General features: G+C 47.7%; 5 protein-coding genes and 3 long non-coding RNA genes across 9 annotated transcripts; 3 read left to right on the top strand and 5 right to left on the bottom strand.

Annotated features, from left to right (window-relative positions):
• Positions 1–22,648: 22,648 nt before the first annotated feature.
• LOC135824683 (uncharacterized) lies at positions 22,649–29,814 on the top strand. Of its 2 annotated transcripts, none has more exons than XR_010554918.1 (6): positions 22,649–22,925; positions 24,758–24,915; positions 25,868–25,943; positions 26,403–26,566; positions 26,907–26,960; positions 29,034–29,814. It is a non-coding gene; the product is annotated as an uncharacterized LOC135824683 (long non-coding RNA). The 2 variants fall into 2 exon arrangements; XR_010554917.1 differs by having other exon boundaries at positions 28,510–29,073.
• Positions 29,815–30,476: 662 nt separating this feature from the next.
• On the top strand, positions 30,477–36,674 carry LOC135825334 (E3 ubiquitin-protein ligase RNF34-like). Its single transcript, XM_065338069.1, has 4 exons — positions 30,477–31,996; positions 33,409–33,542; positions 35,174–35,251; positions 35,788–36,674. Exons 1-4 carry the CDS (start codon positions 30,985–30,987, stop codon positions 35,998–36,000), a joined length of 1,437 nt encoding a protein of 478 aa, XP_065194141.1. The 5' UTR covers positions 30,477–30,984; the 3' UTR covers positions 36,001–36,674.
• A 3,534-nt stretch (positions 36,675–40,208) lies between these two features.
• On the bottom strand, positions 40,209–49,388 carry LOC135824939 (cytochrome b-245 light chain-like). The gene is made up of 6 exons (XM_065337679.1): positions 49,023–49,388; positions 44,719–44,788; positions 44,123–44,197; positions 42,694–42,777; positions 42,150–42,231; positions 40,209–41,132 (listed from the first exon to the last, which is right to left on the bottom strand). The coding sequence occupies exons 1-6, from the start codon at positions 49,072–49,074 to the stop codon at positions 40,998–41,000; spliced, it is 498 nt and encodes a 165-aa protein (XP_065193751.1). The 5' UTR covers positions 49,075–49,388; the 3' UTR covers positions 40,209–40,997.
• Positions 49,389–49,810: 422 nt separating this feature from the next.
• Positions 49,811–58,115, top strand: LOC135824937 (serine/arginine-rich splicing factor 2-like). The gene is made up of 4 exons (XM_065337678.1): positions 49,811–50,089; positions 51,576–51,702; positions 55,965–56,080; positions 56,733–58,115. Exons 1-4 carry the CDS (start codon positions 49,971–49,973, stop codon positions 57,223–57,225), a joined length of 855 nt encoding a protein of 284 aa, XP_065193750.1. The 5' UTR covers positions 49,811–49,970; the 3' UTR covers positions 57,226–58,115.
• LOC135824936 (uncharacterized) lies at positions 57,229–82,237 on the bottom strand. The gene is made up of 12 exons (XM_065337677.1): positions 81,548–82,237; positions 79,129–79,612; positions 77,828–77,957; positions 76,555–76,676; positions 75,968–76,079; positions 74,985–75,053; positions 74,374–74,434; positions 68,077–68,259; positions 67,324–67,475; positions 64,408–66,294; positions 60,282–60,965; positions 57,229–59,319 (listed from the first exon to the last, which is right to left on the bottom strand). Exons 2-12 carry the CDS (start codon positions 79,542–79,544, stop codon positions 59,209–59,211), a joined length of 3,927 nt encoding a protein of 1,308 aa, XP_065193749.1. The 5' UTR covers positions 79,545–79,612; positions 81,548–82,237; the 3' UTR covers positions 57,229–59,208.
• Positions 82,238–83,493: 1,256 nt separating this feature from the next.
• Positions 83,494–84,305, bottom strand: LOC135824935 (uncharacterized). The gene is made up of 2 exons (XR_010554979.1): positions 84,247–84,305; positions 83,494–83,853 (listed from the first exon to the last, which is right to left on the bottom strand). It is a non-coding gene; the product is annotated as an uncharacterized LOC135824935 (long non-coding RNA).
• An 8-nt stretch (positions 84,306–84,313) lies between these two features.
• On the bottom strand, positions 84,314–86,757 carry LOC135824934 (uncharacterized). The gene is made up of 5 exons (XR_010554978.1): positions 86,592–86,757; positions 86,472–86,496; positions 86,152–86,205; positions 85,116–85,190; positions 84,314–84,368 (listed from the first exon to the last, which is right to left on the bottom strand). It is a non-coding gene; the product is annotated as an uncharacterized LOC135824934 (long non-coding RNA).
• Positions 86,758–94,810: 8,053 nt separating this feature from the next.
• On the bottom strand, positions 94,811–119,691 carry LOC135824933 (uncharacterized). The gene is made up of 7 exons (XM_065337676.1): positions 119,168–119,691; positions 113,962–114,069; positions 110,550–111,616; positions 101,397–101,673; positions 99,419–99,703; positions 97,443–98,623; positions 94,811–96,512 (listed from the first exon to the last, which is right to left on the bottom strand). The coding sequence occupies exons 3-7, from the start codon at positions 111,533–111,535 to the stop codon at positions 96,401–96,403; spliced, it is 2,841 nt and encodes a 946-aa protein (XP_065193748.1). The 5' UTR covers positions 111,536–111,616; positions 113,962–114,069; positions 119,168–119,691; the 3' UTR covers positions 94,811–96,400.
• Positions 119,692–124,944: the final 5,253 nt, after the last annotated feature.

Here is a 124,944-nt window from a genome sequence, read left to right as displayed (position 1 = left end):
AAGCTTACTATTCGAGTACTGTTTTTGGAAAGCGGTTCTTCTTCGATGAGTCCCGATTCTTTCCTGCCATTTTTCCTCCAACGAGCCACTACACGTTTGTGGAATACGGTAGCCGAGTGAGAGACACGTGCAGCCAGAATACTTGTTTCGCAGACTGGGAACAACCTTTTTCCTACGAGTACCAATGATTATCAGCTCCAATCTGGTTAGAATTGAGGGGCAAAAAAGGGTGATGATACCTAGAGCACTTTACGAGATGAGGTCTCAGGCTCGTAATGAACTAGATCGGTACTACTAGATCGATGCACCAATGTCATGAAAGAAGTAAGAGGAAAGGGGGAGGGGGTGGGAGGAGGAATGCTGGATGGGCAAGAAGACACTGGCAAAATACTGGAAGATACTCCAACTGGAGAAGATATACTGGGAAGATACTGGGCAGTTATTGGGAAGATATTGGGAAGATATTGGGAAGATATTGGGAAGATATTGGGAAGATGGAAGTTACTGGCACGCTAAGCACAAGAAGAATTATACGCAAAGAGTGGGTCTCTTCACCCCTATATGGGTGGTACAGACCCACTCCTTGCGTCGAGGACGCTGATGGGCACGCTCCGTGAAGCTGTGGAGACCTTTACATTTAGCATGGGAAGGCACAATTATAGGAGGCCGCCTGGCGGCAGAGAATTTCATGCTTCAGTGATGCCATACGGAAATGGTCTGCGAATTGTGTTGCAGGAGTGGACAGATAGGATGTTTTTTTTTGTTTTTTTTTGTTTTTGTTTCAAAGCACTTGATCCTACAGATGATGTGGGGTAACACCGTAACAGTAAAGTGGGACAGAAGACTACAATGTAGGACAAACAGACAAAAGGGGTAGGACATGCAAAAGCAATTGGATAGCTGGTGGGCCGTGGTGGGCCGCGGTGGGCCGCAGTGTGCCGTGGTGGGCCGCGGTGGGCCGTGGTGGGCCGCGGTGGGCCGTGGTGGGCCGTGGTGGCTTTGCGCTGCTGCTGCGGCACTGACCAGACCGTTGCCGTCTTGTTTGTTTGTTCTGTTTGTTTTCATGTTTTCGATTTGAATTCGCAGAACTAAATGAGCAGAACGAAATAGTGGTTGCGACTTCGGCGATGATTTGTAAGAAAGGGTTCGCTCCCCACAGAGGAGCTCGCGCTATTCCGCCGACTTGACTTGACACTTGACTGACTCATGACTGCCATCCAAAGAACACGAGAACAGCGAGAACAGTGCGAGCTCCTGTGTGGGGAGCGAACCCTTTCTTATAAATGAGCAGAGTTGCTCAATAACACAAGGTACCGAATTATGTAGCGGAAGGAAAACGAATGGGTCTTGTTCGGGGGTTGGCTGTTAGTTCCATGAGCGATGGGAGCAAGGCCAAGGGTCGTAGAGATAGCACCTCATTGATAATGGAAACTGTGCTGCATGGTTGAATCGAGGGTAGGTTAAAAAATGTAGGATTGTCTCACCCCCAACTGTTTTTATGACGTCGTCCTACGACTCACCTGCTTCTCATACCTTTGGCTGAGTCGCCGACTCTACAGCATCCAAACCGACATGAATAACAGTTGCTACTGTCTAAGTACAAATTTTCGTTTGGAATTAACTTTCGTTATTCGTTAGGGCACGAAATAACTAAAGTTTGTACCGAACTAAATTTATTTTCTGAACATTTGGGGTGACAGGCCTCGACCAAAAACGAAATTTAGTACGTATTAAAGAAGCCTATCGGTTGAGGGAATAACGAAAGATTTCGTGAACGAAAATCTGTACTTATACAGTAGCGAGGAGGGAACGTAGCAAATAATTATGCGCTCTGCATGCTCGGCACTGGCGAGCCTCTCCGGTGGAATGTTCTCGGTTCGAGTGAAATGATATAGAAGCAATGGCCCTTTGCCATTGCTAGGTGATTCGTCAAGAACCAGTGAGTCTGCAGAGAGACTACTTTGAAGGTGGGTTTACCTTTTGCTTAACCGCACACAACCCCTTTCCACAGAATATCCGGATAAGCGAGGGAACCGGATAATCGAACACACATACTGTATGAATGCATGAAAGATATAGAAGCAATGGCCCTTTGCCATTGCTAGGTGATTCGTCAAGAACCAGTGAGTCTGCAGAGAGACTACTTTGAAGGTGGGTTTACCTTTTGCTTAACCGCACACAACCCCTTTCCACAGAATATCCGGATAAGCGAGGGAACCGGATAATCGAACACACATACTGTATGAATGCATGAAATATGCTGTAAATCGGTAACCAACGATTTCCTTCCGGATGGCGAGGGATCCGCATAAAAGAGGACTGGATAAGCAGCTAGGTGTCACTGTAACATGTGACAGGCTGCACATACACACAAGAACACACTGACCTTCAGCTTCACCAGAAACGTGTGTGGCATGTGGTCCTACTGCAGCAGGTAGTCACCCTGACGTTTTACCAATCGCATCTAAACAGAATAGTGCACACTGTCACCAGAAATCACACAATCATTAACGAAGGAGACAGCCATACAGACACCCCGATACACACTGAGAAATAGGGAAGCGTACATGACAGACCGAGAGTTTGCGACAGATGGGGACAGTTTATGAGTTTGATGAGATAAATGGAGAAAGGTTACCAGACAGGGAGATGGACAGAGTCTATGAGAAAGAGAGAGGGGGGGGGGTTGTATAAAGGGGAGCATAGGAGAGCGAGAGAGTTCCAGTGGATACTAGAGAGGTTAAGTATCGTGCTATTTTAGACACGACGCAAAATTTCACGTCAAGTGGGCCATCGATTGGCATAAAGCGCCAAATGTTGACGCCAGATTAGTTTTTGAAAATTGGGCCCGTGTTTCCGCTTGTATTTTGTTAAAATCGTATGTGGACAGGATTCATCATTCAGATTTAGGAGTCTCGTGTCGAGCTCGAAAAATGGCGACTTTCTGCTCTCATCGGGCCAGGAGTCTTCGATGTTCATACCTTTCTGTGCTGGTTGCATGGGGAATCTGCCGGTGAACGCTCAGCCACTGCAGTCTTCTAGATTGGATGCGGACATCACGGTGGTCGACAACCATTTCAAAGTAATACACAAACTTGGACTGATGGATATTTAGAAATCTTCTACTGCAGCAAGATGTGCCTTTGAAGTTTGTATACCTCATAAAGTAGCTGCATATGATCTGAGGAAAGCTTCCCGGCTGGAGATGATAGTTGTGCAACTCCGTATGTGGCAAAATGCAAAGACAGCGGTGGTAGAGCGGACGTGAATGGCATGTGGAGAAACTTATGCCCTCACAAAGTGCGGGCCAAATAACGCAAGCGGAAATTTTGAATCACGCCAAAAACAACATGCAACTTAGCCTCTCTTTTATCCAAGTTTCAGTCCAAATTTTTTCATTATTTATAATTCCGGGAGACGAACACACATATGGACATACACCCCTTCATAAGTGTGTGCGGGCACACATACACGCACGCACACATGCATGCATGCACACACACACACACACACACACACACACACACACACACACACACACACACACACACACACACACACACACACACACACACACACACACACACACACACACACACACACACACACACACACACACACACACACACACACACACACACACACACACACACACACACACACACACACACACACACACACACACACACACCTAAAATACAGATCAAAAACCAAAATGCTACATACAATTGGGCTTCACATTTACCTGTAAATGTCCTTGGAGTGAACCTCCTGTAGTAGCCGCTGCCTGCCAAGTGAGTACAAGAAATCTAGTTTCCTTTGGCCATGGCACTGGTATGATATTCTTTCCCCTCAATAGCCAAGGGTATTGAAATGATCATGTCTGGGGGACTAGTGTACAGGGCACCGTGTTGTTTTGTGCATTGTACACCAGACCCCCTCCTGCCTTTACTGCTTGCATCAATCTGATTAACAATAATGGCTGCTCTGGTACTGCTGAGCCTAAGCAACATGGGCCTTAGCAACTGATGGACTGTTGGAACTTCACACTAAAATATTGAAACTACTGCATGCCACCAATGACTGCATACAAGAACCGGATACCGGTTTGATCTGATGCACATGTCCTACTGGGTCATGGTTGGCAGGAAGGGGGAGCCATGCAGGAAGGCACAAAGCTCATGAAATACAGTGCACCATCACAGCTGTTGATCGATAGAAGTGATCACCAAATCTAGATAAGCAAAGAACACGCAAAGAGCAGAAGAGAGCAAGGACTGTTGGTTACAGTCACATATTGTGACTCCTCTACAGTCTGTTTGTTAATGGTATTTTACACCAAAACCAACTACTCCCTGGTCTAAAACAGGGATGGTTACAGTGTGCGATGTGCAGAGTTGCGCATGTGATCAGCGGGTCTGCTATAGTCTCTCTCGAACCAGCTGTGAACCAAGATCGAAATTTTTGAGGGGGTGCCTTGGCACCCAAAGCACCCCCCCCCCCTGCCTACGCCCCTGTGAATGGGTGGAGGAGGTTTGTTCCCTTAAAATTATCGATGCACCATTCTACAAGAATCAGATCAAGTTCATTATGTGCATAAATGTTATGCACATAATTTTAATTTGTTTACTTACCATAAGATTTGAGGATAAGCAGGTATGGCAGTGTATCCCCATCCTATGGCTGGCTACTCTTTGGGTAGTAGCTTGGTAGAGCTCAGAGCATCATGTTCAGCAGCACGGATGAGGACAATTGTAAGCAGGCTTTCAGGATGGCGATGGCTTGTGATAGGAGCGACCGCATATGTTGATGTTGGTCATGATTATATCTATAGATCACGCGGCAGGTATGTATTTGTTGTTGCTCTCGACACTCGCATCTGCATGGTTCATCTGACGGACATGGAAGATGCTGATGTTGGATGTTGCTGGAGAGTTCTGAAGCTGCCGTGCAGCTCCAACGCTTGGCTACACAATCATGACTGCACCACCTGTGCAGGGAAGATGCAGAAGGAATGTAGCAGAGTTACATCAGTTAGAATGGTACACACGGAAATCCGGTGGAACGAAAAAGTGATCAAATGTCTCTACTCACGAGTTTTATGCTGAAAAGCAATCATCAGTTAGAATGGTATTCAGTGAAGAGACCGTTTTGGAATTTGGGGGGGAGTGAAGTTTCATAAAAATCGTAATGTAGAACATTGTTGCGCAATCTACATCCAGTACTCAGAGCTATGTACTGGCTGCGGAAAATGCCCGAGTTGTTGCTGAAAAATCAATAATATTATTATTGTATTGTCCAGAGAGCCTGAATGCATTAACAGAAGGATTGCAAATGAAAGTACCGAGGGACTTTCGGGACTTTCCCAAGTACAACTTTCCCTGGAAATAACTGCTAATTACCCGTGTTTCGTAAGTTAATGACTCGCATTGTTATCTAACACAAGTTATGTGTATATAGAGCAGCAAAATCCATCTACTCTGAAAGTACTTACTGTTGAGGAATGTCTGGTAAGATCAGCGGTGGAACAATTGACGTCTGTATCGTGTTCATGGTGGTGGTGGCGGCGGTGGTGGTGGTGAAAGCGGGCGTGCTCCAGCACACTCGTGTGGAACAAGACGGAAGTGCAGGACGTGCCATCCACTGGCGGAATGATGGGTGATGACAGAGGTGTGGTTGGGTAAGCGCCGCGTCCAGCAGTGCAGTTGGTGGACGACTGACAGTTGCTCTGATGCATGCAACACTCAAATGGAAGTGAAACACAGCACACAGCAGGATTGGCAAATATCCCGGAACATGTCTTACCTGTGTACTTAACGTTGTTTAAACCTGAAAAGGAAAGTACATATGTTAGTCATTGCACATTCAACCCTACCCCAACCCACCCCGCCCCACCTGTGGAGAGAAAGAACAGGATTAGTGTTATACCTGTAAGGAGAGAAAGAACAAGATTATTCAGGAGAGAAAAGAGAGACATGTGGAAATGATATTTTAAAAGTTGCATTAAGCGAATGAATGAAATGTGAAAGGAGCTGGCAGCAGTCAATGTTGATGCATAACATGGGGGTGGATCCCAACACAAAAATAATACTATCCCAGACAGAGCACAAAACAGAACGAGAGGCATGTAGACAGCTGGCCCCGAGCAAGAAGCTGCCTAGTGCAACCTGGCTACTTTTTAGCGGAGACGATGGCGGACGGTCTGAGAGGGGACTTTCCCTAGCATGCACTACAGATCGCAGCCTCCACCCCAAAACTTCAAGCCGGAACACAGCTGTCCACAATGCGACATAGTACAGTACAAGGGTCTAAAGAACTAAAAACTACACATGGCATAATGCCAAGGAACAAGACGAAATAGTCTGATAAAGTGATTTGATGATAGGCCAAATCTGGAGCAATGTGCTCTCCAAAGGGAAATAACTGATTTTAAAAGTGAACAGCACGACTAATAGAATATGAAGTAGAACACGAGCACGAACAATCATTACACAGTGTGCTTATGGCACTGGATTTCTTTTTTTTTCTTTTCTTTTTAGTTTGTGTATCCCAGAGTGTGTGAGCACCGACTCTGAGTGCTCATGACAATAATAACTTGCATTTTGTTTGTGGTCCTAGACTAGTACTCTGAGCCTATGTGAACACCAGTTTGGGTTCACAGCACCTTACCAGGGTCCATGGTCACGCGTTGACCAGACTATAACAGACTACGAGATCTCCAACACACGGCCACCACGTCTTGAGGTCCAGCGACGATCGCACTTAGTAAAGCAAAACGCAGTGGGGAATGGGGGCGAACGTAGATTGTGATAACGCGCCCGTCTTGATGACCGCATTTGCAGGGTTTGGGGGGAGGGTCGAGGTGGTCGCTAGCGGCACAGCCTAGTCCCATGTCCTACCATAGTAATGATATGACAGACACCGAGGACTCAGACAACACACTGCATCATACACATACACACAGCAATAATACACATACACACATACCTAATAGTAATGCCTATACTAAATATGTCAAATCCTAAAGCTAGAATAAAGCCATGGGTGCTTACCATGGTACCAGGAACACACAGTCAGCTTTAGCGATATTTCAACACCACCAAAGTAAGTATAGCGGGGAAACACCACCTTGCCTCAAGGAACTATCATCAACACTGAAAAGCATCCACACATACGCACGCACAACCACAATGGACGGACAAGAATGACCAGCTCCCTCCATGCAGAGAGGGCAGCTGGCTGGTGCGATCACTGATATTACTACTGGGTTGACTCTTCTCGGCATATCGACGACTGGACGCTTGCTGGCTTGCTTCTTGCCACATTATCTCTTCACGTTGCTAGCTGCAATCCAAATCATCTTTCCGTGCTTGGCATCATTTTATCGTGTAGTAGTGCATTGGCACCACCAGACACATCGGCTTCGCTGACGAATTTTCTTCTTGGAAGGCGGGTTTGCGCTGAACTTTTGCACTTAACCAGCACTCTTCTTCCTGCAAGACTGACATTGCAAGACGTGTACTTGATAGCCCGGCATGTTGTGCAGTAAGTTCCACACTTTGGGGGGTTGATCTTTACGTTAGATAGCCAATGGAGTGATAATATTGGCTTCGGAAGGTTTTCACCGGAGTTACAAAGCACAGTCCACCACAACTGCATGTTCCACACCTCCAGCCCTCCCCAGCTCTTCACTTCCAACGTCTACTAACCCTCCTGCCATCGCCAACGGCACTAGACTATCGCTGGGTTTTCAAACGGTTGGAAAGATCAGAGCCAGGTCAGACCGTCAGAGCTTCACACACAAATGCAGTGTCCAGTACCTTGCTAGGCCAATGAAAACATGTACATTGGGCAGGACATGGTTGAGAAGATTGTGCGCTGGAAGAAGCTTGTGCCGCAGACGATTGTTCCGTCTGAAAGATCCTATAAGGCGGATCTATCCACATCACGCTGGATGCTTCAAATCCGTTGATGTGATGGCTGCCAACAAGGTAGCTTGAAGTAGCAGTGAAGTAGTATATATGGCATACCCAACTCGGTAATACCAATGCAGTAGCGCTTGACCAGACTGGATCTATTGGCCAGGATTTGGTAGAAGATGAGCTGGTAAGAGTTGATAGAAGATGAGCTGGTAAGAGTTGATAGAAGATGAGCTGGTAAGAGTTGATAGAAGATGAGCTGGTAAGAGTTGATAGAAGATGAGCTGGTAAGAGTTGATAGAAGATGAGCTGGTAAGAGTTGATAGAAGATGAGCTGGTAAGAGTTGATAGAAGATGAGCTGGTAAGAGTTGATAGAAGATGAGCTGGTAAGAGTTGATAGAAGAGTTGATAGAAGATGAGATGGTATGAGTTGATAGAAGATGAGATCGTTTAGCCTTCCTTGTTGCCGTCACCTGGGCGCTCTGGGCAGACGTTGCGTTGAAGCTGGATGGCTGCATGCTTTGCTAGCCATTGTTGATACATCTTGGGATCGCACCAGCAACACTAATAACAACCAAAGCTACAACACCACCCGTGGCTTATCATCAACCAGACCAGAAATATAAATTAAGTGGATGGCAGGAAACATGTGACATCAGCTGTGCATAGCGAGGAAACAGGCGACCCCGGCGCACACAGAAAATATTTTGTCGGACAAGCAGCACAGGCGCTCAATAGTGCGAAGAAAAAACAGGCATGACCTGGCATCCCTTGTATGGGGCCTAGGTGTAGGGTATTCCCCTCCCGGGTTTTAGAACTCCCTTTTTGGGGGATTAGCATGCAAGGTGACTACGACTACTGAGCTACTTGGTGTACCAACATTTTCAAACCAAAAGAGCCACACAGACAACCTCAATACACGCATGCACGCACACGCACGCACACACATGCACATGCACACACATGCACACACACACACACACACACACACACACACACACACACACACACCATGACTATGGACAATAAGCATTGTCGCTTTATGTAGAGATTTCCTGAAACTGAACTTAACACCGCCGCTTCCTGATCCTGTTCTACAGTCATGACGATGAAATGTTTCAAGCTTTTTTCAGAGTACAGAACTCCCAAAAATTTGCAGCTCCACATAAACTTCCGCCATGACTCATTTCCAGAATTGCGTCACTTTTCATGATGCTCCTATGTGTGCCTATGCGATTTGAGATCGACGGCGCGCAACGCAGTTTTGTGTACAGTGAAGTACATATTTTTTTGTCATGGAAAATCACGCAATTCTGAAAACAAGACATGGAACAAAAGTTTATGTGGAGTTGCACACTCTTGCAAGCTGTGTACTCTAGTTGTTATGTGGCCATGCACGAGCTGGACTGACGGCTGTTTTTGTACTTCAGAAGTAGTCATGACTCTGGTGTGTGGGCTCACCATTTTGTTTTTGTTTGAAACGTGAAGGACCTAGTCACGACTAAGATACGAGTATGCCCACAAACATTAGAGATCATCACGAGTGTTACAGTCAAGTAGAGTACTTCATTTACTTTGGGTCAAGTCCAGCTCTGCGTGTGTGTATGTTTTGGTTGGGCTTTGTGAGATGGAAGTCGCCACGTGTAATGTTGAAGTTTGTGAAGTAACCATTACCTGAAGGGAGCTACAGATATTATGTGTTTGTGCATTGAACGAGTGTTTTATGAATCACGCTGTGGACCATACACGCACGGACAAACGAGTGCGAGCATAATCCACATGTATTGTGTTATTGGAATGAGATGATGTGGTGTGGTGTATTGTACTGAGTGAGACTCAGTAGAGTGTGCCCACGTGATGTCCTGCTAAAAAAATACCAAGGTCATGCCTGCCGCCTCTTTTGGGAAATGTGCATGTGTGGAATGGAAGTACGAATAATGAATTATGAATGAATGTCAATGTTGAATGTCAATAGTGAATGTTATTGCCTATCTAACAATAATGCAAGAATCAAACACACAATGGTCACCGAACCGGTGGTCTTACGCGTTATACCAATTGGTGAACCTCTGCGGGTATGGCTCTGCTAGCGAGTACCAGTGCCGGTCGAGGGCGTTAGAAGTTGGGTGTCATCATCGTCACCATCTGATGATATCATCTGATATCAGCTGCGTAGCGGTGTCACTGCTCCTCAGCTAGATAGGACATCTTTTTACCCGGGGCATGCAAGGTGACGACACAGCAGGCCAGCGTGTGTGTGTGTGTGCGGTGTCCATGCATGTGCGTGTGTGTGTGTGTGTGTTTGTTTGCATTTGTAGGTAGCTGAATTTATGTGAATGTTGACTGCAAGTTATGATGAAGGGGAGCATAATTATATCTTAAATGCTTGCAAATTGTCAATGTATTTTGTGTCAACTTTGAAGAAAAAGTCTCATTATGTATGTGTACGTGTTTTGAAAGCATTTTGCAGCCAGCCAGCCAGCCAGCGAGCAGAATTTCCAAGTCAGGTCCAGCTGATTTAGCAGTGAATTTGAGAAATAGCTTCTGGGTTAGGCTGGAGTATCTGCTGTATAACCCAGCCAAGCCAATTTTGAAAAACATTTCAATGAAAGGTTTGCAAGTATCCTGTGCCCATTTAACAGTGCTTTCCTCCTCGCGTGAAGGTTACCATTCTAAGATGTCACCTGCTATGCTATGTTAGATATTCACAATGTGGCTACCTCCACTATTGATCAGCATACCACCACACCATCCCTTGTCTATTTTCTCAAACATAAGGTCTCCACCCGTCCCCTCTCCAGAAACATCCCTCTTCCCTCCCCGGACACATCCCCTCTTCCCTCCCAAGACACATCCCCTCTTCAGACACATCCCCTCTTCAGACACATCCCCTCTTCAGACACATCCCTCCCCTCCCCAGACACATCTTCTCTTCCCCTACCCTCCAAAGATAATTATATACCTTCACCTCCCCTCCCCTCCCCTGACACATAACCCCCCCCCCCCCCCTACACACATACCCATATACAGCTAGTCCCTGAGCAGAAGTACTCAGTACTTCAGTAACCATAGCCATTCCAGCAACCCAGGGAGACACTCCCCATTGCCTAATTCCAGTCACCACTGCCCAAATATGTAGTTACCACTGCCCAATTCCAATTACCACTGCCCAAGTCCTCACATGCAATCACCATTGCCTGACTCCCCCTGACCCACTCCTCACCCCAAGGGCAGTCACCACTAACCCAGTCCTCCTCTTCCACAGCTAACTTCCCAGCCAACCAACGACCACACTGACCCAGCTACTACACTCACTGTCCGTATGAGACTACTAACCCCAGAAGCCACCTGCGTGGATACCATTGTCACCGGCTTCACCTTCCCACTTGTTAACAGGCCCTCGAGTTCAAAAACCCACATTGCAGAAATCCGACAAATCCTGATTCTAGCTACAGTCGAGTCCTGCAACAGACGTATCACTCCTACCCTCTATCACTCCTACTCTCTCTCTCTCTCTACGAAGCACAGTAGTACACCACCCACCCGTGGCGTGGCGGAAAGCAATGCATTATGGGCACAGGTTGGGAGTTCTGGGGGTTTGATGTGCACAGCTGATAGGACAGTAGCCGCACCTGGGTAAAGTGAAGGTGGACTAGCTTCAAATTCATTCACACTCAAACGCAGGTAACAAACGTTTTGGCGGAGGAAAACTGGACCCGACTTGTAAACGGGAGAGTAAAGAGGGAAAAGTAAGTTTACCAAGAAAAGCAGCTTACTTGTACAAGTACTTTCACCAGCAAGAGAACAGAAACTATCCCGGTACAGTACTTTGCAAGCAGAGCGGCAAGCAAACATGAGTGCAGCGAACAAGAACAGCTTGTGCATGCCCGGTGAGCGGCTGCGGAGACGACCCCATGACGACTCGCATGGAAACACACACACCGAGCATACACTCGTGGTGAATTACAATAATTAGTACCTAGCTATGCCTGCCTACTCATTGCACATTACTCACGAAAACAAACCAATTCCTAAGCCTAAGGAGGAGGAAGACGCTTCGGCACACGACGTGCAGCATGAAAGATTTGTAGTGAGCGTTCCTCCACAAAAGCAACACCTGAGCTAAATGAGAATTCTAGACCATGTAGATTATACTCTCTACTTTTGTTCAGCTTTCCGGGTTTAGGTGTGATAGTGCGCCCAATCCGTACATACAGCGTGATGCCCTGGGGGCTCAGGCTTGGCCTTGTCCTGAAAGGTGTGAATTGCGCCCAATAGTCTGTTCCTAGCCGCCAAGCGCGGTGCTCGTGTGTAGACTACCTGGTACATGAGATCTACCATGGTGTAGATTCTACTGTGGATTCAGTGCAGACTGCTGTCCTACTACTGGCGTGGACATGGAAATCCGGTCGCACGTCTAGTGGCCCCAGGGCGCTGGCCATGCAGCCGTGGCAAAGCGGTACATACATGCATTTATGTGCGCTGCAGCGCGCTGGTCGTATCGGATCAACAAGTGCATTGCACGCAGCGTTCTGAACGCGCTGAGGGCGCCGGTCCCGGTCAATAGACTGGATTTCCATGTCCGCTACAGTACTACTAGTACTGGTCGTTTCGTACAACGGGCAAGGCGACAAGTCGATGCCACTAGTGCACTGCAGCATTGTAATTGTATTCCGCTCGAAACTACAAAGCGCCGACTCGTGCAGTAAGTAGTTCTCGCAAATACAAGTGTGAGTCAAGTTTGCGCCTTGAACCGTTTCACGGCCCAGTGTTCGCAGGTCTAGGGCTGCGCAGCGCCCGGTGCGTACCTGAGTGACTCATCGGACGTCATTGAGCAGTACTGCATTTGTAGATGAACGTACAATCATGTATCTATCGCACATATGGAATGGTGTTCTTGGCACGTGGCAGGACGAGGTCTTTGCGGTGGACGGTTTCCGAGAAAGATAGCTTCCGTGCTGGTGTGACTTTGCGGCGACCTGTGCTCTTGCCGTCTTGGCCTGACCGACTATCTACCGTCCTACACAGTCTGTCCTTGAATGCAAAAGGTACTTGGGCAATCTCAACCGACCGGTCCAAAGTCGTAAAGACAAAGAGTCTTCTTATCCTTACAGGGTCAGGGTGCCCAAAGTGTGCAAAGAGTTCATGTCGAAATGCCTCCCATATCGAGCGCCCCATGGTTGCTGGGCAGAGATAAGGACAGCATTCCCTAATTATTCCCGTAGCTATGCAGAAGACGTTACTTCAGTAACGTCTGGCGCTAGCCAGGGTCCACACAGTTTTAATTATAGCAATAAAAACTGCTTTATGGCAGTTTTCTAAAAAAAGTTATTGTGTTCTAGTCCATGGACCCCGTCTAAAAAGTAAGAAATTAACAAAATGTGATAGCCGAAAATTAAAATTTCACACAAAACCTCACAATAATCACACACACTGACATAGGATGAAAAGCGAGAAGACCTTTCCCCCTCGTGGTCCTCTTTCCTATTCTTGATGTTGGCGCAGTACTCGTACAAGTCACCCGTGAAGTGTCAGACCAAGATGGACTCTTGGTCGGACTAAACAAGTGTTGCAAGCAGTATCTTTTTTAAACTAAGATCCTCAAGTATTGTGATTATTGTGAGGTTTTGTGTGAAATTTTAATTTTCGGCTATCGCATTTTGTTAATTTCTTACTTTTTAGACGGGGTCCATGGACTAGAACACAATAACTTTTTTTAGAAAACTGCCATAAAGCAGTTTTTATTGCTATAATTTCTTTTGTTTTTTTGGCTAAGGATATTATCAAGAGCCTCTTCATATTAAATGGAATGCCCGAATGATGGCCTACATGTAGCGCCTCTACATGTGCATCATATCAAAATATTATTATTATTTTATTTATTTTACTAGAGTGTTTCCCACAGACCTATGGTCTTCTTACGGGAGCCCCTAGAAAGGTTAAGCATGAACGAACAAATGGGCGATAATCTGTACAAGAGCGAACAGAAATTCAATACCATATTATACGCATTGATGTTGAAGCCTTTTCTTGCAGAAAATGGCACTTGTCTTGCATATTCATGTTCTTCTGCAGGGGAATCATATGGGTAGTGGCAGTGATACTTTTTTTATACCCAGGTCATTCTGTGGATGTTGCTGTTGCAGAATTTCATGACTGTCATAAAATTTTAATTGTCTTGTCTTTCAGAAAATTCAGATGTCCACGCCCTAAATCACATTTACTTGAGAATTGTAGCCAGGTGCTTGCCGCAGATGTTTTTGTTGATTCTGTGTTTATAATTGCAGTCATGGGTTGTCGTGATAAGGTCATCCGGCATCATATTGTACTGAGATCGTAATCCTGTTGATGTCGATACAACCTTTGGAAGTAGTTCAATGACTACAAAGTGTTACAAGTCCACGATTGTCTAAAACAACACAGGAAAGTAGGAACAATAGACATGTATTAAAATGTAAACAAATACATTGTTGCGTCCGACACCTCATTCCAACAACTACACTGATCCTGAGGATATAAGGGGAAAGGATATATGGTTGGAGGTACTGAGAGATAAAGAAGGCACTCCATAATAATAAAATGTTACACAACTTTGGGGGAGTAAGAATGATATCCAGTCAAACCTCTTTAGGACGAACATCAAGGACCGATGGTATTTGTTCTGTGAGTTTGTCTTAACCCTATTTTATAACGAGTGAATACAATTATTTCTCCAATAGAGACACGAATAGACTTCTCCTACAGCGAAAGATTCTAAGCCAGCCCAAACCATTGACTCGTCTTGTATGAAACAAATGAGTCACTGAACCGTCCTTTAGCAACATGACGGCAACTGAAACAACAACAGAGAAAATACGATACGTGTACAGCACATTCTTGCCGGTACTACAAACAGGTTGCAGATCGTAATTCTTGCTTTGCCGGCACGCAACTTTATTTGGGGCAGTGCAATCTCGGCGCTACTCACACATCAAACAGCCCAGACTCGAGTAAACAAATCCAATCGTACGAGATTTTCACGAGACTGCACCCATTTGCTTGTTTCGTATGAAGCAAACAAGTCACTGAATGCATTAACCTCTCCATAATGGAGATTTTCCCTGATATGCGAATTTATTTTGCATACTCGGCCAATGCGTCCTTGAACCTTTCCTATCAGATTGGGAACTACCAACGATGCTATGCCACTGCAAATTCTACCCTATGATCGGAGCACGGAATGCCGGAAGCAATCTTGACCAGTGCCTTACCTGTAGCGTACCAATGTACAATGAACATGAGTATTTCGACAACACATCTAAGCCTCAGCAGCAACATAAGCCTTACCGTCAAGAAGGTGAACTCGTGTTCTTCGCACACTGTTGGCAAGGGCAAAGAGATACGAATGACGGAATGGATCTAATCCGAATAAAATCAGCACACGTTTCCGTAAATGAAAGGGTGAGCATAAGCAAATGAATCGAAGGAAACTGGTCAACTCAGAGATCATCTGTCATTGAGTATTCCGTAAAAGGAGGCCTCGACAGCAGAAAAGATAAATTTAGAAAAGAGATCCTGTCAGCTTTTTCATTATTGTATTCCACCTAAAATCAGCACACTTTTCGTAAATGAAAGAGTCAACACAAGCAAATGAATCAAAGGGTCTGGTCAACTGGTCAACTCACCTGTCATTGAGTAATACTCCGTGAGAGGAGGTCTCAGCAGAGCCGAAGAGAAATAAGCCAGGACACGAAATATCCGAAACAGCTCATGCAAGAAACAGTTCCAAAGAAGGAATTAGTAGACACCCTTAGCAAACAACGGTAACGCTATTTTTTACGGTACTCGTACCTTGATCACCCAAATAGCGTTGAAGCTGCAGCGTATAAACGTTATGGGGGCTGATTTATCGTTGTGACCAACGGTACATGTTTTGGCCAAATATTGCATAGTCCGTACGCATTTCACCTTGTATAGCGTATATGGTGACAAAAATGGTTGTACCGAGCGAAATCAAAGCTATTCTCGTGGCAACAGCGTACTAAAAATAGCGTGCATCTTGCTAATGGTCGAACCGAATCACGGTATTTTCCCCCTTACGATAATACCGTTACAACATAACGTTTTTTGCTAAGGGTGTCTAGTTCCTCGCGCATGCACATCCGAAAACGGACTGCACTGCGTACTGCATGCATGCAACACAATGTCTGCCGTGCACGTGCACAGCACGCGGCTACCACGCGTTGGTAGATCTAATACCGAGCACCTTACGTAGAAGCTTACGTAGCCTAAGTGAAATACCGAGCACCTTACGTAGAAACTTACGTAGCATAGCGGTGTCGTTTTTTCTGCCATGTGAACACAATAATAGAAAAGCTGACAGGATCGCTTTTCTAAATTCCCGTAGCTATGCAGAAGACGTTACTTCAGTAACGTCTGGCGCTAGCCAGGGTCCACACAGCTTTAATTTGGTGTTTGTTTGTTTGTTTGTGTCACGCCTGGCGCTATCCCGTATCTGTCCCGTACCGTATCGCACAGCTGGCCATTTGCTGGCTCCCGTATCTGTCCCGTACCGTACCGTACCATCAAACACAGCTGGCTACAAACAGCTGGCCACAATATTATGTACATGTATACGACTCCCTGTGTGTTGCAACTGTGCTTGAAGGGGACGGTTGCACTTTTTGTAGCTCCGTTTTATCTGAGTTTTCAGTCGTTCCTCTTACTAGTCTTGCCAAGGGGGTGGCTCTGGGTCCACCAGAGTTGCCCCTGGCGTATTTCTGAATTTGCTGGGGCGAGGGTTCCGCGACGCGGTCGCCAAGGCAGTGTCTTTTCAGTCACGACCGTTGTCGTCCTCGTCTCTCCATTCGCGGTGGTGTAGCTGACCCCCGAATGGTTTCAAACTGCGAAGCTCGGAGGAGTACAGTGGTGGCAGAGGCATGAGCTGTGAGTGGAGACGGTTGCTGGAGATGGATGGTGATGCAGGGAGAAGAGTTACGCTGCCTGACGCCGCGTGGGAAATTGTTTGAACCTGTAATTTCAGTTCGAGCGCGGTGGACTTCTAGACGACGTGTCCTCATGGCTGTTTTTCAACGCTTGGCCTATCGCTGATATCCCTGCGTGGGATGTTCTTCCAGTGGAGTCCAGGTGGGACTTCGGGTGCCCACACTCCATCACCTGGTTGATTGTTTCGGAACTGCAAAAATAATTATTGTTTCCTATTTTTGTGTGCATCTCTTGTCATCTCTCTTTTCTATACGTCGCACACCAGATGTACTACTATCGCCGTCTTTCTCTTGCTTTCTCTCCCTGCTTGCTGTTTTTTGTTTCTGTTGCCACTGTCCCTCATCATACCCATGCTTGGGTGGTGGGCGGCGTGACCCATTAGGGTAGCTGCCAATACAGTACGACTCCCTGATGTATAGAGAGACTTTCTGGAAAGAAATAGGGACACGAGGAGGAAATGAAATTAGAATGGATGTTAGTTGCCGAATAGGTGATAGGATGCGTCAGCAAAAACATACTTTGGAAGAGAGATCCCGTCGTCTCCAAAATAGGCGTGAATGGGCGAGTCAGCGCCGGTCACAGGAAACGTCGGCAGAGAGATCCCGTCGACTCCAGAACGCGCGTGCTCGGCAGAGTCAGCGCCGTCCCAGGAAACATTTCCATCAGTTCCCACAACATGCACGATGAGCTAAGTAACAAAGCATAGCGTTGGGCCCTGAGCTTCCAAGCTCTCTCGTTTGGTGTTTGTGTGTTTGTGTGTTTGCGTCACGCCTGGAGCTACCGTATCTGTCCCGTATCTGTGATTTGGTGTTTGTTTGTTTGTGTGTTTGTGTCACGCCTCGAGCTACCGCCTCGAGCTACCGTATCTGTCCCGTATCTGTGACTACAAAGGTTCTACAGGATTGTACATAACAGCTGGCCACAAACAGCTGGCCACAATATTCGTCGTATTATGTATACGACTCCCTGATGTAGAGGGAGATTTGGAAAGAAAATTAATAGGGAGACGAGGAGGAAATAAAATTAGAATGGACGCTAGTTGCGGAATAGGTGATAGGATGCGTCAGCAAAAACATACTTTGGAAGAGAGATCCCGTCGTCTCCAAAATAAGCGTGAACGGGCGATTCAGCGCCGGTCACAAGAAACGTCGGAAGAGAGATCCTGTCCACTGCAGAACGCCCGTGATCGGCAGAGTCAGCGCCGGTCCCAGGAAACGCCAGGACAGACGCAGGATCGACTCCAAAATAAGCGTGAACGAGCGATTCAGCGCCGGTCACAGGAAACGTCAGAAGAGAGATCCCGTCGAGTCCAGAACGCCTGTGATCGGCAGAGTCAGCGCCGGTCACAAGAAACGTCAGGACAGACATCTCGTCGACTCCAAAATAAGCGGGCGATTCGGCGCCGGTCACAGGAAACGTCGGAAGAGAGATCCCGTCGAGGCCAGAACGCCCGTGATCGACAGAGTCAGCGCCGGTCACAGGAAACGTCAGGACAGACATCAGGACATTTTTTGCCTAGCTCATCGTACATGTTACTAGAACTGATGGAAATGTTTTTTTCCGTTGATTGGCCACATCATTGTATTGCAAAAACGTTTCCATCAGTTTGAATATGAGTTAGGCAAAAGTATTTGCAGAATTTATTGCGGATTGTTATTTTTCTCTCACTTCATCCGCTTTTGGTTTGCTCCTTCTTTTCCTTTTTATCTCCTTATAATAGGATTTTCTGGCCTTGTTACATTAAAAGCATAGCGTAGGGCCCTGAGCTTCCAAGCTCTCTCGTTTGGTGTTTGTTTGTTTGTGTGTTTGTGTCACGCCTGGCGCTATCCCGTTTCTGTCCCGTACCGTACCATCAAACACAGCTGGCCACAAACATGATTATAGCAATAAAAACTGCTTTATGGCAGTTTTCTAAAAAAAGTTATTGTGTTCTAGTCCATGGACCCCGTCTAAAAAAGTAAGAAATTAACGAAATGTGATAGCTGAAAATTAAAATTTCACACAAAACCTCACAATAATCACAACACTTGAAATGCTGCTTTCAACACTAAACTTGTACTGCACCAACAATCGGCAACATGCATGCATAGGAAAGAGGATCACGAGGGGAAAAGGTCTTCTGCATGTAGCTTTTCATTCTGTGTGTGATTATTGTGAGGTTTTGTGTGAAATTTTAATTTTCAGCTATCACATTTCGTTAATTTCTTACTTTTTTAGACGGGGTCCATGGACTAGAACACAATAACTTTTTTTAGAAAACTGCCATAAAGCAGTTTTTATTGCTATAATTTCTTTTGTTTTTTCTGTCACCATGTACCAATCAATGGAATGCCCTACAGTAGAGTCGCGCGCTGAAGAACGTAGAGCCCAAGAACGTCCAGCCTGAAATTCTAAGAACGCCACAGCCTAAAGCTAAGAACGGCGGTGTTGGTTTTCTGGCAGCTTATGGGATACATATGATCCAGTACGGATTGTTTCTAAGATCGTGCTATAAGAACGCAGCCAGCTTGCTGAGAAATAAGAACGTCCCAGGCTAACCTCTTGGAAACAACGTTCTTGGGCGCGCGACTCTACTGTATATCAATATGTAAATGATGGCCTTCACATCATATCAATACCATATTATACGCATTGATGTGCAAGCCTTTTCTTGCAGAAAATGGCACTAGCATAATGCATGTTCTTCTGCGGGGAAACATGTGAGCAGTGGCGGTGATACTTTTTTTATACGGATTCTGTGCTTATAATTGTTTATAATCATGGGTTATCGTGATAAGGTCATCCAGCATCATATTGCAACTGAAATCGTAATCCTGTTGATGTCGATACAACTTTTGGAAGTGGTTCAATGACTTCAAACTGTTAGTCCACGATTGTCTAAAACAACACAGCAAAGGAGGAACAATAAACATGTATTGAAATGTAAACGAATACATTGCTGAGTCCAAAACCTCGTTCCAACAACTACACTGATCCTGAGGAGAAAAGGGGCAAGGCTATAGTTGGAGGTACTGAGAGATAAACAAGGCACTCCACAAAAATAAAATCTTACACATCTTTTGGTGAATATGAATGATATCCAGTCGAACCTCTTTAGGACGAACACCAAGGGAACGATGGTATTTATTCTGTGAGCTTAACCTATTTTATAACCAGAGAATACAATTATATCTCCAATAGACATACGAGTAGATTTCTTCTACAGCGAAAGATTCTAAGCCACACCGACTCATTGACTCGTCTCGTATGAAACAATTGAGTCACTAGAGAGATTCTGCAAAACGAAAATGTGTACAAACTTTCGCTCTACATCATGAAGTGCGAAACTTGCAGGGAACGCGAAATTATTATTATTATTAAATTTTGAATAGGGCAGTCCCACAGGCCTAGGGCCTTTTTACAGGCGAAATGAACTGTCGTAGGAAATTTCGTGAGATCGGGTCATGGCGTACGTGCACTTGGCCCGCGCAAACTACGAAAATGTGCAGAACGCAAAGTTCGTGCAAAAATTCGCACACACTTTCGCAAGGACTGTCGCGAAACTTCGTTCGAATTTTCGTTTTGCAGAACCTCTCTACTGAACCTTTCTTTAGCAACATGACGGCAACTGAAACAGCAACAGAGAAAGTACGATACATGTACTCCACATTCTTACAGGTACTACAAACAGATTGCAGATCGTAATTCTTGCTTTGGCGGCACGAAACTTTATTTGGGGCAGTGCAATCTCGGCGGTACTCACAAATCAAACAGCCCAGACTTGAGTAAACAAATCCAATCATACAAGTACGAGATTTTCACGAGATGAGACTGCACCCATTGGCTTGTTTCGTATGAAACAAACAAGTAAGTTACTGAACCTCTCCACAATAGAGATTTCCCCTGATATGCGAATTTATTTTGCAAACTCGGTCAATTGGTACTTGAACCTTTCCCTCCAGATTGGGAACTGCCAACGATAGTATGCCACTGACCAGTGCCTTACTTGTAACGAACCAATGTACAATGAATATGAGTATTTCGACAACACATCTAACATAAGCCTTACCGTCAAGAAGTTGAACTCGCGTTCTTCGCACACTGTAGACAAGGGCAAAGAGATAAAAATGGATCTAAATCCGAATAAAATCAGCACACGTTTCCGTAAATGAAAGGTGAACATAAGCAAATGAATCCAAGGAAACCGGTCAACTTAGAGATCACTTGTCATCGAGTATTCCGTAAAAGGAAGCCTCGCAGCTCGGCAGCAGAAAAGCAAAATTTAGAAAAGAGATCCTGTCAACTTTTCCATTATTTGTTGCATTCCGCCCCAAAATCAGCACACTTTTCCTGAATGAAAGAGTCAACACAAGCAAATGAATCAAAGGCAACTGGTCAACTCACCTGTCATTGAGTAATATTCCGCGAAAGGAGGTGTCAGCAGCGCCGAAACGAAATAAGCCAGGCCAGGAGACGAAATAACCGAAACAGCTCACGCAAGAAGCAGTTCCAAAGAAGGAAGTTCTTCGCGCATGCACATCCGAACACGGATCCGCGGACTAGACTGCATGCACTGAACACAATGTCTGCCGTGCACGTGCACAGCACACGGCTACCACGCGTACGCGCGTTGGTAGATCTAATAATACCGAGCACCTTACGTAGAGACTTACGTAGCCTAAGTGAAATACCGAGCACCTTACGTAGAAACGTACGTAGCATGGCGATGTCGTTTTTTCTGCCATGTGAACACAATAATAGAAAAGCTGACAGGATCGCTTTTCTAAATACAGCTGGCCGCAATATTCAAATAGGGCTTTCAAACGAAAGATCATAACGTGAAGCAACTTGGAAGAATGAGTATGAATGCGAAGGGTATGGGGGAATGCATGTAGGGCGATAGTGCGGGTTCGAATCCCAGGTTATGCCTAAAAAAATAGGAGAATTGAAATATTTATAGCATCCCTATACTGTTATACAACTGCGAAACCTGGGGACTGACAGAGGCTGCACTCGAGAAGCTGAACGCCTTCCATAGACGTCAACTACGGAACTTGTTCGGAATTAGGTATCCCGCCATCATCTCCAACAAAGACCTATATTCCAGAGCACACACACAGCCACTTTCGCACACCGTTGCTGTCCGCCGTTTCCGGATGTTGGGTCATGTTCTGAGGATGCCCTCAGATGCCCCGCCACAGCAGGCAATGGACAACTACTTCCGTCGAGATGTCACCGGTGTGCGTGGACGCCCGAAATCGAACCTGGCCACGGCAGTCAAGGCAAGCACAGCTGCCAGAGACATGCCACTGAAGACCATGACTGATCTGAGTGGGCTCAGAATGCGCGCTTTGGACAAGCAATCATGGAGGGAACTCGCGCAAGGTTGACGGGCCCGTCTTCCCCCCAGATGAAACACATGAAACAAGATGAAACGAGATGAAACGAGATGAAACAAGATGAAACAAGATGAAACGCCAATGTACGGGCGCAGATGGGGCCGAGATGAAACGAAATGAAACAAAATGAAACAAGATGAAACAAGATGAAACAAGATGAAACCAAATGAAACTCGAAGTACGGGCGTAGATGGGCCGCGAATGAAACAAGATGAAACAAGATGAAACAAGATGAAACAATGTACGGGCGGAGATGGGCCGCGCGCAGTGCACCCGGCGTGACGTGCACGAGCGAAAAGAACTGAATTAATCCAATCATTGAAAATAATTTTGTTTGCAGAGGCAATTCGCGCAAGGGAGGTATAGGAATTATTATTTGATGGCTTGCGAGTGACAGCACGAGCCGAATTTATTGCCCGTGGAAGTACCCACGATAGGAATACACTGTTGGGAACATGGTGGCGGCGCTGACGGTACCTATGTAAGTGGAATTACTTTATTGGAAGTACCCACGACGGGGAAAATAGTCTCTCTAGTATTGTCGGTGAATGGTGATGGTGGTGGTGGCGATGGCTACTTTCCTCTGCTCAGAGAGAACCCCTGCATGTCCTTCGTCGTGATGCAAAAGAGCAGTGGATGCAGGTAAAGGCCGTGTCAGAGAATTTCGCCTAGTGCTGTGGCCAGGGTGAAAATAAATTAGGGCTGAAACGATCATTCAATAACTCCAAGCGCGCGATCAACCAATCTCTTTAGTGATGAATATAATTGTGACATAGAAAAATGTGGGCACAAGCTATGCAATCGAGTCCACCAACTAAACCAGATTTCGAATAGTCAGACGTGCACAATCTAGCACAAAACTGACAAGGAGTATGAGTACTGAGACATTGAGATCAATTATAATTGTTGGTTCATAATTATAGATTCTTTCCGGCTGTAGTCGTGCACCTCGAGTACAAGACTATGAAGAAATTCCATGATGCCTTTGCTACATTAGCTGTGGCCACCAGTCAAACACTCTATACCCAGGCTACCGCTCAGTGTTTGGTATTCTGTAAACATTTCAGGCAATTGTGTCGACACCTGTAGACATCTGACTGGTCTAAAGCCTAGTTCACATTCGACGTAACACTGACGGTACAGGACGTAAGGGCCTGTCGGGACGGTTGGGGTGAGCTGTAAAATCTTTTACGATTCGTACGACACGACATGTTGCAGTCGTTGCGATGTTCTCCAGCGAACGGCGCGAGTCATAAGGTACAGTCCGTGACGGGGTGACTTTCGGACCTAATTTCTTGTTTTTCGGGACTTCTTTTCAATTATTTCTTTTTGAATGAAGCGAAATCAAGTTCACAATACCAGTTTTTCATGGAGACAAAAAAGTAGCCCTGAAAGTTGTGCCATTCGAATAGTAGCCCTAGGAAATGATAAAACAGTTCATCTGTCATTCTCCTAAACTATCCCTAAATACCATAAGTGACATGAGATCTTATCTTGCTAAAATTCAACTCAAGTCGTGTTAGCCATTCTGCGATTTATCATGGGAAGCGCAGTGTTCGAAATCCTAAAAATTTCCTAGTACGAATCAGGAGTGGACGGCGCACGACGCCGCCTCCTGTTCACACTCAAAATGCAGCCGTTTTGTACGCTTGCGTCTCCGTCTATGCCCGTCTACGGTATGGAAAGTTGAACTGATCCAACACTTCCCGTCGCTTCCCGATCCGTACGGTAGTATGGTTGCGTTCCCGTTCCTGGTGTTCACATTGGACGCCGTCAGACCGTCCTGTCGCTTTCCATCGATCCTTACGCCGCGTCCCGTCGAATGTGAACTAGGCTTTATCAATATGAACTAGAGGAGTTCATGTTGTTTCTAGAACGAAGAATCAGGCTTGTCGTCACCCTTTGGCTTGAAGCTCTTATCACCAACTTCCGCAACGAATCAATCGAAAAGATACAGTCTTGACTCCCGATCTCTTTCATAGCCACGCATCAATATTATTGCACTTGAAAGTACACGATTGCACTCGTATCCACAATTGGATGGAGTGCCAGGGCTAGAATACTGCCACTGGTATGCATGCATAAGAAATCGTTTGCATTCGCTTTGAACACTAACGATTATCGATTGCGCTCTTAAAACGATCGGTTTGCGAGTTATCTGCCCTAAATGCATTGCCCTCGTAGAGGACATGGATGAGCAGTGATATGAGCAGGGATGTGAGTACTGATGTGCCTTTCGTCCTCATATTTTACAGAGAAGACGTCTGCCCCCAATAATAAAATTAATGTAGTAATGATAATGTGTTGCCCTTTCATCTTCTCAGGAGCCCTATGCCTTTGCCTCTTCTCCCCTGGACTGAATGGACTGGACGCTCTGTCCAGTAGTGTCCAGTAAATGATTTGTAGTGTAAGTTAGGGTGCACTCTCTCTTGAGGATTTGCCCACCTTGATGATTGTGCTCTCCGTGTTATTAGAAAATGTCTCTACCTGCCAGGATGGTATAAGAGCACGAACTGAATCACCTGTTGGTGCAGAAGGCTTGGAGGACTGCTTTTGAAACAGTTGTTCAAATTTCCTGCACCTCTTCGTAGCCGTTGTCTGATTGCTGCATTCTGGGGAGACTGAAGTTAAGGTTAGTGAAGCTGCACAGTCCCCGTGGAAATGTTTATGCTGCAACTATTTACTGCTGACATGTATTTATGTATTTCAGGAATCTCCAGAGCGTGAAGGCTTGCTGCAAGCTCCGTCCCTTCAATGTCGTGATACATCCGTAGATCAGTCGTGTGCCTGTCCTGTGCTTTTGTGAGCATGCTCCTTTGCACATGCCTTTGTCCTGTGCATGCGCGGGCATGGGCGCGCGCGTGTGTGTGTGTGTGTGTGTGTGTGTGTGTGTGTGTGTGTGTGTGTGTGTGTGTGTGTACGCCAACGACACCGTCCGTGCACATGTGCATGGACGTGAGTTTGTGCGTATGTGCGTTTGCCTTTGTTATATGCATACAGTATTATCAATTTATCATGCCTATACAAGCCTTGCCAGTGTCTCGATAGGAGAAGCAGATACATGATTACACCACTTGGGTTTTGACCTTCTTTGGCCGGGGCGAACGTCCAAGGAAAGACTCCCTCTGGGCCAAGGTGTTGGCGACAGTTGAGAGTTGTCCTCTATTTTGCAGCGGGGGACAGCATGGCATATTTGGTGCCGTAAAAAGTGCAGTTGCACCTTTCACGTTACTGTAAAATTTGCTAGGTCACTCCCTTGAAGCTGGAGACTGCTGATACTGCTGCTCAAACGGCTGCTGCTGTTACTCTCTGCTGCTACCATGGTCGTTGCTTTGTATCAATGGTGAAAATTCTCAGATGAGCTTTGGGTCCGGGCACTAGAACCCTGCTGCTGCCTCTGCAGCAGTTGTAGAAAGTTTTATAATACCAGTGTCGATGGTGAACTTCTGCTCTTTTTTTATCCCAGACACTTTGTGCTCAAGAGACTGTTAGGTCTTTGTGGTGTTGTCGTTGCTGTTTGGTTATACTAGTTGGCGTCTGTTTGGAAATATATTGTGCTTTTCTGTATGTTCATGTGAACGTAGAAGCCCTCACCGAAACCAACACTACGTCGCTGTGTTGTTTTCTTCCAAGGTCGGGCACAGTAAAGGAGAGGACTCTGTGAGTATATTTGCAGATGAACTTTGGGTTAATAGAATGCAGGTGCTGCTGCTCTTGTGCCGGGCTGTTAGTGTCAATGATGGGGTGGATCATGCTTTCTCTTTATATACCTTTTGTATATTTGTGTGTAAGTAGGAGCACATACCAACACGTAATCTTTCTAAAGCCTAGTTCTCTTTCGACGCAACGCTGACGGTACGGGACGTAAGGGCCTGTGACGGCTGGGGTGAGCTGTAAAATCTTGTACAATTCGTACGACACGACATGCTCCAGTCTTTGCGATGTTCAACAGCGAATGGTGCGAGTCATAAGGCACAGTCCGTGACGGGGTGACCGTCCCGGCGTTTCCCGTCGATCCTTGTGTCGCGTCCCGTTGCGCCCCGTCGAATGTGAACTGGGCTTAACAATGGCATGGAGACAGTTTCAATTGCAGTTTAATGTTACTACACTGCACTGCAGGTATCAAGGCACTACCCAGAGGGAGGATGTTGGCCTTCTCCTGATGGGAAAATGTCTTCTTTCTCATGGCGTGGCCAGGACTGCACTGACCCTACCATCCACTCTACCTCTCCGGAAAGGGACTTGACAACCAGTCAAGATGGATGTGCAGAGATATGCCAGCGGTAAGTCACATGCTTAGGATACTTGATGAAGGAAGGACAGGTGCTCAACTACTACACCAAAATGTGAGCATAAGGAGATGGGCTGATGGGTCATGGGTGGGTGACAGGTCTTTGCCCGGTTGCTGGAGTATAACAACCTGGGTCTTTGATTGGTTTAGAAGCGGTCCGCTCTATTCGGGGTGCCATCCTCAATTAGACGGGCAGTGAAGATCTTGCAGGATCAATCGCACATGTAGAATATGGACATGTGGATGCGGGCAGCAGATCTGTAATTTCCAGTATCAAAGTTCAGTTGTATTTGCTTTTCTTTATTTTCTATTTGTGATGTTGTTCACTGCAGCTTCTAGCATTAACTGCCAATTTGCACTGACGCAGCAAGACTCCCACCAGTCAAGTATGTTTCATTGCATGCACTAGGATTACAGTAGAATGCCGATTATCCGAATGTCAACTGTCCAAACGGTCAATTATCCGAAATTCCTGTTTGCACTGAATTCAATTCAATAAGTCGACTTATACCGGTAAAATATGGTAACAGCGGGACTGTAGGGTGTGGCATTTCCATGATACAGTGGAAAATTTCACGATTTTTGGTGCAAACATAGCTCGGACGCTGCTCGATTGGATATACAATGCAGGTTCTTGGAACCACGGACACGACTCTTCGATTCAAGGATCACAACACTTCGGGATCTGAACGTTTTAGGTCCGGGAGCTGTTCGCGGTTTTGTCGCTTGTCACGGTTGTGGACTCATCGTTGTAGCATAAATGAGGCTGGACTATTCCAAGCGGAAAACTAAAATATTTCTTTCTCAAAGCACAATCACCGGCCCGGAGGAGTATACCTTCTCTAACTGCATACCGGGTGCAGTACATGACACGTCCGTGTATTGACTAGTCTCTTGTACATTTAGATCTACCACACGACTCGCGTAGCGCTAGCACAGCAGTGCGGGTGTAGTCATGTACTACTACTACTACAGTACTGCCGGGCGCCGAAGAACGGACCGCCGATGAACGACCAGGCTATGATTTCGCCATTTTTTAAGAACGGTCTAGGTAGAAACGTAATGTACAATATGAATCTGATGTACACTCAGACGTATAACTCTGCATAAATGTGCATGTAAGACTGTACCATCGAATAGGAACGAAACTGCTGTGTTCGCCAAAATAAGAACGGGCTAGGCTAGAACCCTGACCCCGTTCTTCGGTGCCCGGCAGTACTGTAGTGTAGTGTTCCGTATGTTTGTTGACTATGGCATGCACGCAGAAGCCAGCGGATGTAAAAAGTCCAACTCGGAAACGGCTAAAAACGGGGTATCCTCAAATTTTGCCGAGCTGAAAATCACAGGGTACGTAGGGCTTGTAACAGTGAGTCGAATGCTCTTGGTCCGAAGAAGCTGCGACAGATGGTTCTCAAATCGAACGCGTTTCGAATATTGGCCATTTTGCACACAAATAGATGGTGTGGCTACCTGGCTGCACACTGTGACCTTATCACCTGGATCAGGTAGACTGCGTGCTCGCTTTCGCTCATTTTCGATTGGGCGTATCTGACGAACCATGGACCGCAGCCTCCTCGGAAAAGAACATTCGACTCAGCGCCCCAAACTCTACGGGTCCTGAAATTAAAAAAATTCAGCAGACTTCCCCTCTAATACGTAAGGCAGAACTTAATACAGTCCTTGATTAGAAGTTGACATATTCTTGTACGAATCCGGTGGCAGCCACAACAATGTCTTTTTGTGAAAAATGTATGCAAGCCTTTTAAAAAGCATCTCCCACCAGGCATTCGATCGAATTTTTCATGGCGTGGAGATTTGTTACGGCGTGAACCGATGCTTGGCGTGTAGAATTTGCTTTTTGATGTGTTCTTTGGAAGATGCAGTCTTAAAAATGGTGTGGATGTCTTTGTTTCTGTCCTTCTGCTGTCCTCGTAGAAAGAATAATATAGACGTGCAGAAAATGTAGGAGAGCGATGACATCAGAAGGACACTCTCAGGTTCAGGGTACCTGTACTGCCCGAATATAGTGGGTCAGATCCCAAAACGAGGTTGGCCGAAGCAAAAAAAATAGAAGAGCCTGCCTTGAATTGAATATGAGGAAGAAGAAGAAGAAGACAAAGAAAGAAAAAGAGTAGGAATTTGTTTGTGTAAACTTTGTTTCCTCTGTCTAGGCTGCCATCGCATTATAGCAGCCAACAGTGTGTGTGTGTGTGTGTGTGTGTGTGTGTGTGTGTGTGTGTGTGTGTGTGTGTGTGTGTGTGTGTGTGTGTGTGTGTGCATATGTGTGTGTGTTTGCGTTTGTGTGCACACGCTTGTGTGTGTGTGTGTGTGTTTGCATGTGTGTATATTCTGCTAATCTTGACTTAAATTTCCACATCTGGGCATATTGTGTTCTGTTTGTGAATTTATCTTCATTAACTTGTGCGCTACGTTCCTTTCTTCACGTTACGGCACTTTAGTATTGTTTTACTTGAACATCATACTGTCGCCCAACTTTGTTTCACCAACAAAGGTTTATTCTCCAAAGTATTTCTAATTGATTGTGTATGAGTTTCATACTACTGTCAGGGGCGTCGGAAGGTATTTTAGTGTAGTACGGTCAGCCATCTGAAGTACAATTGACTCGTGGGGGAGTGGTGGCTGAGCCGAAAATTTTGGAATTTTAGATCCCAGATCAGTGTATTTTGTTGACTCACGGGTATCTGGGGCAAAAAGTGGTACGGTCAATACCGTAGTGACCGTACCGTGTGCGACGCCCCTGACTGTTGGAATCCACCAGCTGTGTTTCCTTGAGGGGCGTATCCTTACCTGGGATGTGTTTTCTCATTCCCGGCAGCAGAAAGAGCTCTACAATATGTATATAATTTAAGAATAGAATTTGATGTACAGGAGAGTGCCAATTATCCCCACCCCTCGGGACGCGGGCTGTCTCCAGAGGGTTCAGATGAGAAGAATGTTCGGATAAGAGAGCAGTCACACATCTATCTAAATCATGCATATTCCAGCATGTTTTCATCATTTTCGTTCTCTTCAGCAGTGAAACAGGAACTAGGTGCACTCATGCTCCTCTAAATTAATGACACTATTATTACACATTTTGACTCAAACCTGTTTTAATACATCTTGTGAATCGCTTCAATGGTGCCCCGAGCGACGAAAATCAACAACTTGAAACTCATCTTCTACCCCTCAATTAAATGCAAGCAATTATTTTGGATAATTAATCATTTGGATATTTGACATTAGGATAATCGGCACATTGTGTGTGATGGGGGGGGGGGGGGAGGAAGAGGAGGAGGCTGCGAGAGGCCGTGGTGGACCGTGTACTTGTGCACAGCCTGGAAATAGCCTCACTTTAGATGTATGCACATTCAAACGGTGGATGCTTCCCGCCATCCTTTTCCCCCTCTTTTTCCTTTTCCCGCCATTCTTTACCCCCTCTTTTTCAATTTCCCGCTCTTCTTTTCCCCCTCTTTTTCCCCCTTTTTCTTCCCTTTTCCCCCTTTTCTGCGAGAAGATTAGCCCCCTCCTTGGACCTGGTCTACTACCGGCTCTACTCTCGACAGTAAAACCTGTCAATGCGACCACTCGGATAAGGCGACCACCTGTCCTAGAAGACCACTGCAGCCAGGACCAAGGGATGCTATTTTCAGTCAAATGACCCTGGATAAGGAGACCACCTGGTAACAGAGACCACGTTTTGAAGGTCGTCTTCGACAGGTACATAATTATTTATAGCGCACGGCGCATTGATTGAGCTGTCAAGTGATTAGTGTCACTTGGTCACCATGGTCACAGTCAGTCAGTCCGAATCGGTTTGTCTGTGCTGCATGTGTCATTGTGTGTAAAACGCATAGCCTGCACATGGCGACAAAATGAGATTGTTGAGGAGATAGCGGACGACGCGCGGTCGACGGCAGTCGGTAGATGCTGTGTTTCAGATCCCTTGTCTTTTTGAGATCTTGTTCTGAAATTCCAGCAGCGCTGTACTCCTCGAGACGATAGCCGATTCTGGCCGGCGCTGTCGCTTCCCCGTGTTGACCCGACGGCGGTCTCCTTGAATCCCCCTGCAACAAAGAGTCAAAGTGCGCCAGTGTCACGGGAAATTTACCATAAGTATTATTCATGTAAGCCGACGGTGGACGACTGTGCAGGTTACTAAGGAATGTCACCTGCTTGTTGGGCGCTGTTCATCGTGCCTGCATATCTGACAGGACGAGCGACGTAGCCGCGGAGAATCATCAGCGTATTACGGAGGAGCACGGCATCATTTCCATTTACGTCTGGAGAATCCGTAAAGAAACACTACAATACAATACAATCGTTGCGGAGGAACGCTAGCATAGGTTTGAGGGTGCATCACTTGTGTTGAAAGCTGCTGTAGTGCAGTGGAGTGGACGGGTGCTGGATATGGCCTCTCTGGACGACATACACTGCGAAGGTCAGAGAATGGCCAGAAGCCGTGCCGACAGTCAGCAAACGCTGGTGGCTGCGCGGCCGGTGGACGAGGAGTTCAGCACGGCGCGCGCTCACCCCTGCCACGCGCACACGCTAGTCCGGGTCGACGCGCTCCAGTTCTACTCGCACATCGAGCCACCCGGCGCCTGGTTCTGCAACCAGTGCCGGCGGCGCAGCTCGGACCTGAAGGAGCGCTACCCGTGGCACTGCGCCGCGGAGAAAACCTCACCGCCCACAATGCTGCCCCCGTGTCAGTATGATCTGTGTAACGAGTGCATGCACGGGTCCGTTCATCCGCTGCACGAGCACCCGCTGCGTCTGACCGACGCCAACGTGACCTACGTGAACGAGAACGGGATCTGGTCGTGTGAGTACTGCAACCTGGATCGCATGTCCACCAAGGAGCGCTACCCGTACCACTGCGTCGAGTGCCGCTTCGATCTGTGCGTTCGCTGCTACGAGGGCATACGCCACCCGCTGCACCCGCACCGCCTGCTGCCGGCAAAGGCCGACCTGGTGTACGCCGAGCACGGCGGCATGTGGTTCTGCGACATGTGCCACGCCAGCCGCAAGCAGCTGCGCGAGAGTCACATGTGGCACTGCCTGCAGTGCAGCTTCGACCTGTGCGCCAGCTGCGCCAACGGCCTCCGGCACAAACAACACGGCCACAAGCTGTACCTGGCCGATGCCAACGTCGCGTACGCCAACTTCTCCGGTCTGTGGTCATGTGACCATTGTGGCACGAGTCGCAAGGCTTGTGGGCAGCGGTTCATGCGTCACTGTGCCGAGTGCAGCTTTGACCTGTGCAATACGTGTTTCACGTCGGATCTGGCCGTCGCGACGTCGGCTGCCACCTCTGCTATAGGGTATGCGCTGGGTGGACCCGGTACGGTGGCTGCGGGTGATGGCGGCGGCGGTGTAGGGGGAATATCGCTGGCAGAGAGGAAGCAGACGCTGCTGCAGGGTGAGTGAGTGCTGTGTGTGTGTGTGTGTGTGTGTGTGTGTATGTGTGTGTGGGGGTAGGTGTGTGTGTGTGTGTGTGTGTGTGTGTATGTGTGCGTGCGTGCGTGTGTGCGCGTTCGTACGTTTGGTGTGTGTGTGGGGGGGGGGGGGGTGCTCTGCCGATTAGGCTACCGGGGATCACGCACACACGCACACACACACAAACACACACACACAAGCAGAAGAACACAAGCACTGCGTGCAAAGTGTACTGGAACGGGGTCATCGGCATGAGGTCTGTAGCGGTCAGCCAGTGCGGAGGAACACGGCTGTCAGCCAGTGCGGAGGAACACTGCCGGTCAGCCAGTGCGGAGGAACACTGCCGTTCAGCCAGTGCGGAGGAACACTGCCGGTGAGCCAGTGCGGAGGAACACTGCCGGTCAGCCAGTGCGGAGGAACACTGCCGGTCAGCCAGTGCGGAGGAACACTGCCGGTCAGCCAGTGCGGAGGAACACTGCTAAAGATGACTGCAATGGCTACCGTACATGATAACACTTTTTTACCCAGCGACAGCACAGCAAAACTCACTTAATACATACTCTCTAGTGCAGTGAATGTATCTAGCGTTCTTTTGTGTTTGCCTACTGTAAAAGCAGAAATTGGTGTTTTATTTTCGGTAACTTCGGTGCCGACAATTTTTGCCGAAAATGAAACGCACCGAAAATCTTGGTACTACCGGTACTGTATACATTTAGTCTACAGCCAGACCTCGCTTATCCGGTCCTCGTTTATCCGGATCCCTCGCCATCCGGAAGAAAATCGCTGGTTACCAATGTGCAGCATATGTTATGCATACAACATAACCGGACCTCGCGATCCGCAAACCGGTGCATGATTTTGTGTACAAACTGGTTAAAATGTGTACAAAAAGCTTCGTCGTATCCGGTTGCATGTGGCTGGCAGAAGCTAGAATCAGGGAGTTGTACAAGCAAATGAGGTCCCTGACCTGCTGGGTGCATGCGGACAGCACTCAGTTGGCGTGAGTTGCATGCGCTTGTCATTTCTCTCGCTTGTTTTACATACTGTGCAGGCTAGTTGTACTGCATAGGACCCGTCTAGTCCACATGTACATGTATGTACGATGTCACTGCTTTTGACATGCCACATGCATATACAGTATGTATGTTCAGTTATCCGGTTCCCTCGCCAATCCGGATATAGTTGTGGAAAACGGATGTGTGCGGTTAAGCGAGGTCTGACTGTACTACACTCACCTGGAAAACGGGTTTTACCGAAAATTTCCCTCCACCGAACCGTCGATTTTGGAGAATACCGAAAATATTGCACCACCGAAAATTTCTGCTTTTACAGTATTCGATTATTTCTTCCGGCTGTGTCCTTCTTGCGTGGTTGCTATAACTACCGTGTGTGTAGATGATCATCGCCGTGACAACCAGCCAGAGAGCACAGTGATTCCTCGGAGCAAGTCTGGTACGTTGCGTGTTGGGTCGATTGGTGAGCAGTTTGAAGAGATTGACTTCGAGTCGGATCCGAAGAAGGAGGCACAGGTAATAACTAATAAGACGGTTTGAATATGCCCATGCATGTGCATGTGCATGTGCATTGGTTAAGGCAAATGTGCACTATAACGGGATGTGTTTGATTGTGAAAGGGACCGCTAGAAATTGAAGAAAGATGGAGGGGGGGGGGGGGGCATCTACAACCCTGAATAGAATGTACATTGCATTTACCAGACCATGAAGTTGGTAGGCAGACTACAGGCGCAAAGCACCGCCATTGGCGGTGGTCCGGCCAGGGGGGGGGGGGGGGGGTCCGGGGGGATTTTTTTTGGAAATTAGGGTGCAAAATCCTGCATTCTGGGCACTTTTGGCATTGTTTTACTATGGTGGTCGTGATCGGGCGAAAAAGTGGTCCGGAGCGGCTGCTACGCCCCTGGACTATTGAAAGGCATTTGCACCATTCTGATGTGGGCCTGCACCACAGTCGAGGATGGTGGCTTCCCTTCTTGTGGAGCATCAAGTAGAATTCCATGCCATTTTGCATACATGTCTGCAGGCTTTTGGGGAGAGGGGGGGGGGGGGGGCAGTTTAGCAAGAAGGAGCTACGCGTGTGTGTGTGATCCCCGGTAGCCTAATCGATCCGGCACTGTGCCGGAACGACAGCTAGGGGTGCTGGGTTCGAATCCCGCTCGTTGATCCTTCTTTTGCAACACCCTGTCCACGCCACGTTCCCACCACTGGGGCAATCTCGAATTTCCCGGAAATAGGCACAGTGTTTTCCGGAGTATAAACCGCACTTTGAACACTCAAAATCCACCCAAAAGAATGGGGTGCAGCTTATACTCCGATGATCAAATTAACCATGATAAATAGGGTAGATGTCTGTATTTCATGGCAAAAAAGCGGGGGGGGGGGGGGGAGGGGTGCGGCGTATACTCCAGTGCGGCGTATACTCCAGTGCGGCTTATACTCCAGTGCAGCTTATACTCCAGTGCAGCTTATACTCCCGAAACACGCTAGCAAAAGGCTAACTTTGCAGGTGAAATAGCAGTCTCTTCTCTTGTGACCTCGTAGCCTTTCAATAGTCCTTATGCACATTGTACAGATGTACGAAGTTCTGTACTAGGGCCGTAGGTGTGTACATACCCGGTTGGGTGTTCATTGTGTGCTATACATGCGTGTTTGACCCATTTAGCCTCATAATTCACGGCGAACAATCACTTTTCCAGCTTCTTCACTTTGGGATTGAACTAACGACTCGCTAGATCACTGTCGAAAAAGTGTTCGTATGAAATGCCTTCAGGGCCCATTTCGTTGTGGAAATAGCAATAAATACAATAGGGTCCTGCACATTCAACACCCAACCGGGTCTACGGGATTCTACGGGATTTCGTGCATCTGTACAACGTGCATAAGGCCTATTGTATTTGTCGGGTGTGACACTGACAAACGAGAGCTTATCACACGGCATTAATCCACCTAGTACTGCAAGCGACGGCTTGTAACTAGCAGTCGCTGTGCCCCACCCTCCTTCAGCTAGAGCCCTGTATATACTTCAAAGTATAGGTAAACACTAGGTGGCTCTTGTATACACATGTGCATCGTTTACTGCATGCTCTCGCACCAATGTGCCGGTGCATGTCTGTGTTCCTCTCGTCTGTTGTGTGTGCCGCTGACAGCTGGAGTATGTTGATCTGTCGTCGGCGTGCGAGAACAAAATGAGACGTCAGGAGAAGGAAACCGAGCCAGCAGAACCGGTGAGCTGCTTGTCACAAGAGTGCAGTGAAACTTCGCTGTAATCACCCTGGATATTGGTTACACACGGAAATAATGTGTTTGAGCCTAAATTCGGTCTAAAGCAGATTTTGAAAAAGTCCAGAGATTCATTACCATATTTTCCGGTGTGCGTGCGTGTGTGTGTGTGTGTGTGTGTGTGTGTGCATATGTGTGTGTGTGTGTGTGTGTGTGTGTGTATGTGTGTGTGTATGTGTGTGTGTGTGTGTGTGTGTGTGTGTGTGTGTATGTGTGTGTGTGTGTGTGTGTGTGTGTGTGTATGTGTGTGTGTGTGTGTGTGTGTGTGTGTGTGTGTGTATGTGTGTGTGTGTGTGTGTGTGTGTATGTGTGTGTGTGTGTGTGTGTGTGTATGTGTGTATGTGTGTGTGTGTGTGTATATGTGTGTGTGTGTGTGTGTGTGTGTGTGTGTGTGTGTGTATGTGTGTGTGTGTGTGTGTGTGTGTGTGTGTGCGTGCGTGCGTGCGTGCGTGCGTGCGTGCGTGTGTGTGTATGTATACAGACCACGCCAGTGCCAGCCGCCGGTCGAAGCTGCGGCGACGGTCAGCTGTGTCTGCTGTGCATGGAGCTGCCTCGCAACGCAACGTTCGTTCACGGTGAGACGGGACACCTGGCATGCTGTATGCGATGTGCTAAGCGTCTCCAGTCCGATGGCTTGGCCTGTCCCGTATGCAGACAGCCCATCAGCGCCGTCATCGAGCAGTTTATTGCATAGGTACCTGCTTGATGCGACTGCGAGACGGAGGGTACTGCTACGTAGCAGTGTCCATACAGTAAAGACGGAGGGTACTGCTACGTAGCAGTGTCCGTACAGTAAAGACTGTCCTATTTTAAACATTGGATGCCCTTGGTGCAGCGGAAACCATCCCGATATGAGAGGATTCCGCTTGTACAGGGTCCGGTACACACAGCCTCCACTGTACATGGGTGCATGGGCACGTGTGTAGGTCCATCGTGCTTGGTTACAAGCCTACAATAGAGATTGGGTGCATTTTCTTTTTGCATCATGACGTTGCAAGTTCGTTTCGGAATTTACTGCACACCCGAATGCACTGCAGGCATTTCAACCCAGGCGAAACGTCTGTGCTTTGTCACAACTACTTCCATAGTTGACCGAACATGCTGACCCAGTAGCATTGTGTTAACTTAATTTACTGTCCCATTGGCAACATGTCCTGTAGGGCCGGGTCTGAAGCCTGATCTTGATTGATAGCGGTACGCATTCAACCGTACGGCAGTAGCCATTGACACTGCTCTAATGTGTAACTTTTAGATTGATAAGCAATTGAGCGATTTTGAATCTATTTCCGAAAAAACGTGTGCGTAACACTATCTTACGACATTGTATTTTAGCACACTGGTTACCATGGTTACCTGGTTGCCAGTGTTATATGTGTGAGCGGACAAGGTAGAAATGGAACGTTAGCTGCATGACATCATTTTGAGATACAGGCGTTTGAAGTTTGGCAAACTGTGGCATATTTTTTACCTGGGTTAGAGGGCTCTATTTGCATCAAGCGCTTGTGCCTCGCTCAGCACAGGGCTTCAAGGTCCAGCACTGAAAATTTGAAGTGAATCCGTTATGGCTGAAGGAAGATATGGCAGCTAGTTGTGCGATGGGTGGCGTATTCACGGGCGAATTTGGAGGTGACGGCGATCAGCTGATAGCCTGCTGCCAGGTGCTGAGAGCTTCTCTGATTCTGAGAGCGTTTCTGAGTCAGGTAGTAGTCGAGAGCGTCTTCCACTACGCCGAAAACCGTGACGACGTGCCGATCAGCGTTTTGTTTGCTGCTGGCTTCAGCGCGGTACAAAAAGACATAGGGAACAAATGAGATGGATCTTTCGGATGCAGGCGAACGTGGTGACAGCAGTGATGATGATAACACCAATGAAGGGGAACGTTCCTGTGGATGCTGAGTTGTACTGAATGTATACGCCGAACCGACTTCAGAGCTCTGAAGCACACAGCGCAGGAGCTGAAGAAACAATAGCGTCGTGCACCACAGGGGAACGTATGCAGGGACTTAATAGCCCAGAACAACTAGCTAGCTGTTGCCCAATGCATTGGATGCAAGTGGCAGACCTGCATCGTGCATTGTCTGGAAATGAGTGTTTTAAGAATTGAGATACACAGAATGGTCAAGGCTGGTGAACATGAGCTGAGTGGAAAGAAGTCAAATCGGGCCTCGGATTGCGGACTGATGTGTAACGTTACGTTAAGTACAGTTTCTCAAGTCTGTGGACTCGTCCTGCTTCGCCAATGGGCACCGTATTGGTGGTGCGTCTCCGGAATATTATTTCGATGCTGTGTGTTCAAGAGCTGTCTGTCTCCTGCCAAAATGTTACAAACTATATTACAAGGTGCGCCGCTCAGTCGTCGGGAGCCTCAATGCATCAGAGCAGAGTCCGAGGTCGCCAACAGTATACGATGAGAGCGTGCACACATGGCTGAAGCAAGAACGCACTGGAATTACCATTTGTCCGCCAAATTCTTCTATTTTTGACATGTGTGTAGTGGTATTTGATGTGTGGATTGAGTACCAGCTTCAACAGTCCTATTATTTTGCCTTGCATCACGAGTTACTCTGGAGCTGATTTTTCGGCTCCGGCTGTTTCTAGTTATGTGGTTTTGTTGCTTGGTTCCACCTCAAACGAGTCCATGTGTGTGATCAGCTCATCTTTCACACTGATATACACTTGTGGAGAAATACAGGCCAAGATAATGGTTTTTTTTCAGTGTTTTGGTTGTACTGAAGGGTGGACTGTTTAAATCATCCCGAAACAGACGTTAAAATACTGACCGGCATCTAGAAAATGGTGAATGTAAGGCACTTCCCACCATAGTAGCAGCCTGAAACTTTGGGATCTGAAAAACAGATAGTTGTAGGTGACCTTCATGCAAAAAAACAGTTTTTGCCAGACTGCAGTTAACGTTCCATTTCTACCTTGTCCGCTCACATGTTTAGAAAGGCAGGAGAACATTATTCAGGAAGTTAGTACCACCGATAGTAACATAATATCTACAGTACTTTATGTCGCAGATTTGAAATCTCTCTCGGTGCAGAAGCTTAGGCGAGACCAAAATAAAATCGAGATTCCCGGGCAGGACCCATGTGAAATTGGTGCGGGCGGGCGAATTTTATTTTTTATTTTTTTCCCATGAATGTACATGACTATAATGTGCATGCCATGTTGAACTTTTTTTTACAGCATTTTCCGGTAATTTTTATTCAATTTTTTTACAGACAACAGGTGCGCGCAAGAGTACATAACCCCCGGGGTTATGTACTCTTGGTACGCGGTTTACCCGTTCAACTTTTCTATATTTCGGCCAACGATGGCCCTGATCTGTACATCAGGGAGCCGTACAAGCTCGGGTTTTTGTGACTCCACTTCACAGATCTACTCACACGATCAGTACTGTACATGTATGAACTGTTCAAAAAAAAAAAAAATTGGCTTCGGCTCGATTTTGGTGCGGGAGGGCCTGGGAATCTCTATTTTTTTGGTCTCGCCTTATGAAACACTTACCGGTACGTATTACGTTATGTCTTTGCTCAATCCTTGATGAAGCTTTTTAAAACAGCAGAAACCTGGTCAGGTAAAAAAAGGATGGATTTATCAAGATGAACTCAACCTGTGGAAGTGTGTCTGTGAACGCTAGCCTAGTACATGTCTGTATCTGTGTCAGGGATGCCGCAGTTTCCTCAAACAAACACACAGGGTATACACCGTGTCACATGACACAACAGTAGATAAATTATTGTTTAATGTTTCCGTCCCAAAATGGTGAGCTTGAGAAACACACGTATACCCAACATAGGACATTCATGCAGTCATGTACTGGCCCGAGGACTCGTGCGTTGAGCTGAGGACACTAGATACACTACCGTACCAAACGTCACATTATTGCTGGGATTCCATGCCATTTCAGCGCCCTCGAGTTCAGTGCTAACCAGGTGAGAGCGCGACCGTTTCGACGCCGCGAAGCAATTAAAGCGCCGAATTTCACAGCGAAGTATACTTCAGCGCCAGTAGATGTAAGTGCCGAATATCTCAGCGCCAAATACGTCAGCACGACCCTTCTCAGCATGACAGATAAGCGTCATTTTTCTCAGCGGCATTGTACTACAACGTATATATATGAATGTAGCCTAAGCCCTTTGCTGTTTGCATTACGCAGAGCTCACTGACTTGTCAGTTCGAGCACTCTGGCAAGGTACGTTCGGGCCTGATCGGAAATTTTTATTTTCATTGCTATCAGGTTCGGCCTCATTTCCTCTGTGCTGCGCTGATGAGTTCACAAAGAACGAAACAGCATGCTGTCCGCAGATTGAGTATGAATGTAGCCTGTAATGACTATGACTGTACAAGTATTGACTTCGCGCTCTACTGTGTCGCGCTCTACTGTATCGCGCTCTACTATGTCGCGCTCTACTGTGTCGCGCTCTACTGTATCGCGCTCTACTGTATCGCGCTCTACTGTGTCGCGCTCTACTGTATCGCGCTCTACTGTGTCGCGCTCTACTGTATCGCGCTCTACTGTATCGCGCTGTACTGTGTCGCGCTGTACTTTATCACGTTGAACTGTACCGCGCTGAACTTCTTGGCGCTGTCAATTACCGCGCCTTACTTTTTCGCGCTGAGTTCCTGACACTGTACTTTACCGAGCTGATAGTCATAGTGCTGAAGAAGCCTGCGCTGTGAAATCATGCTGATAGTCATAGTGCTGAAGAAGCCTGCGCTGTGAAATCATGCGCTGAAACGGTGGCGCTGAAGTGGCAAGTCGCCAGTTCTGGAACCACGCCAGCACAGTGTCAACACTCTCACGCCAAAAAATGATGTCAGCCTTGGACAGCACGCCGTTCCCATTGACTGGCATCACATGTGCTTAGGGAAACACACAGACAGTTCCATACCTCCTTGAGATTCGAACAAGTCAACGGCAAGAGTACGGCAAGCCACATCGAATGAAGAAGTGAATAATGTCGCAAGTCACGAAAAAGTCATGTGTTCGCTACAAGTCTAAAAAAAAGAACAATAAAAAAAGCTATAAACTAATCTCCGTGAAATCCAAATCTGAAAGCTAAAAACCATCTAAAACAAAAAAAGAGCACTACGCTAAATACTTATAAACATGATCATAAAAGATAAACTACAGGGTTCAAAGGAGAGGTACGAAAATTAATAGAACTACCAGTGCAATGCTATCTGGTTGAGTAGAAAGATTTCTGAATATGAAGATTTGTACAGTTCTAAAAGCTGCCAGCAACTTTACTTACCACAATACTAGGGAAATGAACTAAATATGTGAGGGGCTATACAGTCTGACATAGATGGGCATGAGTCTTGGGTGTGAGTACGGCGGCGTATCAACGAAGGATAAACTTGCAATGCATACTAGAGAAGACGTGACGGAGAAGCACCATGGCACCATGGTGCTTTGAGGCACGTGGAGAAAGCAGATTGCATACTAGCACTAGTAGCTGGTCTTTATGTGAGTGTCTCCACATGCCAACAGCTGCAGTATTAGACCATCCAATGATCCATGTGGTGCAATGGGAAAAAAGAGTAATGCTTCTGATATACGGGGGAAGAGTCAACATGCTGGCTCAAGATACAAGATGGGACCTTCACTAGCACACTTGCGGTGCAGAGAGCAGATCCAAGACGAGAGAGAGAGAGAGAGAGAGAGAGAGAGAGGCTTGCTGTTTACTGCGGAGGACGTCGAGGCGGTGCACCAGCCGGTGGTTGGATGACGCGACCCCGCTGATTGGCCTCCTGGCGCGACTTGCCTTTGCCCCATGCCAGCTTGACGGGTGACCACTGCTCACCACGCAACGCAGCCTGTACACAACCACAACAGCAGAGACGACATGAAGACAAACACGAGCAGAGATTAGTGCTGAAGGGGAAAAAAGGGTAACAGGTTTCTCCATTGAAGACCGAACGCGAAATTGCAATTTCGGAATCCATCAATTATCGTGTTCATGCCGATTTTGAACTCAGACGGCGAGTCAACGCAATCATGAACAAGAGCACGGACACCATGGTACGAGTTAGGACAAACTGTCCACCAAAGCAGCCAGATCATATACTGTAAAGGCCACATATAATATAACGAAGTGCTAACTCTAACGAGTTAACGAGGAGAAATCTGTCGTTCAAATAGAAATCGTTACACAGAAATCGATACATATACTGTCCCATTGAGCGTTGAGAAGGAGTGAAAATCGTTACCTTTGGTACACGTAAACTAGTCAATTTTGGGAAATCGTTATATATGTGCCTCGTTAGAATAATGGCTTTTACAGTACAGTCAGAGAGTGTCAGGTCGCTGAACGTCCGAAGTTTCACCGAGGATCTGGTCTGAGAAATCTGATCTCACCAATATAGTATCGCCATGTTCGCGTGCACAGAACAGTGTGTGTAGAGTGCTAGGGCTGTGTAGCGCCCGGCGCTAGCTCATTCAGGAGGTTGGATTTCTCAGGCCAATACCGTACGTCCGCACGATTTCCAGAGCTGATTGCAATCCTACCAACACTGTCCCTTGTGTGATTCACGCAAGCGCCCACCGACTCGGCTTGATTACTGTAATTTCACAAAATTTCGGTGTACTTTTATTTTCGGTACTCTCAGTGCATCTGTTTCATGCCTAAAATTTCAATACACCGAGCAAACCCTAACACACATAATCCAATAGGGAACTGCTTCTCTGTACCTAGATTTTCTGTTCACCTAACCTGGCCTTTTGCCCTCACATCGAAAATATTGGGCACCGGAAATTTCCGAAAATAGAATAACCGCTCACTGTAACATTGAACAAATTTGAATCGACAAGTGAAAAGTCCGGCAGTCACTCACAGCAAAGTACGTGACGCTGGCACAGAAGAGGAAGATGCCGGCCAGCATAGTGGGCAAGAAGAAGAACAGTGGTATGGCCATCCTGCACAGAACAGACACACACAAGCACAAACAACAACAATCAATCAACTTGGGATTTATATAGATAGATTGAGTAAGTAAGTAAATTATCGTGTCCGTTCCCGAAGGGAACTCACGACGGCCGCTAACACCCGGTAAATCCTAGCGGCAGATGCAGATTGATAGATTGAGTACATTAGCGATAACAAAATTTGTTTTAATCTTGATTTTTCTTATTTATTTCACACCGCAACTTTGCCATTTATACTTGCGGGCTAAAAGAACGCTAACCATGCTCACTCGCCAATCTTGCAGGCGCCCCTCAGAAGGCTATCCCCTTCACTTCAGAGGGACTATAGACTGGGGCTACAAAATCCCTTTCAAGATCGGCCTATTCCTGAACACATGCACACGTGTGTGTGTGTGTGTGTGTGTGTGTGTGTGTGTGTGCACGCTCGTCAGATTACAGCCGGCTATCACTTACAACAGGTATAGGACGAAGCGGACAAAGTAGTTTCGGCCAAGAAACCCCAACCCATATACAATGGGCGCAAGGTACTCTTGATGCCTAGAAAACAACACAAACACACAGACACAGAGAACACAACGTGTTAGGTCAGGTCGTTGGCACCAGGTCCATGGAGTAGGGGATCGTCGCAAAAGGTATTCGCCAGCCCTGAAACGAATATCGTTCATTTCGTACTCTGCCCCCCCCCCCCCCCCCCCCATCTGAAATCTACACAGTTTGCTATGGTGGACAACGGAAATTGATTTTTTTGCATGCAAGCACCTGCACAGTGTTAAGTTAGGTGACATGCGATTTCGACTCTCCCCCCCCCCACCCGCCCAGATGTTCGTTTCAGGAACGACAAAAAAGCGTTTTGCTACAACCCGGACGCTGATGATGGGGGCAGTAGGCAGAAATTTCGCGGCTGTGAAAGTTCAAGAATTGTCAAGACGGACTAAATAATGAAAGAGCAAACATATTTTGGATGCATCCGGGTGCACACCCCAAAAAAAAACAGCTGCCCTTTTATTTGGGCTTTTCCCCCAAATCACGATTTTCACAATCCAGATATTAAGGACGTTTAGCAATGCGAAAATTCGAACTTTTTGTGGTGGTGATATTTCGCGAAAATCTGTTTCGAAAAAGAAAACTTGTGAGGTTTAGCAATGCGAAATGACTTTTTCTCGAAGTTATTTGAATCTTGTAGTACCGTACCGTATATCATGGTATATGCAGCTCAGTCTCAAGCAGGGGCTGTAAAATTACTACTCTCTGTAGTCAAATGCGTACCGAGAAAAGAGAAAGTTACTTTCGCAAATCACTGCAACTTCGCGTCCAAGTTGTCGAAGTTTCGAGCTTTTTTTCTGTACTCATTCCCAGACTCGAATTTTCTTTCGAACTTTCGCATTGCTAAACGTCCTTATTGCTGCCTACGGCCCCCAATATCGATGCAGATAGCGCTGCGGATGCATGCATGTTTACATTACATGCACAGCAATACATGCCGCTGCACAACGGATTCTTGTTCGCTGGTTTCCATGGGAGAGTGAACTGAAACCGGTAACCGTTGGAAAACAGCCCCACTGGCTTATGAAGTGCCCAACTGACAAGATCGCAACCCGAAACCGATTGCTTCCACGCTCGTTCCCCACCCCCACCCAAACAAACACCGGCGGAGATATGTGAATGTGACCGCAATGCACACTTGGTTTACACCATGCAGAATACAATGAGTACAGCGGCCAGGATACCCTACATTTGTCGGGGCAACCAGCAGAGACAGCATGTTGCTGCAATGGAAGCATGCAAGCACGTACACCCACACAGACACCCCCGCACGCACGCCCCCCCCCCCCCCCCACGCACCCACACACACAACACTGACATGCTGGGTGTTCAAACTTACGGTCGTGGCACATTACTGCCCTTGGAACGCTTGCTGCGTGGATACTCAAACAGTACTATGAACACTGATGCCGCACTAGATACAATGAACGGCAGTCAAGGACTATACACAACTCGGGTTGTTCAGTGACAAGCAAGAAAGTGATCCTTGCACAAAGCTTTCGTACATCTGAAGCAGACTAATTCAGAAACAAGTAATATGGATATACAGTCAACTTCGCTTATAACGACACTCGGCGGGGCATCAGAAAAGTGTCCTTATTCGCGAAGTGTCGTTATACCCGAAGTCTCATTATGTGTCACAGTTGGATGGGACTTTGCTCTGGGCATGAAAATTATGTCGTTATTCGCGAATTGTCGTTATATCTGCAGTCGTTATTAGCGAAGTTGACTGTAGTACATTGCCTTTGCGAAGACAAGCAGAGTTCATGCAATCCGAAGTCCATCTGCTCTCTCTCTCTCTCTCTCTCTCTCTCGCTCTCTTTCTCTCTCTCTCTCTCTCTCTCTCTCTCTCTCTCTCTCTCTCTCTCTCTCTCTCTCTCTCCCACACACACACGCACACACACACACACAGCACTGAACAGTCTGAAAGGATACATGGCGTAGATTGCGAACTCATTATCACGGAAGGGAATAGAGATGCCGAGAATACCCGATACTAGAATGGCTGCAAGGGAAAGAGAGATGAGCACAAAGAACAAGAACATAACTCATGAGGGCATAAGCATAATTATAATTATATGTTACACCCGTTCATCTGGAAGAATACAGATGGGTGACTTACATTTTACACCCCAGTACAGACAGACAGACACACTCTCTCTTTCTCTCTCTCTTTCTGTCTCTGTCTGTCTGTTTCTCTCTCTCACACACACCACACACACACACACACACATGCACGCGCGCGCGCACACACAGACACACACACAGCCAAACAAATCCTCTGGGACATGTGCAGAAAACTACTCCAGACCTGACGGCACAGCCCTAGCACATGGGCCATTCAAACTTTCAGAGCACCCATGTTACACAAGTGATAAGAATAATCTGTAGGTAAGAAATTCATTCTGCTCAGCCCACGAACAGCATGCCGATACTAAGGTGTTCATATCATTGATAACAAGCAGACATGCATACCAGAATGATCCCCATGACATATGGATGATCCATGCGTAAGCAAGATTCCCAAACAGTCATCTTTGTCTTTGGAGCAACAACCCCCATGTGTTATTATTATTATTATTATTATTATTGTTGTTATTTATCCATATTTTAATAGGGCAATCCCCACAGACTCAAGGTCTTCTTACGGGGTACCCTAAGAATGAAAGTAATGCATGGCGAAATAGGGATGGCGATGCAGCAGTGCGGATAATGTGTGCGCACGGAACCCCCCCCCCCCCCATGTCACACAGAGAGTTGCCCGTATGATACAGTTGACTCGGAGACAAGAGTACAGATCACTTCACAGTACAATACATTTTCGGCCGCATCAAATTTCGGCCTCCCAGGGCTAAAACCCATCTCGGCCGCATCAAATTTCGGCCAAACATGACCAGGCCGAAAACAGCCGAAAATAATATGCGCCGAATGTTTGTTGACTTTACGGTATACAGCAAGTAGAGAATGGCGCACTGGTTTCATTTCATCATGCAGCTTCACCCGGCCTGGCAGTGTGCAAGGTCAAAACACCACCTTTATTCGCCTGTGCTGTGGTGTGACATTAATCTTCTGACGGAACCGGACGTCCAAGCATCTACAGTCTTAGGATTGCATCCAGGGGCGTTGGAAGGTGTAAGAGTGTGGCACGGTCAGCCATCTGCAGTACAATCTACTCGCGGGGGAGGGTCCTGAGGCGAAAGTTTTGAAAATTTAGAGTCCGGATTAGTGTATTACAGTGATCCATGGCATAATAGACCCTTTGCACAATAAGCGAGAGGGGTCGAGACGGGGCATGCTGTGCACGCGCTGCACACTTGGCATGCAACCAGCATGCATGGTTTGCTGCAGGACGTGATCAAGTTTCCTGTGACAGGCTGTGTTTTCACGGTCCCGACGTGATGTTCATGTATGTAGATCTACTCCCCAGCCTTTTTACATTTGAAGTTTTTTTAGTTTTTGAAGGAAGAAGTTTCGAAATGCTTTCCAAGGACCACTTCTGGGTTCTTGTTTGCACCAACCGTCATCCCTAACGTTAGTCTAAGGAACCCACTTGTCTTTCCATGCGTTCCCTGGTGATGCTGGCATTCCGCACTCTGGAATCCTGGCTATCTGGCGAGAAGAGGGCCGCAGTGCTGCGATATCGTTCACAGTGTTGTGCTCGGAACACTTTGTCCATGACGACTTTCATCCTTGCTTTTGCTAAGATAATGAACGCCCTGCCAAGAGACTCTGGAGCTTGAGAAAAAGGCATGACCCATCCCTGTCTTCGCTATTGGAAGATCGACTGCTTGCTGGCGCTGCTCGAGCTGCTGATGTTCAAGTGGAGAGAGACGCAGCCTCATCGCTCAGGTGTGCGGAGAAAGTCATCTGAGTTCGAGCTGTGGCTGCGTGCACGATGTGACCGACTTTCACATTATGCACATAGCCACCAAAGTAAAACTCATGGACACTATCCACGGGCTTGTTCACTAGTACTACTCCACCAGCTCCCTCTTCACTGTCGTCGGCGACTTGCCCCTGCGTTGGAGACGAGCAAGCATGGTGTGGCACTCACTCTGGGAAACAGAGGTTCATCACTCATCCACTGGGAGTCGGACGCATGAAATGTTGGGCATGATGAAGGTACACTTGAGGAAGTGGTGCCCTTCTTAGTTCTAGGAGCATCAGGGTTCTGCATAGAGAAGTGTGTGTGTGTGTTCTCTACATCGACAGAGGAGAGAAGGTAGAGAAGCGAAAAATATTTCAATCTGCAGTACAGTAATCCGAAATATCCACTGAATGCGGAAGACTTACCGCTCCAACGACTCCTTCTTTTTCCAGACAGATACGCACCCTCATTCAGCAGAAAACTGTTCAGTTCCTTCACAGACCATTCTTCATTAGACAGTTCGTCCACGGGTTCCACAGCCATCGATGGCAAACCACTCGACACTCTCCCCTCCATCTCCAAAATGGAAAAATACAGTGTTCCACCATGCTCAACAACTGATACTCTGCACAAAAATCGAAGAGGATGCCCCGTCTCGGATCACGTGACCGTTATTGTGCAAAGGGTCTATCGGGCCAACAAGTGGTGTAGTCAATACTGGAGTGATCGTACCGTGTCCGACGCCTGTGGCATCGCAATCCGAACAAACTGATTGCAACGGGAATGCTTGCGCTAGTCATTGCGGACGTAGCGTGCATGAGCGCCAGCAGTGTGTCAGGTCACCGTGGTTACGTGATGACGGCAAAGTGCATAGCAAACTGACCCACACTCACAGTTACACATTCTCGACTACGCGCGTATACGGCCTCCTGACGGGTACATCGTACAGTGGGTGTTACTGGGTGCGTTCGATTGCGCACTTGAATCGATTCATGAACGGATTCTCGCCGTTCCGATTTCATGTCATGAGCCCTGGAATCGATTCCGAATCCATTCACCCTATTCACATGGGGCAATATGAATAGCCAGGGGGGGGGGGGGGGGATTCATGAATGGATTCATGAACCAATTTGCGGGCCTAATCGAACGCACTCACTAAGAAACGAACTACCCGTACATCAGATACTACAGTGTCGGCCAAAGAAATCCAACCTCATGAATAAAATAGCGCCGGGCACTACGCAGCCCTAGAACTACACACACTGGCCTGTGCACTCGAACGCGGCGCTACTTTATTCATGAGGTTGGATTTCTCTGGTCGGCACTGTGGTAGCACACGCATGCATTCGATGATCTACAGAACGGACTGCATCGGATAACATACGCATGCATCGATGACCTATGCAACGCCCTGCATGCGTCGGATAACATACGCATGCATCGATGACCTATGGAACGCCCTGCATCGGATAACATACGCATGCATCGATGATCTACTTCGCCTTTGCTCTACCTAGTAGACAAAGACCAACGCAGCCCAACAATCTGATTTTCGCCATTATCCCTGGAGGAACGGTGAACAGCTTCACAGCACATCATGATCTCTGTGGAACATTATCAATAAAATGACAGTGTGGGATCGATTGTATTGTTCTGGTATCGTTCCGGTGCAAAGCCATGTTTCATGTGCCAACCTCGTGGTGCTTTCAATCTGTAATTATTGGTCAGGCCACAGGGGAGAGAAAACTCAAACAAGACCTAGAGCAGAGGGTGGTCCGCGAGCAGTTTTGATAAAGATTTCTACAGCCTCCACAAACGTTGCTTGCTGTCTGGACAAAACCTAGCCTGCCCAGTCAAAGCTAAAGCCTCGTAGCTTGAGCTTCGCAACGGGATTTACTTCGCGAAATTTGACACAACCGGCATTTAAAATGCACTCCACCCTAGAAATGATAACAAAGAATGGTCAGCCTGATGCCGAAAAACCAAAAAAAAGCCACGTTCTCAGCCCGAAATGCGCCCAAAAAGCGCACGAAAAGGGAGCAAGCACAAGACTCGATTCGTTGACATGTGGTTTGCACGCCAGAACACAAGCGTCAAGCGTCAAGGACAGTAACACCACTTCGAACCACGCACAGATAGAGTACCAGGTTCAAAAAAATGCACACACAGCATGAGCGCAGTGGAAAACACGCAAAGATACAAAACGCATGTCCGTGATCGTAAGAGGCACAGCCACCAGAGGCTGGGGGAACTTCACGTGGGATTGTCCAGTTTTGTGTCAACCAAATACACACAGTGCGTCTTGCTGGCAAAACGATCCCCATCAGCTGCCCAGAAACAGCAGCAAAGCAGCATAGGAATTAGTTCTTACCGTAACCAGCATACTCCGCCTGGATGTTGGCCCACATCGCTAGCTCGATCATCTTGCCGGCCAAGAGAAACGAAGATTGACAAAGAGAGGCGCACAACTAGTCCAGACAAGAAGCACTGCTCACCTAGTAGAGGATGACACACTACAACACTCAAGGAAATGTGCCAGAGAAATATCCTCCCTGTGCTTCTATGCACACACAGACTTCAGCGATGAGTCTGTACTACTGTAGTGTAGATCTACAAAGGACAGAACTTGACGGAGGGGGGACACACGCCACTCGCCAACCCAACATGAAATGATGTCTTCATCGGGTGCCTGTAACGAGGTCTGAAAGTGGTCAGTGACAGTAGCCCGCCTGGCCCATACACAGCGACATGCCAAACAAATCACCCGGAACAACCACTTTCACCCTCTTTTGCCTTTTCTGCCTGTCTCAAGCAGAACTCAAAAAGCGCATTGAATGATTGATGCTGGTACCACGCCGCCTTGGCGTCGGCAGCGCTTCCGCTTTGTTCATTTTTGGCTGATTTAAAAAAAATCGGTCGCGCGTCGGACGCGCGAGCGCGGCGGCTTCACGATCACGCCGGTTTTGGCAGGGCCTCACCGGCGCGGCGCGGTGCACCGGTGGCAAAGGCAAATTTTGATGTCAGATTTTGATGTCAGATGATGATGTCATTACCATCATCATTTTCAAGATGGCCGCTGCCTGCACTGCAGCAGCCCGCTGCCGCTGGTCGTCGACCGGTCGGTCTGTGAACATGGTGAAACACAGCTCGACACAATGCACGTCGTCTTTCTTTGTCGCTTGGGGAGAAAATTGTTTTCAGCGAATAATTCAAACTCTTCCTCTATTGTAGTCCACCTCTGAAGGAAAGTAGTTCTGCCTGTATTCAGGTATAGACCGGTTGGAAAGTTTTCTTTTTGTCTGAAGTTTGAGTACTGAAAATGGGGGAGTCCTTCCGAAGCAACAGTGGCCCTCCTGATATTCAGGGAATGTACAGCCTCAAAGTAGACAATATCACTTATCGCACCACTGTGGACGACCTCCTGGCTGTTTTTGACAGGTATGGCCGAGCGAGATCACGTTGCGTGTGCGTATGTTTTTAGTTTCGTTCCTTCTCAGGGATGCCATGCTTTCTTGCAGCATGGCGTGGATGTTTGTTTTCGCTTGATATTAATTTTTCCTGTAAGAAATGATGCACGAAAAATGCAGTAAAACAGTGCCGTCGGTAGGCAATTCACTCCATCGTAGTGAGAGTGTGTTCCCAATGAAACATAATTATGTGGTGTTTCGAGTCTTATGCCTTGTCGATAAGGGAAGTCTCAGTATTGGTACATGTGCTTGTCTTCGTAGTGCGTGTCACATGTAGAATGTTAGAGTAGGCATCTGCACTTTCATAAAAAGAAGAAAAAACCCTCAAGTCAACTCAAACAGAATGCGGTCTATTTGCTGCATACGTCATCAACTGTTCACAAGGGACCGTATTGTGTTCGACTCGAGGTACTCTTATGATCTAACGTGTAAATGGCTGCAATGGGGTCTGCGAGCGCGAAGTATTTTCTGAGACTTTCTTTTCGAGCATCGTAATCAAGAAGTACAGTGTGGGAGCAATTCACTGGAACGCTTCCGACTTCCATAGTTGCATTTTTGCACTGGCTGTGGATGGTGGGGAAATCCTGTAGCTTTAGTCAATACTTGACTTGCATTGGTTGCATCAAACGTCCATAACCGAGACTACGAGTACCAGTATGGCAGTATGCCACTGTGTTCCCCTTCTATGGGCCAGCTGCACTGTTCACTGTGTTTAGTACATAGCACTGATTCACCCACTACCGGCCATTCAACCAAAACCGGACTTTTTGGTGTCGCGCGATATCGTGAAAAGAACAGTTCGTCCTGCATTGTGTGACCAGTGCTATTTTCTTGCCACAGTTGAGGCTGGGAAAGTCCAAGGATAGGGAATTAAGAATTCAGCCAGGTTTTACCAATTTTGAGGTATGCGACGGCAACATGTATGGAGACGCAGATCCCTAATGCAGCTTTTTTCGAATTTGAAGTGGGTTTTTGAGCCTCAGGTCGGCCGAAATCTGGCTTTCCAAAGCCAGTGCAGGCAGGTTACATCAGATATGCTATGTATATGGAGTGTTGCCTGATGAGAGCGAGAGCATGAAACTTCAAGTCGCAGCAAACAAGCCTTGATTGTCCTTGTTGTTCTGTTCTGTATATGGAGTGAGGTATAACTGATTATACACGTATGATTGTAGATTGACCGATGTGCGAGAAAAAAAATCTATTCTCCACAGGATCAAATTTAAAAAAATTAACTTAATTTTCGCATTTTTCAGCTTCTAATACGGCTGTTATCTGTGAAAGAAATAATTGAAAAATAACCGATAAGTGACCGATCGATAAAGATTTCGGTTATTCGATACTGTAGTCAGAAAGTGTAACCGTTTCCATCCTACATGTTACAGTGCATGCTCTGATTGCCTCAGTTATTCTCGTACACTAACAGTGTCACTCATTTTTGGATGTGGCCTGTGTTGTAGATATGGCAAGGTCGGGGATATCTACGTGCCGCGAGACAGACGGTCCGGCGAGTCGCGTGGCTTTGCGTTTGTGAGGTACCAGTCCCGTCGCTCCGCAGACGAAGCCATGTCCCGCGCCGATGGAAAGGTACGAGCTGATTCTTCCTAGCCCCTCTTGTCAAACTCTGTTGCACAGTAAAACCTGTCAAGGCGACCACTCGGATAAGGTGACCACCTGTCCTTGAAGACCACTGAAACCACGACCAAGGGATGCTATTTCCAGTCGATTGACCCTGGATAAAGAGACCACCTGGTAACAGAGACCACATTTTGAAGGTCCCTTGAGCGGTCGTCTTAGACAGGCTTCACTGTAGTTTCTTGTCTTTGCCTAGGTGTGTGGGTGTGGGAGAAATGAAACACTCTCGCTATGCAGAGTCTTCATGCTAACAATTGAATGCACGGGGCTATTAGTTGCATCTAAGTCGAGTGTCTTTAGTTTTGCAATGCATCGTGGAATGAGCCGATTGCTGTACATTCACGCCAGGGTCTGAAAAATGAATTATAATGGTCGCGAAGAACTCAATCTGAATTTCGTTCCCTGCTGTTTCATTGGCTCCAAGTGTTATCACTACAGAATTCCCTCCCCCTCCGGGTTCTTCGGTGCATCTGTGAGTTTCTATCGTGGAGGGCAGACATGGCAATCACTGCATTATTGAGCAAGCTGAAAAAACCCATTGTTGGCCCTGAACATGCATCCTGACGTGTTGATGACAAAATTGAGCAGGATTGTGACCACTTTCAACGATATTTGGGAAGCCTAAATACTAAAATAGCATTATGAACTCGGCTGTGTCGGGGAATGGGCTCTGGGTGGCGCTTTTCCAGCGATAAGAAATTATATTCAGGCTACACAAGGCCCCCTTTTTGTGTGGCGGGCGATGTGTAGGCAAACACTTGACGTTCTTTTCCTTTGCAGTGTTTTATCCCTTTCCTGTGCATGTGGGGGTTGGCGGCGTAGAGCTATGCAGTTTATGCATAGAGCTGTGGATTTCTGGAGCTTTGCTCCAAGGTACATGTGGTAAAAAAAAACAAGCCCCAGCATGTTTCAATTTGCACAGTTTGAAGGAAGTTTGAGATAACCCCTATTTTACGGGAAATTGGCAAATTTTCGTAAGCACCAACAGCGTTTGTAAAAATGCCGTAAGGGTGCTACTTGTTTTTTGTTCGCCCGTAAAAGAGGCTTTTACTACTAAAAAAAAACTTTAAAAAACTTGTTGTCAAGCAGTACATCATATGATCAAGAGTGTGCAACTCCTATCTCGAGCTGCGATGGGTTCACCCACGGCGGAATTTTTTTTATTGCGTCATTCTTTGGGTGAAGTATGATCAAGTGCGTATGCTTTCCCGCGCATGTTTTGTAGATACGGTGAGAGTTCATCAGGTTCAGGACACATTGATGTATCATCCGTTGTTCTGCTCCGACTACCGTAGCTGTGATGTACAAATTCTTTGTACTTTGATCTCTGGCTACGCATGATGGCATCAGCTAGCCAAACAGCCGCCAAAGACTGATGTCATAGAAAGAATCCGCCATGGGCTGGGGGATCGTCGGGTTGCACACTCTTCGTTATGTACTCTTGATATTATGTACTGCATGACAACATCCATAGTGGCACTGGCAATGTAACATTGCCAGTACCACTATGGATTTGGTAGTCGTACTTCCAGGAGCTGCCCCAAAAAAATGTTTTGGAACTGGGTGGCTGTGTTGGAGGTTTTCAAGATTTGCAAAAGCTGTGTGCTTACGGAAATTTGTTGATTTATGGTACTCTCCATAGTTCAATGACCCCCCTTAGAAAACCTATTCATTCACTCAATGATAGTGTTGTCTATTATGGTACGCTACTTGTTGTACAGAGGTATATTGCTGGTGCTGTTGCTGCTGCTGCTGGCGCCGAATGGGCTGGTGGCTGTGCTGGTGTTGATGGCGGCGGCGGCCGTGGTGTTCTCACTGGTAGCCGTGGTGGGTCCCACTCCCCGCTGTACTGGTGTTACTAGCTGTCTACGACACCACCACTGCCGTCGGCGTGTATGCTGTTGGCGCCGGTGGTTTCGTAAATGTGCACGCTGCCGCGGTGGTCGTGCAGCAGAAATATACGGGCAGGTGATTCACTCCGCGTTGCCGGTGCTTTTCAAAGCGGCGTTATCTGGCCTGCATGGCGGAGAGCTGGCCTTTGCAGGCGGGCGGGCAGGCGCGAAAACAACTTTGCAGCAGCATTCCCGGCGTGCTGACTGGTGGCGTGAGCAGCAGGTAGCGGAAAGGCGGGCGGCTCTGTTTTCTGGGCAGCTCCTGGCTGTTGCTGCTGCTGGTGGTGGTGCCGATGTCCGCGATACCAGCGGCTATGCTGGCGGTTAAATTGTAGCTGATAATACTGGGAGTTCTGAGAAGGTGGTGGTGTTGGTGGTGGTGGTGTTAGTGTTGGCGCTGTTGCTGATGGCGGTGGCGGCCCCCGGTCTACTTCCAAGAGTAAGCAAAACCTAGATATGCATTTCCTGTACATGTACTATCTCTATGTGTGTGTGTGCGCGTGTGTATATGTGTGTGCTTACTAGAAACGGAGGGGTTTTCTCCACGGGAACCTCATCAGTAACTGCAGTTTCCACCTAGCTGCTTGCATCGTGCTTAGTAGGGGGTTAAATCTCCCCGTCTCCCTCGACTGTATGCATATCAGATCTCCCCGATTGCCTTTGCTCTGCCCGGCTGATTCATGGGGACGTGTCCCCTTCTGCTTGTCAGAACCTGCCACAAAGTGCCAATGAAATGTTTGCAAGGTATTTTTTGCATCATTCCGTCCTCGGTGTGGTTCGTTGCAACAACAGGGAAGCCCTCAGGGAAGAGGTGGGCCTGCTTGTTCCCGTGGAGTGAAACCTCTTGGTTTTATTGCTGTGTGCACGTATTTCCTTTGCTGCCGTGTGTGTGTGTGTTTGTTTGTTTGGGTGGGAACTTGCTGGTGAGCTTACCTGGTCACATAGGTTCATGCCCCGTGGCGCTATCACACAGTCATATTGAAGACATCTAGGTGCAGGGCAGGGCTGCCAACCTTCCGTATTTTTCCATGTTTGTACACAAAACAACTAGTTGCTACAGGTATGTATGTACTTGTAGAACCATGGCAATCGCAAGCCGAGCGATGAATATCCCTGTGGCAAAGCGAGTGCACGCCGTGCTCCGACTTCATGTAGCACAAAAATAATAATGCCGTGGTCCAAGTCACACATGCAGCTGCTGGCAAATCATGTGTTGGTGAACCTGTGCATGACTCTCTCACTTGTGTAACGTTAGTCTGAGTTAGTATGAGGAGTTCACACGGGGGTTGGTGTGATTTGGCATGGGTGCTTGCACTCTCTAACTCTCTGTTCCTGTCTAGAGTCTCGCATGCATGCATGCCACCTGTATGTAGACCTTATGTTTGGTATTGCGCTATATGTACACGACGATTAGTCTAGCGCCTCGTGTTGCTTCCGCGCCGCAGCGCGCGTTCCGTATGCTGATGCACTGCTTGAGAGCATGCAGTCTAGTACCTTGCCGTGAGGCTGTTGTCACACGGCTATTGTTTTCATTGCATGTTCACGCTCTGTGCAAGAATCTGTCGCTTAGCCATATACTGTTACTCTATCACTTGTTTCTAAACTGGTGTCCACAGGTCATTCTCTATATTCTGTTGCACTGGCTCACTGCTTTCCATAAGGTTCTCTACACTGACTACAGCAGTGTCGGTCGCCAAAGGACTGGGGGGTCAGCCTCCTAGCCTAGACTGTTCTTATTTTCATGTAGTACAGTCTATGCACAGCTGAGTCACCGTGTATACATTGGTATGCTGTGCTTGGTGTAATTCTAACCTGGTCGTTCTCCCGAGCTACGCCTGTCTAAGCATGCCCTGTGTTCAGAGCACACTCATTGGACTGTGTGTGTGTGTGTGTGTGTGTGTGTGTGTAGAGCTGTTCTGCGTGCCTGGGTAGTGGCTATCGGGTGTGTGTACCGTAGTGTGAGCTCGTGATGTGCAGCAGCTATGCACGTACTGATTCTACATGACAACAGCAGCGGGACTTTGCCAGCTTAACTTTCTGCGGAGCTCTGCCGGTTTGCTTGCCTGCTGTTATATCTCTCCGGCTGCTAGAAATTGGGTCATGGAATCGTTCAACTTTTTTCCCAGTTCTGATATACACAGCCTCTGGAGATGTTTCCATTCTATCTCTCTATCTATCTCTCTCTCTCTCTCTCTCTCTCTCTCTCTCTCTCTCTCTCTCTCTCTCTCTCTCTCTCTCCCTCTCTCTCTCTCCCTCTCTCTCTCTCTCTCTGTGTGTGTGTGTGTGTGTGTGTGTGTGTGTGTGTGTGTGTGTGTGTTGTAGATGCTTGATGGGCGCCCTCTGAGAGTGCACATGGCCCGGTATGGACGACCCGAGGAGGCACAGCGACGCCGGAGTTACGATTATGGCCGTCATCGTGGCGGTGGTGGCTCCAGGAGGTAAGTGATGACTCTTCTCTGTCTGTGTGTGAGTGTCTTGTGTATGTGTGCATGTGTGTGTGTGTGTGTGTGTCTCTCTCTCTTTCTCTCTCTCTCTCTCTCTCTCTCTCTCTCTCTCTCTCTCTCTCTCTCTCTCTCTCTCTCACACACACACACACACACAAACACAAGCCCTGTCTATATGTGTGTGCTGTGTTTCCGGATTCATCATGAACACGGTTCCAAACCCTGCCATGATGTGGATTATGCCGGCCGGGCTTCCAATTGCCCCAATAAGGCCCAGTCGGTATCCTGTTCTGTTGCTTGATTCACTTGCTTGTGTTGGTCGACTTGAGATTTTGGCTCATTCCCCCCCCCCCCCCCCCCATGAATGATGTTCCTTTCATTGACGACAACCCCCCCCCCCCCCCAAAAAAAAAGTTTGCAACAAAATGTTCTACACAACTCTGTGAAGGCAGGTAATGATCCCACGTGTATGTAAAAAAGATGTGTACGAATGTCCATACATAACTGTTACGTGTGTTAGCCAAGCACTTTGTGCTGTTTTGTGTTGTCCATTCTCTCTATTGTCTTCTTGTTGGTGTGGTCATTGTTATCGTGTTCACCGTGTGTCGTCGTTGGCGTGTAACGTAACCGGTGTGTGTGTGCACAGGTCTCCGTCTCCACGCCGATCGCGCCACCGCAGCCGTAGTCGTAGTTACGACCGTGAGGAGCCCCGTCGGCGTCGCGACAGAACCGGCTCTCGCTCACCCAGCCCACGCGGTGGCGGACGCGGTGGCAGTGGCCAGGGCGGTGTGTCGAGGTCGCGATCACGCTCCCCGTACGGCTCACCGCACGCCGCACGTCACGTGGACTCCCGCTCGCGTTCGCGCTCGCCACCGAGGTCTCCCGGCGGTCCTACCCAGTACTCGCGGTCGCACTCACGATCACCTTCCCCTCGCGGTGGTGGCAGTGGTGGCCGTCAGTACTCTCGCAGTCGCAGTCACAGTGCATCGCGTTCGCCACCACCACACCGTGAGCATTACAGCTCTCCGCAGAGATCACCCGCCGGCAATGGTGGTGGCGCCAGGCAGCAGCGTAGCTACTCACGCTCGCCATCGCGCTCTCGTTCACCGTCTCGTTCGCCATCGCGCTCGCCTCGCTGATCACCCCGGGGCGTTTTACCCTGACTCGCCACGCCCAGCCGGCTGCAGTATCTGCACTACTACTACTATTGGCTGGAGCAGCAGCAGCAGCAGCAGGGTGGTCATGCCGGTACTGTGGACCGATCCTCTCCCGGTCGCGTCAGTCCTCTCTGCCTTCTTGCGGCCGGTGTGCGTGAGCGCGCCTGAGCGTGTGTCAAGGATGTGAGAAACGCACTGCACTGTTTCAACAGCTCAAACGACAATCTGGTCATCGCTAGCTATCTTGTTACTACTGTGCACGCTCAATCGTTTTGAGCGTCTTTTCATTTTCTCTAGATCACTGTGCTTTTGTTGACTAGGCCAGCCATCCAGCCCGCTTTGCTGCTTCGTCTTTCAGGTTTTCGTAACGCTTACAATGTTGTTCACGCTGCTCTGCCACTAGGATAGCCTCTCTGCATTCTCTATATGTGTGTGTGTGTGTGTGTGTGTGTGTGTGTGTGTGTGTGTGTGTGTGTGTGTTTGTACGTGTGTACGTGTGTGTGTTTGTACGTGTGTACGTGTGTGTGTGTTTGTACGTGTGTACGTGTTTGCATGGGGTACGCCTGCTGTAGTATGCTAGGTGTGGTGGTCATGATAGTAGTGGTGGTGGCTGCTTTGTTGTTGCTGCTGCCGCTATTATGGCCTCTCCTTTCTCAAAATCAATCTCTGCCTGTTCTATGCGAGCACACATTCTGCTTGGAACATTTCTTTCTTTCAAGGCTCCCTACTTGGCAGTAGTAGTAACCACACATACCGTTATCACCGAGAGGCACCGCTAACAGACCGGCTCAATATCACCACGGCGGCCTATTCCCCTAGGCTGTGGCTTTTTATCATCTAAAAAAAAACTGTATTCTGTGTGTGACAGCTGATTTTCTGATGTGGCAGCAAATTTCCGGTCCCTGTTAGCTGGTGGAGTGTGAACAGAAAGGGCCCCGGGGTCCCTTGGCTACCTGGTAGCAGTAACAACACATAGAGTTATCACCAAGAGGCACCGCTAACAGACCGGCTCAATATCGGTTGAAGTTAATTCGTTTCTGAAGTGTAGGCACGCATGCATCTATGACAACAAGGCCAGGTGAAGAAGGAATGCTGACAAGTGATTACAAGAAAAATGGATGTTCCAAGACAAAAGATCTTTTTGCTGAAAACCAACAGTGAAAAAGAAATACCAGAACGCTCAAATTCTGGCTGTACTATTCTACGCTTATGAAATCTGCAATGTAATTCATAATCAACTTGACCGTACATGGTGCGAAGAAATGAAAATCAAACGGTGCTAGCTTGTAGCCTACTACTACTCGGACAAATCAACACTACGGCTGAAAACCTGATAGGGGTGCTCTGATAGGCTGGTATTCAGGCAAGGGCAATAGCCTAGGAAACATTACTCTATGTGTATGGCCCGCTCAGCCTTGGAAGCGTAACAGAACTGCACAAACTCCTTTTTTTAGCGTCAGTACAGCTCTCAAGCCCGCTTGCACCGTTGTACAGAACGGGTTTTCCCCAGCATGCAGTAGAGCCTGCACATGTGATTCATGCTGCAGACTGTTCTAAGCTCTTCTGCGTACACGGCATTCGGAGCACGCCTTGTACACCACCACGCGCATCCCTCGGTATAATTATACAATGTAGATAACCTGCAACTGTTTTATTAGATCAAGTGGTGATGTTGCCCTCACACGACGTCGTTCTCAAGTCTGCATGGTGAATCAAAAATCAGCCGCCTAGCGGAGTACAAATCTAGCTGTAACTTTTGCACATACCTTGCCCTCTGCGGAGTACAAATTTAGCTGTAACTTTTGCACATACCTTGGCCCTCTACAGTACTAGTGCATTGAGAGTCATACACGTCTTCAGCAGTATGTGATCTATCAACAGCTGTGAAGGCAGCTACTAGTACTCCCCAGGAACCGAGGTATCATTATACTCTTATCTGCATGTTCACCTCGTGGTGCATGCTCTCTAGAATGCTGATTGCGATTGCCTGGCTCTGCGCTGCTCCTCATGACGATACCCGGCTGCAAAATAGCCGTCCGGTGGGAAGTCAGGCCGCGGACGACTTATTTGGTCGGTCTGCGAGCAAGCAGGCCGTGCATTTATGCAAACACACAGACAAGCACACATGGAAACACACGCGCACACACACACACACACACACACACTCATCCACAAATGCCCACACACGAGCAAAACACACAAACACACCTACAAGTGAGTATTCTTCCACTTGCCAAAAAACTGACTTTGCAGAACAAATAAAATGAAAAGTAGGGACATACTTGAAGTAATTCAATGCACGTATCCAAGTAACACACAAACACACATGCACATACACACACACACACACACACACCACACACATACACACACACACAAAACACGCACGCACACGTGCACAAACACACACTTGTACTTGCTCACTGCCAAAACAGGTCATGTATTAAGCTGTGTTCACAACTGGCGCGTGAAACCACGCGTTTGTGCGTATTTTTGCTGGCTTTTGGGGCGCCATGCGTACGGAAACGCGCCGAAATGGAAATTCCAACATGTTCAAATTTTCAGCGCGTATCAGGTGCGTACCACCGTACGTGCCAGTGACTTTGACTGGCGGGGTCAAACAATTAGTACTCGAAGGTGTCCCACGCGCTAAATACGACTCAGATTGCTGTTTTTTGTGAAAGCCTGAGCGCGCGTTTGGGCACGCATGAACCGCAAGCGAACTGCGTCCATGCGCCAGTTGTGAACACAGCTTTATGTCTCCCGGAAGAGGGCAGAGAGGTTCAAAAGAAACACACACGCGCAGGCACGCTCGGACACACACACACACACACACACACACACACACACAACCGCACGCCAACACCCACATGCACATGTACTTGCTGCCTGCCATAACTGGTCACGTGGGTCTCCCCGGGATAGGGGGAGGGGTTCAAAAGGAACAAACACACATACACCACACACACTCGCGCGTGCACACGCACACACACGCGTGCACACAAAGGCATTGAAACATCACTTCTCCTAACACGTACCATGTGCTCCACTTGCTCCAGAAAGTCAAGTACTTGCTCTAAGTAGGCATCTTCATCCACGGAATCACTGCTCTCTGGCCAGGCTGGGTGACGGCCTTGTGAATACGAATCATCACTAGTCTCGGCACTTTTTTGATTACGGTCCACGGCGGGGGGTGGCGCTGTTTTGATCGCGACCACGTCACCAGTGATACTGCCAATGTCGGCTGCCTTGCTCATGTCAGCCGGCAAGAAGGTGTCCTGGACTAGAGTGCTGCCGTCCTTTTGAAGCAGCGCCATGTAGATACGCTCGTGTTCGTTCAGCGTTCGCCGGGCATGCTGCACGTTGGCCGCGTCGCCAACACCCGGATACGAGTATATGATATCGGTGCGGTGGTCATCATCATCTTCACTGCTGCTGAGGTAAGATAGCTCGTCGGGAAGACCCGCCATCGGAGTGGAAGTGTACATTGGACTTTCAATATATGTATCAGGTGTCCACGTGTCCTCATCGGGTATCTCGATATCAGTGCGCTTTGAGTTTTTCTTCATGTGCTCCGCTCGTTCTAAGTCCTCCAGTGTTGCCAGCAGACGGTCTCTGTTCAGCTTGATCTCGTCGGCGCTGAACTGGGAGAGGTCTCCGATGGCGTGTGCGTGAGTGGCGTTCAGGCGACCACTCTGCGCTTCGTACACACGTAGATAGTGCTGCACGGGATTACATGGAGAGAGGGGGAGGGAGACACACACATACACGGACACACAGGCACACAGGCACACACACACGCACGCGCACACACACACATGCCCACACACGTAGTTTCCAATTGGTCTGGCAATGCCGTAGTCTTTCACACTCTGTGTAGGATATGGTGGGTACATGTACACATAATCTCCTCAGCATTAGTTAAGCATCAGCAGGGTTGTCCGGCACTGGCCTCATCTACCGGACCGGTTCAGTCGGGTCTGTAAAATGAGCATGTGCAGTGGCTTCAGTCAATCTCTGTGTGGTACATGCATGAACATAAACCAGGTTTGTGGGTTCGAACCCCACTTTTGGCGACCTTTTTTCTATAAATTGCTTAGGACACACAAAGAGAGGACTATCTGGGTTGTTTTTACCTCTTGCCACCAATCAAATTGAGCCACTTTGCAGGCCTGAACACGCAGTATCAAAATATGGCATTTTTCCTACGTTAGTGGTGTTTATTGTCTCAACGAATATGGAGAACCCCTGTTTTGATTTGGCAAACCTGTTCCTTTCCATGAAAGAATTCCATAAACCCACGTTCATAAAATATTACTGTGACGTTGGAAATCATGTGAGAAACCACTTTTTTCTCCTTTTTTCGAGGAAAACCCAGCTTTGCATTTTGCAATTTTCGGTGGAGTGCTTAGTCCCAGTGACATTTTCCTACTTTCTTTTCAATCCAAACCGAGACGGTTTTTGTTCCCGAAAGTTTCAATACAATGCTGCAAGAGATTATAAAGATAATAATATCTCAATCTCTTGCAGCATTGCATTATAGTAGAAAAATGTGCAACCACCCAGCAATGTCCGTAAAAACTAGGGGTGGAAAAGTGGCTGAAGTTGACAGAACGGGTATGGGAACCACCCTTTTTTATTTCAGAATTAGAAACCTAATGTACCTAAGACTCTGAAAAATCTGTTCACATCAAAATTACGACTATGACATTTGGCCTAAGCTGTCCCCTTACCTCCTTAAAATCTCTATTGAGCTAGCTGTTGCACATCTATCAAACAACCATACGGAACAGCCAAACGAGAGAGCTTGGAAGCTCAGGGCCCTACGCTATGCTTTTTTTGCCTTGATGACCTCGACAAAAAAGCATAGGGATGTTATAAATTCTTATAAATTTCTACTTTTTGTTTTTAGACATAACCTGGGATTCGAACCCGCACTATCGCCCTGCATGCATCCCCCGATACACTTCGCATACATACTAATTCTTCCAAGTTGCTTCACGTTACGATCTTGTATTTGAAAGCCCTATTTGAATATGCATTGTGGCCAGCCGTCTTTGATTGTATGGTACGGTACGGGACAGGTACGGGACAGGTACGGGGCATGTACGGGACATGTACGGGACAGGTACGGTCGAGGGTAATACGACACCATCAACCGCCTTGATGACGGCAAAAAGAATAGAGATGTTATAAATTTTTCAATTTTCCTATTTTTTCAGGCATTACCTGGGATTCGAACCCGCACTATCGCCCTACATGCATTCCCCCATACACTTCACATTCATACCCATTCTTCCAAGTTGCTTCACGTTATGATTTTGCGTTTGAAAGCCCTATTTGAATAGTGCGGCCAGCTGTATGTGGCCAGCTGTGTTTGATGGTACGGTACGGTACGGGACAGATACGGGATAGCGCCAGGCGTGACACAAACAAACAAACACACAAACAAACACCAAACGAGAGAGCTTGGAAGCTCAGGGCCCTACGCTATGCTTTTATGCTTTTTTGCCAAGCTCATCGTACATGTTATAAGAACTGATGGAATTGTCTTTTTCCGTTCATTGGCCACATCACTGTATTGCAAAAACGTTTCAATCGGTTTGAATATTATGAGTTAGGCAAAAGTATTTGCAGAATTTATTGCGGATTGTTGTTTCTCTAATAATCATCTACTTTTGTTTTGCTCCTTCTTTAATTTTTATCTCCTTATATTGTAAATCAACAAATTTTGGCCGATGAGAAATAGAAACCTCTCGATTAGAGAGGTTAAGATGCACGTTACTTCCGACGTGACGCGCAGTTTCACGTCAAATTTGAAATCGATCGGTATTTTTGCTCTCACATGCATCCATTGCTCAATCATGCATCATTTGCCTATAATATGACAAACGTTGGCCTGCGATTTACTTTGTCCGGTTGGTACCAAGCGGCGAAATCAGCGAAATTAAATCGCCAGCGAACATTAGTTGATTTTAATACAGGAATCGGATTTTCTGGCCTTTTTATAGTAATACATCTACATTGACCTGTTGAGCCAATGACGACGCCGAATGCATGGTTGCCTGTGGAGCACATTACATAACTTTACAGTCTCCTAAAATACGTATCCTGTCCGACGGCAAAAGAGGCTGCAGATTTAGTTTTTCTGCGCGTCGACGGGATGTCTGCGACGCGAAAGTTCAGCTCGCGTTATTTGGCTCGCACGTCGAAAAAATCAACGCGAGTGACCTGCTGCTCACGTCGAAATTTGGACATTACATAACTTTACAGTCTCCTATATAAATACGTATCCTGTTCGACGGCAAAAGAGGCTGCAGATTTAGTTTTTCTGCGCGTCGACGGGATGTCTGTCCTGACGTTTACTGGGACCGGCGCTGACTCTGCCGATCACGGGCGTTCTGGACTCGACGGGATGTCTGTCTTGACGTTTCCTGGGACCGGCTTAGACTCTGCCGATCACGGGCGTTCTGGACTCAACGGGATGTCTGTCCTGACGTTGCCTGGTACCGCCGGACTCTACCGATCACGGGCGTTCTGGAGTCGACGGGATCTCTCTTCCGACGTTTCCTGTGACCGGCGCTGAATCGCTCGTTCACGCTTTGTTTGGAGACGACGGGATCTCTCTTCCAAAGTATGTTTATGCAGACGCATCCTATCACCTAATCGGCGTCTATTCTAATTTAATTTCCTCCTCGTCTCCCTATTTCTTTCCAAATCCCACTCTACATCAGGGAGTCGTATGCATAATACAACGAATATTGGTACGGTACGGGACAGATACAGGAGCCCGCAAATATTGTGGACAGCTGTTATGTACAATCCTGTAGAGCCTTTGTAGTCACAGATACGGGACAGATACGGGACAGATACGTGATAGCGCCAGGCGTGACACAAACAAACAAACAAACAAACACACAAACAAACAAATACCAAATTAAAGCTGTGTGGACCCTGGCTAGCGCCAGACGTTACTGAAGTAACGTCTTCTGCATAGCTACGGGAATTAAAGCTGTGTGGACCCTGGCTAGCGCCAGACGTTACTGAAGTAACGTCTTCTGCATAGCTACGGGAATAAATATTATAGGTGATCATCGACGGACATCCACTATTAATTTTACCATACTCAACACCCCTCAATGCATGCTACCACACCAAACTCACCTCGTGCACACGTAGCAGCGTCTCCAGCCTGCTTCGACGCGTCGCGACACCAATCTCGGACTTCAATTCCGCCTTCTGCTCAGCATCATTGGGCTGGGCCACCGCTGGCTTCTCAACTCCTAGCGCTGCGATCAAATCCTCCGGAACGCCAGCAGGGGAGCATGGCTCCATGTCCGGCAGTTTACATCCCGCGGGCAACTTTCCGAGGCGCCACTGGGGAAACTGCCGGTTGTGCGTGTGGAAGCGAAAACGCAACACCTCCTCCAGGCTCAGCCGGGCCGGGTCTGCATGTAGCGTCGACTTGGGCTGCACCACGTAAAATCCGTCGCCCGGCATGCTGGCCACATCGGTGCCGTCATTGAGGTCAGCGGATGATGTCGTGTCGGCAGATTGCGCCTGTTGTGACGTCATCGTCGCTGACATACTGGACTCATCGTCGTCGTCGGAATCATCGGACCACTGACGGCGTAAGAGCAGCGCTGCGCCTGGTCCCGGTGTTCTACCAGCATACTGAGCGACGGGGGCAGCGGCCATGGTGATTGACGGTCGTCTTGGCGCCGCGGCGGCTCGTTCTGTCGACGTCGTTACCTCCTCGGACACGGAGACTATCGGCACGGTGCTGCGCTTGGCCTCGGCCTGCCCCGCCAAGAGTCGACCTCCTGCGTCTGGCTGCTGGCTAGCGCCCACGCCTGTTGCACGCGGTACCGGTACGGGTGAAAGTTGCCTCTGCCCCGCCGTTTCCGCTTGCGGCTGCTGCTGGTCTTGTCCGAAAATCTGGCTAGCCTCGCGCTTAATGCCCGGTACTGGGCTGGCAACGGACTGCTGACTGGTACGATGGGCGTCACTCGGCTTGCGCTTGCCACCGATGGAGTGGTGACTGACCTTGGCGTCACCGCCGGCGTGTGCTTTGTCGCTCGTCTTCCGCTTCTTGCCGACTGCCATGCCGTCGTCGTTGCCGCCGCCGCCGACAACGAAGCTTTTAGTCAGCGCCCCGGTTGCGAGTTGCGGCTGTTGTTTCTTGTCCTTGACGTAGAGAGTCTGTTTGCCAAAGCTCTGATAGTGTAAGTAGTCCTCCTCGCTCAGCAGGACGTCCTTGTCCCCGGCCCGGGTCAGAATGTCCAGCAGGTCGGGGTCGTTTGCCTCCCCGGACGCTGCCCGTGCACATGCCCGGACATGCAGTAGGGATGCCAGTGAGCGGACGTCAGCGTCGTCTTCTTCCTCGTCACTATCGTCGTCGCCACCGGATGCATCGTCTTCCGAGCACGACTCGAATGCATTGAGCTGCTCCAGCGTGGCGTCGTCCATTTCGGCCAGGATTCGCACGATATTGTCTGCTGGAGATAGCGGTGCAGATCTCGCGTCGGCACTGGGATCAGATTGCGTGCGGTCAGCGTGTTTGTTGTCAGCAGCTGCAGCTGGCTTGGGGATATCGCGATCGGTTGGCACAGAACAGGTCGGTTTGAACAGCGGGAAGTGGTGCATCGTCGGACGGAAGCCTCGGTATTCGTCACCTCGCCGCACGTTCTCGCTGTGGCCGATAATTCGGCTGCAGTCTGGGTGCAAGGTGTCAAGGACATGCTGCGGAGGATCGTCGCGGTCATACCGATGCAGACGCACCGGGACTGGTTGCGAAGAGCCCGACTCCAAGCCCTGCCTCCCAGCAGCCTCCACGAGCAATGCGTACGAGTAGTCGGTGTCGTGCAGCGTGGCAATCTTGTCCGTTACCCGGTGCACGGGTAGGTGCGGTGGTGAGCTAGGACGGTGGACATCAGCTGTGTCGTTGCCAGGAGGCTGGGTGGTTGTGGTGCGATGAGGATCGATGCACAGCTGCTCTGCTCCTGGACGCGCGCCTGCCGGTGACAGTGTAGGTACATCCTGGTCTATAGCCTGGAAAGGGCAGAGCGAGATAGAGAGACAGCTGAGATAGAGAGACAGCTGAGATAGAGAGACAGCTGAGATAGAGAGACAGCTGAGATAGAGAGACAGCTGAGATAGAGAGACAGCTGAGATAGAGAGACAGCTGAGATAGAGAGACAGCTGAGATAGAGAGACAGCTGAGATAGGGAGGCACAGATACTGTAATTTCACAAATTTTCGGTGTACTTTTATTTTCGGTACTTCCGGTGTGTCTGCTTCATACCTAAGTTTTTTTTGATACACTGAACAAACACTAACACACATAATCCAATAGGGAACTGCTTCTCTGTACCGAAAATTTCTGTTCACTTAACCTGGCCTTTTGCCCTCATACCGACAATATTGAGCACCTAAAATTTCTGAAGTTAGAGTAATTGGACAGAAAAGGAAAGGATACAGCAAGATAGAGAGACAGAGATGGAGAGACAACAGGTAGGGAGGCAAGGACAGAGAGACAGAAGCAGGGAAGCACAGATAAAAAGGTGGAAATAGAGAGGTAGAGATAGGAAGGCAGAGAAGGTGAGGCAGAGAAGGAGAGGCAGAGAAGGAGAGGCAGAGAAGGAGAGAGAGAGAGAGGAAGAGAGGCAGATATACAGAGACAGAGGTTTTGGCCAAAGAAGTGGTACACACACACAGTGGTACACTATCATCTTGTTTTCTGTTCGGTGTCCCTCTTTCCACACGTGCACCCAAAAATTTAAAAAAAGAAGAAGAAACAAGTGGTAGGCTCATGTTGTTGTTGTTGTTGTTGTTTCTTTATTTTACTTCACCATATGAACAGGCAAGACTGCCTTCTCACCGGGGCTATTGGCCCACGGCTCTCCATGTGTGTTCATGAGGTCCATGATACGTGTATGTTCTGTTCATGTGGTTAGAGTGCAGAGTGCAGGGGCGTAGCTGCCGGTTCGGCTTCAGCCAGACCTCTGTTTTTAACACAATGCCTAAAGTGTCCAGAACGCAGGTTTTTGCACCCTAATTTCAAAAATTCACCATGTTCACCTTGGTAACCAAAACCTGAGCATGCGCATCCCTTCCCGTTTCCGTGGTACCGTTGCCAAGGCGACCAGCAGGATGGTAGTAACCGCGTTCTGGGTAGCGATCTGTCAGCTTGAACACCACAGTGGGTGGCTTGTAGCCTTTCGTCATCGAGCCTGGTTGTTTAAAGATATGTACACATAGTGCACACACACACACACGAGCGCGCGCGCGCACGCACGCACACACACACACACACACACACACACACGCACGCGCGCGCGCACGCACGCACGCCCGCACGCACACACACACACACACACTCTCTCTCACACACACACACACACACACACTCACGCACACACTCACACACACACACACGCGCGCGCACACACGCGCGCGCACACACACACACACACACACACACACACACACACACACACACACACACACACTACTGTTACGCAGCACATTGGGACACTTAGGTGAACTCGCGTTTCGGTGTCCGGGGCTCCGTGATTCCTTACCGCACCATATCAAAGGACATGCCCCAGGAATGCTTGTTTTCTCAGCTTCCCGACGAGCCTTCATGTATTAAGATCGGAGAAAGACTAACATGAACAACGATGTGTATGCACTCTACAAAATTTAAAAATTTAAACAACATTTAATGTTGTACATGCATGGCAAGTTTACTCGTCATCGGAACACAGTATACTTTTTCATGACTACTAGTAGTTATCTCACGATCGGTCCTGAAGGGGAGGTGTAATTTACCTGCTTGACTTCGTGATCCTGGCTGGCTTGTTGGCAGGGACATCTCTCCAAATTTCACATCAATATCGTCCGTCTCTTGCGTGTTACCCAGCTGTTTGCGGTCGTGTATTCTGGGCTTGGGAGGTGTCATGCCCCTCTTCGCCGGTGGGTACTTGTCAATCTTGGGCTTGGTGGTGAAGCGACCTGGCTCAGGGTCACAAAACATGCACGTGCATGCACACACAAACACACACACAAATGCAGACGAACACACACATACATAAACAAACACACACACACACACACACACACACACACACACACATATAAGCACACACACACACACACACACACACACACACACACACACACACACACACACACACACACGCACGCATACAAGCACACACACGCGCACACGCGCACCTATGCACCAGGGGACGTGCCATTGTCCACTGCAAACTACACACATTCACAGCTGACAGGGCCCCGGATTTACATTTATCACCGCCCAGTACTAAACTTCATGATAAGAAGGGAACGAAAACGTTCCGTTACCAAATTGGCTTAGTTGACTGTGGGTTGCGTCTGCGCTGACAACTTTTCTTTCGAAATTGGACACGCCTCCAATTTTTTCCCTTTCACTACTATCATCTTTAAAATAAATTTAAAAAAAAGTGTACAATGTTGTTCAGAACAACGAAACGTCTGGAAAAGTATCCTAAATATTTCTATCTTTATGAGTACAATAAAGAGTATAATAGATGCAGACATGGCCAGACAACAACGAGTTAATGGAATTTTAAAGGATTTTTATTATTCACAATCGATTTTCGTGTTCCGCTCTTCAGTGAATATTATCGGAACTGAGGGTAATGTATACAAAAAGAACATTGAATAACTGCATAATTAAAAGTGTGAAAAAAGGAAGTGCTACAGCATTACATAGTAGGTGTCAAACATAGTGCTAAAATATATTTAAAAAATACTGGGTGCAAACCCAAACCATGAGGTGATACCGTGCAACATAACACGAAGTTTACATCTGATAACCAGCTACGAGAACAACTTTAAAGCGACTACATGCTTCTTTTGTTTACAAAGAACAGGATTATGTACACGAATACATACAGCTTCCAGAACCTTCAACGGCTTAACAAAACCTTTCTTATCTCCTTATCTCGTGAACATCTTAAAGCTCGCCGGGAACTCGTAAAAAACAATGCGGTCATCATAACCCGACCTGACAAAGGACGGGCCACAGTCATCCTCACTAGAGAGAAATACCTTTTCAAAATGGCAGTCATCCTTGATGATACCTCGAAGTTCTCAAAATTGAGCCCAGTCGCGACACATGACAACACCGTCAAAGTAGAGAAGAACCTAGTTACGTATCTCAAGCTACTAAAAGCCGAAAAGGAAATTATCAATGGCGAGTTTCTTAAAATCAAGCCAATGGGTTCCATCCGTCCACGACTTTCTGGCTTGCCAAAAATACATAACAATTGTCCTTTGCGGCCGATACTTTCAATGGTTTCATCTCCACAGTACAGCATCTCTAAGTGGCTTCGTGTTATTCTCGGAATCGTACAAAGTTATTACTGTACGCACACAGTGAAAGACAGTTGCCAGTTTGTAGATATCTTGCGCTCCCATCAGGTTCCTGCTAGTGCTCATATGTGTTCATTTGACGTAGTATCACTGTTCACGAACGTACCGTTGGATGAGACAATCGATATTTGTACTGATGTACTGTATCGAAATGATTCGGTAGATACTCCTTGGTTGTCGGAGACAGCCTTCCGTAAGTTAATGTCCTTGGTCACTACTGGCATGGAGTTCTCGTTCAACGACATAATGTATCGGCAGGTGGACGGTGTGGCCATGGGGTCTCCCCTTGGACCCGTTTTGGCAAATATATTCGTTGGATACAGTGAATCATTGATCAATGAGTCGATGTGGCCTCAGGTATACGTTCGTTTCGTTGATGATTCTTTTACATATTTTGATTCTGTTGAGCAATGTGACACATTCTTTCATCATCTAAACAACCTACACCCAGTGCCTAAATACACATGTGAGCATGAGCATGACAACAAACTCTCCTTTCTGGATGTGCAGGTAGAAAAATCTAATAACAGCGTCGTAACATCAGTTTGCCGAAAGCCCACTTTCACTGGGCAGTGCATCGTCTATAATTCATATTGCTCACATCAATACAAGGTGAACCTGGTACGTAACCTGGTGGGTAGAGCAAAGCGACTCTGCTCCGAAACGAAGCTCAACGATGAGCTGGAATTTCTCAGATCAATATTCCTCAAGAATGGATACCCACATGACTTATTGAACAAAATACTGAAGCAAGAATCTAATAACAAAGATATATTCACAGGTCCTCGGAAGTGTCCTATCTACTTATGCCTGCCTTGGAAAGGCAACGCGTCTGTCAGCATGTCCAGAGCTATCAAGACCCTAGTTAATAAAACATACTTTGCTGCCCACTTTATCACCACGGTACGTGCGTTCATGGTGAGGAAGGATGTCCAACCTCCCCAGCTTTCAAGCCATTTGGTGTATCTCTTTGAGTGCCGGAATTGTGCTGCCCGGTACGTTGGTAGGACTCTTCAACGCCTGAACGCACGTATCAGACAACATGTACCGTTGCACTTATTATCACCAGCAGCCAGAGCAAAGCGGCCAAAGCGTGGTAGGCCGTGCAAGAACCCAGTTAGCTCAGTAGACAAACACGCTGTGCCGACAGTGCCGCCTGTTCCCGTGCCACCACCGGCCCCACCACCTGCGATGCCATGGGTGGCTGGAGCTGGGGTGGGTTTGCCATCAGTGACCTGGTCACCACTTCTCGACCCACGGCGAACGGCAGCGGAGCCTACTCTAGCACAACATCATCGTCCTGGAATGGAGGAGAGGCCACCGAGAGACACTGAACCCTCACCTCGGCAGTTGCCCTTGCCTCCGCCTGAGCCACCCCTTTACCATGTTTACCTTTGGTGACTACCGAGACGGTGGTCCACCCGGTGCTGGGATCCACGGTGCCGACTGTATCTGGACAGAGAGGGAGCTCATCGACAAACCAAAAGGAAACCAATATCCTTACCCATAGACCCAGAAGAAGCACAGCTAACTATTCCGACTTGAAATTTATGCACGGAATGGACTTGGCCCACGCTAAATGGACAGTGGAAATGGGTGTGTAGTAGCAGAGAACCCAGCAATGGTGACGCGGAGCAGTGGTGAAATGACGTGTGATGCTGGTGGAGATGATGGAGCCATGTTGGAGGGTGATGAGGAGTGCAGTGAGACTGAGCATCAGACGGATGATTAGGAAGTGACTGATGATGATGGTGATGATGATGATGAAGATGAGACGGAGGACGAGGATGAGGCGGAGATGGAAGGAAAGGAGCAGGATGAGACGGAAGAGAGTGACGTGAGCAAAAAGTCAGCTGTATTTTGTCACTTGTTATCACGTCCAGATTGTCTTAGTGTGTGCAATGATTCTCACTTTTCTGTTTTGTGCCGTGCAAGTTATGTTAAGCAGTTGAAGGTTCTGGAAGCTGTATGTATTCGTGTACATAATCCTGTTCTTTGTAAACAAAAGAAGCATGTAGTCGCTTTAAAGTTGTTCTCGTAGCTGGTTATCAGATGTAAACTTCGTGTTATGTTGCACGGTATCACCTCATGGTTTGGGTTTGCACTCAGTATTTTTTAAATATATTTTAGCACTATGTGTGATACCTATTATGTAATGCTGTAGCACTTCCTTTTTTCACACTTTTAATTATGCAGTTATTTAATGTTCTTTTTTGTATACATTAGGCCACACGTTTTTATTTCTATGTTTCTCATACGATTCAGGAGTCTGGAAGAAAAAAAGAAAAAAACTGTGCTGCACTGACTGTGCATGTGGGGACCAGCACACTCATGCACATGTACATAATGTGGCCTGGCCTGCACGACACATGCTGCAAGGATGGCATTTTTTTGTGCGCAATCTAGCTGCACATGCTCAGATTGTGACAGAAGCTCCTACCACATACTATTTGCTAACTATGGATGCTATTTTGAATGGTGTATTGGTGGATTTTAGTGTGAACACAGGTCTAATAAACTTTTTATATTTTTCGGTCATTTTTTATTTTTTCCACCTCTCGTATACGTTTTTAGATTTTCAGGTGACGAGAAACATAGAAATAAAAACTTGTGGCCTTACCCTCAGTTCCGATAATATTCACTGAAGAGCGGAACACGAAAATCGATTTTGAATAATAAAAATCCTTTAAAATTCCATTAACTCGTTGTTGTCTGGTCATGTCTGCATCTATTATTAGGGTGTTCGGTGCCTCGAACCCAGGCGCATTTTGAGTGGAAACAGTTTTGTACGGGGTCCGTGGCACAATCGTACATCACTGTGCTTCTTGCCTTGGCAAGGTAAAATTTTAGCAGCTCAGGACGAGTTTGTTTCTTTGTTGGAAAGAGGAGATGTCTCTGCTGTTGAGACCGTAAGTCTCGTTTCCACACGACGAATTTTAGCAATGTTACGCCCTGCGCAACTTCAGGGTATCGATTTCGGCCTGTTCTGGGCCGGTCGCAACGCCGACGACCATTCCATCGTCTTCAGCGTCGAAAAACTACGCAGTGTGTGAAATTTGGAGGCTGTACGATGCTGTCTTCTTGTTCTATGAGCGATTGATTTGCGCCAGGATACCAAATGTATGGAGTACATGTACATGTACATGTACATCATTGGAGTTGATGGACTTGGCTGTAGTGCTGTTTATTTGTAAATTGTAGTTTCGCTGAGCTACCACATCAGATAAACCTCTGGTCGCTGTATCTGGAGATTGGAGAAAGCCATTGTGCAGACAAATTGGTCAAGAACAGATTTCCTGCCAATACTGCGTTCAATCATGATGCAGCTGAAACTCTGCACAGAATTGACACTCTTAGGATTTGCAAAATTGCAGCGCGCTAACACAGTGCAGCTACGCAATGCCGTATGCACCGTGTCTGGAGTACATTGTCATCCACATACTGCATGGGCAATGTAGGGCAGTGTATTTGTCGACTTTATAATTTACATCCAAATTACGCTTGCACAATCATCCGATAAATGAACTGTCTGTTGATTGTGCAAATCGTATGAATGAATTACATGTAACGTGCGACACCAATTGCCCCGAAGTGCCGCACGCGCCGTATATGACTGGGATCAAGTTGTCCTTCTAAAGCTGATGATTAGCAGGACTGCTGCCTTGGCCTGGCTGAAGCTTACATCGTGTTGCAATGGTGCAGCATACCTGTTAATTGGTTGCATCCATCCCGGCATCCGGTCCCGCGGCGCAACATGCCCGGGTGCGGGTGCCGTCTCGGCTGAGTGCGTATGTAATTTTCTTGGATGCTTCATCTACATTGGGTAGATAACTGTAATCTCCTCCTGGTGATGCGTCTTTGTAGTACCCGTATTCCAATTAGCTTCAGCCTGTGAAGGGTTACATCTTTCGCATATATTTCGACTAATTTGTATGCGTTGCTATGGTGGTTGCTATGGGCTTAATTTGAATTTGGCTAGATGGAATACCAAAAAAATTGGTCAAGTGATGGAAGCTTTCTATTGGCTATCATCTGTGAAAATTTGAAAGACCCTGAACGAAATTGATTTTCACCTTGTTCTTGTTGGTTTTGAATTTCCCGGTTTTGTGCCACTGGCCTGCATCAAAACTGTTCCAGTAAAAGTGCCAACCAGCGCACTTCAAACGATCATAACTCTTGAACGTCTGGTCGGATTTAGACAAACCTTATATATTTCCCGGCTAGTTTATCCTACTCTTTCCAATGAGACTAAAATCGAGGAGATCGGAGCAACTTTCAAAATCGTCCGAACACCCTACTATTATACTCTTTATTGCACTCATAAAATTGCTTTCTCCACGCCGACTCTTTATTTCTATCTTTATTTTAATCATATATACCACTCTTTGGTCTAGAAAGAATACTTTTTTTGATATTACAATGAGAATGGCTAACCAATGGCTTGTCGACCAACTCACTGAACTCTTTATTGTCAAGGTTCCGGTTTTCCGCAGAACCCCCTAAATTTCGCAAATGTACTCCTGGAAAGTTGGAACCATAAATGTACATGCATATGTACCAGCTATTCAGTTTCGGCTAAACTGGATCCCGCCTTTAGAGATCTCTGGATCCGCCCCTGGTGAAGGCGGTGCATGCTCATCTCCTCTCCCTGATCGCCGGCTTCGCCTCCCCAACCAAAGTCAGATATAAAGTACAGCGAATACTCACTCGGATCTCTGTGCTTGACCTCCTGACGGCGCTTCTCATACTCTGTGATTATGAACTGGGCCTGCGCATACAACAGACAACACCACAACATGTCGTCACACACAGAACTGCCGGCAGACCATGCTTATCCGCTGTGTAGCTTGGGTGGTCGTGAGAGGGGTTAGTGCCTCCCTGTGTTGGTTGAGGTTGTAGTCCTCTGGAAATGGTCCGGAAGTTTCAAATCAAGATCATTGCATTTTATAGATTCTCCACCATTTCAGTGCATGACGTAAGTATGTGTTGCATGTTCTAAACCATATCTGGATCAAAGCCTGATCAAAGACAAAATTCCACCATAGGACCAAACCTAGACTAGAGTGTGGCCAGCAAGGGGGTAGGGGTTGTCAGCCAACCGTCACACCGTTCAGGCAAGCCCTCTTTCATCTGCCCGTTCCCCTTGCCTATAGCCAGGTATTCTAGCAAAAGTGCAGTGAGCAAGAAGATGAGAGAAACCCAACAATTGGTCTAAGTAGAGAGTTCCTGCCGGGTTGTCTGCTGCTGTTCTGCAGAGAGAGAGAGAGATGGCAAGGGCAGTAGGATAGGAATTTAGCAACACTGTGTACACTATCCACCTTGTCCTTGGACGTGTTGATGTCCTCGTGGCCGAGTTGTTCTGTAGTGCAGAGGTTAGTCTTCAGAGTCTGCAGCAGCAATAGCACACACACACACACGCGCGCGCGCGCACACGCACACACCCACAAAAACACCCACGCACACACACACACGCAAACACACATGCACACACACAAAGACACGCACGCACACACACACACACACACACACACACACACACACACACACACACACACACAAAGACACGCACGCACGCACACACACACACACACACACACACACACACACACACGCACGCACGCAACACACACACACACACAAACACACTCATTACAGTAATTGCTGCAGTCATGTTAGTCCCATGTTGCTGCAGTCATGTTAGTCCCATGTTGAGTGGAGAGCACCCAGTTGACTGTGAATGTCGGTGTAGTTCATTGCATAAAAAGTGGTTCACGGATGCCTAGCTGCACCTTTTTGGGGCACAGGATACGCTCCCTGCAGGCAGAGCAGGCTGGGAATATCCCTAAAGATACTTATGCAGTAGACACGCCAGGGAGTGGTGTACGTCTTGGCAATAAAGTCTGGATGACTGGACTGCTTCAATATGAGGCAACGTTTCATGCCAATTTTGAATTGGAGATCAGAGTGTTCTTGTTGTTTAGTATGATAGGGCGCTGGAGAACGCTTCGTCGGCGCACTTATGCTGGAGAATGGCACAAAAATAGGAACAAATCAGGCTAGATGTTAAGGTTTAAGAACACATGTACTGTAATCTACATATTTCCTACGTGCTTGGTCGCACCGTATATGATACTCTTCATAACTTGATCGCGGGACAAGAACAATACGACTAACATTGGAACAATTTAGTACAATGCCACGCTGCGCCTTGAGCCCCTGCGTTCTCCGGCGCAAAACCTTACAGTGTGCAGCCAGCAGACACGTAGTCATCCAGGCCAAGGAAAGGGACGAATCTTCCTACCTGTGATGCAGTTGTACGTGCAAACAACGGCAAACGAGACTGGTACACTGCATCCGTCCAACCAGCCATGGGCGGTGCCTTTAGTGTCTCCTGTACTGTACGGTCAGAGATACTGGACAAGGAAACAACAAAGGGCACACACACACACACACACACATACATGATACGGACACTACACGTACATGCACACCACGCACACACGCGCACGCGCGCGCGCATCCACACACAGATGTACACATACATGCACATATACAAGATCAGACAAAGTGATTTCTTTGAGACATGTATTTCACATCGGTATGGCTACAATGTGTACTAGTTTACCAGCGAGGACTCAACCTCACACCCAGAACACAGCATCACTGTACGTACGCATTGTGTGTCTTGGACCTCACACCCAGCAGAACTGTACACAAGTGTTGTGTGTCTTGGACCTCACACCCAGCACACAACAGCACTGTACATACATGTGCGTGTTGAGTCTTTTTGACCTCACACCCAGCAAGCAGCAGCAGCACTGAACATATATGTAACGTGTTGTGTGCATTTGACCTCACACCCGGCACACAACAGCACAGTGTACATACGTGTTATGTGTCAGCCACTGGTACAGGATGCAGAGGAGACGCACAGCAGCGTTGGGTTTCATGTGCATCACACCTTCCATTAGGATATCGTCCACTGCGAGGGACGGATGCTGCTGGAAAAACTGCATGTGACAAACAGAGCACAGAGAACAAGAGCACATCAAAGCTAGCTCTGCGGGTGAGGAAAGGGCACCGGACGAGAACTTAGGTATGAGTTATGAGCAACAGCTCGCCAGTTTAATTTAACCAGCTGATGAACAACCATACATCTTCACAACATTCTCTCCAAGCCGGTTCGGAGCTACACCAACCGCTGAAAAAGGATCAAAGCACCAAGATTTTCGGGCAAGGTCGTGTTGTGAGGATGTGCGGTTAAGATAGATGGCTACATTGGAGTCTACGCATCTGGAGCTGGTGGCGAGCCTACCTAGGCGGTACCATATCCACATCGTGTCAGCCATGCTGCTGCCACTATCCGCGCGTCATGATACGAGTGCTATTTCGGTACGCAACTATGCACCCTGCACCAGTGAACACGCCAGTGTTTGAAGGCCTATGGCTACACAGAGCTCAATGCATACTTGACTCACTCGTGAACATGCCAGTGTTTGAAGGCCTATGGCTACACAGAGCTCAATGCATACTTGACTCACTCGTGAACATGCCAGTGTTTGAAGGCCTATGGCTACACAGAGCTCAATGCATACTTGACTACACAGAGCTCAATGCATACTTGACTACACAGAGCTCAATGCATACTTGACTACACAGAGCTCAATGCATACTTGACTACACAGAGCTCAATGCATACTTGACTACACAGAGCTCAATGCATACTTGACTACACAGAGCTCAATGCATACTTGACTCACTCGATCGGCACTGTATTGTATTAAGTATTAAAGTCAACAAACATTCGGCGCATATTTATTTTCGGCTATTTGTGGCCTGGTCATGTTTGGCCGAAATTTGTTGCATCTTTGCCGCTAAGGAGGTCGTATGTTCCCACTATGTCAAACACAATGTACGAAATGCTTTGGTTCCACCGGACCAATTGAATACTACGCCCGGCGGTCCTGAAGTGAGTGTATGCCACGCCGGGCGCTGTGCAACCCAATACCTGCAAACACCGGGGTGTGTACTGGTGCAGGGTGCAAAATTTCACGCCATTGGATTTCATTGAGCAGTGCTGTATTATCTGTATTTTACACCCATTGAGCCCTGTTACTCAGTCTGTCAGCCTGACAAATTGCACACTTATGATGGAGCTCACCTTGCGTAAGATCTTCCAGTTGCTCTTCATCACCTCCAAGCTCAAGCCATCCACCATGATCAGCTGCGAGCGCTTGTGTGGGAAGTAGTTCATCAGCAAGTCGGCCACCAGAAATCCATTCCGCAGGTCGCTGGCAATAGGACAGAGCGGTCAGACACGTGCACGTGCACAAACACATGCGGGTACACACTATGTGTGCTGTTTCCCATGCAAGATGAAAGCAACCGTGCGAAAACAGGAACATATTCTCGTTCCCACAAGCGGTGAGGCGGCAACAGTGTAAGAATAGTGATCAACAGAACAAGCTGAGTCAGGATTTCATAACAGCTCCATTGTACTTGAAAGAAGTAACAAATCAAAGGCGGTAAAGGTAATTTAAGGTATGACTGAACACGCCTGTGGACACCAGTAGGACAAACACCATCGTTCAGACAGTGCCGTAAGAACGAACTGTTCAAGGCTACATTACGGGAGTAGAAACGAATTTTCGGGACGGCACTCAGTGAACTTATGTGATCTTGAGTGTGCCTCGATTTGACCTGTTTTAAAACAAGCTATGAGGCGATAATAATAACAATAATAATGTAAGAAACCAATCAACAACACAACTGATTCAATAATTTCCATACCGGCTTTTTTATACTTTAAAGAACGAACGAATAAAACAAGCGGTGACGGACAATGAGGAAAAGTGATGGCTTCCCCTGCCAGTTCCCTCATTGTTCACAGCCGTTTGATCCGTTCGTTCATTTAATTACACGTACAAGAAAACCAATAAAACCGTGATGGAAGTGCTGACTCAGCTGGTCCTTTTGATTGCCATTCTTAAATCATTGTCGCCTAACCACTTGTAACCACTCGTTTCGACATTTCAAATTGAGGTAACTTCAGAATCGGATAGATTTTCTGAATGCCGTCCTGAGAAATGTCTACTCAATGCTGCCTTTAAAACGTGGATGTTCTTGAAATGCTGTGAGAACAATAGTATTTGTTCTACTGATGTTCACAGGCATGCTCAGCCGTCACTTTAATAATAATTGTCAATCACAGCCTTTTTTATTTGTTCATTCAGGAGATTGAGAACATGCCAACTGTTTGTCTAGCTGCTTGTCTACAGGACTGTCGGTCAACGAAGAACTGGGGGGGGGGGGGGTCAGCTTCCTAGCCTCGGTCGTTCCTATTTCCGTGTACGGATGAGTCACCGTGTATACATTGGTATGCTGTGCTTGATGAAATTCTAGCCTGGTCGTTCTTCGACGCCCGGCAGTACTGTAATTCAACACCCGGACCGTGTGACTCACTGTTTAGGCACTCGCACGGGTCGCGTCAGTACGACCTCGCACAGCCACTCGTATATCTCCCGCGGGATCATCTCCGTCACAGCCATGTACGCCGATGCCGCTTGCTTTGCGTCCACGCTCGTATCCTTGGCAACGGGCTTCTTCTGCGTGCCCTTTGGAGGAGCTGCGGTGCCCGTTGCGTGTGGTGCATCCGTCTTGGAGTCCAGCGTCAGTGTCGATGATAATCCCTCGATAGGTATAGGCATGTGGTCAGTTCTGCGCGGCTCGTCTTTCGTCGCCTGCATTCCGTGTGTGCTCTCCGTCGCCGTAGCGATGCCCTCTGTAGCCGCGTTCTCTGCGTGCGACTCCTTTGTGTCATCGATGTCAATGGCAGAGCTCTTCGGTTCATCCGACGCTGGCACGGCAGTGGAGTCCATGATGGTGCGTGTCAGCTGGCCTCGCTCACCAGTACGTCTCCTGTCCAGCAGCAGGTGGTGGAGTGATACTAGAAAAAAGCAAAACGAAATACAGTAAAACATGCTACTACAGACCACTGTGACTAGCAACCAGCCTGCTACTACAGACCACTGTGACTAGCGACCAGCCTGCTACTACAGACCACTGTGACTAGCAACCAGCCTGCTACTACAGACCACCGTGACTAGCAACCAGCCTGGTACTACAGACCACTGTGACTAGCGACCAGCCTGCTACTACAGACCACTGTGACTAGCGACCAGCCTGCTACTACAGACCACCGTGACTAGCAACCAGCCTGGTACTACAGACCACTGTGACTAGCAACCAGCCTGCTACTACAGACCACTGTGACTAGCAACCAGCCTGCTACTACAGACCACTGTGACTAGCAACCAGCCTGCTACTACAGACCACCGTGACTAGCAACCGGCCTGGTACTACAGACCACTGTGACTAGCGACCAGCCTGCTACTACAGACCACTGTGACTAGCGACCAGCCTGCTACTACAGACCACCGTGACTAGCAACCAGCCTGGTACTACAGACCACTGTGACTAGCAACCAGCCTGCTACTACAGACCACTGTGACTAGCAACCAGCCTGCTACTACAGACCACCGTGACTAGCAACCGGCCTGCTACTACAGACCACTGTGACTAGCAACCAGCCTGCTACTACAGACCACCGTGACTAGCAACCAGCCTGCTACTACAGACCACTGTGACTAGCAACCAGCCTGCTACTACAGACCACCGTGACTAGCAACCAGCCTGCTACTACAGACCACCGTGACTAGCAACCAGCCTGGTACTACAGACCACTGTGACTAGCAACCAGCCTGCTACTACAGACCACCGTGACTAGCGACCAGCCTGCTACTACAGACCACCGTGACTAGCAACCAGCCTGCTACTACAGACCACCGAGACTAGCGACCAGCCTGGTACTACAGACCACCGTGACTAGCGACCAGCCTGCTACTACAGACCACCGAGACTAGCGACCAGCCTGGTACTACAGACCACCGTGACTAGCGACCAGCCTGGTACTACAGACCACTTCGCCAGGCACAGACGGTCTTAAATTCATTTATGGTTGTGCGGTGCAAACCTCTAACTAAGGACCACCTGTCACTAAAGACCACCGTGACTAGCAACCAGCCTGGTACTACAGACCACTGTGACTAGCAACCAGCCTGGTACTACAGACCACTGTGACTAGCAACCAGCCTGGTACTACAGACCACTGTGACTAGCAACCAGCCTGGTACTACAGACCACGTGACTAGCAACCAGCCTGGTACTACAGACCACCGTGACTAGCGACCAGCCTGGTACTACAGACCACTTCGCCAGGCACAGATTCATTTACGCATTTACGGTTGTGCGGTGCAAACCTCTAACTAAGGACCACCTGTCACTAAAGACAGCTTTCTCTGGCCCCAGGCCGGGGTGGTCGTTAGTCACAGGTTTTACTGTAAAGCAATTGTTGTGCCCGGTGTAACTGACGACTGTACTGTTCATGCAGGGGTGTCGCACACGCTACGTACCACTATTTTCCCCAAGTGCCCGGTGAATCAATCATTTATTTCTTGAAAATGCACTGATTTGGGCTCTAAATTTCCAAAATTTTCAGCTCAGCCATCCCTCCCCCACGAGTAAATTGTACTTCAGATGGCTGACCGTACCACACTAAATTACCTTCCGACGCCTCTGTCATGCGTTGCCGATTGGAGCTTTAGTGCATGGATGACCAGGCTACAATGGACCTTTCTATTTTCAAAAGTTCTCAAAAAAATGAAACGCCTTTCCAGTACAAAATAATTAGACACACATAATTATAGGAAACCCAGACCAAGAAGCCGAGGCCATAATTTACTTCACACGAAATGGTCATGTTCTGGAGAGATAAAAATGCAATTATAGGTTCCCCTAGTGCTTTCCTAGGGACCGTGCTCACCTTTTCTTCAAGGAAGATAGCGGCTTGCTGAGTCGTAACCTCACGCTAACACGGTAGAAGCGGTTGAATATTTTTGCCAACCGAACAGAAACTCTTCATTCATGCCCTGACGTTCACGACACTTGCACAGTCACCAGTGGTGCCGAGCGAAGCTGTTCCAGGAACCTTTTGTCGCGTTGCTCAAGCAGCAACGAGCGAGCCCATGAGAATGTTGTCAACAGGAAGGCACGCCGAATGAAATGAGTACATGTACAAGGAAAACAAACGGTGAAAGTAATCATCGGTCCACCAGCTGGGGAACGGAGAAGCGCTCTAAATACTAGTCTAAAATTATCGGCTTTCTCCTTCTCAACACCTTTTTTTGATGGTTTCACCTCCAGACATTATCATGTTCATGCGATGGACATGCAAGTCATAGCGCTGATGGTCAGAAACTAGCTGTTACTTGGCCTATGCGTATGACAAGTAGTGTGACTTTCGCCTGCTTACTCTCGTGCCACTTATTTTTTTCTTCCCAATCTTGCATGGCTTTGGAAGTACCGGTACAATGATTATGACAGTAAAACGTTAGTTTGGTGTTCATCAGCTCAGCCGACACTTGACTTTTGTAGTCAAAGAAGTCGTGAGTATCGCATATCGGCGTGTGTGTTTATATGACGCGCGCAACCTCCTTCGCCATGGAGACCATGAAGTGCGAGATTACATGGCAACAAGCGACTGCAAGTCTCGGACTTGAACAAGACAGTACTGTTGAAGTAGTTGAAGCGTGCGTGCGTATGAACGTGCACTCGGAGGGAAACCGAAAAGTAGGAACACAAGTGCAAATGATTTATTACCATAATTATTCCATAAGCAAACCTTATAAGAATAAATCTCTGATTTGCTTATGGTGTTTGTAGACTAGTGAGTGCACAGCTCGCTCTATTATTAAAATTATTGCTTTCTTTGGGATACATGTAATTTCTACCGGATCGTATGCACGCACTAATCACACAATCATAATACTATAGTGTAGACCTACAGTATGTATAAAACATTGGTTGTCACCACCATGTACATGATGTATACCAGGGCTCGAACAAAAAAGATGCCAGAAAATTCACAATCCAATAGCACACACACACACACACACCCATTGCTGGTATGGAGCCAGCGATGCTTGGCACAAGAAACTTGTTCTGGGATCATTCCACCATCCAACAGCAGCAAGGATTATAATAATATTATTATGTTCGGTTCAAGGTCGCACTATTCTGCCTGGTCTACACCAAACAGGTTTCGGCCAGCCTCCCTGCCCCTATCTGTGTCACACATACAGAGCGGAATACCGGCAGGCGGAAGATTATAGCGCTCTGTTATACGGCATTATTATTATACGCATACAGTAGAATTGCGTCCCGAAGAACTTGGAGCCCAAGAACACCACAGCCTAGGCAGCAGTGCTGGTTTTCTGGCAGCTTCTGGAATACATGATTATTACGATCCATTACAGGTTGTTTCCAGGGAGTCGTAAAATACCGTATTTTACGACTCCCTGGTTGTTTCCAAGAACGTGCTAGAAGAATTCGGCCAGATTGCCGACAAAAAAGAAGGTCCTTTTTGAAGGCTAAACCCCAACATTCTTGGGCATGCAGCTCTATCGTAGCCTTGATAGCAGCAGTCAACTGCTTTGCAAGGCTGAGGATTCGACCACCACTGTTTTAACTTGGTATCGCACAGCACTGCCAGCAGACTGAAGTGGGTAATTTCTCTTCGGGAAATGAATTACACACACACACAAGTAACCGTTGCAAGAAAAGCACGCAGATCTGCAAGTGCACCAGCAGCACATCCACAGAGTTTCCCCCATAGCAACCACAGCAGACATGATCTAGACAAACTAGATCACAGCCACGCCATGAGCGAACTGAGAACAAACACACGGCCACCAACAGAGCAACAATATGTGCGTTCTAACAAAGCCTTCTTTAGAAGAAAACAGACTAGCAAACTAAGAACAGCTGAGCTGTCGCCTACAAGAGAGAAAAAAAGCAACGATTCTTTGCATGAAGAATCCCTATCCTACGTAAACGGAGCCTACGAGGACAGAGAGAGAGAGAGAGAGAACAGGTAATGCACAATACAAGATGCACATGGCCCCGGTGTGCGAGAGGAGAGTGGAACAAAGCGTGGTGGACTTGCCGTACGCATCCAAGCAGCATTACAGTCGGGTAAGTATCAGAGCGCAACAATCACGTGGTAGTGGTTTACGTTGCGCCCGTCATCGGTGACTCCTGCTACATATCCTCGTAACGGCGCGTCCAAAACTGCAAGAAAGACAGAAAGAAAAAAGATCCGCGCATGAGACTGTGAAACAATGCAACCTATAAGAATCCCACTCTCATTTACCAAGCCACTCCACATACCCCCACACACACACTGCACACAGGAACAGCAGGCAAGTGACAATGACTGCAAGAAAACAAGCGAAGGAATCCATAACGCAGAACTGTACGGCCGAGTTACAGTACTGTCGAGTGCCGAAGAACTGGCGGGGGCAGAGTCGTAGCTTAGGCCGTCCTTATTCTTGTTTATGTACTACAGTCTGTGCACAGTTGATTATTGGTATGCTGTACTGGGTGAAGTCCCAGCCCGTTCGTTCTTGGGAGCTCTATCTCCTGGCCGCACACACGTCTTTTACGCACAGCCCATGCACTCACCGTCATTCCATCTCCTGGCCAGACTCGATCACAAGCGCATTGCGGACGGCTTACAGAGCCGCCTCAATGGCCTTGATGATCTTCTGCAGCTTGTCTTCGTTGTCGACAAAGCCATCACCGCCCTGAGACAGACAGAGAGAGAACGGAACCGGATACGAACAGCAGTTACATGATAGTCGGTCCCAGAGACGAATACCGGAGAGCCAGCATTCGCACCAGAAGCAGGCCCCGTAAAGGTTTTATAATCACCAAAACCTGGTGCGTTGCAGCACCAGTTAGGGGAACGTCAGCCTACTTCCCCAGTCAAAGCAGAAAACTCAAATCCCGGCACACATGTAACAATACAGAAGCAATTTTATTGTCTGCGGAAGGCGCAAAGCGTGAAACTGCAAGTCATGATGCTAGACTGGTGTACATCTATACTGGCAAGGTGCGGTGTCACTGTAAACTGACCACACCACGAAGAGCTTAACGCCATGATCAATGCATGACACATGCCATGACAACTGCATCCATGCCACAGATCATCACAACAAACGGAACGCGGAACAAAAGTGCACTCCCATTCTGGTTGAACATGAACCAGTCCATGGCATCTACGCAGTTCGCATCCTTTCCAAACCTGCCACCAAACTGGCCTAACAGTATTCTACACTCCTACTCCTGCCCATCGCTGAAGCAATGATACCAAACAAGCTATGTTAGACATAGCAACTTGTGCTGGGATTACACCATTCAACAGCTTGCAATGCTGATTGTACACACACACACACAGGTAGAGAGAGGCTAGCAGGCATGAATCCAGGACGTACACACACAGACACACAGACACACAGGTAGAGGCTAGCCGGCATGAATCCAGGACGTACCAGCTTGGAGTGGACCTTCTTTCCGGCTACGGTTACTTCAAATTCGCCGGTAACGGTGGCGGACGCGGTGCCAGTCTGAACATGCGCAAAGTAGAAACACAATGCAGCAAACACACACACACACAGTTGGGTATGTGAACATAGTGAACAAAAAAACACACACACGCACACACATCGTACCGGTCCTGTTCGAGCCACTTCCCCAGGGGTCGGGTCACGTTGTTGTTGACTTTTATTTGACTTCACCAAGTGCACCGGCATTGTTGCCTTCTCACCGTCCCATGCTGCCATAGGTCCGGTTCTCACAGAAAGATGAAGGACGTGGGGCCCCATCACACACTTATACACATCATGACTGGGCCAAAGTATGGACGAACGCACTCCCAACATTGAAAGCATCCAAGCACTGCGAAGGACAACGTCAAGACACGGCCAGCACAAGCCGACGTTTACACGACCGACAGGATGAAATGCCGACGCCATTTTCTGGCCTGGTCAGATAACCAGCACCTCTAATAGTAATGAGCTAGTCCCTAACAACAATGTAAAGTACTAGGAGCATGGACTTCTATCTCCAAACCCTGGCATAAGGCCTCTGTGCTGGGGATGGGGGTCAGCGGGTCTGAAAACAGAAAATGGGGAGCAGTCTGAAAACCCTGAACGCCTATGAGCATGAACAAGCCAATATTCACGGTCAGCAAAATAAAATTTCCGATTCTGCTCTCCCGCGCCATGATGGCAAACCTGCGGCAGCACCTACACGACGTAAGGACACACTTCAACTACAGTCAAGAAACAACAGCGATTCTAGACGGTTCCATGCCATCTTATCATCCTATCCTCTTCGGGCGAGTGCGATCGGGCGTGTGGGAAGCGTTGTGCTCCGCAAGCAGAGGACACTGGGTAATGATGAAAACCTAACTGCCCGCAGTCCCGACCCCACGAAATACTGATTTGATGGTCTGGATGCCTTGTCCCAGTTGAAAAATAACTTGAAAAATCGAAAGAGAATCCAGCACCGGAGAGATCAACTTACGGAAGTCACTTTGTCGCCGAATTCGTCAGCCAAGCTCGCCGAAAGTTGGCGATACTGTAATAAAGCAATCCAGCACACAACAGAATGATCAAAAATCAGCGGCTCGAAAACAATTACTGAGTAGACTACTAGTTGATCGGCATTTCCGCACATTTATGGGTCACTCAAATCCACAAAGAACACCCTCAAAATTTGATTTGCAGGGCAGAAACATGACGGTACAATTAGATCTACACATCGCTGAGAGTTCTATTGGATCAAGATATACATGGCAGGCGAGATGAGAGATGAGAGAACAGCTCACAACGAAGGAAACTCACCTTGGGGGCGTACCCTCATCCACCACTGTTGAGCAAAAGAGCAGAAAAAGCAATCAACAACATGCCGATGTTGGGTCAAGAAAGAAGGGTTTAGAGAGCAACCAGCACACGCAACCTTACCAGTAGGTGACATCTACGGTGACAACCATGATCCTGGTAAAGAAAGTCTGACGAGTCAGGCGAATGGACGAAGACAAGTAATTGCAGCGAACCAACGGTAAGAAGAGACGAAAAGCCAGTGTGACAAGAAGAAACTGCCTCAACAGAAATAATGCGCAACGAGTTACGTCCCACTAGACTGTGAGCCAGGCACCAAAAATCCTGTTAGAATTATTTTTCGTTCCGACCTTGAGCGTACCGCAATTTTTTTCCCCAGTTCGTTTCATCTACTCGACTAGATACAAATTCAGCTTGTTGTCACTTCCAAATCAGGCACGAACATGCCCAAATCAGGGGCGTAGCCAGGATTGTGGCTGAGGGGGGTGCTCACTGGAAGTGTGGGCCTGCGGGAAAAAAAGGGGGGGGTCCGGGGGCCCTCCCCCGGAAAATTTTTCGATATTGAGTGCCAAATCCTTCATTTTTGCATCTATTTCATTATTTTCCATTCCACCAATGATTCAATAAAAAGTCAGATAATCGTATGAAACGCACAGTACTTTGCTACAGAAGTTGGATGGTAAGAGATTGACAGAGTGTGGTTAGACCCAGAATATAATACAGACAATTGTTGAAGTTCGTTCAATCCACGCAGACTCCGCCGGAAAGCGAAGGGCTAAACACCAGCCATGGCTTGTATACATCGAGCCAGCGGGGCTGAAAAGACCGGCCACCATTCTTCGGGAAAACAAACGAACTATCCGGTTGGACATGGTCCTTTAGCAGGGCAAACATCACGTCGTCGTCGAGCGGTGCACCCTTCGCAATGTCCTCCATAAAGGTACCGATGTCATTTCGGACGACTGCTACTGGTACAGCCAAGGGCGACAACTGCGGCTCTTCCGAGTCTTCGACTTCGACAATTTCGCAATTAGATTCGTCAGATTCGGAAATGGCACTGGCACTGCTGCTACTGGTATCTGGTCTCTTCGACTTCCCTCGACTGAAATACTTCAAGATCGACATTTTCATAAGAATCCATTCGACTTGCGGATCACAAAACGACGTTGCCACTTCTCTTTCACTTCTACCAAGTCTAGCTACACAAAGTGCGAGTCTATACCGGTAGTTGTACAACGCACGTGCAGCGCAGCGTCTTGTCGACGTCGAGTCTCGATCGCGGGCGGGCGTAGATCCACAGCAGTACGAAAATGGCACCAGAAATTTTTGAGGGGGGTGCTTGGGCACCCAAAGCACCCCCCCTGGCTACGCCACTGCAAATAGAAGGGAGAAACTACTTTGGCCAAATCAATAGCCGCCATCGACAAGAACCAAGGTCACAAGAGCTGGAGCGGACTTCTGTTGCACCACTGACCTCGCAAAAATGTACGGTGGTGCAAACCCAGCCGCATCATGATGATGTTTTTTCGTGGTTTCTATCGTATTGTGTGCAGTGCTAGTGCAGCGCAGCGGCAGTACGAACATCATCATGTCCATCATATCAGTGTGCTAGCATGCTTGCTGCTGATCAGTCAAGCTAAACTAAAGGTTTTTGTAATCAGTGTTGGAGCAGAAATACATGTAGAACGTACAATGTACCTTATCTCCGGAGAGCTAATAACTGTTTCGATCTTTTATACTGAAGTGCTTCAGACTATGATTAACATGAATATGCATGTATCTTTCCGCTTGTGTTCTGTACATACAATGGGTAATGTTTCAAAATAATTATTATTATAGTTCAAATAAACTACAGATTTGTATCTGCCGGTATACCCCTGTGGTCCTCTAACGTTACTGGTTACGGTCATTGCTCTACCCTTTGCACTTATAAGTTAGGAAGCAATACAGCAGTACTTACGAAGTAACGTTACATTGATCAGTTATATGAGTGCAAATATACAAATCCTGTATCCAGCAACTTCTTTAACATTGTTCTGCCATACTGTACATGTATATATTATAGAGATGTAGAGGGTGAAATGAGCATTGCACCGGATTAAACCAGATTCTCCTGGCTGTTGTTGATGGTCTTTTCCAACCGTTGTCTGGAGAATTCGCTGCTGCTGGGCTTTGTATATTGAATGCCACCTGTTTGTTCTGTACATTATCATTCCTGAAATGCATTTCGTGGTTGTCGGCACCATTTCATGTGCACTTACCTACCAGTGCATCGCCACTTCGAGTAATATTTAAAATGTGCACGTACTTTATACAATGCACTTATGCGTACTTGTAATTCTATAATTTTTGGCTCGTATAGTTATTTTAGCCCAGCTGCAATGACGCTTGATATACATTTCTTCGTCCAGTGCCGTTGCCTGCTGAAAAAAGTAAGAAACACCTTCAAAATAGCATGTTGCTATGTCAGTTGCTATGTAGTTGCTATGGAAACGGGGTATGTTAAGATAATTGCTTATTTTGACTTCCCTGCAAGCTTCCCAAACTGACAACAATCAAAAATGATCTTCTATTAGGTCTCCCCACATGCTAAAAGAACAAAATCGCGGTACACCCAAAGTGGGAACGAAAATCATGAATTCATGCACTTGGCTCACAGTCTACACATGTACCTCTGTAGAACCAGCATGCAGCGCCTCGCAGCTCGGCAATCGGCTCGGCCCGGGTTTTTTGGTTGTTGAAGGACGCACGCAGGCACAGGAAGTAGTAACTTTACCACTCCGTGGTCAGTTCACTACGCTACATTGTACATGTACACCATGGACCATGGTACACAGTCACAGTCTGTCTCTATCTCTTGCCCGTTGGCGTCTTGCTCGGTCTTGGCTGGAGCTCCGGAAGCTACATGATTGATTCTAGACCAGAGCGTAGAGCCGAGGCTAGCTATCTTCGTCCCCCGGCCCCCATATGCAGATATGCCGTATAATGCAAAATATAATGCATGACGTCCTGGCTTTACAAAAAGTACGAGAGTCGAGACGTAGACCTAGTACCTAGTACCTCACCTAAAAATTAATAAAAGATTGCAGCCTGGCATTCTTATTATTCTTATTCTCAATTCACGGATGACATGGTGTCAACCAATATTATGAATGAGGGCTACCAGCCATGGAATAAAAGAACAAGAAGGCAAAAATGCACACGCAAAATATGGCAAGTTAAATGAAAATAAAAATGAAATAAAAGTAAATCCATCCAAAACCCAAATGAATTGTACAGGTAGCATTATGTGATTTACTTTGGAGCTTGAAGTAATACACAAAGAGAATTGAAATCAATGATTAGTAAATGAAGATCGACGTACGTGTATATTTATCAAGCTTAATTAAAAACGCATTGAGGGTGTTGCTGGACTTTAATTGCTGAGGAAGGGAATCCCATAATTGGTATGCTAGGAATACAGGCGATTTGCTCATAGAATTGTTTCTTGCAATCGGGAAACGAAGCGAGTTCTGGCTTGTTGAGGATTCATTGAACCAGTTTAAGGAATGCTGCACATGCTGAGGGGCAGTGATAAGTTTGATTTTGTGAATGTATACGCAGGAGGATCGGTCAATGTAATGTTTCAGAGGAAATGTACAGCAATTTTCATAGAGAACGGCTATGTTGGTCTCGGGCGGCAAACGAAGTATTGCCCGGAGAATTCGTCGATGCACAATCTCCAGCTTTGCAAAGAGGCCATTACCAGCGCCACACCACACCACACAGCAATACAAGAAAATAGGCAAAACGTATGTATGATAAAAGGTCTTTCGGCATTCTGGTGAAATGTGGGGGAGATGGCCATAAAGAATACCGACGACTGAGCTTGCCCGCTTTTCCAGATTCCGGAAATGGTGGGACCAGTCCAATTTGCTATCAAGTGTAACGCCAAGGTGCTTGTGACGAGAGGTTATAGGTATCGGGGTAGGATCATCTGGGAAATGGAAAATAGAAGTTTGAAGATGTGCAACATCTGATGACGCGGTGGGGACGACACACATGATCTCGGTCTTGGCGGAGTTCGGCCGGAGTTTCCACCTTCGCATCCACTTGACCACACAGTCTATTCCTACCTGCAGGTCTTGACACGCGACGGGGAGCGACCGGTGACTAGCCAGAAGAGTGGTGTCGTCCGCATATAGCGAGGTGTTGGGAATTGCACCGATATCATTCACATACATTAGAAAAAGCAGGGGCCCCAGAATTGATCCCTGGATGACACCAGAACACACGCATTCAGGTTGGGACAATTGACCCGAGATACTCACTTGCTGTGAGCGACCACACAGGTAACTCTCCAGCCACTGCAGTATGCGTCCTTGAATCGAGAATGATGCTATCTTAGCCATCAGCCCACGGTGCCACACAGTATCAAAGGCTTTAGATAAATCGAAGAAGCAGACTAGGCTGTACTCGCTGCGATGGCGATTGTCATGCAGGGATTGAACAACTCGAAGTAGCTGCCAGGCTGTTGAATCACCTCGACGGAATCCGGACTGTGATTGATGGAGATATGGATCTACATGTGCATATAACTTGTCATACATTATTCGCTCACACAGCTTTGATATCGTTGAGAGAAGGGATATGGGACGATAGTTCGTCGGATCCGTTCTTGCGCCTTTGTTTTTGTACAGCGGGATGACGACAGCAGCTTTCCAGGCAGTTGGAAAAATACCGGTGGAGAATGACAGATTGAATAGCAGACTCAAAGGAAGCGATATCGACGGGCCAATCAATTTCAGCAGCTTGTGTGTAACTCCATCAGGTCCCGCAGCTTTCCGGAGCTTTAGACGCTTGATGCATTTATGCACGGCATAGGGCGTGGTGAAGATAGAGGTGAGCGGCGGCGCAGTCGAGGCGTCCTGCAAAGGCGGGAGCGTCCACTGAGGGTTATCCAGAGTACCAAATGCAATGAACTGCTTATTTAGGGCATTTGCAATGTCGTCAGGTGATTTGATGTCAGCTCCTCGGACGGTGAGGCGTGATACAGTGGGTTTTCCGGTGGAGTCCGACCGCAAACTTCGGATAAAATTGTGTAGATTCGGTGATGTTGTTTGGGCCTTTTGGGAGAATGAATTGAGAGTGCGGAGAAATCTGCGGTGCTCCAGCCGCGAGAGGTTACGGGTCTTATTCCGTTCCGCCTTATACACAGCTTGATTTTTAGGGGTTTGATACTTCCTGTACACACTGTACGAGTCACGCTTCCGTTTGATTTGTTCTCTTAATGCTGGTGTTAGCCAAGGAGTTTGGGCAGATTTCGAGGGTGTGCATCGGATTGTCGATTTGCGTCGCTCTAGATAGGACTGCAGTATCTCCTCCAAAGTGTCGTACAGCATGTCTGCAGATAGGGATGGATCACCCCGATGTATTTGGAGCACAGCCTCCCAGTCAATATGGAATAGACGCTCATTGAGCGCAACTGCCGTTTCATTCGGCACGGATGAGATGTTCAATGAAGCAAGGTTACTTCGATGTGGAAGCTGTTTCTGCTCAGAGACAGGAGACCGCGGGGACTGTGACATTTTAATTTTACCAACAACAATACAGTGGTCAGATTGGCCCATAGGTGCTTCAGCATGGAGGTCGTCAATGGCGTGGGGAATATCCGTTATTACAAGATCCAGAGCCGCTCCAGGGCCCGAGGCAGACTCGTGAGTGGGGAAGTTTACCAATTGCTCCAAAGAAAACATCTTAAGCAAGCATCGCAATTGGCGACCTGCTGTGTCGGTAATGTCCCCCTCCCAGTCTGAACACCTAGCGTTGAAATCCCCCATCAACACTACTGCAGATGTTGTAGCTTTGACAACAGTCAGACAGCGTTGGAGAGAGTTACAAAATGTATCAATGGCGGCAGCCGTGTTCGAGGGTGGGCGGTAGAGGGATCCAATTAGCAGGGACTTCCCGGATCCAAATGTCTGTGTTCCGGTACCCTTCAGGGGAAACTCAATCTCTACAAACGTAGCTTCGAAATTTGGAGCGTGAAGGTCCGAACGATGTACAACAGAAGGAAATACACCAGACTTCACCAGAAGAGCAACTCCACCATACGCCAAAAGTTCGGACCTGTTTGTTTTGTTTTCGGTTGTAGGTCTGTCTCTTCGATAACAGTCGTATCCTGGGATAGAGAAAATTTGAGCTCCGTGCAGCCATGTCTCAGTAATAGAAACGAACAGCGGGTCCCACGTCGAGCAGAAGTCAGTTAATTCCGCGACCTTGTTCCGTATTGATCTAGCGTTAAAGCAGACAAATGGGTGACTGGTAGCCGGTAATGGCAGGGGCTGGAATGTTTTCGCTTCGGGATTTAGCAATCTACCCGGGAATAGATCAGCATTTGCGTGTGAAGTTGTGTGCGTGGTTGTCGGTGCATGCCGGCAGGTCTTCGGCTACACTTCGTAGATCTACTGAGTACTGTTGCCATGGTTGCTGACCAACTGAAATGAGGCTAATGCATGTCGGGATGTCTTTGTTGACAAAGCTCACACTGTCACAGTAACTCTCTTCTAATTCTCCCATGAGGCATGATGAGTCCCATCCCCATCCCCGGCCCACGCCTTGCTTTCGTAATTCATGCCTTCCTAGAGTGAGGCTAGTATAATCATAACAGCAGTGTATGTTTGGAATCCATTCCTCCGCATAGCTATCACCACAGGATTTTCTAATCTTCACCACATCACGCATAACAGCTATTGCTTCCCGCTGTTCTAATTCTAGCGATGCCATAGGAAGTGGTTACTGTGTAGGCACCCACGACTCCATCCGCAATGAAGAACGCACGCAGGCACAGGAAGTAGTAATTTTACTACTCTTCTCTTTAGTTTACAGGCTCTCCAACATTCTCTATTCAATGACTATTGTACTCCACCTACATGTACATGTACTAGAATGTAGACAAGCATGCCTTCATTCCGCATGCCTTCAACCTGCAAACATGATAAAAGCCTCAGTCCTTTCTTTCTTCATCGTCTTACAATCTACATTGTGGAAACAACTTTCTGCAGTCTGACTTTTACTTCATCCTTGACTCGACCAAACCCGTTGCACCTGTTGGGTGTTGTCGTGTGTGCCCGCACTTAACTCAAGATCATTAATTTTCTGATCATGATTGTTGTCATGGTTGTCGGAGCGTGGCATTGCGTTGTTTAGTTGGTTGTGTTTCTCCACACACTTGTATTCTTACAGGTGGTACCGGTAACGCGAACGTGCCAACTTTTTATACAATCATGCACATGACATTGTGTAGATCTACATGTAACAGTATGTCATCATTTCGCCATACGAACCCATTTCGGCATTATTAATTTTGTAGGTAGGATGGGAAAAAAGTGAACCCCCTTGGAACAATATAAATCCTGCCTGGATCGACCCGCGCCTGTTGCGTGTGTCTACACAGTACATTTACAATGCCATGTACAACCATGTACACCAACCAACGTCTTTCTTTCCTTTTCTTTTTACTTTCTCTTCGGCTTCTTCAACTGTTGACGGAGATTCCTCAATTTAGGCTGCCTGTGGAGAATCCAAAAATACAGATAAATTCCGTTTCATCAGGCATCGCCGCTGAATTGTCCCGCCAATATGCTGTACATGTATGTCTCTCCAAATGGTCTCTGATCTGGGATACACAAACCACTAAAAGAAAAAGAGATATTGATTTTTTTTCTTTTTTTTAGTGATTGGTGGCTATAGCCGGCCCAGAGACCGTTTAGAGAGTGAAGATGTATGGATATAGTGGATGGCTACAGTGGAGTCTTCGCATTTTGAGAAATATGCTGTATACTACAAATACACCCAATGCTGAAGACAGCAAGCTGTAAATACAAAATACAGAATACCATTCCACACCGGGCCGATATCACACCACCACAGTCCACACGCCAGACTCTGGCTGTTCAACCACCATAATGCCTTTAAAATTAATTAATTGAGGAGGACAGTCACCTGCCTGCTTTTAGTTTGGAGCAAAACAGTTGGATACATTTACATGCCAGGAGACATTATGTACATGTACATGGGAGACGGTTGCCTGGGTCTTTATGCCAATATCAGTGTCATGCGTTGGGGATGGCGGCAAGGCTGGACAGACTGCAGACCTGATACATGACATTGTAATTATTTGCTCGCCACAGCTGTTTTCCTTAGTAAACAAGTAAGTTAGTTTCGTGTGACCAGGGATCCGGCAGAACACCCCAGCCGCAAATACAATGCAAATCACTGCAACATAACCACCTTGCCATGATCATTATTGTCTTGAAGTAGACTTATCAATGCGGCGACCCACGCCAGAAACGAGAAAATGGTTGAACGACATGTGTTGTATCTGATCATAATAGTTTTCTTATAACGGTACACATCACACAGGATTATGATGGAGACTGAATAATCATGTTTAAAAAAAATGGGGATCAAAATAGATTCGAGAGCCAGCTTCAAAAAACTGATGAAGATAAGAAAGTTTCGTCAACCATTTAATACCATGAATACTAGTACTAACTACTACGGTATGTGCACTACTCCGAGCAATCAGTATATTTCTGAAAAGCATTTAATACGCCACAATAAAAAAACGAGCCAGTCAGCAGTAGCAGCAGCAACAGCATGCAGCCATGTCAATCACACCACACCTATCGGCTTCGGTGAAACATTAAAAAAAATTAATACTATTTTTTTCGAACTGACAAAGTAAAACAAAGTAAAATATAAAACGACCATGGAGTCGGGAGGTGCTGAAACGGGCACCGCTGCAAAATTAGCACAGCCTCGAATCCTGCTCGCTGTCCTGATGAGCGATCCTATCTAGTCTGGTATCTACGGCACTTTGCACTAAACATCCTGCGCACGAATGTAGGCAAGCAAAATAAACTAGGCGAACGAGAAGACTGAGAGAGCGAGAGAGAGAGAGAGAGAGAGAGAGAGAGAGAGAGAGAGAGAGAGAGAGAGAAAGAGAGAGAGAGAGAGAGAGAGAGAGAGAGAGAGAGAGAGAGAGAGAGAGAGAGAGAGAAGGCCAAAGTGCTGCTCTTTGCTGTCGAGCTACATCAATACGGACGGCCAGCATCGATTGATAACTGAGAAGACGAGACGGTGATAGTTGACAGGCTACAGCTAGCTGCCAGCTGAATGCTGGCTGTACTGGGGCTAAGAAAGAAAAGACGATAAAGTCAGAGCGGTCTTTGGGCAAGTTATATTCTGATGGCCAGCATCGCTTGGAAACCAAAAAAAAGAAAGAATAAACGAAGTAGACTTAAGATGACAGACGAGAATCAAGTTAGGTCTGGGAAGGGCGGGTGGGATTGGGGAAATCCCCAGCAGTAGTTCAGAAGCGATGAAATGTTTGATAAGTCCGGTTACGTCATTCGTAATGATAAGACACGATGATGACACATGATCAAGACTGAGACAAATTGACGGTTAAAATTAAGCACCAGCTGATGGGAGATACAGAAGTTCAGTATGTGCCCGGGTACTGCCTAGTGGAATTTGTCTCTATGAAGCGGCGACATTTCTCCATGAAGACCATGACCGGTGTACGGCACGGCATGAATACAAGCAACATTAGTCGTGGTTTTTCCCGCACGAGTTTGTTAGGTTCGGAAAGACCTGCCACAGGAAACTGGTGCAGTGTCATAGATCCATGTCGTTGATATGATGGCTACATAGTGGTCGGTTAGCTACCACCGGGAAATACATCCCGCCCGAAGAATGTATCAGGAGATGATGCACACAATCAAACAAACACACACTCACTCACTCACTCTCTCTCTCTCTCTCTCACACACACACACACACACACACACACACACACACACACGATGCCTCCCATGTCACTGCGCCAAATTAAAACTCAGTTGGCTAACGCCAGGGGACGCGTACGGAAACATAAGCCTGGTCCGTCAGTTGGCTGGATGCACAATTCGTCCAGAGATCGCCCCTTTGACAACGGGCAGAACGATACTGAAATCGGTCAATTCTTGGAACTCACTGGTAGGCATCTTGAACGTGTACCTGGAAGGAGAGTAGAGACCAACAGTAGTATACATCCAATCAGGTGATCATTACATTAACATCCACGATACAGTACTGCTGGGCGCCGAAGAACGGAGCGCCGAACAACGACCAGGCTAGAATTTTACCCAAGTACAGCATACCAATATATACACGGAGACTCAACTGGGCATAGACTGTAATTATATGAAAATAAGAACGGTCTAGGCTAGACCCCCCCCCCCCCCCCCCCTAGTTCTTGGGCGACCGACAGTACCAAAAATGCAGTCATACGTGACAGCAGTCACCCAGTGATATCCAATCAGGTCAGTAGTATGTTAAACCTCTTTAGGACGAATACCAAGCGACCGATGATATTTGTTCGCAATAACGGAAGTTCCCTTTCCAAAAAAGTGACAGGAGAGTAGTATTATTCCCACTAAACTCGCCCTAAGGGTGCCTGGTAGAGCAAAGCGCCCTTTGGTGTCCGGAAAACTAAGGTATGTGTGTTCAAGATACTCAATCTGCGGACAGCATGCTGTTTCGTTCTTTTTGAACTCATCAGCGCAGCACAGAGGAAATGAGGCCGAACCTGATAGCAATGGAAATAAAAATTTCCAATCAGGCCCGAACGTAGATATGTGTAAGGAAGCTGGACGCTCCCACGCTGGAGCTCGTGCTTTTCCCGCCGACCTGACTGGACACTTGACCGACTCACGACTGCCATACAGAGCACACGAGCGAGCTCCAGTGTGGGAGGGTCCAACTTCCTTATACAATTATTGTGAAGAGAGAGAGAGAGAGAGAGAGAGAGAGAGAGAGAGAGACAGAGAGAGAGAGAGACAGAGAGGGAGGGAGGGAGAGAGAGAGAGAGAGAGAAAGAGAGAGAGAGAGACAGACAGAGGTTACTACTACTATTTCGTGGATAGGTGTAGTCAGAGAGTTACTTACGTGCAACCAGCTTCGCAGCACAGCATTGCAGCGATCTCTCCCAGCGTCATCTGGTGCTTAGGCAGGCGTGCCTTGGTGACGCGTATCGGCTTCTTCTCGCCGCGCCTGAAGTGGCCAACCATCAGGACCGGCATGATGGGCCCCTCGCAGCTGCTCACCGACACGGTGTCGGCGCGACGTGCTTCTGTGCGTTCACGCGTGGCCCTGCGACTGCCGGTGTTGGTACGGCTCTGGCTCTTGCCGCCGGCGCTGCCTCCACCGCTGCTTGTTCTACTCGCAACGGCGTGCGTTCGGCCGCCCGTCGCCGCCGGTGATAGCGGCTGGCTGATGGTGGGAACGGCCTCTGCGGAAGTACCTTGGCGGAACGGTGGCGCGCTGCCGTGGACCGTGGTCTGCGCACCGACTTCGGTCGATGCTCTCGGCTCCATGAAGTGTTCGTTGAACGAGAGATTACGGGGCTGCAGTGTGAAGTCAATGAGCGTGTCCTTTGCAGGCGGGCCAACCGTCTTGCCTTTAATCTTGCTGGAGAATAGCTTGAGGCGCTGCATGTCCGCTTTGTATTTCTTATAGTCCATGCGAACTTGCTTGAGCTTGTCGTCCAGGCTCAAGCCCTCGAAGTCGGGCACATCCTTGCGGGCCTTGCCCAGGATATACTCCATGTCACGGCGTGCATCCTTCTCGTGGGCCACCGTTGACATGCACAGCTCCATGAGGCACGCCTCAGAGCTCATGAAACCAGAGTCCTGGCTGACGCTGCTGAGGTTCGTGGACGATCTCGAGATTGCGCTGGCGGAGGCAATGTTGCCACCCATTGCTGCTGCTGCTGCTGCTTCGACCACGGACGGTTTCATGTCGACGGCGCAGCTGCTGCTGCTGCTGCGTTCCCGGAGAGATGTCACGCCTGTCGCGGCGGCTTGGGAATCATCTACCCTAGGAGGGAGATTAAGACCATCTAGCCGAGGGAGATTGCTGGTGGAATTGTCAGCAGCAGGCAGCGGACATTGCATCAGTGGCACACCAACTCCGCTCATGGACCTTTCATCGTCACCATCCGCCGCGTTATTCCAATCGGCGATTATGTGAGGCGACTCACCGAGACCACTCATCCTGTCAGAGTCGAGGGCAATGGGACTTTCGGAAAGTGACTCGTCGCGGATGGAGGCGATATCGCTCGAGTCCGCCTGCAGGCAGAATTAGCAGCGCATGGCAGAATGCAAGCATGCGCAACCACCAAATGCACACATACATGTAGACGCACGCACGCATGCACACACACATACACATAAATACACCCAAAGAACAATCTCGGATCTGTCAGATGCACAATCGCAAAGATGTCATCCCTGCATTCAGTGCCATTCACGCAGGCATGCAACCAGGAAGGTGCACACTTACACACACTATCCACCGGAAGAGAATTACTCCCTACTCACTCGTTTTCTGGCTTGCGCCATCATGAGGAGAAAGATGCTTACATTGCCCACAATTACACGCACCGTATTTCCAAGATTGTAAGTCGCACCCCCCCCCCCCTTTTCAGGTTTGAGCCAGTTTGGATAAATCCAAATCAGAACGTAGTAAGACACATCCCCTTTTTTACCCTTGCATTTTAGTGTACAGATGTGCACCTTACATTCGGGGAAATACGGTACACACACACATACACATACTCATGCACATAAACACACACACACACACACACACACACACACACACACACACACACATGCGCGCACATACACACATGCACGGGCGCACACATGTACGTGCACCCACACAGACACACACTTACACACACACACACACCTCACACACACACACACACACACACACACACACACACACACACACACACACACACACACACACACACACACACACGCACACGCACGCACACACACACACACCTCAGACACACACACACACACAGATACACCACACACACGCATCAATAACATTGCCAGCCCGTTGCTTACGTGATAGAGAGCATCAGCAGCAGCAGCATCTTGCAGTACGTGATGCGGTAGAAGTGGCGCAGCCTGTTGGACAAGCACAGACGGTGCTTGTGTGAAGGGAGGAAATGACTTGAAATCTAAGGGCTGGCCGAAGATGGGGTCGGTGAAAACGCTGTGATGTGCGTACTCTTCGAAACTGAAATCGACCCCAGGTGTGGCCTTGCCTGTCCGTATGGCTTTGAGCAGGCCGTACTCGATCCTTTCCACTAACTGCTGCGGTGAGGGTGTCGGCTTGGGCAAGCGGGGCTGAGGCATAGATAGATAGAGAGATATATATAGATAGATATATAGATAGATAAAGAGAGAGAGAGAGTGTGTGTGTGTGTGTGAGAGAGAGAGAGAGAGAGAGAGAGAGAGAGAGAATGAGAGAGAGAGAGATAAGTTAAGTAGATAGATAGAGAGAAAGAGAAATGAGAGAGGTTAGACCAAGATAAACAGGAATGTGCGACCCTCTTGTTTCAGTGATGACCACGCACAGTTTCAAGGGTATGTGTGTGTGTGTGTGTGTGTGTGTGTGTGTGTGTGTGTGTGTGTGTGTGTGTGTGTGTGTATGTGTGTGTGTGTGTGTGTGCATGCGTGTGTGTGTGTGTGTGTGTGTGTGTGTGTGTGTGTGTGTGTGTGACCCGTGCTCGAGCCGTTGGAAATGTACGCAACAGTGCCCACCCTCTTCACCAGGGATCGCACAAACCCTGAGTTTTGATGGATCTGTACGACTCCTGGCTCTTGACCTTTGGTCGGTGTACGAGATGCACGAACAGTTTTGGTGGGGTGAGTACTTTTCATGTAGTACTGAATGTGGTAAGTAGGACTCACCCATCCACCCCTCCCCACCTGGACCTACTCAAAGGGTAGCGGAGGTAACGTTAGGGGCAGCATCGTTCATTTCGTACTCGGACCCCCTCCCCTCCCTCTGAAACGAACACAGCTTGCTATGCTGGACGACGAAAATGGCATGCATGTACATGTCATATGTACAGTGTCGGTCGACTTGCGATTTTGGCTCGCACCCCCCCCCCCCCCCCCCAAATGAATCATGTTCGTTTCAGGGACGACAAAAAACTTTTGCGACGACCCCTTAACCGCACACATTCGTTTTCCACAAAAAATATCCGGATAGGCGAGGGAACCGGATAATTGAACACATATGCTGTATGTGTAAGCATGGCATATGCTGTAAATCGGTAACCAACGATTTTCTTCCGGATGGCGAGGGATCCGGATAAACGAGGACCGGATAAGCGAGGTCTGAGTGTACAAGCGCATTGCACTAGCACAACACAAGCAACACAATCATAACGACTGGCGAGTAGTCCAAACCAGAGTGAGTGCACTTGATTCACATGCGGTCCCAAGGGATACGGTTTGTTAGAAACGACACCTGTTTGCTATACAGGGGTCAATTCTGTATGGGCTCAAACGGAGAAATGGGCACTGGTTTGCTGAATCAGGAGATTCGCTAGTTCCTTGCAAGTGTAGTCGACTGTATATACCAAGCAATACCCAGTGCAAGATGCTCAGGTCTTTATAGGCCGTAGCCCGCATGGCATGGGGGGGGGGGGGGGGGGGGGTGTACCCTGCCCCCCCCCCCCTAAATTTTTCGACCTAGGTTCATGCACGCGCATAATAGAGAGGTTAAGATGCATGTTATTTCTGACGTGACGCGAAGGTTCAGCCCACGTTATTTGGCTCGTGCGTCGGAAATCGACGCGAGCGACCAGCAGCTCACGTCGAAATTTGGAGTGTCACGCCAAATTTGACGTGAAATTGCGCGTCACGTCGGAAATAACGTGCATCTTAACCTCTCTAATGACCATGTATGACATGCACCTGCCATCCTGCACATATGAGGCCGTGCCCCCCCCCCCTCCCCCCTGAAAGGGGGACCAGCTATGCCCCTGCCTTATACGGTGAGGCTCTTGCAATCTCGTTTGCAGCTTACCCCTTTGGGCAAGCGATCGTCGCGGAGAGATTGCCTCTCCTCCCAGTCCTGTCGCGCCTGCTTCACTTCTTCCGAGTAGCCTGCCTGCGCGTCGCCGCCGTCGTACGAAGTCGTGTCGCAGTAGGCCGCAGTGGCACGCTTGTCACCGCCACCGGTCAAGTGTGATGCTGCATCCGAAGTGTCCAGCGGAGGTACTTGCGACGATGGCCGCCCGCCAATCCGCGGGGGGTGAATGCCCGACGCCGGCGTTGGCGGTAACCTGTAGGAGTTGCTGCTCCTGCAAACAAACAAACAAAAACAAAAAAACGTACAACACGCATACAGTCGTACTGAGGAGACGGCAACGAAAACATTGTTTTAAAACAGTCTACACACCAAGTCTGGCGGTTACTACATAGTCAACTTTCAGCATCAGCTTTCGACCCGCTCATTTGCTTGATGTTTCCTCATCACGTCAAGTGAGGCGGCCACGGATCAGGCTAACTAATTTACAGTTTTGGCCTGTTTATCACTGATTGACTTTGAACTCCAGCACACATGCAATAGCCAACCTCAGCCACAGCACCAGCCACACGACTCCCAGTTGCTGCAGATGTTGGCAATACGACTGTACTGTATTGCTCCGCACATCGGTTTTGATCATACAGATTTCATCGGTGACAGTACGTGGCATGTGGCCTCTAATATTCCAATATTCATCGGTGACGGTTCTAAGAATTCTGAATGGAACTACAATGCTGGCAACTGAAACCAGACCCCTGAGCGGTGCGCTCACATCACAAAGACCCAACACGGGATAATAAAACTACGAAATAGGGACCGCTAGAATGTGAACGCATCGCTAGGGGGTCGGATTTCAGTTGCCAGCACTGTAGTTCACACAGAGAATATCTAAACAGAAGAAACGTCATACCGTGCATGGTACCGCCGTACAGTACCATCGGTCGCCGAAGAACTGGGGGGGGGGGGGGGGGGGGGGGCGGGTCAGCCGCCTAACCTAGTCCATTCAGAAAAAAATGAACTTCTAGCTTTTGGCCATAAATGGGTCAAACGTTGAGTTTTTTTAGAATTTTTTTCTGCAATCCCATATGGAATCCTCTTCCAATTATGTTTCTGAAGTTTTTTTTTTCCAAAAAGCAAGCCATAGCAAGAATAGGATTTCGGCCAGGTTTTGCCCCAAAAGCACTGAATTGGGAAAAACCATCAAAATCCAGGCCGTTTGACCCCGCCTGCAACAGTGCATTCTGCGGTTCGAACCCCAGTTCAGGCACCCTTTTTGGACCCTTTTTCAAATTTCAAAGTTCGCAGCACTGCACTGTGTACGATGAAATCACGAAAAATCGCCAAATACGGGAGCTCGCCAGAGCCAGGACCCATCTTTTTATGAATGGACTGTAGACCGTTTTTTCTTCATGTAGTAAAGTCTATGCAGAGTCGAGTCACCGTGCGTATATTGTCATGCTGTGCTTGGTCAAATTCTAGCCTGGTCGTTCTTCGGCGCCTGACAGTACTGTTCTGTATCACATGTACAGTATTTTCCGGAGTAGAATCCGTACTTTCAACACTTAAAATTCACCCGGGGGGGGGGGGGGGGGGGGGGGGGTGCGGATATACTCCCATGATCAAAGTAGCGGTGATAAAATAGGGAAGATGTCAGTATTTCGTGGCAAAAAAATCCGGGCGCGGCTTATACTCCAGTGCGACTTTTACTCCGGAAAACACGTTAACTGTGGCAGGTATTGTCTCTGGCAGTATTGTCTTTAGCAAGAGTTGGAACCTTTTCAACCACACTGTATGGATGAGGTTTTCGGTTCAGTATTGGTGTTTTCCCAGGCCCAACAAGGCATCTCAATAATGGCAACAACTGATAGGGATGAGGCACTTGGGTATTGAGGCAAGGCAGTCAACACTCCAGCTCCATATTAGTCCGGTTTGTTGATAGGGTAGAGGCTCTAGAGGACCCGACACAAGGACAGACAAGGAGCCGCTAAAGAGTATTGAATGGCCAGGACATGTCCCCGTATTCAGCTTGACAGGATCAGCCTTGAGTGGCCACTCACCCTGGGGATCCAATGGTGAGTGTCAGGCCACTCAGGACACACACACACACACAACAAATTTTTAGCTAGCTCTGAGCAATGCCGCACACGTACACAGGAAAGCACCCAGGAGCTGATAATGGATGATAGGTTTTTGGTGATCAGAAGATCTCAAGGGCCGCACTAGCGTAGACACTCCATCTCATCAAGATCCCGTTACTAACTGGGCAGGCGCCTACACGACACTACACAGACACCGACCACACACTAGCCTCACCATCACCATCAAGTGCAGGGACAAGGAAAATTCAGAAAGACAACAATCGTCATGTGTGCACGTGTGTACACACATGTGTGTGTGTGTGTGTGTGTGTGTGTGTGTGTGTGTGTGTGCGTGTGTGTGCGTGTGTGTGTGTGCGTGCGTAAAAAGTATTACAAGGCTTATGGGGACGGGGATGTAAGCAAAGCCTAGTAGAGTTTGCACGTCCGCGTTACACCCTGCTACACAAATGTGCTGAGAAACACAACCAGCTTAGGAAGTAAAACACAAAAAGGGCCTGCTGTCAATTGTCCAGTGCGGTGTCTGAGTTGAAGGAGACCTGCGTGGCTGGTACGGGTTCGGCCTCAGTCCGTTTACGGTTTAGCTGTTTTTCAACAGCCCTAACAACGGTGACACTAAGCTGATCCCATGGTGGCTTTCCTTCTCACAGCGGCTGACACATGAAAGTTGTCACGATCACTTGAGAAAAGGAAGACATGCTTGACCGTGACACTCTAGAAATCCCACAATCACCGCTGGCGCCAGTTTCCGACACACAGACACCAAAGCACACCAACTCCCAGCATGGGACGTGGTACGTGCACTGCTCAACACCCCCACGTCTCTGTGAGTACGAACAACATACATGGTTGTATTGTTGTGGCTGGAAAGCCCGCATTGCCAGCAGCACCTAAGAAATAACAGCAACTCCATTTGCTAACACAAGCAAAGGGTGGCCCTGAGAGCATGTGTTTTTTAATTTTTTAATTTTTATATATTTTTTTACTATGTTCACATACCCAACTCGTAAATAATAATGAAAGACAATGGTACTGAGACAAGTGGGAACCATTGCTTGCGTACCCAGATTATAGTACAGTATTATATATGTACACATTGAAGTTCAAACATAGGAACACACGTGAAGTTTACAGGTAGAGTATCAATGTGGTATGATAGATCAAGGGCATTGTGCACTCGCCCAACATACTAACAATGGTTGCCCCCCCCCCCCCCTCCCCCCTCTCCCCACTGCTAGTACTGCAAATTTTAATAGCACTGACACTAACTACAGCATGGCGGCAACCAGCTTTTTTGGAGTGCAGTCAATTGCCCGAGCAGATGGACGAGATGCGCACCCTCTCCACAACAACAGCCCTGCTATTCAAGGAGCTGACACTATTGAATTCCCTCAGAGCCTTGTTTGAAGCAAGCCTGCACAAGGTACTAACCCTATGACTGCCTGCCTGACTATGTTGTTGGCTGAGCTTCATTGCATCATTGCCTGGCGTGGCACCTGACTATGGCAGTCCATGCTCTGCTCACAGTAGTCATAGTCCCCTCCTTTGCATTGGCTTCTGCCATTGGACGGTGAAAAAAATAAAAAAAATAAAATAATAGTGGACATACTCTCCACAGACTATATCAAGTATTTCAAGACTATCTATTAACTTAAAGTGCAGCATTGCACATGAAGGGATCCCCAGACCTAGATGCTAGTAGTAGTAGTGGTAGTGCTAGTAGTAGTGGTTCCAGTCCACCACCAGGACAATGCTAGCATCCACACTACACGCACAACAGCTGACCAGTAGCGCTGCTGCCGAGCAGAACAGTGTCCTGGATGGACTGTGCTATCCTAGACTAGGGAACACATGCTGGGAAGCATGAGAGTGACAGGAAGCTAGCAATAACGCCAATATAAACAATCAGCACTGCTTTTTGACATGCTCCCATTCCACAGTTCAAGCGCCACCCATGGCCTAGAACCTGCTACAGTGCTACATAATGTTACATGGTAGTATTGCTGGGTTTCAGCAACCAGTGCACCCAGCGCCGCCAAGTCCCACATTGGTGGACCCACCAAACTCCTCCCCACCCCTCTCTCAACAACTGATGACATCTCTCTTCTCCTATGGGCTATGCATGGCAACGCCAGGAGCGTGCTTTCCTGGACAATGACAGTGCTGTGCACTAACTTTGTTGACACTCCCGCGTCTCCGCAGCATCACAATGCATGGACTAAAGATGTTGATATTTCAGTGTGCTCTGCTGGAAAATGCCACGGACTGAAGATGTTGATACATTGCACCCCAGCATGCTTTGCAAGACAATGACCTGCACTAAAGATGTTGATACCTGGGTCAGTTCCTGCTCTCAGGACTGCACAGCAGGGGGCTGGCTAGCTGCAGATACGATAGCAACCAGTCCCAATCTCAGCTACTACAAACTGTCAGACAGACTCAGGTACTGGGTAGAGTACTACTTAGATGGCACCCAATGCACCATCCAAATACACACATGATCGTCAGGGACTCAGTTTGAGTTCTGATGCTACACATAATATACTAGTAGTATGCTCCGGATCCAGTGAGTACCTTACCTTTCACTCCCCACTTCACATTAGTCTAATGATTAGACCCTATACTATTGCACAATATGGTCGGAGATACTGATACATATGCAGCACTAGTACTACCCATCACTGATGCTCTGAGCACACAGTGTACCATGTACTTGAACTTGGAAGTCCACCAGTAACTACAGCATGAGTACAGGATAGTGTATTGCATTGGTGCTCCATCTATTTGCTTTTCACATCTCTATTTCAATTTTCCTAATAGAGATTGCGTCAAGTACAGAACAGTGTCTACAAACAACATAAGGTCATCTGTCACACAGGACAACATTACAACCAGTACTAACCTTACTGCTGGGCATAGCAGAAAGGAAAAAAATAAAATACTGGACTGAGGCAGAGAAACTCTAACAACAAAGTCTCTTCAAGCGATTTGTTACACTCGTCTTCATTTACATCCACACGCAGGGTTCAGAGTACTATCGCAGGGGACATTCTCGTAACATGACCATGTTGAACTCTTGAATTCTTTATTCTCACGATGGCACCATCGCCAATAGTTGTTGTCATCGTTGTTGTTGTTGTTGTTGTTGTTGTTGTTGTTGTTCTATTTTAATTCGCAGAATCAAACGGGCAGCAAGCCCAATTACATCAGAGCGAATGTGTATAGTGCGTGCATGTAAACACCATAGAAGCAGGGTTCTAAGAGAATGCAGGGAGTTGAAGTTCAGAACCAAGGATTGCGAGACGTACTTGGTCTCTCTTTATAAATTACGGAAATCTGTCTGACATGGAGCAAAGTGTTGATGTAACTGTTAGAGGGACCCAATTTGTCAAAGACCGACCGTGTCCTGAACACGACCTTGCGATGGAGTGGAAATAGAAGGCGGGAGAACTCACAGAGTTTGCAGAAACTAGCCCGCGTCAACTACATATTACATATTACGTATTACACACACACACACACACACACACACACACACACACACACACACACACACACACACAAACATAGTACACTCACACACATAACATACATACCTGTATCACACACAGAAACACAACACAAATTACATCACAAACATATTGCCCATGCAACACTCAGTTATTCTCATGTGTGCTGTCAGCTCACGCCTTCAAGTTTTACATGGGGCACATTCATACGACATTTTTACACAGCGGATACGTGGCGACGTGACATTTTTGTGTCGTAAGATATCGGAACGAAACAAATCTAATCTTCGCTTACACTACTGATGCTGGCACCGCATTCATATCCATGGCATTGAAACTGACAACACATTACATTTTCATGTACATTACACACAGAACACATCATGCATACACATACATACAATGCACAGACGTCCTGTTGTGGTTGAGGGTACTACTAGTATTCCAGGCACCTGGTGTCCTTCGTCAGCGTCAACAACTGCCAGGGTGACTGACACGTGTGTCCATCTGTGTGCGTGTGTGTGTGTGGGGGGCGGGGGGGGGGTACAAGGCCATACATACAAACACACAGATCACACCTCTCCCATACATACAAACACACAGATCATGCTTCCCCATACATACAAACGTACAGATCACACTTACCCCATACGTACGAACACACATATCACACCTCTCCCCATACATACAAACACACAGATCACAGATGGGTTTCTCAAGGGCCTGATCAGTAAGGGATGGAGAAAAGTCATCCCAAAGTGGCCTTGGGATCAACTCAAAACCTACTACACAATGGTCAGCCAAGCTACTGCAACAACCAGCGAAACTAGAAAGAAAAAAGAAATTCACGGTTCACGTGAGACGCGGCTGGAGACCGAATATTCCGCATCCGCTGGGACGCCACCATCCTTAAAGATCAAGGCACAACCAAAACTAGAGCCGACACAAACTCTTCTTCACACAAACTATTGCAGTGTATTTCTCACTCTTTACAAGATATATTGAAGTCAGGTTGGTGCAGGAAAAGACACACTACACATACAAATATACTACACTGGAGCGTCAGTGCAGAACCACTCCTGTTGCAGGCAAAGTGGCCGAAAGAGCACCTGCGGGGCCTGCACGACCGCACACTCTAGTACCAAGAGAAGGCCGCCACCACCACCGCCCTATTGCCAGCGCGGGGAACCATCAAGGTACACACTTTACAGCAGTCTTCACATACTAGTACTAGTAGTAGTGCACAGCGGAGCACTCTACACCATGGGCCATTCAGGCGAAACCTGACACAATTAGATCCATCCAGCAGCACAGTGGCACAAGCTGCACAGTGTACTGTACCCTTTCAACACGTCAACATGCTGCACGGCTAATGCAATAAGAAAGCTCCCAGCGCAAGCTGGTCAGGAGTGGAAAAGCCAAGAGGTTTGAAGAGCTAATAAGCTAGGTTAGCCCCAGTGTAGTGGCTTGGGGGAGATGCTGCCCAACAAACTACCCCTGCTGAACGCCGCACTACAGAGTACATTATAGTAACATAATTTTGGCTACTGGCATCATCAGAAAGGGTGGACAAGGTCAAGGCATGGTGCCATTGGTGAAAGAAACACCAAGGAATGCCATGTCATGGAATTCCTTCCGCACATTCCCTAAAGATATTAGAGCTAAATGCAATAGCCGAAATGTCCTCTTCAGCCACATTGCAGCAGTGAGACAAATTTGTTAATTCAGCACCCTCCCTAATCCGTAGCAGGAATGGCGCCGAATAATGAAGGGATCACTGCACTGCCATAGTGATGTTTTCTGATGTCAGTACATGTAGCTGATGGCAACATGGTAGATTTGCTAGCGAACTTCCCTGGTTCCATTCATGCATTAGTTTCAGGAGCAAGTTTCCCTTAGGACATGCTACTGTTTCCACACACGGTCTCTATCATCCAGTGCAACACCATCTATCTTCCACCGTGTCTCCTAAACAAATGCCTACATCCATGCTGCTCAGAAATTTCCGTTCATCTATTCAACAGTTCAAAGGGTACTAGTACCCCATAAACAGGTCGTAGACCTGTGAGACTGCGCTATTCAACATGTTATAATAATGATAATGCTAACATGCATGTTATACCCATACTACTGTAGAGGCAGACAATTTCGTCCAACTCCAAAGAATAGGAGTTCGTCCGGTTGAAAATTTCGTCCATGGATCATAAGAGCGCATAGAATATTTCTGCTTGTACAGTATCCCATGCTACACTCATGCTATCTTCGCAACACTCAAGTTGCCATGCCAAGCCTCAATAACACATGTAGCTAGTTCACAGCTTATCACAATCTTCCCGACTGCAGCCTTTCGTTCCGCTCCTCAACAATTTCCCTAGTATTGTCGGTACAATGTTGTTGCTCGGTCTAAACAATAACACTTCACTGCACTTAGAGGATTCACCCAAAGATAGTATATGTACACCGCTTGGTAGAGTTTACTCTCCAGTAAGAATTGTGTGTGTGTGTGTGTGTGTGTGTGTGTGTGTGCGTGTGTGTGTGTGTGTGTGTGTGTGTGTGTGTGTGTGTGTGTGTGTGTGTGTGTGTGTGTGTGTGTGTGTGTGGTTGCTATAAAGAGAAAATCTGTGGGTGTACATCCAGTGCATTTGCAGCTTGGCGCGCGTCTCTTGCGACGGGCGCATACATGGTGCATGGTACATGGTGTGTGTGTGTGTTTGTTTGTTTGGAAAGGGATCTGCGTGTGCTCATACTCTACAGGAACACACACAATATGTACTGTTGAATGGGGAAGACCCAACCTTTCACCCACTACACCACATGTACAATGAATCACATACTCCAAACTACAAAGTATGACCAACACACGCCTAACTAGGAGAAAGTGCTGTTGTCACAAGTCATCGTTGTTCACTGTGGGATGACATGATAATTTTAAACATCAAACTATATCCTCACTCCTGTGGGGAAACTCAGAGAGGACATACGAAATCCAGCATCTCTAAGCCACAGTTACATATCACCAAGCCACAGTTACATATCTCTCAATACTGGTCAGTGCCCACAGCCTCTCTGCAGGCGCGCATACAACCGGGATGTACGGCTTTCGTACGCCTGCAAGGCTGCTGGTACTAGAATACGCCCGCAATCGTCCAGGTCGGCTTTGTTCCGCCTGGGTTTATACTTTACACATGTACTGTAGATTTGTTGAAGCGCAATGCGTGCTGAAATACCCCCCCCCCCTCCCCACTCCTCTCCCCCGTTTGTCGAAAGAATTTTCAGACTAAATTTAATGGAGGACTAAATGTCGATTTTTCTAGCCTGTCGCTACGTTTCAAAATCCATGGACGAAAACTTCACCAGACAAATAGTCTTTCTTCGGAGTTGGACGGAATTATTGCTGACTAAATTATCTGCGTATACAGTATATCTCCCCCCCCCCCCCCACAACCTCCCCGCCCGTCATATACTACACACAGCGTTGACAGTTCAAAACAGCGTGTCTTTCGTGCACGCAAACAGCGGCGTACGGCTCAAGAGGGGAAACTTACGTCATAGAGTAGCCGGAAATGTTAGAGACGCAGCTCATCGTGTCGTCGGTCCCGCGCCCGCTTCGTGCCAGGTACATCTTCGGCTTGACTGTTACCGTTGATGCTTCGCTGTCATCACAACTGTACGCGCTGTTGCTATGGAACGACACCGGCGAGCCCTCGCGCAGCGCTTCTAGATTGTAGCCGCGATCCAGCTGCGGCTGCATGGCGGCGGGGGAAGACGGTCCCGCACCGGGACTCTGAGAAGCATTGTCTGAATGCGACGACACCACGTCCATTGGCGTGTCTGCGGCGGGGAACGAACCGCGGTGGAGATGCATCGGCGTCTCCTGCTGCAGCTGTTGCAACTGCTGTGCCGACGGCGGAAAATGCCTATGCTGCTGCTGCGGTGACTGCCATTGCTGCGACGGCTGCCGTCGCGGCTCCAGAGAGCGGTGGTGAGGTTGCTGGTGTTGTGGTGCACACGCGGAAGCACTGGCAACCTCCTGGTCTTCTCTGGTTCTTCTGCTCGTACCCCTGTAGCCACCGTGGGCGAGCGAGCTGCTTGACGCCCTCAAGATGCGATGGCACGTAGGACATATGGTGGGCGCGTCCCCCGTAGTCAGCAGATGTGATTGGTATCTAGCACAGTCCGCACAGGTGACAACATCAGCTGCGCTGCCGGGTTGTAGTTGCTGCTGCTGCTGCTGAGGCATTTGTTGCAGAGCCAGAGGCAGTTGTTGCTGCAGCAGATGCTGCTGCTGCTGTCGAGGCAGATGGTGCCGCTGAGGCTGATGATGCTGCTGAGACAGATGCAGCTGCTGCTGGTGCTGAATCACATTAAAGGGCCGCGGTTGCTGTACCTCCCATGTGCCGTGGTCTTCGGGTCTGCGGCGGCGCGCTACCTCCTGCTCTCGCATTCTGGCAGCAAGGTCGGACACCTGGTCCGAATTGGCAACAGCGGCCATGTTGCCACACCAGCCTGTTGAGGTTTGTCTACCGGACATGGTGAAGAGTGCTTCCGAAAAGTATTTCTAGAAACGATTGCACAGACCTTCAGCAGTGCCGTGAGCAGTGCCACAGATCACCTACCAGCATGACAAGAGACAAGAACAAAAATAGCGCGTAAGTGCCGCACCTGTTGCGACCGCTGTGCCGGCTGCATGGATACGGAATAGCGCGTCGCTTTCGGTGTAGTGTAAATTTTGCAAACTTCAGCAGAGAAACCAGGCGCCTAAATCTAGATTACACCTGAAAGGCGCTAGACAAGTACACGGTGTGTGAACAGTACGCTGGTCACCTGATTCTGCAACACACGTGCAACCTGGCGGGACCCCGACACCGAAAATCAATACACCTAAAATACAGGAATGGACTCGGAGTGTTATCGCATGAGCTGATTGTTTAGCCGTACGTGCTTCGTTTTTCTGTTTGTGATGTTAGTGCGTATAGTATTCTGTTCTCTGTTTTTTTCCACTCTCCACAAAATTCACTCTCTAAGTCTTGCAAATCACACTGAGGAGACCAGTGATGACCTTTCTGCACATAACAATGAGCCACCAACTCCAACAGAGATGGTGGACTGGGCAGGCCATACAAATAATTCTGCGGCATTGTAGCCCATGTGTTGACAGAACAACACAGGAGCATTGCCCCACCACAACATGTGTGCTGTAACCTGCATACCCAAGGCTGCCCTTGTCATTAGCTTAACATCAGTGTGACTACAGAAAACCTGTCAAGGCGACCACTCGATAAGGCGACCACCTGTCCTAGAAGACCACTGCAACCAGGACCAAGGGATGCTATTTCCAGTCAAATGACCCAGGACTAGGAGACCACCTGGTAACAGAGACCACGTTTTGAAGGTCCCTTGAGCGGTCGTCTTAGACAGGTTTCACTGTATACTTCTAGATACATGTCCAGTAAAAGCTGTGTATAGCCCAGGCCAACATCTGCCACACAACAGGACCACTAGCATTGCAACCAAGAACAAGGGATGCTATTCAAAGTCACATGACCCAGGATACAGAGGCTACCTCTACCACACAGGGCCTGCATGACTTTGTGTAAATCATCCCTTGAGCTGAGCTGGCTGGGCTGCTGGTCAACTAACTGTTACTTATGCAGGTTTCAGTGTACATCTTGTGGACTGTCGACATGATTGTCATGATCAGAACAAGATTTTGAGAAGATAAGATAACAAACCAACAACAAAAACTTTATTTACAGGCCTATGACCAAAGCCAATACAGAGCCCTGACAACTAACTGGCCTACCATCATAACTAGAGCCGAGGGATGCTGTTTCCAGTCAAAGATGACCCTTCCCCTTACAGTTACATCACAACTAGAGCAAAGGGATGCCAAGCTATTTCCAGTCAAAGATGACCCTTGGTAAGACCATCTACACACAGATACATGACATTGTACCACATTTCCACATTTTGACAGTTCCGGGAACTGTCAGTGCCTTAGACAGGTTACTCTTTAGACTTCACAGCACTGCTTGGCACCAAAGAATGGGGGTGCTGAAGAAGGAACAGGTGAGAGAGTTCGCCAAGCACACTATACCTATTTTTGATATTTTTATTTTATTTTTTCCTTCAAAAACACTGCCCCATGGGGGGGGGGGGGGGAGGGAAAACGGGGAACATGCTATTGACAATAGAGAACAAGACTCAACTGTGCATAGATTGTACAAATACTAGTAGCAGATGAAAGTAGGGACAGCTGCCCAAGGCTACAGTCCATTCATAAATAAAGTAACAGTTGGGGGCTGGCTCTAGGAGCTCCTCTCGCTCCTGTGGTTTGGTGATCTGTTGTGTTTTTATCGTACTGGGTGCAGTGCCACGGAGTTGGAAACTTGAAAAATGGTACAAAATGGTACCTCAACTGGGGTTCCAACAGCTCAGTTGGAGCGGAGTGAAACGACCTGGATTTTCATGGTTTTCCTAAATCAGAGTTTTCGGGGCAAAACCTGGCAAAATGCTATTCTTGCCATGGGTTGCTTTTTGGAGAAATGGACCTCAGAAACATACATGTAATTGGAAGAGCATTCCATGGGGATTGCAAGAAGAATTATAAACAAACTCAAAATTTGACTCATTTAGTATCCAAAAGCTAGGTTACCAAAAGCTAGGTTATCATCTTTTTATGAATGGACTGTAGTCTAGAGGCCTACCCCCAAGTACTTCAGCACCCCTCTCTCGCCTCCTCCTACCTCCCCCCCCCCCCCCTCCCCCCCCCACTCACAAAGTACTGTAGTCTCATTGCCTTTATTCTAGTCACTTATGAAGAGTTTCTGGGCTAAAAAGTACCATTTTCATAACCCTTGGACTTGGTGTGCACCACCAAAGTGTGCCTGTACAGTCATGTAGTTGGACATGCTGCGGCCTTGCACAAACCAACAAGATCAGGACTGCATTCCATACCTTCTCAGTGCCTGGAAGATGCCCTTAGTGGTAGTAGTAGTAGCGCGGACTACAGGTCACTGCTGTCTCTGCACTTGCAGGGAGCAAACGAACACAAAGTCCGTAGATCTAGTAAAAGAAGCAACACAGAGAAAGAGAGAACGTTGGCTGAGCGCTCACAGCTTATAGCTGTTATCATGGTTATCAGCGTTACCATGGTTACACTTCCACTTCCAGTCCGTGTGCAGCGTAGACAGCCATAGAGCCCACAACTACCATGACTACGTGGTGCATCTAGACTAGAGCATGCAGGTACAGCCTAACTAGGCCACCTGGCGGCAAGTACAATGATGTGAATGATCGCAGCTACTCAACGAACGTCTTGACCTTACCAGGTCCACTCAGACTCCGACACAATGCAGTCGAGTTGGAAAGAATCACGGAAGACGCAGTGCTAAAGCCTGTAACCATGGTAACGAATGTAGTACAGTCAGTAGATCTACTACACCCCAAGTCTCCATCCTGGTTTGCTTGCCTTCAACCAGTCATACTCATCAGATTCTGACTGTGATCGTGTCGTTGATGACGCTTTTCCTCGCCTCCAGAGTCCTCCTCTAAGCTACGCCCTCTCTGCTTTGTGGCCAAAGCTTATCTGCGCTGCAGCCGACAATAATAATTATTGGCTTGCTATGGTTCACAAGACTGGAATGAAGCCTTCGACACCTGCAGAGTGCGTACAATACTTGCTTGGAGCGAATGACGTGACGGCGCATCAAGTCAAAACATTCTGCCAAGCTGAGCTCCCCAGATATCTCCAAATATGTCAAGTGTATATACACAAATAGGAGATCCCCCCCCCCCCCCGATAGGCGTCATGTGACGTCAGCCTTTGGGTAATCCTGAATAAAGATATAATAATGTTAGAAAAGGTGCACCATACCACGCGTAGGCTGCGCCGGTACAGTCGGAATGTCCTGCTGGGTGCTAAACGGAGCGCCAAAGAACGACTGGATTTCGCCAAGCGCAGGATACTAGTACTAGTAGTAGTACCAATGATGCGTCGACGAAGGTGACTACCAGGCCAGGGCAGTAGGTTGTAGTACAATACGTATTGTACTACTCCCTGGTGACTACATTGGTGACTACATTGTAAAAGACTGGTATATAACCTAGTTCAAAACTAGCATTGTGTCCTCCTAGCCCCCCCTAGTTTCATGCTGTCAATCTAACAATAATAATAATAATAGTACAGACTCTAGTGTTATAGTACACACTCTAGTGTTAACTTACTACTAGTACTACTGCATGACTGTAGATCTACATGAAAAAGAAAAGAACGGCCACCGGTCTACACTACAGTATCAGTACTAGTACTACAGTAGGCTAGGCTAGGACTCAGTAGGACTACTACTAGTACTAGGACTCAGAGGCTGACTCCCAGGTCTCCCGCGACCGTCAGTCGGTAGATTGTATCTTATCAATATTATCATTATCAGATCAAGAGTCTGAGCTGTCCCACCCACAGAAATAACACAGATCACAAGATCACGTCGAACTCCATGTTTACTGTTGTAGATCTACCATGGTGTACTGGTCCGTAGGCATAGCGCAGGCATAGCGCCTAGGCTGCGTGCCGTTCAACACGATCACACGCTCATAGTAGTGCACAATATTCTGCACCAACTGCTTACTTACTGCTAGAAACGGGATTATTCACAAAACGATGAACTTTCCATCGCACATGACTAGTATTAGTAGTATTACCGACACCAGGAGCCGATCAGCGAAACTGCTTCTCCACGGACGACGTCACTAGAGACTAGTCATAGGTCTCACTGTGCTTTTTACGATTTAATCACTGATTTCATTTCAAACATTCCAAAATAGCCCAAATCGACCTTCCTTCTTTCCAACGTCATTACGAGCCACAATGCTGTTCGCATCACCCTACAACATAAAGTCGCACACCTGTGTGTTATTTTCTTCCTATCATACGACATACCTAACCCTGGCTTCACATCATAGTGTTGCTTTTACCCTACAACATCAGACCTATTCTGTACTGACTGTACGAGTCTCAGGACTCACAAGTCGCTGGAGATGTACAGCGGTGATGCACTATGTAGTACTAGTACTAGTAGCACTAGTAGAGTACAGATCTGTAGTCCACTACATGATTGTAATATTCTACGAGCACGACGTAGATCTACAGTCCAGACGCGCTAGACGCAGGCCTGCGCTGCTGCAGGACAAGATTCATGATTGTCATGTACATGTACATATGTAGCGTCTACAGTCATGTACATGTACATCACATCACAACCTCATCATGGCGCCATAGCATACTATAGTACTCCACTGGTCTGTCCATGTCCGACGCTCAAGCTCAAGCACGCCAAAACAAATCGGTCCCGTCAATGCACTCTGCTGGAGCTGGGAGAGGCTCGTCCGCAGTCCGGTAAAACTATCAATCCATGACACTGACAGTCGCGGTGATGAAACCCCGTCCGCCGAGCACTCTTCACGCGCACGCGAACAGTTCTTATAAACACGATAAAACGGTCAACAGATCCAATCAAAACGGAAGCAGCACAGACAGAAATACTAATCCCTTGTGTTCACATATGCATCGTGTACGCTATCACATACTGTAGACTATCGTACCAGCTGTGCCGGCGTGAATATTCGAATGTGGATGCTGCTGTTGTGTTACGGTCGGCACGAGTCAAAGGGACGAAACCAGAGCAAGGAAGGAAGTCAGGACACAGCATGCACAGGACTACTACAGAGAGCGGGCCGGGAGACATAACGAGAAGAACGACACCTTTTCAAGTCACACGTCGTCTGGTGTGGCGGAGCGCAACAAGCAACGACGTGCCAAAGAGCATACCATACAGCACCCTCATCAAACCCATGATACATGCATTCTCTAGCAGACGAGACACGCGCAGCGCGGCGAGTTCACCACGATCAAAGGGACACGCACTCACGCCAAGCTCATTACAAAAAAACTCAGTTTTTGGGCTGTGGCGGGTTGAGTTTCATCGACGTCTCGCGGCAGACAAAGCGGCTCGCGCCACGTCGTCACACGTGCTAAAGTGAGTTTCCCATCACGCAAAAGGCCTATTTCCGACGTGGCCTTTCACTGCACGCAATCCCCACGAGACAAACATTCATTGGAACGATCGACGTTACGTAGATCTACCACAGATCAAACAGTCCCATGCTGATTCGCGGCTTTCTGAAACGTCTCATCACGCCAAGGCGAGAATTCCATTCACAACCACCAGGCGCAGATACACCGACAAACACTGAAACAGGCTCGTGCGCAGATAGCTCACCACTACACCACAGTACACTCAGCACTGGTGCACTGTCTGTACAGTCGCTACTTTACGAGTACTTTCGGAGTAGATCTACACACATTCGTGAGGAGTGAAAAACTATCGTGGCGTGCTTTAGTTTACGTTCATTGTACGCGAGCTGTACGTTCATGTTGTGCAGGATCTAGGAGAAGAATATCGGGGAAGTATTCGTGAACACGCCATTACGTGTAGAACGTGTACTACGGGTTCACACACACATGCATACACAGACACGAACGCGTGCACGCATAATTATACATAGTACCATACGCAAACCCAACACCAGTGATTCACCCTCTTGAGCGCCTCAAACGAAAGGAGGAAATTAATCAGAGTAACAGTTACTTGCTGCCGAACATGACCTAACGTTCTGCCACGCAGCGAAAAGCACAATTGGTATCCGTAGTGGTGGTGGGTGTACCACTGTGGACATGATTCCGAACATATCTTCCTTGCGATCAGTCGATCACCGACTGCGATTGGTAGAATGACTAATGTGGTTGCGCACCACACACGTACACCACGCGCTAGTCCTACTTCATAATCCTCACTTCACACACAGTTCACAATCCCCCGATCGCCGCACTACGCATGCATTGTACTATCCAGTTCATGCACGGTGAGATGAGACTTGAGAGCGAAGCGAAGATGAGCACCTCCAGAGTAGTACCGCATTCAAAGAGCATGCCGCGCAGAGCGTCTCCAACGACGTCAGCCGTTACGCTTCATACATGCACAACACGGGCTTGTGTCACGCGCATCAACTCGACTTCTCAAGGCTGGAAAGATGCGCAAGATCAAGAGAGACTTGCGAACTACATGTACACTAAAATATCATTGAAAGGAAAACAACTGGTGAAAACAAACCCGGTACGCAACTCTCCAACTGTCCAGATCGCCGAGTTCTAGGCTTCTGTACCTCTGATCTCACCGAAAAGCAACCCAGACAGAATTGGTCGCGGGCACCGTTCTACAAGCAGCAAGCGCTCAACTGGCTGCCACAGTGCCAGGTCGTGTAGCAATCCAAGCGCTGGAAAACATACGCACTGCCCTCAGGTCGTTCCTTAGTACTAGTAGTAGTAGTACTGTTACTGAGCCACGACACGATTGGCAGCATTGGAGACAGACAAATCAAAGCCCAGGCCGACACACAGCGAATCGTGTATTGTGAGCTACAGTCGAAAAGAACTGAGCACGGAGGAAGACAAAACTACGATACTGTAATGTCGATGTACACGTGAGTGAGACTCGGGGCAATCGCTAGTAGTAGCAATCGTTCTGTGTCTACTCGATCAGCACAAGAAAAAATACAACAGACTCGAGGCTGAAGTCACACGTGCTGCGCGCTCTTCACAAATAGCTGCGAGAGGAATCCATTTCACCTAGGGGTGCGACCTCAGTTGTCATTCATCGCAGAGATGGGGGAGCAGTCAATTTTTACATTCTTTGGCAGAGGAAATACAATAATAATATTCAGCTCGTGAACACAATCACAAACTTAGTACACGCGGGAGAAGCAGCGGTAAACCATCGACCAATGCCACGAAATCAGGTGATCATTTCTTTGTTTCCTTTCACGATTAAATTATAGTAAATAGAATGAGGCGGAGACAGAAAGTAATCAGACGGCGCTGTATTCCAACATGCATTTTTTAGGAAATGACTGAGGGAGAATTCTTGTAGTAGATTATGAAACGACCACAGGGTACATACAAACACAGCGCGGGCAATGGCATGCTGTAACCTCAGAGGAGGAAAAAGCCCACATAATCTAAACTAAGTCAGTTGGGGAAACAATTATTTGTGGTGACGCCGGGATAGGCACATGGAGGATAGTCTCACGAAACAAAGGATAATCTCACCTTTTCCAGTAGGTCGTAGCAGTACAGGAGGATGCACGTGGTCTGGGTCTCACCAAACATCCACCACACTAGAAGTACTCTCACTAACTTGACCACAGGCCCGCGCAAAACGCGTTCTTCTGCAAAGACTATTGTCTTCCGTGCGCACAGCCACACAATCAAGTATAGCAGCGAATGCACAAAGGAGGGCAGCATCCGTCTGCTGCCTTCCACACGTTCTCCAGCAGCAAGATACTCTCCCGCTGCCGTTATATCCTCAAAATTAATATCGTGAGGCTACCGTACACGAAATGAATGAGCGTGCTACGCTTGGTGAAGGCGGTTCGCGGGCCAGGTAGGTACCACTCCAACATCAGCAGATAGCTGTACTGTGTATGTCCTTTGGCAGAGCACGACCGACAATGAACGGGAACCGCTCCTCGCCCGCACGTCCCAGCAAGGCGAAAAACCCCAACGAGAAGCAACCAGCGCTCAGCACGGCCCGTTTGCTAAAACTAGTGCAGTGTACTACACTCTACAGTGAAGCTTCGAAGGACTTACTACTACATGTAGTAGTAGTATGTGCATGCCGTGCGTGCTCGACTTGTCTTTCACTTTTTCTGTCTTGTGACGACAGAGGCGCACTGACTGTGCACATGTGTACTGCTGTGATCATGGATGGGGATCCTAGGAGTCTGTCTTCGGCTAAAAACTGCCTGTGTGCACGTAGATGTCTACACACCGCACCGCGCGCGGGGTAGACTAGTACTAATACATTGTACAGTGCTGGCAACTGAAATCCGACCTCTGAGCGGTGCGCTCACATCGCAAAGAATGTGAACCCACCGCCGCTCAGGGGGTCGGATTTCAGTTGCCTGCACTGTAGATCTACATGATTGTACTAGTGGTAGTGCTGGCCGGACACACGCAAATCTACACAGCTACAGGGGTGCACTGCACTGGGCCCCTGGCACTACAAAAAAAGTGTCTGTTCAGTGCAGTGTGCGAGTGCCCAATGATTGTTACGACCACGTACCGCCCAGACTTGCATGCTGCATAGCTTTTATTTAGGCTAGGCCGTATGATCAGCTCAGGGCCTGGGCCCTGGCGGATAATGCTCGGAAAAGTAGCGTTTTCTGCTCGACATTCTGCTCGTATTCTGCCCCATTCTGCTCGTATTCTGCCGGATTCTCACGTGCTTGTGAACACCCCGGGGTGTACCCCGTAAATAGGCGCCAGCATGCCCTCTCCGCACTTCGTAGCTGGTTCTGCAGAGTATCTGCTCATTCTTCTGCACTTTTCTGCCGAATTCTGCTCCTTTTCTAAAATAACCCATATTCTGCTCGAAATTCTGCCGGCGGACGACGCGACATTATCAAATGCGGCCATGAGGTATCAACAAGGGACCATGTAGATCTACCAGTGAGTTCACGTGCTTGTACCAGGCCCTGAACGTTTTATTGCGGGCAAACAATGCGATCGTACGATGAAAAATTAAAAATAAAGAACATTGAAAATTTATTTTTGTTTATAAGGAACAAAAATTGGAGGCGTATCCAATTTCGAAAGAAACGTTGACAGCACCGACGCAATCCATACATTCAAGTAAGCCAATTTGGTAACCAAAAAATTTTATAATAAATTATTTTGATAGAGTTATGAATTATTTCAATGGGCAGCCAAGTAATTAGTTCAGCGGCTGCAAGAACTGCCGGAACGCTGGTGTCCGCAGTGTCAACATATCGGCGACCTCGCGCGATCGCGATCGCAGAGCCATCACGGAAGCTCGGACCAGAGCAAAGGATAACCGGCATCTGATGACAGCCAGTGTGGTGCCGAAATCTTCTCCCGTTTTCTCTGATCGGAGGCAGGTGATCCGGCTGAACAAATTCTGGGCAGCCTTTCCATGACCTCCATATGCCTTCCTCTTCATCACTGTGTCTCACCTTTGTGTTTTCCACTGACCTTGATGTGGGATGATGTAGTGTTTGACTTATTCTTAGGTACTTGTTCCAATACACATTAGAACACCCTTTTGATGTTAGGCATTTCTCGCATACATACGGTATTATCTCTACTATAAGCACAGTCTCCTATAATAGCACGTCTCCAATAATAGAACACCTTGGGGCGGCATTCAAAAAATAAAGTGCTCAGTCTCCATTATAAGCACACTGTGTAAATTCATTATCTGTACAGGCGAAAAACCCCTGAAATGTGTGTGTCATACATGAATTTGGCATGGCAACATGCCTCTGAAATGAGGTTGAAATAATAATGGAACAGTCTCCAATAAAGGAACGTCTCCATTAATAGCACGGGGCGGAGGTACATGTACATTGAAAAAATAAAGGACCGTGCAGCTCAGGGGCGGATCCAGGGGGGGTTCGGGGGGTTCGAACGAACCCCCTAAATTTTTTCCGACCATGGTGCAGTTTTTTTTTATTTATTTTTTTTTACAAAAGCCAGGCATGCGAATTGCTCCAAGGATCCTGCCGTAGCGCATATAGCCCGAGCTGAATCATGCAGATGTTACATTGATATGATCCTCAGACGAACACCTTGCCAATAGGCCTTTCCCAAATCGGCCATTTATTTTGGCCTTTTCGGCTTTTCGATCGGCTGAAAAAATCGCCAGAATCGGCTGAAAATTTCTGTAAAAGGTGGAAATTCGGCTCTAAAGTCGCAGCCACCTTTCGCAGATAATAGAGAGGTTTTGCATTCCGAATTTCGGAATTATTTTCGGAATGTGGCGGCAGCAGTCGAAAAAGTAGTCGAACTTTCGGAAGTGTGGTGGCGAAAGTGCATGGTTTTCCGAAAATAGATTTTCGGCTCTTTCATGTTTGGGAGTGCATATTTGAATACAAAAAAGTGTATTTTTCATGTTTGTATTTTTGCTTTCTGCTGCTCTCGATTATTTGAAAAAATTTCCACGTATGTAGTTTTTGATTTTTGCTGGTTTTGCTGCTCTCGCTGATCTCGCCATGTTGACTAATCTTCTCACACTTCATCACACTCTATCTTCCTTTGCCCTGGAGCCTACTAACAGTACAAGACAGTAGTTCGCCAACCTCGTCTTCAGCTGTTGGATCACTTGGTCCACCATCAGTCCGTCCTCGTCTTCGAACCGCACCCAAATTCAGTTTGACCTGCGCACAAGGATTTGATCCTGCTCAACCCCTTCGAGTGACAGTTCGACGCTCTCCATTTTGTTTTGCATGGCAACCCTTGGAAACGAAGTCGAATCAGATTTTCGGAATGCAAAACACTGAAAATACCGTTTTTCGGAACGCGCTTTTTTCGGAAAAGCACAGTCGAAAATAATTCCGAAATTCGGAATGCAAAACCTCTCTAATGATTACAGAAATTGTATTTTAATATGCTATTGAGGCACTAAAATATCAATTTTTTGGCGAATTCAGTGCGAAAATTGCGTATTCGGCTAAAAGATCGGTGATTTCTTCAAAAACCACTTTTCGGCCAATGTTTCGGCCGGCAGATTTGGGAAATGCCCACGGGCCGTGACGCAGGCGCACACGAGCGGTCATGCCCAGTTGCCCACGACCCTGCAAAACATGTACATTGTACTACTTTCACTTTAGCTCATGCATACTGTACATGTACATGTACATGTACATGTACATGTACATGTACACCCTTCAAAGCGGTGAACCCCTTGTACTTGTAGTCTAGGAGCCAAGTCAGCAAAAGTCCAAGGAATAAGGTATTGATAGGCGACAAGCCTCTGGGTCATCCTAATAAAGATATTATTATTATTATTACATGTACATGTATATTCAGCGATTTCTTGGTAAAATCTCAGAATTCGGCGAAAAGATCGGCGATATTCTGAAAAGGCTACTTCCGGCGAATTTTTCGGCCGGCCGATATGGGAAAGGCCTACTTGCCAACATTCAACGCTTGGCCGACACGTACTCTGATGATCTGCCAAGCTCTTCAACTATATAAACTGACATCCGAAAGTGGGTCAGGAAATGGAAGGACGCAGCAGAGAAGTCTCGTGCACTTCCAGCTACCCCACGAGCTCTTGTGCATTGCGATACTGATGTTTTCCTGAACATCCACGTCCTCCTCCGGATTGTTTCAACACTACCCGTCACCTCTGCGGAGAATGAGCGCAGCAACACTGCCTTGAAATGGCTGAAGCACTACCTGCGCTCGAGCGCTCGACAATGGGATCAGAGCGCCTATCCTCTAGCCCTTTCCCAAAGGTGCCCGCCCTTTTTTTCGCCCTTTTCGGCCCTTTTTGGAAAAGCCCGTTTCTTTCGCCCTTTATAAGGGCGGAAGAAAACTGAACCCCCCTTGGAAAAATCCTGGATCCGCCCCTGAGTGCTTATATTAGAGATAATACGGTAGCTAATGTAGAAAGGTCATATTCGCTCACCTCTGCTAAGTTCTGTTTGCATCCTAACACTCCTGCCAAACAGCATTTGCCAGATAACTAATGGAACAATAAATTACCTAGCATACTCTTCCATTGCACTCTCTATGCTATTGTAATAGGTCGCCGAGTGGTATCAGGAGGCACACACAAGAAGACTGACTAATATTACGTTATTCGGCTCAATCTGCCTGAAGTTATGTATACAACTGCTCCGGCTCAATCTGCCTGGAGGGACTCTGAAAGGAATACAACTGATCCGGCTCAATCTGCCAGGAGAGACTCTGAAAGGAATATGACTTTTCTGAAGAAATGAGTAAAGCATGGCAGCTTTTATAGGGCGAAAAGGAAGGAGATCATCATAGAGTCTGCATGAGCCATGAGTCATGAAAAAGGGCAAAAGTCTGTTGTGTCAGTCCAAACAGAACTTGGGAAGGCATAGCAACATTATCTAAATGTATAAGGATGAAAGAAGCAAACGGAACTTTGGAGGAGAACAGAGGCCAGGGAGGGCATTAGCAAATGGATGCAAACCGGATTTAGAAAGGGTCATGACTGTCCGCATGACCTCAGTCAGGGTCAGGGAGGTACAGTACAACATGTGGGTGTTAGTTCTACATGTACATATAGGTGTGATGATCTAAACTAGCAAAGATATGTAGTATGCAATCCAGCAAGCGCAAGAGAAACACAAGTGGTGAGAAGTGATATAATTAGCTTTACAGGCTTGTCAGCAAAGGAGTGACAAGAGTCATGCAGTGCATGTACGTGTACATGTGACATGATTAGAGGTAAAAATAGATGTAAATGTAGTAGTCAGCTACAGTTCAGTACTAGCAAGGCAGGGATACTACACCCTCCCTTCCTACAGATAATCACGCCCTCGTGATTTTTCAAAAGTATTAAGTTTTTATTAAAGCAGGAGTACGAATGATCATTATGGTGAGACAGCATGGCTTGGTAGACGGATAATAAAGTAGGGACCCTGTGTGTATAATGTGTGAAAACCTGTTTCTCTGTGGAGCGGGAAAAATTTCGGACGGTAAAAAAAAAGATGTGTAAAATCGCGTCACTGTGGACGGTAGCAGTTCTTCATTCTCGTCTCTCTGGGACGGTACAACGGGAAAAGTAGACTCGCACATCATGTGGCGGTATATCATTGTTACATGGACTGGTTATTTGAGTGCGTGCTTGCAGGGTATACAGTATTTTGGGTCTGAAACTGATTGCTTGGTCGTTACGGGGTGGACATGATCGGGATGGGTGATGAAAAGGCTAGGAAACTTTGTGGTCAGAAACTTGAGAAAGCGGTCGTACGGAAGCTGCAGTGTGGCGAAATGTTGGGTGATCTAGAACTGTGTACTGCATGGATCTGGACGTACATGAAGGTACATGG

Source organism: Sycon ciliatum, chromosome 9 (genome assembly GCF_964019385.1).
Source record: "Sycon ciliatum chromosome 9, ocSycCili1.1, whole genome shotgun sequence".
Classification (NCBI taxonomy): Eukaryota; Metazoa; Porifera; class Calcarea; order Leucosolenida; family Sycettidae; genus Sycon; species Sycon ciliatum.
The sequence above is the reverse complement of the archived record's forward strand: the minus strand, read 5'-3'. Positions and strand labels throughout refer to the sequence as shown.

What these genes read in the sequence shown, in the direction of transcription:
- LOC135825334 (XM_065338069.1), top strand. Translation starts at nt 30,985, where the DNA reads ATGGCCTCTCTGGACGACATACACTGCGAAGGTCAGAGAATGGCCAGA. An exon ending in GAAGCAGACGCTGCTGCAGG is followed by an intron (nt 31,997 to 33,408) that starts GTGAGTGAGTGC and finishes CCGTGTGTGTAG; the next exon opens with ATGATCATCGCCGTGACAAC. An exon ending in AAACCGAGCCAGCAGAACCG is followed by an intron (nt 35,252 to 35,787) that starts GTGAGCTGCTTG and finishes GTATGTATACAG; the next exon opens with ACCACGCCAGTGCCAGCCGC.
- LOC135824939 (XM_065337679.1), bottom strand. Translation starts at nt 49,074, where the DNA reads ATGATCGAGCTAGCGATGTGGGCCAACATCCAGGCGGAGTATGCTGGT. An exon ending in GGCGGAGTATGCTGGTTACG is followed by an intron (nt 44,789 to 49,022) that starts GTAAGAACTAAT and finishes TTTCCCTTGCAG; the next exon opens with CCATTCTAGTATCGGGTATT. An exon ending in GAGTTCGCAATCTACGCCAT is followed by an intron (nt 44,198 to 44,718) that starts GTATCCTTTCAG and finishes CATTGTATCTAG; the next exon opens with TGCGGCATCAGTGTTCATAG.
- LOC135824937 (XM_065337678.1), top strand. Translation starts at nt 49,971, where the DNA reads ATGGGGGAGTCCTTCCGAAGCAACAGTGGCCCTCCTGATATTCAGGGA. An exon ending in CTCCTGGCTGTTTTTGACAG is followed by an intron (nt 50,090 to 51,575) that starts GTATGGCCGAGC and finishes CCTGTGTTGTAG; the next exon opens with ATATGGCAAGGTCGGGGATA. An exon ending in GGCGGTGGTGGCTCCAGGAG is followed by an intron (nt 56,081 to 56,732) that starts GTAAGTGATGAC and finishes GTGTGTGCACAG; the next exon opens with GTCTCCGTCTCCACGCCGAT.
- LOC135824936 (XM_065337677.1), bottom strand. Translation starts at nt 79,544, where the DNA reads ATGGACTCCACTGCCGTGCCAGCGTCGGATGAACCGAAGAGCTCTGCC. An exon ending in CACGTACAACTGCATCACAG is followed by an intron (nt 75,054 to 75,967) that starts GTAGGAAGATTC and finishes TTGCTGCTGCAG; the next exon opens with ACTCTGAAGACTAACCTCTG. An exon ending in GGTCAAGCACAGAGATCCGA is followed by an intron (nt 68,260 to 74,373) that starts GTGAGTATTCGC and finishes ACCCTGAGCCAG; the next exon opens with GTCGCTTCACCACCAAGCCC.
- LOC135824933 (XM_065337676.1), bottom strand. Translation starts at nt 111,535, where the DNA reads ATGTCCGGTAGACAAACCTCAACAGGCTGGTGTGGCAACATGGCCGCT. An exon ending in ATTTCCGGCTACTCTATGAC is followed by an intron (nt 101,674 to 110,549) that starts GTAAGTTTCCCC and finishes GTTTGTTTGCAG; the next exon opens with GAGCAGCAACTCCTACAGGT. An exon ending in ACGATCGCTTGCCCAAAGGG is followed by an intron (nt 99,704 to 101,396) that starts GTAAGCTGCAAA and finishes TCTATGCCTCAG; the next exon opens with CCCCGCTTGCCCAAGCCGAC.